Genomic DNA, 144,179 nt, shown 5'->3' on the forward strand with positions numbered 1-144,179 from the left:
GTAGGCCTATACTGATCAGTCAGTAATCAGCATCAGCACTGAGCAGACAAATGTGCACCTTTCCTGACTCCACACCCGTTCACAGTAACACACATTCCTGTTGTTGACTTCCATAAATCTCTGAATTGCTTAGTCAAACTGACAGACCCCTGACTAGTAGCTTACTGTTGTGAAAGTGCCTCTTGACATCTAACTGAATATTGACTGTCTCTCTCTCTCTCTCTCTCTCTCTCTCTCTCTCTCTCTCTCTCTCTCTCTCTCTCTCTCTGCCAACAGCTGATTTCAGTGAGAGTAATGTGAGTTTTGCAGCGTCAAGCGTATTCACGTTCATTTGTGTGTTACACCGTCAGTAAGTTTGTTGTATTAGCACATTTGCACAGCTGCAATGCAGGGACCTGCTGTGTTGACTAGGTGGGACAAAACCTTAATACTAGCTATAAAACAATGGTTTTAAATGACTGAAAAGTGGAAAATTGTAACATTTACCACATTAAAATCAGTGAGATGACTGGGCCTATTTGTCACATGGCCTTGGCTAGTATAGAGTCCAGTTACACAAGTGTGCTTTGGGGCTTTCAACTGTCTAAATAAAATTAAATAAAAGTTTGATATATATATATGAGGAGTTCCCTTTCAGTCGATAACGTCGGACGTAGTCGACGTCGACTGAATTGGGATCTCGCTAGAGAGCCTGTCTTCTTCGAGTACTATTGAACGAGCCAATGTAATTGGCGTGCGTGATTCGCATCACACACTCCGCCCCCACGGCGCGGGTATAAATACGGAAGTGGATGCACGCACTAGTTGCCTTTCGCTTCGGAGCCGATCGTTTGATGTCTCTGAGAGTGCTGTTGTCTACAACGAGCGAGTGTGTCGGTGTTCTTCAGGAAGACTCTCCCAGTGCTGGTGTTCTACAGCGCGAGTGCAGCGGTGATCGCGAGCTTTGAGCTCTCAACTGCTGTTTTAACAGCAACAAATTTCTAAATGTTTGTGTGTGTTGATGGCTGGTTAGAGGGCGGAAAAGTGAGTGCTTCACTGTTTCAGTTCTCTGTTCAGTGTTGCCGCGGTCATTCCCCTGTGTGCTCCAGCACTGGTGACGGTCCTATTTTCTGAAAGAGCAACACGGGTGCGTTTGCGTCTTTTTCAAGATTTCATTCCGCCCGTGCGTTTCTGGGTGCGGTCGTTCCCTGTCTCTCTCTGATGGTCACAACTGTTGTGTCACGTGTTTGGGCTTACAGCACGCTGAGACAGCTTTTGTGGACAGCTCGTGTTTTCACTGTGGGAACATGACTGTCGCAGTGTTGAGGGCGAGACTCGCCTTCGTTCGCGGAGAGCGAGTCCCCATTACCATGCCCCACCCTCGGGTGCTGTGTGGGAAGGGTGACCGGAGGATAGTGTTGGATGTCCCGCCCGGTAACCATTCCCTGTGGGCTCCTCACTCCTCCCTTCCACTGCAACCACTGGAGCCTCCTGTGTTGTCTGCTGGTCCATCTGTAATGGGTGGGCCAGCGGTTTCACTCGGGGCTCCCCTGGAGGACAGGACGCCGATTGCAGCATCGGAGGGTGAGCTGACTTCTAGAGATGATGACTCGGCTGCATTGTCTCCCTCCGGGAGTTCAATGTTGCCCGAGCCGGATCCAGAATTATCAGCTATGCTGAAACGGGCCGCCGAGGCTGGCGGGCTCGAGTGGAACCTCCACCGTGTCCCGTTCAGTCTCGGTTGGAATCTGGAGTTTGGTATCTTGGGGCGGGCCGCGCTGGTTCTCAGCTCGCCGCCCCAGTGCCTTTCTTTCCCGAAATGAATGGAGAGCTTATCAGGTGGTGAACAACATCTTTCTCTGCCAGAAACTGCCTGAATAGCTTTTCCCCCTAATTACCCTTGATGGAGGAACGGTGAAGGGTTGCGAGGTGTCCCTCCATTGGAGCGGTCTGTCGACACAGGTGCACCTGTGTCCGGCGGCCGCTGCCTTTTGGGGGGATCCTCGTCTCCCCCCTAAGGCCTGTGAGGTTTTGTCCGTTCCGACGGGCAGAGCTTACAAAGCCTGTGGGCAAGCCGCTTCCAGTTGCGTGCCATGGCGTTGCTGCAGGCTAGGGCACCCATGGCATGCACGAGGGTAATCCAGACCGTGCGCTCATATGTGAGCACCGCACTGCATCCGACCTCACCCTCCGGGGTACGGGTGTCGTAGCGTGCGTGATCGGTCTGGCGATGTCCACCTTGGTGGTCCAGTAGCGCCTTCGTTGGCTCAGCCTGGTTGGTATGGCGGATGCGGACAAGGTTCGGTTCCTGGTCTCCTCAATTTCCCAGGTTGGGCTGGTCGGCGACGCGGTGGGGAACTGCATCCAACAGTTATCTGCCGCTCAAGCGCAGACGGAGGTCATCCGGCACATCCTGCCCCGGTGGCCAGCTGCTGCCTCCACCCGCCGCCGGTGGCAGCTCCTCCGCCTGCTCGTCGCCGTGGGCGTTCCCCGGCCGCCGCTCCTGCTGGCCCTCCGCAGCAGCCTCCACCCAGGCCTCAGCATGGAGCCGGCCGCAGTAGGGACGCCCAGCCCGCTCCAGGCGCTGCCAAGCCAGGTGGCAAGCGACAGCGAAAGCATTCCGGAGCGGGCCGCCCAGGAATGGATGAGATGCTCTTGGAGTGGCACGATCACTCCCTCCCCCCGGGTGAGGGCCGGGTGGAGCCTTTGTTTGTGTGTGTGTCTGTTCCGCCGCTGGCTCCCTAAAAAAAAAAAAAAAAGAAAAGCGGAGCAAGCGGTACCCACACTTCATAGAGAGAGCAATTTCATCTGTTCCTGGGTCTCAAGAGGGCCAGTCTGGCGGGTGTGACCCTGTATAGCCTTACACCCCTCAGCTCCCCCTTGGTCACCAGCAGGCAGCTTGGTGCGTTCGAGGACCCGGTCATCCGCCTTCTCACGCGCCCCCTGCCGCTTGTGGGGACAGGTAAGAGTTGCACAGCACACTAACACCACTCTCTCTACTTTGCTGCCCCACCTCAGGCTCGGCTACCCCGCTCAAGTCAGTGATAGTCATCACATTAGGTGTTGAGCAGACGTGCTCCTGAAAATTCAGTGATATTCATCACACCGAGCGTTGAGCAGTGCTCCTGACTTGTGCGTGCTTATCTTATCCTGCTGGCGAAGGATTTGATATAGCCGCTCCTCCAGCCGGTACGAAGGCCAGTTGTAAACTCGTTCTTCGTGCTACTAGGTGGTGGGTCGTGACCATCTTGGCCCAGGATTGGTCTGCAGCTCCGACCTGAAAGACATGTGCTTAAAGACAGATCTCTACCTTCCGCACCGCAGGCCATCCTGTGGGTTGCGTGTAAGGGTGGAGTATCAGTACAGTGTCCTTCCCTTCGAGTGCTCCAGAGCCCGTTGGGTCTTCAGGTCAACTGGAAGAGAGTAATCTCGCCCACGGGCTTAGTATCTCTTTTTCAGTTTTGGAGATGGACTCGGTCTAACACGTTTCTCCAATGAGAATGTGTTCAGCTGGTGTTTGAAGTGAGAAAGGGTCCCACTGGAAGAACTTTCAGAGGCTCCTGGGGTATATGGTAGTTGCAGCCATTGGCTTCCTCCATATGTGACAGCTTCAGCACTAGCTTCATGATCGAGTCCCGAGGTGACAGTGGTAGAGCAGCTCACCCTGTGTGACTATAGTTCATCCCGGTCTGCTGCCAAACCCTCTTCAACAGAGGGGCCAGGTACAAAGGGCGTGTTTTAACGGGGGCCTGGGCGACCCCCGACTACACGGGCATTCGTGCCTCGAGTAGTAGACATTGCGACCGTTGCGCAAGCTTCCCCTGCATGTCACAACTCACCCGTCACCTCCTCCTTGGAGTCAGACGCTTCTGAGGGCGCCTTGTTCCACTCCTCCCGCTTACTCAATCGTGCCGCCATCGAGCCTCACGACAGTTATAGCCAGGGCAAGTGGAGACTCCATCCCCTGGGTCCGGCTGGGTCATGACCATTCCAGGGCCGCTTAGTTGCCCCCCCCCCGGTTTCATTTTTCCGCCAGTGTTTGTGTAAACCGAGCGGACTACCCTTGGACAAACACTGGGTCTCAGCTGCCCCAGGGGCCCGCAGAAATGCGTTTAACCCCAGTGAGCCTTCTAAAAGTGACTGCGACTCATGGTCGCCTTGCGCCTGCTCAAGTCAGTGAAATCATCACTCTTCATGTTGAGCAGAATTGCTCCTGAAACTCAGTGAAGTTCATCGCACTCAGGTGTTGAGCAGCAATGCTCCTGTAGCTCAGTGAGTTCATCACATGTAGCTCAGTGAATTCGTCACACGCAGTGCTGAGCAGAAATGCTCCTCGTGCTCTGTGAAGTTCTTCGCACTCAAGTGTTGAGCAGAAATGCTCCTGAAGCTCAGTGAGTTTATCACACTCAGGTGTTGAGCAGGAATGCTCCTGAAGCTCAGTGAACTTGTCACACTCAAGTGCTGAGCAGAAATGCTCCTGTCGCTCAGTGAAGTTCTTCGCACTCAAGTGTTGAGCAGAAATGCTCCTGAAGCTCGGTGAGTTTATCACACTCAGGTGTTGAGCAGGAATGCTCCTGAAGCTCAGTGAACTTGTCACACCCAAGTGCTGAGCAGAAAATGCTCCTGAAGCCCAGTGATCTTCACATGTTGTGTTGAGCAATGCTCCTGTCTTTTGCGCCCGTCGCTTGCACCTATGTGCCAAGTCAGGAGAGGAACAGGTCTTCATAGTTGCCCCTTATTGGCCCAACTAGACCTGGTTCCCATCAACAGCCTTCCTGACTTCCCCTGAAAACTCTTTCGGGGACGGGGCACGATGGCACACGCGTTCTGCCCCCGGAGATTCCGGGCGGTCTTACATCTGAACGCGGAGGTTCAGGTGGCTATCACAAGAACATGTGATAGTTACCATCACTTCTGCGAGCACCCCCTAGAATTGGGTAGCGTGCTTACGCCTTTAGAAGTGGAACCTAGTCGTTGAGTGCGTCTTCTCTCCAGAGGAGATCCTGAAAGCTTTCGATCACATCAGTGCTCTCTTTCCTGCAAAATGGGTTGCAGTAGGCTGTTTTCCTTCACCCTCAAAATGATGTTGCCTCAATGTTTAAACGACGCTCATCGTGTTGCAGAAGTATGCAGAAGCACGTTCTGATCGTCAGGTTCCTGAGGAGCAAGGTCTTGTAAATCCTTGTGTCCCTCTTTATCCTCTTGGGCCTTGTCCCTGGTGCGACTGCACTGCAGAGACCGCCCCTGAGCCACTGCAGGTAGTGAGTTAAAAAATCTGTTATATCAGTTCTCCTGCTCGCGTGGTCTCTACTAGAGGGTAGGGACTTGCTCGCTTTCGGTCAACGTATTGTGCCTGGAGTCTGGGCCGGCTAACTCTCACAACGGATTGTGCCCAAGGTTCCTACCTCTCCCGTAATAGGAGCAGGTGGTGAGCCTGCAAGCGCTGCCCTGGAGGAGGCAGATCCAGCCCTGGCTTCTCTGTCCGTTCGCTTGGACGTGTACAGAATGCAAGTCATAGACCTCAGACCAGCTCTACAAATATCTGTTGGAATTCAGCAGAGAGGGAAGGCTGTTTCCATGCAAAGTTGCACTTAGTGCTTGCCTTCATTTCGGTAAAGATCCGAGATGCAACATGTCCACTTAGGTGTTGAGCTCCTCTATGATGAGTGTAAAGTGCTCCGCCTGGGCGTTGACGATATGCTTTGCTAAAACAGATTCTAGAGTTGGGGGCTGGACGACACCTAGTTGAACCGCTGCTTCCCGTGGGCTCCCTTCTCATGAAGCCAGTTTCACCGTGAGCCCGGTTCAAGTGTCGGCTTGCTGCGCCATTCCCCTCCTATGGACTGGATACGTGCGCCTTTCTACTCCAGTTGAGTTCCCTTAAAATTGAACCCTGTTGAGTTCCTCCACACCCCTCCGACGTCGGACGTGCGGAACGTCTGGTGTTAGGCCTACCACTCGTAAGCAGTGTGGAACCTGTGTTAGGCTGGGTCCATATGTTGCGGTCCCTTCGGCGACCCCATATGTGTATTCTTCCACGATACGGCTCCCTGCGGTGAGCCCGTGTCTTCCCTCGGCAGAGTCTCTCTGCCGTCACTGTCCGGTGTGTCTCCCCCCGTCTTAGGCTGGAGCCACCCCAGTGTCATTCCATATGTTAGACTGCCCGGTTTCCGCCCAGTTCATATGTGTATTTTCCAAGTTACCTCCCTCTGGGTTGGACGTGGCTTCCGCAGCGTCCCTTCCTTCCAATGTACGGGGAACGCTTTCCCAGTGGTCCTGTAGGAACAGCAGTGACTTCCCTGGCCTAAGCCCTGTCCTTCCCCGCCTTAAATTTGCGGGGGCATCAGGAGGCTTTGGTTTAGGCACTGGAAGGTGGCAGCGTTAGTGGCGTGTTCAAAGGGTGATCCCAATTCAGTCGACGTCGACTACGTCCGACGTTATCGACTGAAAGGGAACGTCCTGGTTGCGTATGCAACCCACCGTTCCCTGAAGGAGCCGAGTGTGTGATGCGAATCACGCACGCCAATTACATTGGCTCGTTCAATAGTACTTGAAGAAGACAGGCTCTCTAGCGAGATCCCAATTCAGTCGACGTCGACTACGTCCTCCGTTCCCTCCTTCAGGGAACGGTGGGTTGCATACGCAACCAGGACGTTCAGATGCAAAAACCTCTAAGTGCCATCTAAAAATTTCTTCTAGAATGATAATTTTTATCAAGCTTGTATATTTAAGTTCAGTAATTTCACTTAAATGGCAATGAAAATTACCTATTAATTGTCAGTTAAGTGAAATGACTGAACTTATATATACAAGCTTGATAAAAATTATCATTCTAGAAGAAAATTTCAGATGGCGCTTAGAGGCTTTTGCATCTGAACTCTTCATATATATATATATATAGAAAAAATATATTATATATTATATAAATATATATATATATATATATATATATATATATATACAGGTCCTTCTAAAAAAATTAGCATATTGTGATAAAGTTAATTATTTTCCATAATGTAATGATAAAAATTAAACTTTCATATATTTTAGATTCATTGCACACCAACTAAAATATTTCAGGTCTTTTATTGTTTTAATACTGATGATTTTGGCATACAGCTCATGAAAACCCAAAATTCCTGTCTCAAAAAATTAGCATATCATGAAAAGGGTCTCGAAACAAGCTATTAACCTAATCATCTGAATCAACTAATTAACTCTAAACACCTGCAAAAGATTCCTGAGGCTTTTAAAAACTCCCAGCCTGTTTCATTACTCAAAACCGCAGTCATGGGTAAGACTGGTGACCTGACTGCTGTCCAGAAGGCCATCATTGACACCCTCAAGCAAGAGGGTAAGACACAGAAAGACATTTCTGAACAAATAGGCTGTTCCCAGAGTGCTGTATCAAGGCACCTCAGTGGGAAGTCTGTGGGAAGGAAAAAGTGTGGCAAAAAACGCTGCACAACGAGAAGAGGTGACCGGACCCTGAGTAAGATTGTGGAGAAGGACCGATTCCAGACCTTGGGGGACCTGCGGAAGCAGTGGACTGAGTCTGGAGTAGAAACATCCAGAGCCGACGTGCACAGGCGTGTGCAGGAAATGGGCTACAGGTGCCGCATTCCCCAGGTCAAGCCACTTTTGAACCAGAAACAGCGGCAGAAGCGCCTGACCTGGGCTACAGAGAAGCAGCACTGGACTGTTGCTCAGTTTTGCATGTCATTCGGAAATCAAGGTGCCAGAGTCTGGAGGAAGACTGGGGAGAAGGAAATGCCAAAATGCCTGAAGTCCAGTGTCAAGTACCCACAGTCAGTGATGGTCTGGGGTGCCATGTCAGCCGCTGGTGTTAGTGCACTGTGTTTTAACAAGGGCAGGGTCAATGTAGCTAGCTATCAGGAGATTTTGGAGCACTTCATGCTTCCATCTGCTGAAAAGCTTTATGGAGATGAAGATTTCATTTTTCAGCACGACCTGGCACCTGCTCACAGTGCCAAAACCACTGGTAAATGGTTTACTGACCATGGTATTACTGTGCTCAATTGGCCTGCCAACTCTCCTGACCTGAACCCCATAGAGAATCTGTGGGATATTGTGAAGAGAAAGTTGAGAGACGCAAGACCCAACACTCTGGATGAGCTTAAGGCCGCTATCGAAGCATCCTCCTGGGCCTCCATAACACCTCAGCAGTGCCACAGGCTGATTGCCTCCATGCCACGCCGCATTGAAGCAGTCATTTCTGCAAATGGATTCCCGACCAAGTATTGACTATTGTGTGCATAACGGAACATAATTATTTGAAGGTTGACTTTTTTTTTTTGTATTAAAAACACTTCTTTTATTGGTCGCATGAAATATGCTAATTTTTTGAGACAGGAATTTTGGGTTTTCATGAGCTGTATGCCAAAATCATCAGTATTAAAACAATAAAAGACCTGAAATATTTCAGTTGGTGTGCAATGAATCTAAAATATATGAAAGTTAAATTTTTATCATTACATTATGGAAAATAATGAACTTTATCACAATATGCAAATTTTTTGAGAAGGACCTGTATATATATAAATATTTATATATATAATATATTTTTTCTATATATATATATATATATATAAAGAATCCTGAAAAGAATGTCATGTTTCCACACAAAAATATTAAGCAGCTCTTTTGCAACTGAAAATAATAATAAATAAAATAATAAAAAAATGTTTCTTGATCAGCAAATCATATATTAGAATGATTTCAGAAGACTGGAGTAATGATGCTGACAATTCAGCTTTGTCATCACAGGAATAAATTATGTTTTAAAATATATTAAGATAGAAAATCGTTATTTTTTAATTGTAATAACATTTCACAATATCACTATTTTTACTGTAATTTTGAATAAAGCCTTGGTGAGCAAGAGAGACTTCTTTCAAAACCATTTAAAAAATCTTACCGACCCCAAACTTTTGTACATCATTTTTCAAATTCCTTTTACCTAAGCCATTGCTAATCCTAAAGTGCTAAACAGATGCCCCTCCGCCTCCATAAATACCCAGTCTTCCTCTCACACCAGTTTCCCATGGGACAGATCTGGAGCCACATGTCGCCCCAAAGCGCGTGTGTAAGCCTCAGTGCATACTCCACCCAAACAACCACACCGCCCATCAAACACACCCAAACCCAGACCGACTCATCAAACACGTGCTATGATTCATGTGGGAATATCTGCATTATTAAAGGCTTTTAAAAAATGATCGCAGATAAATGTTGTCATAATCTAGGTGTGGTGAAGCATTTATACTCTTAATTAAGAGATTAGTATGTTTTTTGAAATAATAATGAAAAAGTAGATTTATGGGCAAGATATGAATGCTGTTTTTGATGCTATAGTTGCCAGAGAAATACAAATTAAAATATAAAAAAAAACATTTGATTATTAATTGAAATAAAGCTCAAATACAATAAACAGTGCTGTCAAATCAATTAATTGTGATTAACTGCATCTAACATAAAAGTTTGTGAATATATAATAGGCCTATGTGTGTGTGTGTCTATATATAATATATGTGTGTATACACACACACACACACACACACACGCACACACACATTTTTATGTTAGATGCGATTAGTCGATTTGACAGGACTAATATAAAATATACATTTTAGATTAAAGAAATTCAATTTAAGGAACATTTTTAAATGTCAAGACTGTTTTAAAAGTAAATTTAAAATAAAAAACTGTAAAAATATTTTTTTTAAATGATAAAAATGGCTAAGCACATTGCAAAAATTCAAACAGTTAACACATTAAAATGAAAATATAAAAAATATATTTCAAAATATTGATAAAAAGAACGATATATAAATGACAATGGTTCTGAATGGCGTTAGGGTGTTGCTTTGCTAGTGTATTCTGGTTGGTTTCTTGGCTGTTTCAGGTTAAAGTCACAAGAGCTCGCCAAGTCTCTATATGAAATGATTTTTTTTTGGCAGGGTATTTGGCTTTAGTACTAATTTGGTAATTCCATGGGATAAACCACACAAATAACACTAATAGAAGAGTTATATTTCAAACAGCACAAATTAAATATATTCTGAGGGTATTTTCGAGAATTTAGCTACAAGTGTATCCAGCCGTGTAGCGATTATATGCAAATTTGAATGAGGATCTGAATGTACTGAAGCAGAACTTGTCTATTATTGTACTAAAGTGTTGTATTAAAGTGTCTCTGGATATTATTAATTGCAATAGACTGAAGGAGAGAGTTTGATGTCAGGCCTCTTAAAGTGCCCCTGCAGTCAAAAATGTTATACCTTAAAACATATCTTTGTTTATCACTTTATCTTTGTGAAAATAATTTCTTCATGCCTTAAAATATCTTGAATGCAACTATACACCCTTGCTTCATTTAGTATATGTGGAACCATTAATATGCAAATTAGCCCCGCCTCCACTCACTTACTCACACAAGCTCAGAATACCTGATCCTCTCGATCAACTTTACTGTAGTAAATGCTATGGCAAGTGGAAATATTGGTTTAATTCAGCCATATATGTTTGAACCAGGAACCGAAGAAGAAGAGGAAGAGTGAATTATACAGGCTCGTATACAAGTCGATGTATCAGAATGGTAATGCGTTTTATGTATGGCTCTCTACAGCGTCGGACACATAACACTAAAGCCTTGGCTTGACTACGTTACCAAACAGCTAATAATGTGTTGCTAATGCTACACAAACCATGTTTCCGTTCACTATCTCAGTCTGCCTTCTAAAAATCAGCATCCTTAGATACGCTTTGTACATCATAGAAGAGGGAAAAAGCCACATATACTGTCTTTGGTGCGCTGCAGTTACTCAGCAAAGGTGCTGATATAACCAACAGGGGTTTTTAAGGGGTTTACAGTTAAAAGTCTGGGAAAACAACAGCAGAGTGAAGTGAAAAACTCCTTAACATTGCCTAGCTATTACTCAAATGACATTGCTGTAAAAGTCCTTGTCATACTTCAAGCTTCAACTGAAATAGATGCTGAGGAATGTCAAAATCACCCCTTGCTATTTGACTTGACTTTCGGCCTGAGATAACAGTGCACTGACCTCGTCCTACTCTCCGCACACACACACTTATAGTGATGGGAAGATGTATGCTACTTAGCTGCCCTCCATTGGGAGTTTCCTCCTCTCCAGAGTATCTTTGTTTTATCTAATCAGAGCTATATTTAGCTGGTTAGCTTACACATTGTTCATGTCTTTGTCAAATCATTGGTTTGTCTGAGTTCAAGTGGGAAAATAATGGTTTTGGTCACTTGATAACCACAAAAAGTCACAGCTAGAACATAATCACATGGATTCAAAGATTGTTTAAAACAGTTTCAGGTGCTTGAACATACTTTTGACCATCAAAACAATTTGTTAAAAGTACTTTCAAGCACCTGACAGGAAAATGCAAGCCTCAAATCGGTTGATTACATAAAGAGGGAATTTTTGGAGGATGTTGAGGATGTTTTGGTTTCAGTAGTTGATTTGTGCATGTGTAGTGGATATTGCTTGCCATAGGCAGCTCTTAATTTGTTGTTTGTAATTCACCTGCTTGATTTGTGATTCCTTTGAATTGGTCTAGTCGTTATATCATATACTAGTATATAGTAAGCAGTACATCAGTGTATACTGTGTGGGCATTTTTGAAGTTATTGTTACACCATGTACTGTAGGCTATATATAACTTCCCTTTTGAAATGAAAAGGAACACCCAACAAAACAAAACAAATGAAATGGAAAAAAAATATTTTATTTTATTAAATATTTTATTATAAAAATAAACCAAAATAACAAAAAAATACGATAAATGAAAATAAAATAAAGCATTTTTACCCATGTACACCTTATAAATACAATAAAATAATATAAAATAATAAATGTGCTGACTTGACTTACAAGCCACAAAGATGCATGGCGCAGAAGGATAATAAACTCACATTTAATAATCACAAGGAACCATGCTGAGAAACACAAGTACAAAATGTTAACGAGACAAAGAACAGAAGATGAGGGTATAAATACACAGGATGATGAGGAACAGGTGAGACACTAATCAATTAAACAATGAATAACTATGGCAACCAAGGAAACAGGAACTAAGCACAGTGAACACAGGCAACACAAGACAAAAGAATATCAAAATAAAAAGTTAATTAAAGGGTAACTAAACCCTAAACCAACTTTTTTTAGTTAATGATCTGTAAGAATGGGGCTTTATTAGTAGCCTACTGTTCATTGATTCGAGTAACTTTTTTGACATTTGTGTATAAAGTGTTTTAATTCTACAATACATGGTGTAAAAACGTCTGAGTGCTGCCCTCTTCAGGTTGAACGGTGGCTACTGCAGTTGAATTTTCCTATTGGATGTTTGGATGTTCGTGATGTAAGGGTTTGTTGCTGAGGTAGGCAAGTTGCATACAGACAGATGCGTCTCAGGTGCACGCCCCCCTCCGCTGGGCTCCGCCCACTTTTCCAGCATTTTGCAAATATTGCCAGTGGGAGGAGTCAGGCTCTGACCAGGGGTTTAGTTACCCTTTAACAAAGACGAGGGATGAATCCGAAATCGCCCCCCTAAACCCTCGTCCACTATTCCCTACGCTAGTCCCCTAATACTGTTCACTTGAAGGAGTTAGCGAATTTGGAATTCGCAATGTAAAAATGTGGACATCTAAATGTAATTCTAAATGTAAAAATGTGGACATCTTTAATGGATATCTGTTGCATAACACGCTTGTACCTTTTTACCCTTTTTTCTTATGATGCTTAGTTTAAAGGGTTAAAAATGTCCCAAGTACTTTTTGGACCCAGTGCATTAAATTGCATCTCTATGAAAACGGCATAGGCTTTTTCCACACGCTTTTTTTTTTTCAAAGTGAACCGCCTAAAATGACACAAGCTTGCATGGGAAGCATATTTGTTCTAGCAACAACTAGTTCTGGTTCAGCCCTTTTCCAAGTCAGACTTTGGCTAAAAGCTTCCTGCAAAGATAACTAAGAATAATATTGCTTTTTACAGTTGGCCTACCTTTTCTCTTTTTTTTTCCTCTTATGGGATATGAGATCACTTCCACAATGTTTCAAACTGAACCTGACCAGAGACGTCCTTTGTCAAAACAGCATGTGAACACCCACACAAGAATCCCGGAACTAGATATATTCAAACCAAACTGAGCAATAACAGGTCTATTCCTCAAACACACAGCCGCCAGAGTCACATTAGTCTCCCTGGCACAGGACAAACAGTGTACAGTTTTTGGGTTTGGGTCAAGAAAGTATATACATCACAGTTCACGTCTGTAATTTTGCCTTTGAAGAAACATCTAACTATGGAACTCAAAAATACCCTTGTATTAACAGACAGTAAAGTAAAGGGAAAAAAGGCACTTGTTTTAAAAGTGAACAATTTTACATACAAAACAAGTTCACTCTCTATTGTATAGGCCTAGTAGTTGTTTCATGAATCAAAAATACACACAAAAAAAATGTAATTTTGAAATTAAGTTTAAAATAAGTCACATTATAAAATAAAATTGCAAAATAAAATTGCAAATGTTAAAACTGCAGTCCGTAGTTTTTCCTCTTTGTCGCCACCACTGTTCGAAATCTGCAATTGCAGTTATTATCAACTTTACGTGTGTTGTGGCTCGGCACGGCACAGCGCGGAGAAATCCAATGTTTTGAGGAGAATGTGCGGCTGTCAGTCAACGCGACGGTGTGGATACTGGCATTCACAATCACAGATTATACTTTTTGATTGAAGACTTTTTTTCAATCTTAAGTTTATCAAGCGACGAGAATACTTTTTGTGCGCAAAAACAAACAAAAATAACGACTTTATTTCAACTATTGATTTCCTTCTCTGTGGGCCTCGAGTGAGTTCACTAGTGTAACAGCGCAGCGCTTCTGTGTTGTACCTCACACGCATCACACACATGACCAGCGTCGGCCAATAGTGAGCCTACGTGTGACGTAGCACTACGCTATTACACTACGCTAACTGACTCGAGGCCCACAGAGAAGAAAATGAATAGTTGAAAAAAGTTGTTATTTTTGTTTGTTTTTGCGCACAAAAAGTATTCTCGTCGCTTGATAAACTTAAGATTGAGCCACTGTAGTCACTTGGACTATTTTAACGATGTCTTTAATAACTTTTCGGGGAACTTTTCAATCCCTTAGAAGCCTATGGAGGAGTGATCCAGCTCTCAGATTTAATCAAAAATATCTTAATTTGTGTTCCGAAGATGAACGAAGGTCTTACGGCGTTGAACAACATGAGGGAGAGTAATTACTGACAGAGTTTTCATTTTTGGGTGAACTGTCCCTTTAACAACATCAGCGTTGAGCGTTGCGTGACTACATTTAATGCCCTTCCGATATTATCCTTGTTTTCGCATGGGCCGGTTGCAGTCTCTTTTTTTCTGTAGCCACTACGAAGTCCGAACAAAGACTTTTGCATTTTACATCGGGTGAATCTCCAGTTATCACTGGTGATTGTCGTTTGAACCTTTCTGGATCCGCCATCAAATTGATAAGTTTAATTATATCAAGTCCTGTGAGAAAAGGCTATAAATCTCCAACATCCTCACACTCATAATCTACTATCGGAGACTCTTCTTTATGTGTGCAGATGTGACGTAATGACACAAAGACATGCACGACTTTCCCGTGGAAATCCACCAGTACTACTGGAATTAAAAACATTATTACAAGCTTACCCTTTGTGAATCGAGCTACGGCAAGCAGAGAGTTATGACCACTGGCTGGTAATGTGCTTGCTCAAAAATTTATTTTGGATACATTTTAACCCAAACAAGTTACGGAATGCAGCTTTAAATATAGTCTTATTTAAATTAAATTTATTTATATTACTTTTGTCATGAGCTTCTATCTACACATTGGGATGATTGGGATATATATAAAAAATCTTTTTTTCAAACTGTAAAAACTAAATAAAGCAAGTGATTTTCCCTACAATATAATTTGCGTTCTCAAAATGAAGGTTACGACCTAAATGCTTATAATTTACCTTGGCGTAGAATAAAGGGTTTTGCAGTATTCAAGGGGAAAAATGCAGTTTCAAAAAAGAAACTGATTGATTTAAAGGCTGTGTGAACAAGTAGACTCTCTTTTACATCATTATATAACGAACCGCAACCGCAATGATCTTAAATGACAATTTGTACATGTATATATACGCGCATACATGTGACTTCATGCATGTACCGTATCGTAACGATGTGTAAAACTGTCGAGTCCTGTTAAACTGACAGTCTCCCCTGGGGAAAAGCGTCACTTATAGCCCTTTACTGCCCTACTTTTATCCGGTTATTGCAGTATATCATGCAGAGCAGGGAAATGCACTCACACATTCACATTCACAAAAATACTATCTATTGATTTGCACTTTTTCTTGCAATACATCCGTGCATGTGGAGCCAGTAACCTCTGCGGTCTCTAGGGTCAGCTGCTGCTTTTTTCTCAAGATTTTTGGCATACAGATGACTCGACTGTTCCCTTCCCAACTGTTCGTGGCCTGCTGTAGAACAGATAAGCGCACTAAAACATGGACAGCTGGCCTCCAGGCCTTGCACCCTTGATGCTTGGCGCTCTGTGGTTTTGGTGTAAAGAGGCTGGTGTGATTCTCCAGCAGGGCAGGGCAGATGGAGACAGAGCTCTTCCCAATCCACAGCAGCTGAGAGTTTGAAAATCCTGTTGCTTCTGGCCAAAGCAAGTGCAGTCTGTTATCCCGCCCCACTGCCTCTCATTCACTCAGTGCTGTGTCTTTTTGTGTCTCTGACCCCCTCTAAAGTTCCTCCTTAAGGCCTGTGCCTTTTGTTGGTCTATCTTCACTCTGTGTTGCACTTAAAATCTAAATGAAATGGTATTCGCATCCCGTTTTTCTTCCATGTGACATTATAATGAACGAATGTATGAAAAACGTTGGCCTCAATAGCACATGCATGCCACAAACACACTTATCACATCCACACAGTTTTCTCTTCTAATCTAATACGCTATAACAGAGAACAGGAAGAGGAACACGATAGTTCTGGAAAGAAAAGCTTTGTATCACACAATGCATGAGATGAGGTCAGCGACGGGTTTGCCGTGACAAAATATCTGTCATCAGGCCCAAATCTAATCTCCTGATGTGTTGTGAAAGAGGCGAGATGAGCACATTAATTGTGTGTGAAAGAGTGTCATTTCCTCTGTCAGCAGTGTCAGTGCTGCTGTGTTCTGAGGCCTGGGATTGGACACTTTGTTCTGGAGCCAGCACGTGAGGACAAAGACATGTGATTAAAGATGGTTTACTAGCGCCACCTGCTGATCAGCAGCAGAATGTGGATCTGAATGCAGCTCACTATTCTATTCAAGGCCTATCTAGTTATTTTCAGTATGGGTTTATTGTCTCTAAATGACCTGTAGTCACCAAATATATTTATTCACTGTCTAATAAGAAGTATTTTTTTAATTCATTAAAATATATATTTTTTAAATGCACATATATGTAAATATAATGCCCCTGAAAATCAATTTAAAGGGGGCACATATTGCAAATATTTTTGGCGCTGCCCTCTACAGTTACATAAGCTTTTAATTTATGCACCCTGTTTAATGGACCTATTTTACTATAACATTACTATTACTAAAAGATACAATAGTTATGTAAAATGATTTTATATTGCTCGATAATCATTTGATAAGACACAAATCAGTACAAAATCTTTCAGTGCACGTCATTCAGTTATTGAGATTTAATTAAATAATATTACAAAATAGTAAAAAGTTCGCTACAGTCTAATTATATAATTTGCATTAACAATACTAACATTTATTAAGAACAAAATAAGCGTATTTAATGGTCAGCAACACGCACGCCACAGACTGACTGTAGTGAATGCTGCTTCTGCTTGCAGACAGTAGACAATGATGTGAGTGTCATTTCCCATGTCATTTCCTGTTTTATGTGCTGTGTGATTTTTAAGTTGATCAAATGACTTCTCAGTTGATCTGCATATAAGTGTTTTCTGTTTGGTGTCCATTCTTCAAGCACTTCTGTCTCTAGGTGAATTTTACCGGCATTTCTGATACACTGCACAAATATTTTTGTTGTTTCAACTTGTTTGTGCTGCCTTAAAATTGTACGTTTTGTCATCTTAAAATGTGAAGTTGCACTAAGTGACAACTTGGGTATTTGAGTTGACTCAAAATCTTAAGGCAGCACAAACACTTACTTTTTAAAGTTGAAACAACATTTTTTTAACAGTATGTTTGTTTATGTATGATATATCACATACTGCCGATCGATTAAACAAATTAACTAGATGAATCACCCATTGTTTCTGTGATTAATGGCGATTAAAACAGTTTTTATTATACGTTTTAAATATACATTTTTATAATGTAATCATTTCACAGTTCATCTCTAAATGAATGTAGAAACAACATAAATGCTTAATGGCATCTTTTTATGAATGAAGGCCAGTATCACTGATACTAATACAGCTACTAATGTCTCGATGAAAATTATTTTAAAATTTATTTTAAACATTAATTATAGCCATAGAACATTACAGTCTAACTGAAAGCTATCAGTTAAAAAAAATCAACACCATTTATTAGGCTTCAAAAATATAAAACTTTTAATTTAAGTGAATTTAAAACAATCCTCACATAAACCCAAATGTCATTTACCTGTCTTGTGAAATACACAGAAATTGAATAAAGTTATCAAGCAGTCGGCACTGCATGAATTAAAATACTTAAATACTTCAAAGACTTAAAATAGAGGTCTTTCAAATATATTTTAGTATAATTATTTTTAGGGAAATAATCAGAATTAAACCATTTCAATACCTATTTTTATTTTTTTACAGCTGCGATATTGTTTTAAAGTCAATTCCACTACACCAAAAAGTCATGCTTGAATATGAGATATGACATGACATGACAAAAAAAATCTACAATATATATATATATACTAGTTAATAAATAGTATAGATGTAATTTTGTTTTTATTATGCGTCATTAGCCTACTAATCAAGTTGTAGTTGTAGTAGTCAAGCTGTCAAAAATGTGAAAATATGATTCAATTCCTATCATATGATTCTACACTCAGAAATAAAGGTACAAAAGCTGCCACTGTGGCGGTACCTTTTCAAAAGATACACCTTTGTACCTAAAGAGTGCAAATTAGTCCCTTAAAGGTACATATTGGTACCAAAAGTGTACATATTTAGTACCTAAATGCTACATATTAGAACCCTTTTGAAGGGTACTGTCCCAGTGACAGCTTTTGTACCTTTTTTTCTGAGAGCCACAGTCACATCCATGGAAGGAAACAACGGTTATATTATTTGTGGACCGTGTTTGGCTGTAATTAAGTCCGTAATAAAGAGAACACAAGAAAAGACAGAGCTTGATCAGGCCACACGCCTTAATTGATTTCTTCTGTTTCTCTAGCAGTTTCCTGCTGTGCTAACGCAAGAGCCCTGGGAGAAGGCCAGCTGGGGCTCTGCCGAGAGCGAGGAAGATCGAGAGACACAGTTCATGAATCCCGAGGCCTTCCACTGCATGTTAGAGGTGTTTAGTCCTTGGTATGGACAGATGCAGAAAATTAACAGTACTACAACTTAATAACACATCATTACATCACGATAACCGCTTAATGATCGCTTGGTGTGGTAATTTGATTGCTTCAATTTGAAGTCAGGCCCCAAAAACACACACATCTACTAATAAATACGTAGGCACTCACACAAATCAGCAGCAGGGACTTGCTTTGTTGTGAGTCTCCACAGAGGGTAAGTTGAAACCTGCCATTGGCTGAGGCCGGTCATGTGATTGCAGATTACACCTCGAGGCAGAGCTCAGTTTGTAAGGTTTTCATATGGTGTAAATCAGCTGCTCACCACAGCATTCCTCTCTGCCTTCACTAACAACAACCACCAAACATGAGGTGCCTTACCATTCCCTGCCAAAACCAGCGCTCACGAAATCCCACTCAGCACCCCCTGAATCCTCTCCACCAAAACGACATTATTAACACGTGTCAAGCCTCGTTTAAATCAGTCAGGAGTGTTTATGATCACATATGTTTTGCTAATCAATTTATGATCATCTTCATTTTTATTTGCTTATATTGTGGGGGCACAAAAATAGTGGGCGACGACGGCCCTGTTTACTCACGACCTATTTTTGTATGTTGCATCTGTGCACCAGTGTGAGTTTACATTCTTTGAGCAGAGAATTGAAAGAAGTAATCTGGTTGAATTTTGTTAACGAAATTTATTTAATCTGATTATTTAGATTATTTAATGACCAGTTTATGTGCCACCCACAACGCCTTTCTGAAAAGCAGTGTTCCACTTTCCTTTAGACCAAACTTAGAAGAGGCTAAATCTTTGTAGTTGTGTATGCTTGGAAAGTATAATTATAAACTGGCTTTTGAGACTTTGAGCTTATTCCAAGGCTAGTGAACAAATAAATAAAACAGGACCTCAGTTTATAAAAATCTGGTTAAGTAACTGTCAACCAATGTTTAGACTACTTGCTCAGAACTTAAACAGACATAGAAACTACCACATTTCTTTATTATGTACCAGAAGGTGCTTCAGACAGAAAGACAGCTTTTGGTAGTCCTTCAAAACATCTCCCTTAGCTCCACAAGATGACCATTCGGCTTTGCACACTTGACATATCAACCCAGAGCCATTTTTAAGCCTGGTTTAATGAAATCCTGGTTGTCTTGTTCCATGTGTCACACTGTACATCTTAAAGGGATAGTTCACCCAAAAATGAAAAAGGTATTTTGTAAAATGTTGATAATCAAACAATAGAAAAAAAACGATTGAAGTCAATGGGGTGACCGTGATTTCTTCATACAACATGTTCCTGGATCAACATCTCTGTTGACACCGAAACAACATTTCCAATCAACCAATCAGATTTGAGGGACAAGTTTAGAGTTTATGCCAAGTTTAGGTTTACGACCGGGGTTAAGTGCTTCTACATCAGTGTTATGTACCTATAATTTCCCTCTGATTTTAGGGATAACTAATGGGTAGGGTCAGGTTTAGGGTTAGGACTATATTTTCGGATGAGCATGTTGTTCTAGGATCAACAAAATATGTTGATATTTTACTTGGCAAAGTCACTGGTTACGATGGCTACCATCAACAGTGGTTACCAACATTTTTCTAAATATCTTTTTTTTGTGTTCAACAGAAGAATGAAACTCACACTGGTTTGGAACAACATGTTGGTGAGTAAATAATCACAAAATTGTAATTTTTGGGTGAACTATTCCTTTAAAAGCGGTTAAAAGAAGTTCTAACCCCTACAATTGCAAATGTAAAATGTTATCCAGGGTTAAAAGTGGCTTCAGCCCAGGTTTAATAAAAAATACAGTAACCCACAGTTAAGCTTAATGTGAAAAGTAAAGTTAATTATGTGATTTATTCAGGTTGAATTAGACTTAGACCTGCATGAATTTTCGCGGCATGCTGTTGACCAGCAAAACTTGGATGGTGAAGCTGATTGACTAAGGAAGTCTTGATGAGATTTTTAATGGCCTATGGGGAGACCAGCATCCAAAACACAACATATTTTGGCGACCAAATATCCTGATCTTTTCAGCAGTGAGTATATCCAAATCCATCTCCATTTTACAATCCCCAGCTCCATCCGAAATCACATACTGTCTGAGTAGGTAGCTACATTTGAATAAAAATGATTATATTCTATCTATGTATGAATGAAATCCGGACATTGTATATTCACCATGTCACCACTGTCATGTGACTTACGGCGTAAGTTTTTTTTCACTTCCATTTCCAACCTCTTTCCTGTGGCCTCATGGGATAGTAAAGTGTCCATCAGATGCGCACTTCATGCCAGAACTAGTAGACTTTATGAACATATGAATTCGGACATACACAGAAAATTATATGATCAATAAGTTATGACAACAACATATGTTTTTACATTGCTTTAACTCATCAAAATAAGAACCAATTTTCAACCTTTGTTATGTTATACAAGATTCAGTCAGTTTAATGTAATTTAAGTTGAAATGACATCCAAATTGATTGTACTTAAAAATTTAAGGCAGACATTGTTTTGTTTTTTTACAGAATAGCTACTACTCTTTTCACACTCTATTTTTGACTACTTGTAGGGAACAAGGCATATTCAGACTGTCACTAACTATTGCTTGGCAGGTAAAACTGATTTTCTTTTTCCAGACAAAACCTCTGCATACCGAGGAAAGACAAGACAAACAATGACGAAGACAAGACAAAAAAATTAAATGCAACTGCAAAAAAAGAAAAGAAAAGTAAGAAAAAGTAGAAAAAGAATCATATCAGTCTTTGAATGGTCTCTTTTGACTCAGCCCAACAAACAGCAATTCCGAAACACTGTAGCTACTCACACCCTAGCAACTAGCCACACATAGCAACCATATAAGTGACCCATGACCCAGCCAAATCTCAGCATCAGAATATTATTGAGACACTGGGATGCGATCTTTGGACTCATAGCACCATACAGTGGCAAATCCAACATTTTGAAGGCGCCAGTTACTCAAACATGATCCACAGAGAGGAATTCCTTTCCTTGTTCTATTATAGGCAACTCGTTTAAATCTTCATTTGAAACTTAGTCTGAGAGCAACAGTTGTTTATTTGTTTCATTTCGCCTCTAGCGGGTCCAAAGTAGTACAGCAGCAATGGTTTTGGTCATTTGAAGTAGGCGGGGAAACGCGAGTGATGCTGCCCGACCGTGCAGACCCCTTCCCCTCCCCTCTCGCGCTGCTCTCCAGCCCCGTGGCCCGAGCCTCTGCTCCTGCGTAAGGATCCCGCTTTGTTGAGAAGGTGTTTCTAAACACGCGGGTGATTGTGAACGAGATCCCTCACACCGCCCCGTGGAACGCGGCTTCGTAAAAAATATGTGCACTGTCTCTTTAAGATCCCTTCACTAGTCCGCTTCGTATTGATCAATCCACCATTTTCCAGCGCACAGCACTCAGCGGCGGCGGCGGAGAGAGAAAGCCCTACCTGGAGACGCCAGGCAGGACCGGGGGCAGTCATGGCAGCCAACATGTACCGGGTCGGAGGTAAGAGATCATGCTGGGTAAAAAATGTCGTGCCCTTTTGTGTGTGTCGCTCTCGTTCATGCTTTTTCGTAACAGGGCTTAGCAGTTTTAGGTTTGTCCTTCCTCTTTTATTTTTTAAAGTACTGTAGGACTACAGTGAGAGGATGATGATGGTGATTGCGAGCAGCGAGATGAAGAGGAACACTCTCGTTTCGGGACCCCGAGAATGTTTTTACTACTAACTGGCGCTACATGTATTGCCGTTAGCATGATGTAGCGCGTGCGGGTGTCATTGAGTGTTAGTAACAAGAGGGTAACTCTTAAATGTACACAGAAGAGAAGCGTTTGATTTTTTTTTTAAGTTAAAGTTTGAGCTGCACGCCCCACTTAAGACACTCTGACCGGTCAGAAACACTCCTAATTGTAATGGGAGAGGACGGTACAGTGTCAAATCTTTGCCTTATAATTTACTTTTTATAGATATTGAATGTAATGGAGAAAGTTTTTGCACATACACTTTAAGCCAGTAGATTGAGTCCAGTGACTTAAGTGCTCATGGAGAAGCTGTGTAGATATAAAGTATGGAATGCTATGTGTCAAAGAATTAACTTAATGGAGATGTATATTGGCATACCCAAATTGGTCTGTTTTAATAAAGAAAGATGCCGCCAAAAATGCACTGCTGCCTTTTTAATATATATACATTTAACACATTTAAAAGAGGTTCACAAATATCTCTAATTAACTCAATTATCTATTGTGGCTGAAGCTCAAATATCAATTTAAAGGAACAGTAAATAGTTGAAAACTCTGCCATTTACTGACCCGCCTCATGATGTTTCAAATATATATGACTTTGTTTCTTCCGCAGAACACAAAAGGAGATGTTAGGCAGAATGACAGCCTCAGTCACCATTCACTTTCATTTGTTTTTCCATACACTGAAAGTGAATGGTGACTGAGGCTGTCATTGAGTCATATAGATTTGAAACAACATGAGACGGGAGTAAATGATGCCAAAAGTTACATTTTTGATAATTTATCCCTTCCAGTGATTGCATTTGTATGTACCGGATTCCCTGTTGGTATCAGTTATCCATTAGGATCCTGGCTATGCTGATTTAGGGAGAATGAATGTGTGCTTGTAGCGTCCATAGTGTAATTATGGGTGTAATGAGAGTATTTGGCTTGGGAAGTTTACTCTTAAGGCAGGGGGCTGATCTTTCATCAGGTGCGTTACAAGTGAATTTACACATTCTTGTTAAACTTGCAAACATCCAATCAGGAGTCGTCTTCTTTTCTCTCTAGATGTTTCTAGTGTTTAAACATGTTTCTAATATATGAAGTATACAGAATTCAGATTTTCTGTGTTTATAGAGTACCTGGATTATCTACTATATTTGTGAAAAGGAGCAGTATGCTTGATTTGCTGTGTCTCAAATGAGCTGTAGTAATATCTGTCACAGTTTTTTATCAACTTTTAAAGGGGTAGTTTACCCACAGATGGAAATTCTGTAATTGTTTACTCACCCTAATGGTGTTCCAAACCCATTAGACTTTCATTCATCTGCTGAAGACAAATTAAAATGTATTTAATATTCTCTCATAATTTTGGCTGTTGAAAGTACAACCAAAAGTTTCACACTTCAAAATGTTCATAAAGACATTGTAAAACTAATTCATATGAATCAAGTGGTTTAATCCAAGTCTTCGGAAGAGACACGATCACTTTATAAGATGAACGTATTTAATTTAGGCTTTTATTCATGCATAAATATTGATCAATGCACATGCATAGAGCACATCAAATCTGGTAAACACAAAAGCTCATCTGTACTCGCTTGAAGTGCAAGATCAAAATCGTTTTGAACGACATGAGGGCGAGTAAACAACAATTTTCATTTTTGACTGAACTATTATTTTAAGAAGTTTTTATCTATCTCAAGTTTTAATTTTGACATTTTGTATTCATGTGACAAAGTAAGCCTACCACTTTTTGAAAGGGTTGAATAATGCATACGGTTTTCACATAGTATTTAGACAAAAATAGGCTGTATTGATCTGTAATACTCAGTATACAGTTAGCAGATTCTGAACAGTCGCTGTTCTCACTGGATGTCCTGTACGGAGATAAATCACAGGTTTGTGAATGCGTTCGTTCAGCACTTTAAGATCATTGCAAAAATATCTGTTACACGCTCCTCCCAGTGTTTGCAACATCTTTGGCTGCTGATACTGAAAATGGCCCCAGGCGCTTCATCCAGCAGAAAGTCTCCAAGGGCCTCCATACCGCTGGCTACTGCATCACCTGATACGACTGATCGACGACATCTGCACTCTCTCCATTTCTCGTTTTCTCTCATCGGTCTAGTGGACCAAACAAAGAACATTGGCCAACCTCAGACTGGAGTGAAGCCAGTTTTGCAAAATTTTACACCTCCATGTTCAGACCTCTGCTGTGCACCCTATACGCAGTGCAGCCGTACTTATTGCTGAAATGTGCCATTACTGTCATTTGGATCTCATTAAAGCAACCCCAGATACATTCTTTGTTAATCTCCTGATAGCTCCAATACAATCACCGTTTTCCTTTGAGTGGATTTTGGGGTATTGAATTTGGAAGTGGAGCCATAATGGTTGAAACAATGTCCTGTGAGGGAGAAACAATGCTTCAGCGCTCTCTTCCTCCTTTGTCCTCCCTCACACTTGATGGAGAAGGTAGTCGGCCTGAATTCTCTCTCATTGAGCTAACGGCTTTTCTCTGGCTCTCTTTTCTTCTCCCAGAAGGGAGGCTTCTCCTAGACTCCAGCGTAGAATAAATGTGCCAAGAAAATCAAAGGGAAAAAAATTCAAAACAGACCGCCATGAACAGCCAGAGAAATGATGGAAATTGAATGAATCGCATTGCGATTGGTGGCGTTGAACTTTGCTTTCTTCGGGATGGGTCAGGTTTGAGTTGGGAGCCATGAATTAGAAACGTAAGCCAATGGATGCAGTGAGCAGAGATATATGGTGTTTTGGAAGCGTATCTCTAATATGTGACCCTGGATCACAAAACCAGTCACAAGTAGCACGGGTATATTTGTGGCAATAGCCAACAATACATTGTATGGGTCAAAATTATCGATTTTTCTTTTATGCCAAAAATCATTAGGATATTAAGTAAAGATCATCTTCCATGAAGATATTTTGTAAATTTCTTAACGTAAATATATAAAACATTTATTTTTGTGAGTGAATAGAGCATAATCGCTAACATAAATGGACAACTTTAAAGGCGATTTTCTCAATGTCTCAATGTTTTTATTTTTTCGCAACCTCAGATTCCAGATTTTCAAATAGTTGTATCTCAGTCAAATATTGTCCTATCCTAACAAACCATACATCAATGGAAAGCTTATTTATTAAACTTCCAGGTGATGCATGATCCCAATTTCAAATTAACCCATGTGACTTGTTTTGTGGTCCGTATGGTGCTATGTCTGGTCTGTGCGGGTGTTTGCCCTGCAGTTGGTCTTGAGAGCAATTGATGTATGATGCCACAAAGCAAGCAAATTTCATACTTTTCTGTCTGAGACAACAATAGCCGTAGCCTATTTCGTGGTACATTTTGAAAAGGCATTTTGTTCTACATCCACCTTGGGGAAAATGCAGTTGCTTTAATATTTTGTTTGTGCTGAAGTGAGCCTAGTAGAGTCTGTAAATCACTGGCCAGGAATCTGTGCCTGCAGAACTTTGCATAAGGGTCAATGACGTGACACTCCTTGTGATGGCATTTCTGGTAATTTATAAATAAATATCAGAAAAATGCAATTAATTATTGCATTTACTTGAATACACCGTTTCTATGATGTTCATGTTCAATTTAATATTAATTTTGAGTGTCCCTATTATGCTTTTTTTTTTTTTAAATATTACCTTTCATGCACTGTGTAATATAGCTGCTTGTGAATTTAAAACCTCTGCAAAGTTTTAAAGATCGAAGTGCATGGCAAATAAAGTTATTGTCTCCAATAAGAAAGAATAGATTCTAAACTGCCAAAATGAGTTTTCAGCAATTCCTGTCTCACTCCCTGTTACATACATGCGTAATAATGTAACACATTTGCATAATGCCAGCCTATGGTCTTCATTGGCTGCCCTGAACAACGTCTACTTTGTATACTGTAATCGCAGCTGAGGTCTGGAAGAGTTTGGTTCCTGTTGTTGACATATTGAGAAAATGCTATTTACTGCACTGCAAATTCACTTCGCATGCACTTCAACAGGACTTGCACTGGAATTGATACAGAAAAACAGACGGCATCGTTCATCTCTTCGAAACACTGATCAAACGCTGATGAAACCTCCGGAGCTGAAATTCAGATTTTTTTTTCTTTCTCGGTAGATCAATCACAACTGACTGGGTCGTCTGACCAATCAGAGCAGAGTAGGCTCATGGAAAGGAGGGGTTCAGACTTTGCGAAATTAGGCAAGGCAAGTTATATAGCACATTTCATACACAATGGTAATTCAAAGTGCTTTACATAGAAGAAATTAAAATAATCAAAAGAAATCAGAATAATTAAAACGGTTTAGAATAAAAGATAAAATACAGAAATAATCAAAAGAAATCAGAATAATTAAAACATAAAATAAAATACAGGAAGAACAGTGGCACAGTGCTCATTCAGTAAATGCACAGTTAAACAGATATGTTTTGAGTCTGGATTTGAATGTGACTACTGTAGGAGCACATCTGATCTCTTCTGGAAGCTGGTTCCAGCTGCGGCTGGCATAATAGCTAAAAGCAGACTCGCATGCTTAGAGTGAACCCTTGGTATTTCTAGCCGATGTGATCCTAATGATCTGAGTGATCTGTTGGGTTTATATTCAGTGAGCATATCTGCAATGTATTGAGGTCCTAGGCCATTGAATGATTTATATACCAGTAATAATACTTTAAAATCAATCCTAAATGTAACTGGCAGGCAGTGTAAAGACCTGAGGACTGGTGTGATGTGTTCATATTTTCTGGTTCTGTTTTAGGTGATGTGCTATGTATATTATGAAATTTCTTTTTCCTTTTATTGATGACCTTGGTTGGATGCATGTAAACCTGTTGTAGGAGACTTCTAAAACAAAATTAGGAACCTTTAAAATCGCATAGGTGCACTTTAATATTGCCTGACAAATCAAAGTCATGTGGCCCAACCAACACGCAGAAAAATAAAACAGGAAGTGATATCATAGGCTCTTAAAATATAAGGTAATATACAAAATCAGTCTTATGGGTGTTTGTGGAGTCTGGATTTCCTACAGGTTGTAAAATGTCATATGGTTTTGACTTCCCCAAAAATCTAATGTTTATGAATTATTAATCCATTTATAATTTATTATTATTATGATGTGTAAATGTTTACATTCACTTGTATTCAAGGTGTAAGGAAAGTATGTTATTTTTTACTTGATGGTTACACCACATGACAACATTTTAGAATGATTCTTTAATGATTGATTTAAAAAAGAAAATCTATTAAACCAACATTAATTCAAGGATCACATTTGTAAGAATGTGGCACATTTTAAACTACTTTCCTCTTCTTTATAGTGGGGACTTATCAATGACCCTTAAAGCTCAAAAGATTTCAGTAGAATTAGACATGCTCGTCATCCAAAAGGTTCGACTCATAACTGATGCTAATTGCTAATTTGACTGTATATTGATGATCCATTACCTTAGAATCACAGCAGAAGATAGAGAGAAAAAAGTTCCCATATTCTTCCATTTGGTCATTTGGTATTCTATCTAGAGTATACAAAGCAAGACAACAGGGATTGTAGTTCTGTAATATTTAAATACAGGTAATGATGGCATTACAGAAAGTGCAAATTGTCTTTGCCGAGCAAAGCATCAGCCCAGGCTGTTCTGAGTCCTGAGGCATCTCCACAGGAGCAGTTATCTCTCTAGTACAGTTGTGTGATTGACAGTTAAACAGCTAAATTATAATTTATTCAATAGTTCCTCAGCTGGCAGAGACTCTTTAATGAGATGGGTCGAATGGCGTTGTTTCTGAGAAGATGCTCAGAGGATTAGCTAACTGGTTTCTGCCATTACTTTTGCAGTAGCTTTATTTTATGATAAAGTGTTTAAATCGTATTGATTTGTAAAAATTGATTTGACCCATGATCCATTAGCACTAAAAATGCCTGCAAGCAGATGCTGTATTCTTAGCGAACTTATTCTGGTGTTTTTAATTCATTGCTCATTATGTTTATTTTGCCCTGCCTGTTTGCACCCGTGTCTTACTCCATGACCTTACTAAGCTCAATCCTAATGACTGTGATGACAAACAATACATTTTAGCTCTCTATTTTTGACTCATTGCACTGGTATGTTCAATTAAAAGTGTGATATCTAATTGTTCCAAATCATGCCAGTCAAAATTGGTCCCATTTACTTTCTACTGCATATTCCTAAACGTATTGTGGATGATTCATCAGTGCATGTTATTCCAATAAAATAAAATACTCCTGTGCTTTCCATTTTGGTCATTGTCAGACATTTTTTGGTTTTTGTTTTGTTAACCAATTTCCAAATAGCTATTAGGCTATTATTAGGAAATTAGTTTGTAATTTAAAGGGGTGGTATAATGCCCCTTTTTACAATATGTAAAGTAAGTCTCTGTTGTCCCCAGAGTGTGTATGTGAAGTCTTAGCTCAAAATACCCCACAGTGTTAAAATGAATAATCAGTAAAGGTCAGTAAAAACGCGTTGTTTAGTGTGTGTCCCTTTAAATGCAAATGAGCTGCTGCTCCCGGCACAGAGGGCGGAGCTTCAAGAGCTCGTGTTAGCAGTTCCTATACGCTGATTTCACGCAGCCGCCATTTTGAAATCGAAAGCGAGGCTCCGGTGGGAAGAACCCCGGAAGTACAGATAGACAACAATGCCTTGGACTACCAACCTGAAGCTGCTGCCGCGATTTACACTATTGGATGTTAATATCCAATATAGGATATGTATATAGTTCGTTCCTGCTTCTTTTTTTACGTTCTGAATTGTATATAAAAAAATTAGTTTATTTATAAATGAATTTCACTGTATATAGTCTAAAGTATGAAAGAAATGTATGTACATTTTTAGAATAACTAATTTCTACATTAGACGCAACAATACGCCATCGCATTCGCAACTCTCCTATGATTAAAAGCGGCACTTCCGGTATTCTTCCCCCCGGAGCAATTTCAAAATGGCGGCTGCGTGAAATCAGCGTATTACCTCAGGCAGACACGCACTAAAAATGTCAGAAACTGTTCTGCCTTTTATGTTTAAACTGGAGTCAGACAAAGATGGAGAGACTCAAGAAGAAGTGACAACATGTAGAATGCAACAGAACGTTTCTGAATGGTTAGTGGATGAATTTATGTCGCTGATATGGAGTTAACTATTTTCAATTAGCATATTCTGTCATGATAATCTATAAAATCGTTCATGTGGGAACTGTTGTAAGATGCCTACAGAGTGACATGCTATTGCATTTGTGTTATGTACTGTATTGCATGTGAAAAGACGGATGCGACAGCTTGAGCAGACTCACGAAATGTGCTCTACTACAACAACTCTTACTCTTCTCAACATGGACTGCGTTTTCCCGGGGGCGGGAGTTATGTACATTTTAGGGTTAGTGTCGTGTAGTCCTTAAAAAAAACGATTTCTTTAAAAGCAAATATCTTCCTTTGCTTTGAACTTTGAGCGTTGTAACTTTGCAGATGTTGTTTATGCTCAAACAGCAACATTACACACCAACTAAAGTAAGAAAAGTGAAATCATAATCAACAGACCCTTTAATCCCAGAGTTGCACTTTATTTTAAGGTGACATAGTTATATTGTACTTACTCAAATAAGTACAAAGTAATGTTAATTAACTACATGTACTTACTAGAGTTACGGTTAGGGTTCGGTTTAGTTACTTGTAATTATGCATAATTTACTGTTATTACTATAGTAAGTACATGATGTATAGCGTCTTACAACAGTTAATATAGTAATAAGTACATGCATAATTTACTGTTATTACTATAGTAAGTACATGTAGTAATGTTTAACTATGTCACATTAAAATAAAGTGTTGCCAATCCCAGTAAAAGTAATAAAGGCTATATCAATATTGGCAAATAATGATCAATTTCAGATTCAGTTTCAAATGATTAATAAGCCTTGGATCTCCACATTGAAACATTGGGATACTTGAAATGCTCACAGTTGAACTTGACCTTCCAACTTGATGTTCGAGTCAAAAAGTACTCCTCAAATTGATGCCGTCTGTGTTTCACGTCCATTCATGTCCGGTTTTATTGTGGAGTTGAAGACCCGTTTTTACAATCCAACAAATGACCTATGAATTAAATAAAGTATCAAAATCAAGCATTTTATTTCTCTTTGAATATCCCTATTCAGTGAAAGTGAATGGTAGAGAATGAATGCCATTTGATGTTGTCTAAACATCAAATATTAGATTTTTCTTTGTCACTTCATGCTGCTTTTTTAGTTTTAGTGTGGACAGAAAAATGACGCTACTGAATGCTTGTCACATAGTGGACATTGTGTCAGGATCTTTGTGTAAATGAAGGAGGCACAATTACAGACCCTGCAATTTCACACACAACGCCTCGTTCTCTTTCATTTAGAATAGTCTTGTCTGAAAGACCACAGAGACATAAACCGAAACATCACTACAGAAATCTATAGCTAAAAATTATGTAATTATATAATTTGAGAATAAAATAAAGAGTATGATTACAAAATAGAAAGTGTATAAATAAAGACTATAGTTCAGAAGTGTGGGTCAGTAAAATTCTTTTTGAAAGAAGAAATACCTTTATTCTTCAAGGATGGATTAAATTAGTCAAATGTGAGAGGACATGCATTCATAGTGTTACTAAATATTTGAAATAAATGCTGTTCTTTTAAACTTTCTATTCATCAAAGAATCCTGAAAAAATGTATCACATTTTCCACAAGAAAGCAGCACAACTATTTTTAACATTGATGATAATAAGACATGTATCTTGAGGACCAAATCATCATATTAGAATGATTTCTGAAGGAGCATGTGACACTGAAGACTGGAGTAATGATGTAGAAAATTCAGATTTTGCCATCACTGGAATAAATAACATTTTAAATCAAAAAAGTTATTTAAAATATTAATGTTTCTAATTTTTATGATCAATACATGCAGCCTTGATGAGCATAAGAGACTTCTTTCAAAAACATTAAAAAAACCTCCAAACATCAGCCTTAAAGGGACAATGAAGTTTTTAAAGTATTTTATTATCTAAAATCAATATTTTTATTCATAAATATGTCCTCAATGGTGTACAAATAACTCTGCCAATGATCTGACTTATCCTCATAAACGAAGAATTTATTATCTTTATATACATGTGACGGGTAGGTCCACGGAGGCTTCCGCCATCTTGAAAATCTATAATAGCAGAGAGGGTCAAATAGTACTAGGCCAACGTGTTTCCACAACACGTTTTCGTTCAGAGCCAGCGTCACGTGACTGAAAGCAGCAGAAACGGAGGAGCAGAGCAGCGAGAGGCGCTTCACGGCCCCGGCAAGTTTTTCACAGTTAGTAATTCATACTGTAAAATTCGCTTGTTTATTGTGTCAAGTTGCAGTTTGTTTGAAATAACAAACCTGTTCACCCGAAGAAAAACTTGACGAAGTGCTATTAGAAGACATCCTGTCATAGCTTTTTGGTACATAACAGCTACCGTAGATGCAACACGCATTTGAAAAAGCGAGGCGCTGGAGAGCACAATTCATTTGAATGCAAAATACAATTTCACCGCTATATGGGAGAAATTCCTACACAATGTCCCTTTAACGCGTTAGTTCACCCAAAAAGGAAAATTCTGTCATCATTTACCCGCCTTCATGTCGTTCCAAACCTGTAAGACTTTCATTCATCATCGGAACACAAATTAAAATATTTTTGATGAAATCTTAGAGCTTCTCAGGTTTATAGTTCCTGGTTTGATACAAGCGGGTTTACCTTAAGTGTCTGGTGCGTTCCGGCGCACCGCTGGTTTTTAGGTCGTAAGACACGCACTTGTTTCCGTATTGTTGGAGAAGGTGTTGTATAACTCGAATCCCTAAGCTGGAGGCAGAGAGCAAGAATAACCTAAGATCTGCACTAATGCTCTGAGTATGTGTTTGGCGCATAGCTTGAATTAACTGGCATTGCCATAGTAACGGATGTCTCGTGGGTCGGGGTCTGATTGTCCTAAGTCAGGGGATTAAATGGCCTCTGTGCAGACTGGGGTCTCCTGCAGCGGCTGGGTCACGGAGACCTCTTCTTCTGAGTTGAGCTACACTTCCTGAAGTCCAGCCTGATTGCATGTGAGCGTGTCGATTTGATGAAGTCGAGAAGTTTATATATTTTACAAAATGTGCATGTCCTTTAAACTTTTTTTTTTATCTTTTAAGTATCTCTTTTCTAAACGTTTGCTTGCTCGTTGCGTCTCTCACTCTTTGTCTGTCTCTCTTCACTCAACTTCACTCCCTGCACTTAAGTCTCTCCCTCACTCTCTTTCTGTCTGTCTTTCCTTCACCCTCAGTCTCAGTAAGGCTCGGCAACATGCAATGCATTGGATCACAGGAAATTTGACTGCACTGTGATGTCACAGGCTGTGTCGCTTGCTGATTGGTGGGGGGATGTGGGCACAGCATTCGCTGTGGGCACAGGCAGGCAGAGATGGCAGGAGGGTTGTCAGAAGCTGAGAGAGACAGCAGTGGTGCATCCAGGTCTTCGTTCTCCTCCTGGTTGTGTGTGAGGCTCTGACTCCATGTCGTGTTTTGCTCTGGCCTGGGAGGCCTCTGGTAGAACTTGTACTCATTAAATAAGCAGCAAAGAGGTGCGGCCCTAGGCTTACACATACACACTGATAGATGCAGCCAAACGCACTTGGCTGAATGAGTCTCAGATGGAGTGGAAGATTCATGACTGTGTATGTCAGGGATTCGCAACCTCTTTTGATCCACAATCAATGTTTTTAGGTTCGCCTGTAGTCAATAATTGTATCCCTTAAAACTTAACTTGGATCACCAAAATGGCAAATTTAAACGTTTTTTTTTCCAGCGAAAGAAAATGTATTCATGCCTTAAAATAGCTTAAATGTAACTCTATACCCTTTCTTCATTTATTATATGCGGAACCATGAATATGCAAATGAGCCCCGCCTCCACTCACTCACAGAAGCTCGTCTACAAGTCAATGCATCAGAATGGTAATGCGCTTAATGTATTGCTCTCTACAATGTCGGACTCTAACGGTAATTAATATGATTAGCCTTTGGCTTGTCTATGTTATCAAACCGCTAATAATGTGTTGCTAATGTTACATGAACCGTGTTCCCGTTCACCATCTCAGAGTCAGGCAAATGCCTTTCTAACAATCAGCATCCTTAGAAACGTTTTGAGCAACTTAGATCGTCAGTGGAGAAAGGCATGCAGTTCATCATAACATCCCGCTAATTTGCTAAATGTTTCCGATTCTTAATATCAATAGGAAAATATAGCGAGAGATAACCTGAGACTCCCCTGCTTCACAGTTAATGATATGCTAAAGCTGTTGACGTGATTGGTTACTGGGTAGTTTGGGATGTAAGAAACGATGGCGATTTCAAATCACTTTTTTTTTTTCCACTGCAGTTTTAAGGAGAAAATACTCATCAATGGTGTTGACATGAATTTCCACATGGTTTGTCTTAAAGCATAATAAAAACACCACATATACATATTAACAACATTAAAAACCACAAGGGGTCTTTAAGCTGTACACTTTAGGCAGCAAATGAGATTCGTAAGATTAACAACTCATTTTATTATTCAATCCATTTTATTTATAAATTTCAATTTTTTTTTAAAGATGCAAAAAACAAGCACTCTCAGTTTTGCTGTACTACGCTTAGCTGTTTTGAATGCAAGAATGTGTCCCGTCCCCGTTGTAAGTTGAAAGTGTGTGCAATGCATCTCATCTTCACTGTTGCCAAGGACCCCAAATATGAAGGACCCATTTTTAATAGAGAAGTGCAAAAGCTGCAAATTTAATTTGATTGTGTATATATTTTGTTTCAATATGCTTTAAAAATCCTAAACAGTACATAGAAAATATCACATCTAACTCTCTGGTGTACTGTGTTTGTGTTCGTTTATTTTCAGTTGTAGTAGACCACTGTGTATACTGTAACATCTGTCTGAAAGTCTGAGTAAAGTGCTACTGACCAGCCAGCATACACTTCTTGGTGGAGGAAAAAACAACAAACAGGAGCATACAGGAACCTCCCAGTTTTTCCAAGACAACATATTAGGTCATCAAGAACCAAAGTCACTTCCTGTCTCTTTATAGCCAATGGTGCCATAGACAGTTTTTCTTGAACAGGACATATGAAGAGTGTTCTCTCCAGGACTGACTGTATAAAGTGACCAGTGATAAAAGCTATCTATTACATTTAAATCTAAGCTTCATCCTAATCAGCTGTGACCACTATGAGTGGTTGCTTGGTGTCTTTTTTTTTTTTTTTGGCATTGAGCTGGGCAGTCCACACACCATAAAATGTGATTGGTCTAAAATCCTGCTCGACATAATACAACATTAGAGGTGCAGTAAGCGATTTTCTCTTTTTCATATAGAACATATACAATTTGAAAAAAATAAACCTTAAACTTGAAAGTTGTTTCTACACAGTTTTTTTTTTGTGTGTATTCTTTCAAAATCAAAGATTGTAATTATCAGTATTCCTGAAGTTTAGTTCCACTTGTTTTTTGTCGTTTAAATTCTCCGCAAATTCAACCATTTTGATGTACGAGTAAACCGACTTCTTTATGAAACAGGAAGTGTAGTTGTGTAGTCATGTAGTCAATGTGAAGTGTAGTCACATTGCTGTGTTACCAAACACTGAGTTTGCAAAGGTGTTTTTGCCAGACTTGGTGTTCTGGTCCCCCCACCCCCCGAAACCATGGGATTACTGTTGTTGCGTGTGTGTGTGTGTGTGTATTTATGCCGTCTGCCGTATGCGGGGTGTAATCTGCCAGAGGTCCTGGCACACACAGGGTTAAGACCAGGCACCCCACCAAGCCTGAGGCCTGCGGGGGACGTCCCGCAGAGCCGTAAGCCTCCACAGAGCCCACACGCCCTGGAGCAAGGCCAACAGCACATGCACAGAACACAAACACACACACATACATCAAAAAACAAGGGTTGACACAAGAAAGACTGAGAGAATCAGTAAGAGGGTCAATGACATAAAGGTGAAGCTATGATAAAGGAATTTTTTAGCATGTGCTAAGTTTTTATATTGCATATCATCTAAAAATGCGGTACCATTTTAAGAAAAGTTTTAATTTAATGAATTTAATTTTATTGACTGATGTTATTCGAGTAGAAAGTGTTTAGGCTACCTTATGCCCTGAAAACATGTGAATGTGCAGTTTTACTAAATATTTACAAGTAAAATTATTTTTTAATAAATATTGTTGTTTTACATGACATTATACTACCTGAACTAACCTTGCTTTGTATCAAAAGTTATAAAATGTTTTGTTCTTGACCTTGACCTTGTCATGAGAGTCCATGATATCATTTCCTGTTCTGTTTAGTTTTTATTTTCTGCATGTCAGGTGATTTCCATGATTTTGTTGGTCTTAAAGGGATAGTTCACCCAAAAATGAAAACAATTGTCATTATTTACTCGTCCTCATGTCGTTCCAAACCTGTAAGCTTTTCGTTCATCTTCGAAACACAAATGAAGATCTGTAAATTAAATCTTGAGAGATTTCTCTCCCTCCACTGACAGTTGATGAATGTTTATATGTGAATAAAAGCCTAAATTCAATCTGTTCATCATATAAAGCGATCGTATCTCTTCAGAAAATGTGGACTAAACCGCTCATATGGATTAGATTTACAAACACTTTATGAACTTTTTGAAGAGTCACAATGGTAGTTGACTGGACTCAATGGAGGAACAGAAATCTCTTAGATTTCATTAAAAATATTTTCATTTGTGTTTTGAAAATGAACAAAAGTCTTACGGGTTTGTAACAACGCGACATTAATTATACAAAGATTCATTATAAAATCAGGGCGGTTGTATCCCTGACACTTGTGGTTTGATGAATTTACATTTCAATAATTAATTATGAATAAATCACAAATTAAAAACATGCTGATTATAGAAGGGCTGTGTGTTTGAATTGCATTTTTTAATGTAGGTTCGAATTAATTAATTGATGTAGAGCAACAAAAAAAGCGTCATGTCTTGTTTGTGTTTAATGGCCTGTTTTGCCCGTGACAGTCCTGGTACTGGTATGTCGTTTGGTGCCAGTCAAAAGTGGGCACTGAAGGTTATGTATGAGGTTGAGTTACAAACGCCATAGCTTTTCACCTTGTCAACGCATTTGTTTTCAAGTGCTGTTGTTGGGGAACTCGCCAAACGCAGCAGCGCTCCTGTCATGTAGCCGACGGAGAATGCTGTGTTTAGTCTCTGAAACAGTCCGGTAAGCCTCAGCAGGTGTGTGTGTGTGTGAGCGTGACACGAGATGCTGCCTGGAGGTGTGTGAACACTAACGCTTGTTTCTTTCTCTCCTCACAGATTATGTTTATTTCGAAAACTCCTCCAGTAACCCACTCCTGATCAGGCGAATAGAGGAACTCAACAAGGTGAGTGACAAACGAATGTGTGTGTTGCTAAAAGCCGGTCGAACACCATGAGACCGAAGCTTGTCACCCTTTAAAGTCTGCAACAAAAAGTTGTTGGATTGTTGCCAAGTTGCAGCATTCTTCTAGTGAGTTGAAGTACTAAAATAACTAAAATACAAATAAATAAGCTAAATTGAAATAATGAAAAAAGCACAAGAAAATTGCTCAAATTCAAATTAAAACAGAAAATATACAATAAAAAGCAAATTCAAAATATGAAAAAAATACTATAATAGTAAAATAAGATTGGAAACCATATGATAGATTTATGTGAGAAGCATAACAAAATAATTCGCTTTCGCTGTTAGGTTTGGTGAGCAATTTCTAATTCAGGAAGACATCGTTCTTTTGAGTTGACTCTTTTTAAGCTACCCAGTCCTTTTAAATCTAAATCATAGGCCTAACCCTGAATGATTGATTCACTAATTGAACTAATTCAGTTCGTTAATTTACCGCACTAACTAAATCAGAGTCGGTGTCAAAAATTTTGATCTCACAAACCTATTGTAAGGTCTCGAAAGACCAATTTTATGGTTCTTTTCTGGTGCTTTTTGTCTTTTTTCAAAGCCTTGACAGCCCCAGTACTCATTCACTTTCATTGCATTTGTGTTAAAAAAAGAAGTAAATCATACAGGTTTGTAACAGCATGATGAGTAAATGATGAAAGAATTAAAAATCTTGGATGAACGATCTCTTCAAATATATGACAAGCTTCAGTTTTGCTGTGTGCGCTTGGAAAAAACCACACCTAAATGACTGACAAATCTCAAAGCTACAGTTTTCTGACTTTTGTTGTTGTTGTTGTTCTCACCGTGCTCACACTTTCAAGCCTTCTCCTCTAACATCATCACACTGCTCCCCCCTTCTGCCCTCCTCATCTTCTCTCCATCACGAGACCCTCTCAAATCACCCAGGAAGTGCAGAGGTGTTTAGGTCACGGTTATGATTTAGTCCTCAGTTTGCATATTGAGGCTTCCCAGGCAGCTGATTGGTCTAGAGGCTGTTGCTGTGACAACTCTGTTTCCGTTTGCAGACGGCGAATGGGAACGTTGAGGCCAAAGTGGTGTGTTTTTACCGACGCAGAGACATCTCCACAACGCTCATCACCCTCGCGGATAAGCATGCACGTGAGTAGCTGTGAGAGACTGCTTTACCCACAATGCTTTGAGCTGACCGTTCATAAAAATAGATTTGACTTTGGAAAGCACTTAGTTAGGAGTGACGCATGAACAAGTTTGTTCCTTGAGGTTTTATTGTTATTTGGATAACAATTTCCCCATTGAACGTATTTCTCTAAACGGTAGATGGATGCTTTTGTCTTCTTTCTTATGTTTTAAATTGACAGCAATTAACATTTAACTTTTTAAAAGATTAATTTGCTCAGTTTTGGTTTGTTAGACAGCCACCTTTTAAGGATGCATCCTTACTGAAATGGAACCTTATTACATCAAATGTGATTTTGGCCAAAATTAGGTATATTTTAGCACCTTATTAGGCTAAATAATTCTGCTGCTTACTTTCTCGAGCCTTTGAATTGGGAGTGCACCTAATGCTTCCTCGGCAGCCGTCTTCCAGCTTGTTTGCAGTCCACAATGGCCACCCACAATCAGCTCACCAAACCTGACATTTTTTTCGAAGACATCCGCCTGGTGGCTGTTATCATACAGAGCTAAAATAAAAATGTAAGTTTATCCCACGCGATGGTTTCTAATATTTCAAAAAATTTGCTCTAGAAATGCACCCGTTTTTTAATTTTTTGTTTCAGACATCTCATATTGAACGATACGTTTACTTCTTTAAAACACGATTCGTCATTCACACTCATTTGAATTATGTTTTATTAAAGTAAAAACGATATAAAAATTATATTGGTTAAATTGTGTCTCGTTATGTCAGTTTAAATACGAATCTGAGACGTAAGAACAGAAACTTTGTTAAACCGAGACAATTTTGTCTTTTAACTTGAAGTTTAAAAAAAAAATAATTCAAATATGGTCAAATGTATTAACATAATTTAAATTCTTTGTTAATTAATTGCATATTATTTTCACAATGAGGTCTATTAGATGACAGCACAAGAAAGTTGACAAAGTCTTCATTGGCTAATTACCACACACAGATTGGAAATTCTGTGTGTGTGTGTGTGTGTGTGTGTGTGTGTGTGTGTGTGTGTGTGTGTGTGTGTGTGTGTGTGACATTTTGATAGCAGGCTGATTTTGATCACACAAAGTTTGTTTCTTTACATCTGCCCATTATCAGAACACCACCAAAGTGCTGACTGTGCAGTGTACACTTCTTTTATTCAGTCTAGAGTCTCTATAATCTTAATTAGATTTTTGAACACTTTTGTTGTCATGTCCGCATTCAGATTAATTGTGAAGAACAACTTTAATGCTTTAACTTTTGGATCAGTGTCTTTGGCTTAATTGAATCGTGTGTCAGTGCCTCACCTTCATATTGTTTCAAAATTATTTTCATGATGCATCAACTTTTTTTTCTTTTTTCAAATCAGCTTAGATAATTCATGTGGTTCAGATAACATCATATTTTGAGTTTCTGTTGATTAAACCAATCACCTTCATTGTATTAAAGGGAAAGTTAGCCCAAAATTTAAAATTTTGTCATCACTTATTCACTTATACGTTGTTCTCAATCTGTATGAGTTTCTTTCTTCTGTTGAACACAAAATAAGTTGTTTTAAAGAAGGGAGGCAATTAAACAGTTGACGGTAGCCATTGACTTCCATAGTAAGGTAAACATACCATCAAAAGTTTGGTTATCAACATATCTTCTTTTGTATTAAACAGAAATAAGAAACTCATACAGGTTTGGAGCAACATGAGGATGATTAAATGATGACAATTTTCATTTTTGGGCTAACTATCCCTTTAACTCAATTTTAAGTTCAATAAACAAAATTTTAAGGCAACCAGGTTACTTACTTTTTTAAGTTAAACCAACAATAATTTTTTACCGTGTGCGTTTAACAGTATTTTGCAGAATGTTGTTGCAGCTTCATAGAATAATGGCATATAGTATTCCATAACGCGAATGACCAGTGCTGTCAACTGCAAGTGTGACAAAAGGCAGCATTATTCTTACGTATCGTGATTATCATTAGCATCAGACTTGGTGCAACACTTTTTTTTTTTTTGGAGCTCTACATCCCTGGTTCCCATTCACTTACATTATATGGAAAAGAGCATCCTAGACATTCTTCAAAAGATCTCCTTTTATGTTCAAAGGAAGGAAGTTATGGGTTTGGGGATAGACATGAGGGGTGAGTAAATGATGAGAGAATTTTCATTACCGGAGTAAACTAATCCTTTAAATCTTGTTAGAGGTGCAGGAAAAAAGCTGCAAGATAATTGTCTTGTCCATTATGTAATGTTCAGATGATTGACAGCCCTCAAAACACCTTGAATGAACTGTCTTTTAAAGGGTCTTTTAAAAGATAATCTGTTCCTGCATTCCTCCAAAATGGCTGCTGTAGAGCTTTCTCAGCTGAAGGGTATCTGAGGGGTTTGTAAGTACAGGGTTAGACAATGCTTATGCGTATAAAAGAGATTTCGTCTGATTCTGAGACCATGAAGCCTGTTTGTTCATGTGGACCACACAGATGCAGTGAGGAGGAACTCTCTCTATATATATTTATATGTGTGTGTGTGTGTGTGTGTGTGTGTGTGTTATGGACCTCTCCTCAATGCCAGCAGCCTCTCCGTGGACCTTCAGACATTTGCAATATGTGAAAAATGCATGGCAGGAATGGTCGTTCACCGCATGGGTGTGGGCTACATCCTGTCTCTGCCTTTGGAAAAGGGAAAGGGAGTTAAAGAATGAGTGGAAGAGCGTGAGGAAAAAGAAAAGTCACCAAGTGGAGGGAGAATGAGGGGAAAGCCGCACCAATGAAAAGAGGAGGACACAAGTTGAGTGCTGGCTGGAGGAGGTCTCGTGCGGCTTCATGAACGTTACAGGCAGTGACTGTGCATTATTACAGATGCTTACAAGCAGCACTTTTGTGCTGTGCTTACGGGTCTGTTCAAATACCTAACTGTGCTTTAAATGAGAAGTTCACCCAATCATTATCCTTCCTTCCTTCCTATCCTCCTTTTTTCTTACTATCTTTCTTTCTTACGTCCGCCCTTCCTTCCACCCTCAGATCCTTACTTTTTTACGCCTCTACATCTTTCTTTCTTTCTTTCTTTCTTTCTTTCTTTCTTTCTTTCTTTCTTTCTTCCTTCTTTTTTCTTCCTTCTATCTTTCTTTCTTACGTCCGTCCTTCCTTCCTTTCTTAGGCCTATACATCTTTCTTTCTTTCTTTCTTTCTTCCGTCCGTCCGTCCTTCCTTCCGTCCCCAGATCCATCCTTCCTTACTTTCTTACGCCTCTACATCTTTCTTTCTTTCTTACGTCCGTCCTTCCTTCCGTCCCCGGATCCATCCATCCTTCCTTACTTTCTTACGCCTCTACATCTTTCTTTTTTTCTTACATCCGCCTTCCTTCCATCCCCAGATCCATCCTTCCTTACTTTCTTACGCCTCTACATCTTTCTTTCTTTCTTACGTCCGCCTTCCTTCCATCCCCAGATCCTTCCATTCTTACGCCTCTACATCTTTCTTTCTTTTTCTTTCTTTTTCTTTCTTTTTCTTTCTTTTTCTTTCTTTTTCGTTCTTTCTTTCTTTCTTTCTTACTTCCTTCTTCTTTTTTCTTTCTACTATCTTTCTTACGTCCGTCCTTCTTTCTGTCCCCAGATCCTTCCTTCCTTCCTTTCCTTTCTTACGCCTCTACATTTTTCTTTCTTTCTTTCTTTCTTTCTTTCTTTCTTTCTTTCTTTCTTTCTTTCTTCCTTCTTTTTTCTTCCTTCTATCTTTCTTTCTTACGTCCGTCCTTCCTTCCTTTCTTACGCCTCTACATCTTTCTTTCTTTTTCTTTCTTTCTTCCTTCTTTTTTCTTTCTTCTATCTTTCTTTCTTACGTCCGTCCTTCCTTCCTTTCTTACGCCTATACATCTTTCTTTCTTTCTTTCTTCCGTCCGTCCGTCCGTCCGTCCTTCCTTCCGTCCCCAGATCCATCCTTCCTTACTTTCTTACGCCTCTACATCTTTCTTTCTTTCTTACGTCCGTCCTTCCTTCCGTCCCCGGATCCATCCATCCTTCCTTACTTTCTTACGCCTCTACATCTTTCTTTTTTTCTTACATCCGCCTTCCTTCCATCCCCAGATCCTTCCATTCTTACGCCTCTACATCTTTCTTTCTTTTTCTTTCTTTTTCTTTCTTTTTCGTTCTTTCTTTCTTTCTTTCTTACTTCCTTCTTCTTTTTTCTTTCTACTATCTTTCTTACGTCCGTCCTTCTTTCTGTCCCCAGATCCTTCCTTCATTCCTTCCTTTCCTTTCTTACACCTCTACATTTTTCTTTCTTTCTTTCTTTCTTTCTTTCTTTCTTTCTTTCTTTCTTTCTTTCTTTCTTCCTCCTACTTTTTTCTTTCTTCTATCTTTCTTTCTTACGTCCGTGACGGTCCATCCTTCCGTTCCCAGATCCTTCCTTCCTTCCTTTCGCCTCTACATCTCTTCTTTCTTTCTTTCTTCCTTCCTTCTTTTTTTCTTCTATCCTTCTTTCTTACGTCCGTCCTTCCTTCCGTCCCCAGATCCTTCCTTCCTTCCTTTCTTATGCATCTACATCTTTCCTTCCTTCCTTCCTTCCTTCCTTCCTTCCTTCCTTCCTTCCTTCCTTCCTTCCTTCCTTCCTTCCTTCCTTCCTTCCTTCCTTCCTTCCTTCCTTCCTTCCTTCCTTCCTTCCTTCCTTCCTTCCTTCCTTCCTTCCTTCCTTCCTTCCTTCCAGTTCTGCACAGGCGAGTATAACTCTTTTTTCCTCCAGAGATTGTAGAAATCTTGTAGAAAGTTTCTAGTGCTCTTTGACCCTTGATTTAAATCAACAGAGCTTTATGTGTAAACTTCAGTCCTCCAGCGTCGGAGGAGTCGGCAGCGTGCGTGTGCCGTGACTCACAGATGAAATATTCTGCTCTCTGTGATGCTGGCTCCGCCTCGCTGGGCCCTGAGAGCATGAGGCAGTGAGGCGCCATGTGTGCTGAGAGAGAGAGAGAGAGAGAGAGACCTGACTCTGCTGTGAACTACTCACTGGAATCACCTCACTCGTTGGCCTCAGCCGCTCCACTCGTTTGTGCTTTCTGCTCGACCTCTTGGTACTGAGTGCAACGGCTTTGAGTCACAGCTGTCGGTGTGAGCCGTGTTTGTGTGTTTTACATTTCTTCCTGAACTGGAAGGGCAAAATAAACAAACAGCGGTTGGAAAAAGACACCAGAATACATCTCCGTATCATCTCATGTCTTTGTCAACAGAAAGGTTGCTATAATGCATGTAAACACTGCTATAATGTTACCGGAGCTACCAAGAATATAACTGTTGTTTTTGCCTTAATGACATCTAAAAAAGAGACCTTGCAGAAAGGTTTTTATTTTTTTGAGCAAAAAATCGAAATATTCAGTCTCTTCCACTGACCAGTTTGTAAGACATGAGACGTAAGTAATCATATGAATGTTTTATGACGTAAAACGTATGTAAACATATGCATCATGGCACTGCGCAAGTTTTTTTTTAATCCAATTGAGAAAATAGTCGGATTCAAGCATTTACATCATTTTTTTTTACTATTGATCAAATTATTAACTGTCTACACCACCCCTTTAAATCCAATCAAATTTTAATTCGGATCAAGCTCAATCGTATTGATTAAGGTGTTTTCATGAAGTCTTTTCAGTCTGTGTTAGTCTGATTACTAACAGATTATTTGTCACATTGAGTTGAATTTATTATTAAAGGATAGCCTCTTGAGATGGAGTTTCAAGCATCTCATTTTCAAGAGTTTCCTGTTATGATCCTTCAGAAATCAAATTTGTTAATTTGCTGCTCAAGAAAGGTTTCTTAACATTGTCAGTCAAAAACGGTTATGCTGCTTAATATTTTTGTGGAAACCGCGATGCAATATTTTTTTCAGGATTCCCTTCAGACTGCAAATTCACACCTCTTGTGAACGGTTAACTTTGTTTTTGCTGTGGTGGTAGATTCAAGTTCTGCAGTGCCACCACTGTATAGTGTTGCAGGAAACACTGTCAGAGTGTTTTAGTACAGAGTTGTGTCTTCATTAGTGCAAGGATCCAGACATTGAAGAACCATTAACAGAACCCAATGTGCTAAATTCAGTATTATTTTAAAATGAAGCCGCCCTGAACAAGAACAATTTCTTGGTGGTTCCCAACATCACCTCTTTTACCCTTTGATTAGAACACAACAAAGCTTATCGCATGTAAACACAAATAAATCACATGAAATGCTTCCGCACCAACAGATGAATGCAGACTTTCAACATCCGCTAAACCAAATGCCTTAAATCATTCGAAAATGAAGCCCTTTTGGTTTTGATTCTCAACCCGATCCTTCATTCCTCTCTTCTTCTTCTCCTCCTCCTCCTCCCCCACCTCGTAAGGAGATTCATTCATCAATAATTGATAATTGGTGAAGACAGGTGAAATGGAGAGGTAATTTGTTGAGTATAGGCAGGGTGGAGGGCCAGATGATTGGGTTGTTTCTCACTTTTTTCTTTCTTTCTCAGAACTATGGAGTTTACTGAGTTCAGCTCCTCTTCTCGCCGGCTCTCAAGGACGCAGCAGGCTGGTCTTAGCCAGAGGGCTGTTCCTCTCTCTCTCTCTCTTTTTTGCTCGCTCTTTTTCTCTTCATCTTTTCCCATTCACTCTCTTTGTTTCAGGCTCCATCTCGATCCCTTGCTCCGCGTGTACCCCAGCAGGGGTTGTCGATACTCCACGCGCAGCTGTAATAGAATGGTTACTGATGTGCAGCGCTGTAAAGTGACCGCTCGCTCGTGTTCGACGTAGTTTCAGATTTCTTAATGGCAAAATAAAACCGGATAGCATGTGACGGGTAGAGAGCAGTGGCATACGTGTGCTGAAGAGGAGGGAATACTTATTGATTTTAGAAAAACATCTTTTTTTTTTTGGTAAATCCCCTGATTCTTTTTGTTCTTCAGCCTTTCCCTCCATCTCCATGTTTCTCCATCTGTCTCTCTCTCTTTCGCTAATGAAACTCCAAATGAATTGGAGCACGCTCACTGGTTTCTCTCCCTCCCATCCGACTCTCTCCCACTTATCATTCTCCGCCGCACTCTGCCTCCATACAGCACATATATGTGTGGTTTGTCAAGAGAGATTGTCTCCTTTTTCTGTACCTACCTAGTAATCTTTTTAAGAGAAGGGTGATGATGTGTTTGCATAAACTGAATTAAGAAAAGGCGTCTGCTTCGTCTCGCTCTCTTTTGCTCATTCCCAGTCATTTTCACATTTACGGACATTGCGTTTGATCAGTCTGTGTTTAAAAGATGTAGTTTTAGGTTGGATGAATGGCCGTCACAAACTCATCCGCACTTCAATTTCAACTTTTTAGTCGAATTATGAAGACGGACTGATTCCCTGATTAGGGTCTTTGTAGGTGTTGTAGGTTTAACCCTGCAATGCCTGGGATATGAAATAATAGTCAGAAAATATATATTAATATTTTTTTCAAAGTGGAGCAGTTTATTGTGATTTTAGACAAAATACATGAAAAATGGAGTTTAATAAGATGTGTTTTAAGTGTCATATTTAAAACATCAGTCTTTTGTGGCTCATATAATATGATGTAGTGAGAATATGGAGCTTATATTCAATGAGAAAAACACCCTCAATTTTATTAAGAGGCCGAAACTGAGCAAATATATGCAATTTGGTGCAGTTGCTGATTTTTATATGGCCAAAAAGTAAGATGAAATTCTGATGGCTTGTAATGTAAATCAGTGATATTTATTACAGTATAGCTGACTATTTGCATAAAATGCATATACATATCAGTTGTCATTGTTTTAATCGTGGGGGGCAAAACATAATAACATATAAACGTCCTCAAAAGGCTGATGTATCATATTTAATATGTTTTAACATGGTTTTTCAAAAATAATAATTTTTGCATAAAGAAAGAATTTGTCCAGTAAGTGTTCATTTTAAAATATTACTATCAATATAAAAGTTATTCTTAAGTTTACTATAAAAATCAGTAAAGATTTCACCACAAAAAAAACATAGAATGATTGGTGGACACTTTTTTCAATTGCTCGTATTTGGAAAGCAGGATTATATATATATATATATATATATATAACATTACATCATAACATGTATCATACCAAATTATACAAAACTGCTTAAATTGGATGAAGAGGAAATGATTTGGTCACACTTTACATTAGGCGTCTTTAACTACCATGTACTGATGAAAACAATATATTAATAATGTACAATGTACTTTGTTCATGTATTGCAAAAGACTTTCGAGGTGGGATACGGCTCGGGTAAGGGACAGGTGTAGTGGTGTGGTCAGGTTTAAGGATGGGTTAAGGTGTAATAGAAGGGTCAATAGTGTAATTATACAATTCATTACAGAAATACATGTATAAACACAAAAATGTACGCAATAAGTGCATTGTATTAAAACGATTAATTTAAATGTAAGTACATAGTGGTTAAAGACAATATAAAGTGGGATCATTGGTTTTGAGTAAATATTGTATAAGTTCATTCAAGAATATCTGAAAATCAATAATGTTCCAGTAGGTGGAACTGACACAAGGGAGAAGGAAGAACTGTTGCTTCAAAGCCATTTATTGTTTTCATGTTATGGCTAATATTAAAATCACATGCTGCTTTTATACTGAAAACTCTTATGGTGCATATATATTATGTCGAAATCTGTCGATTAGGTGATGACCTAAAAACCTGCATGATTTGGCACCTCAATACTTGATCGAGCTTTTAACTCCATATACTCTAAAACGTGATCTTCGTTGTTCGGATACCAGTCTTTTAACTGTTCCCTCAACCCGTTTGAGATTAATGGGAGATAGGGCTTTTTCTTCATTAGCTCCTAAACTTTGGAACTCTCTACCGATTGAGATCAGGCAAGCCAAATCATTTGGAAACGTTAAATCTCAGCTTAAAACTCATTTTTTTTAGGTTAGCTTTTAATAGATTTTTTGTCGTTTATTTTTATTTTACTGTGTATTATGTTTCTTTGTGTGGTGAATCTTTGCAATTTTAATTGTTTTTTTTACATCGCTTTGAGATGTACATTTAAAGGCGCTATAGAAATTAAAGGTTATTATTATTATTATTATTATTATGACTAGGTTATCTTTTCTGGTACCACTTTATATTAAGTGGCTTTAAGTATTATGTACTTACATTGAAAAATATGTTCATGTTGTATTGTAAAACACTTGTGCTGCTATTGAGGTGTGATACGGGTAAGGTTAGGGTCAGGTGTGTGTGATACGGGTAAGGTTAGGGTCAGGTGTGTGTGATACGGGTAAGGTTTGGGTCAGGTGTGTGTGATACGGGTAAGGTTAGGGTCAGGTGTGTGTGATACGGGTAAGGTTTGGGTCAGGTGTGTGTGATACGGGTAAGGTTAGGGTCAGGTGTGTGTGATACTGGTAAGGTTAGGGTCAGGTGTGTGTGATACGGGTAAGGTTAGGGTAAGGTGTGTGTGATACGGGTAAGGTTAGGGTCAGGTGTGTGTGATACGGGTAAGGTTTGGGTCAGGTGTGTGTGATACGGGTAAGGTTAGGGTCAGGTGTGTGTGATACTGGTAAGGTTAGGGTCAGGTGTGTGTGATACGGGTAAGGTTTGGGTCAGGTGTGTGTGATACTGGTAAGGTTAGGGTCAAGTGTGTGTGATACGGGTAAGGTTAGGGTCAGGTGTGTGTGATACGGGTAAGGTTAGGGTCAGGTGTGTGTGATACGGGTAAGGTTTGGGTCAGGTGTGTGTGATACGGGTAAGGTTTGGGTCAGGTGTGTGTGATACGGGTAAGGTTTGGGTCAGGTGTGTGTGATACGGGTAAGGTTAGGGTCAGGTGTGTGTGATACTGGTAAGGTTAGGGTCAGGTGTGTGTGATACGGGTAAGGTTTGGGTCAGGTGTGTGTGATACGGGTAGGGTTTGGGTCAGGTGTGTGTGATACGGGTAAGGTTTGGGCCAGGTGTGTGTGATACGGGTAAGGTTAGGGTCAGGTGTGTGTGATACTGGTAAGGTTAGGGTCAGGTGTGTGTGATACGGGTAAGGTTAGGGTCAGGTGTGTGTACGGGTAAGGTTAGGGTCAGGTGTGTGTGTACGGGTAAGGTTAGGGTCAGGTGTGTGTGATACGGGTAAGGTTAGGGTCAGGTGTGTGTGATACTGGTAAGGTTAGGGTCAGGTGTGTGTGATACGGGTAAGGTTTGGGTCAGGTGTGTGTGATACGGGTAAGGTTAGGGTCAGGTGTGTGTGATACTGGTAAGGTTAGGGTCAGGTGTGTGTGATACGGGTAAGGTTAGGGTCAGGTGTGTGTGATACGGGTAAGGTTAGGGTCAGGTGTGTGTGATACGGGTAAGGTTTGGGTCAGGTGTGTGTGATACGGGTAAGGTTTGGGTCAGGTGTGTGTGATACGGGTAAGGTTTGGGTCAGGTGTGTGTGATACGGGTAAGGTTAGGGTCAGGTGTGTGTGATACTGGTAAGGTTAGGGTCAGGTGTGTGTGATACGGGTATTGTTAGGGTCAGGTGTGTGTACGGGTAAGGTTAGGGTCAGGTGTGTGTGTACGGGTAAGGTTAGGGTCAGGTGTGTGTGATACGGGTAAGGTTAGGGTCAGGTGTGTGTGATACGGGTAAGGTTAGGGTCAGGTGTGTGTGATACTGGTAAGGTTAGGGTCAGGTCTGTTTGATACTGGTAAGGTTAGGGTCAGGTGTGTGTGATACGGGTAAGGTTTGGGTCAGGTGTGTGTGATACGGGTAAGGTTAGGGTCAGGTGTGTGTGATACGGGTAAGGTTAGGGTCAGGTGTGTGTGATACGGGTAAGGTTTGGGTCAGGCGTGTGTGATACGGGTAAGGTTAGGGTCAGGTGTTTGTGATACGGGTAAGGTTAGGGTCAGGTGTGTGTGATACAGGTAGGGTTAGGGTCAGGTGTGTGTGATACGGGTAACGTTTGGGTCAGGTGTGTGTGTGTTACGGGTAAGGTTAGGGTCAGGTGTGTGTGATACGGATAAGGTTAGGGTCAGGTGTGTGTGATACGGGTAAGGTTAGGGTCAGGTGTGTGTGATACGGTGCTATGGGTCGGTTTAAGGGTGGGTTAAGGTGTAAGGGAAGGGTCAACAGTGTAATTAGAAATGTAATTACATACAATAATTACAGCTGTAATTACACACAGGTATTTTCAAAATGTAAAAACATGTATGTACACAAGTCCATTGTATCAAATTATTAGTTGGAATGTAAGTACACAGTACTTAAAGCCACTTAATATAAAGTGGGACCTCTTTTCTTTTCACTTATAGGAGAATTGGAGGAGGAGATGGAGAACCCTGAAATGGTGGATCTCCCAGAGATACAGAAGCATCAGCTGAGACACAGAGAGCTCTTCCTCTCCAGACAGCTGGAGTCTCTGCCTGCGACACACATCAGGTAACCTACAAAAAGCTTTGTCGATATACGTGTTCTCGCTTGTAGCGGACCAGACTCGCTCTCATTAGCGTCTGCGATCCTCAGTCTTTTTCATGTTCTGGCCTGATGGCATCCCCACTACAGAACAGTGTTAGCCTCTCGTTCATTCACACTGCTCTTTCTTTGGTACGAATCCAGCAGAGAGCAGGAGAAGATTGAGTCAGTTTCGTTTTTGCTCAAGGGCTTATATATTTCATAGTCATCTATACATGTGAATAGAACCATTTCATGAGAACAGTGTAGGGTAAGTTACTCAAAAAACGTAATCCACTACAAATGACTAATTACTACTTTAAAATTGTAATTTGATTACATTACTGATTACTGCATGTAAAAAGTAATCAGATTAGTTTACTTTCAAGTTACTTTGAAAACCTATTAAAACTACAATTATACACTACAAAGTGAAACTCAGTTCTTTCCGTAATTTAATATTGCAGACATCCCAAGTCTCCGGGAAGTTCTGGGAGTCTCCCGTATATTGATAGCGGCTCCCTGATGCGCAAATTAGTTAAAATCTCCCGAAATTTAGAGCGAGCGAGCGAGACAGAAGAGACTGTGATCCAAACCGTGTAGCGCGCAAGGCAGAGAGGGAGAGAGCGAGAGACCTTTTGTGTGTGTGTGTGTGTGTGTGTGTGTGTGCCTCATGAAGCGCGTTCTCCGGTGATTCAGCGCATTAGAAATGCATTTTACTAAATATTTTTTTCTTAACAATGCATTTGTAACGCAAGTAACTTGATTTTATTGACATCAGTAACTGTAATCAAATTACATTAATTTTAAATGTAATGAGTTACATTACTGCGTTATCATGAAAAGTAATTAGAATACTTTGTAACGCGTTATACCCAACTCCACATGAGATTCATGCCCACTTTTGTTTGGGACTGGGAAGTTGCTGGGTAATCAATGTTCTCAGGAAAGCATCCAGTCAGCAGAAGGCTGCGCTTTCAAGCGTCATACCACACTGGCCAGGTCACGTCAGTCTCAGATCCACTTGGATCTCACAAACATGTAAATCTTCTTTCGAGTTTGTGGAGAAAGTCTGACTCAAGGGTGGAGCGAGCTTGACCTTAATCCTTTCAGGATGAACAGGTTCTTCACTGTTGTTTGGGGATGGGAGGTGGATGGCCAGCATCAAGCCTCTCAGGGGTTGGAACGATTAATCAAGTGACTCAATTTTCAAATTTTGTTGATTAGCATTTTCCTTCTCTTTTACTGTACCGTTTGCAGTGACCCAAAAATCATGGACAAGGATACTGGCAGTGAATACCAAAAGAGGATTATGCTTGGAAACCTTTTAATTTAAAAATAGAGATAATTAACTTTAAAAGTTATTAAAATGTGACTGGCGTTAACCACAACAATAGCTAATGAATGTTGAGTGCAGGATTTACTCAGATCTCATGTGAGGGCTTTGGCTACACTGCCAAAAAACCTTTCTTATTCAGTATTTTTGTCTTGTTTTCCAGGACAATAAACATCTAAGTATTCGTGAAACAAGATTGAGAAAAATTACAGATGAAATAGTCTTCATAGGGGAAATATGTTTATAAAAATAAACCTTTTATACGTTTTCTCCGATTTCTCTGAAGACTTAACAACTGTCATTTTACTGATGAAGTCTTTGATATTGTTTTATGGATATTTAGATATTTTTACTGGAAAATGAGAAAAATTTGAATTAGAAAAAGATTTTTTTGCAGTGTGGCATTTAATTAAATTTTTTTTATTTATGGCCTTTTTCCTATATTATTGATGCAATACTGAAAAGAGGCCAGGATGTGCGATTTTAGTTTTAACTTTTGCATTTAACTTTGATGTTTTCTAGGTCTGTTGGGTTCCGTCTGGAGCTCTAATTCATGCAAACTTAATCAAAAAATGTACAAATACATTTTTAAATGATTGACTTAAGCATCTTTTCTTATATCTTAATATCTTGGGGACCAGTTTTGTTTTTTTATTTATAAGTTTTCAAACTTTATACATATTAAAACGTCTCAAAAGTATACTTCTACAGAAAGAAAATAACATTGGTTGATATGTACCTTTTTTTTTTTTTTTTACTTCCTCACTCATACTTGAAAAATCCTCAATTTTATTTTTAACCTCAAGCTCAGTCGAGGAGATTTAGATAATCTATTGTGAATGAATACACCTGTCTATCTACAGCCAGGTAACAGTCTGAGACACTGTGTGATTGATAATAATAATTCATTACATGTATATATCGCTTTACATTAAGTGGGGGATCTCCTCAACCACCACCAATGTGCAGCATCACCTGGATGATGCGACGGCAGCCATACTGCGCCAGAACGCCCACCACACACAGTGATGAAGTCAGTCAGTATATATTGGGGTTTGTTTTGGAGGTCATGATGGACAGAGGCCACTGGACAGATTTGGCCAGGATGCCGGGGTTACACCCCTACTCTTTCGAAGGACACCATGGGATTTTTGGGTCAGGACCTCGGTTTAACGTCTCATCTGAAGGAAAGTGCTCTTTTACAGTATAGTGTCCCTGTCGCTATACAGTGTCCCCGTCACTATACTGGGCTGTTAGGACCCACACAGACCACAGGGTGAGCGCCCCCTGCTGCCCTCACTAACACCTCTTCCAGCAGAAACCTAGTTTTCCCAGGAGTCTCCCATCCAGGTGTAAACTCGCGCTCGATCGGCCCAAAGTCTGGCATCCAACCAGCACGGAAGGTCTTTACGTGTTACTGTCTTTCTTCGCGGCAAATTATTTTTGGTTAAATTCAATAAATGTTCTCATATGTATTAACACGCTATTTCATCTGACTCCATAAATGAATTTTTTTTTAATGATATCAGTGTATCCTTAAATGTGAGCGAATGTTTGGCTATTCCTTTTAAATCTAATTAAAATAATGTCCAGGTCAGTTAGCATAATCAAATGTAACCATTTATTATGCCAGGTAAATGTATCATTACAATGTCATAATCAGTTAAAAGATAATCAATACAAAATGCTCTGGAATAAAGAGGAGATGTTAACCCGACATTAGGAAATGCATGAATGCTGAGAGTCTCGGCCGCTCTCAGCCTCACGGGCTGATCTGAGGTACAGAAAGGCCCTGAGCTCTGCTTGCGTTTCATTATATAGACAGACCTCATTTCATATGTAAATATGAGTTCACAGTGGAAATTCACCTTAATCGCAGTCCCAGACTTACTGGGGGCGACCATTTGCTAACGGTGGAAATTTGCATTGAGTGAACACCTTCTGACCATTTCTCTGTAAGACACACCCTTCTGTGTGCAAGATATTTCTAAACTCTTAAGAACTTTATTACCTTTTGGTTTACTTCTTTGGGAATGAGACTTTTGTACCATTCACACTGAGACATTTAAAATGATACCAAACATGTGTAAAACTGTATGATAATTGTTCACATTAAAACCATATAGATTCTTGTGTGAGTTTGGGTGATCTCTCCACGAGTCGGAGGGAGTAAAGGGATGAGGGAAAGAGATGTAGATTATAATGATTCTGGGGTGAGACTTGCGTCTCGAATGATCACCCGTCCCGCTTTGTGTTATACCGCACAGCATTTTCACCCCTTGTCCCGCACGTCGCATATTGAGAAAATGTCCGGCATTTTCATTACTCTGTTGGTTTTTAATCATCATATTAAGAAAACGTGCATGTGTTCTTTTGCCTCTTTAAGAAAGCATTTTATTTATTCTTTTTGCGGCGTAGTTTTTCTCCTATATTTAACAGCGCTTCGTCAGAAGTACAAATACAACAGCCGTTTTTAAAATCCTGTCCAATGGTTGAAAGGAGTAAACACGGTCACTAGTGGGTTGTGACGCTGTCAATCAAAATGTGGAGCGGTGATTCCCTGTCAGAAAACAAATGGAGAATTCGGTAAATTAAATTGAACAGAATTTATCAACTTGTTTCCTGCTGTGGTTGTTTTAATTCGCATCCTTTCTAAAAATATGAAAGTTTTTGGTTTATTATATTCTTTTTATATAAGACTGTCAATTATCTAAAATCATGTTGGTTTATATTTTATTTGTTCATTATTTATTTTGTTGGATTTTAGTTGGACTTATGTAAATAGTGATCTGCATGATGCCTGCTGCCTTTGGCCTCAGTGATGTTGAATTTAAATGTCATGTAATATAAAGACATGTTATGTCACATTGTGATGTAATGCTGTTTTCTAGAACAAAGAATTTTCAGCTGAAAGGCAGAATACAAATGTTTTTATTAAGTTAGATAAACATTAGTTTCAGGTTATGTTTTAGTGTTGGTGTTGGTTTAGTGTCCCACATTGTCCCACACAAACTTATAATCGTCCCACGTTTGGTTTGTTTGGTGCTGGTCACCCTAGTCTCGGATGGTGCACGTGAGTGAGTTCGAATGGTATTTTCCTTTGTTTTCTCAGAGAGTAGCCCTCTCTTACAGTTTTTCCAGTCTACTAACTAGGCTCAACCCTGCTTAGCTTTAGTGGGCAACCAGTCTTTGGCTACAGGGTGATACAGCTGCAACGATTGTAACGTTGACTGTAACGATTGTTACGATTACTGTTACAACAATATCACTATAGTACGAATCTCTGTCCAGCAGCACTGTGAATGAACTGCGCAAAGTTATTGAGATCAGTTCAACGATATATGGGACTGTGAGACTCAGTCCAGCCGGCGTTAAAACTGTATTATGTGTTGCGTTTTCAGGGGGAAATGCTGTGTTACACTTCTGAATGAGACGGAAGCCCTCAAGTCCTATATAGACAGAGAGGTGAGTGTCACAGCCCTATACCAAGGTGTTTGTATGCATGAGCAACATCTTTAGTTTGCAGATTTGCTTTTTACTCTTAGTATCTCCATTCTCAGTATGTCTTCAAGAGGGAAATGTTTATCTGACGTGTGTGTGTGTGTGTGCGCGCGCGTGCTAGTTTTGAGTCCCGATCCAAATGAATAATTCAGTGTGTTGACCCAGTATGTTCCTCCTCATATTTAGTAATGAGGAGACTGGAGACTCTACAGAGTAAAGCCAGTCCTCTAATATGTCAAACACTGCCCTTCCCTGGTTCATTTGTCTGTTTTTGTTTATATTAAAAGAGAGAAACATGCTTTAAACGAGTACGCATGCACATAAGCTTCATCAGCGCATTAAAATTGTGCTGCACTTAATTCCCTTTTCAAAAGAAGTTTGAAATACCGTATACTTCTGTAAGCAGTGTTTAAATGAATGTGGTTACACTTTATTTTAAGATGTGATTATCACAGCTATACAGCCAAGTACTGAGTTATATTAAGTAACAACAACATTTACTTACTAAAGGGTTAGGATTAGATTTTTTGGTTACACTTAATTTAAGGTGTCTGTGTTACAGGGTAAATATACATTTAAGTACGGAGTAATATTAATTAACTACATATTCATACTATTGGATTAGGGTTTTGTTAAGGTTAGTTGCATGCAATTATGCACAATTTATAGTAATTACTATAGTAATCACATGTAACGTGTAACAATAAGTACATGTGACACTTGTAACAAGGACACTGTAAAATAAAGTGTTACAGAATATGTAAATATGTGCTGCGCGCTTTCCTTTCAATAACTACACAATAAAACTGATAGCGGTGAGAAAACGGCTGTTAAGAAAGCTTCTGATCATAGCGATGTGGATGTTTGCACACGTTAAAATAGTCCAAGTGACTACAGTGGCAAACAGTGGCGTTATCAAACGACGAGAATACTTTTTGTGCGCAAAAACAAACAAAAATAACGACTTTATTTCAATTATTCATTTCCTTCTCTGTGGGCCTCGAGTGAGTTCACTAGTGTAACAGCGCAGCGCTTCTGTGTCGTACGTCACACGCATCACACACATGACCAGCGTCGGCCAATAGTGAGCCTACGTGTGACGTAGCTCTACGCTATCATACTACGCTAACTGACTCGAGGCCCACAGAGAAGGAAATCAATAGTTGAAATAAAGTCGTTATTTATGTTTGTTTTTGCGCACAAAAAGTATTCTCGTCGCTTGATAAACTTAAGATTGAACCACTGAAGTCACTTGGACTATTTTAACGATGTCTTTAATAACTTTTCGGGGAACAAGTGTCAATCCCTTAGAAGCCTATGGAGGAGTGATCCAGCTATCAGATTTAATCAAAAATATCTTAATTCGTGTTGCGAAGACGAACGAAGGTCTTAAGGGGTTGAACAACATGAGGGAGAGTAATTACTGACAGAATTTTAATTTTTGGATGAACTATCCCTTTAAGTCCACAAGTCCGTAGTGTGTTCCATTTGTCCTTTTAGGTTTTAGAAGGGTGCTCGCAAGTGGCCGATTTAAGCACCCTCTTAAATCTTCGACCCGACAGTTAAAGTGGCACTACAACTACGTCACGAAACTGTGAACTCGGAAGAAGACCGCGAGGGTTTAGGGTTACATGTGGGACACAGTGAAGCACAAATCCAAGCTTCACGTTTGTGTACTTTAGTGCGAAAGGTTTTGAGCCTAGACTTTATCAGTGTGTCTCTTGGTTTTGCAGGATGCCTTTTTCTACTCGCTGGTGTACGATCCTCAGCAGAAGACGCTGCTGGCTGATAAGGGAGAGATCAGAGTGGGCAATAAGTACCAGGCGGACATCACTGACCTCCTCAAAGAGGGTAAGAGGTCTCTTCACCATATTGAGTTCGACAGCCAAAGCTCTGAGCTCTTCAGATCAGACCACTAACATATTCAACACTATCTCAGCTTGTGTTTATCTCTCTTCATATTAATATTCCACACAAATATGAAGCAGCTCAACTGTATTCAACTTTGTTAATTATAAGAAATTTGAGCAGCAAATCGAAATATTGGAATGATTTCTAAAGGTTCATGTGACACTGAATTCACAAAATTCAGCTGTCATCACAGGCAAGGCAAGTTATATAGCACATTTCATACACAATGGTAATTCAAAGTGCTTTACATAGAAGAAATTAAAATAATCTAAAGAAAACAGAATAATTAAAACCGTTTATAATAAAAGATAAAATACAGAAATAATCAAAAGAAATCAGAATAATTAAAACATAAAATAAAATACAGTACAAACAGTCGGACGAACAGTGGCACAGTGCTCATTCAGTAAATGCACAGCTAAACAGGAATAAATTACATTTAAATGTTATTTTAAATAGTTATAATATTTCACAATAATACTGTTTTTATAAAATATATGCAGCATGTAAAGCATAAGAAACAACAACAACAAAAAAACTACATTTATTCCAAACTTTTGACCGGTAGTGTATATTTTATTTTAAAAAAATATATATTTTTCGGATGCAGAATAGTGTAGTGGTCTTTAGTATGTTGGTTTGATAGATAAAATGCTTTGTTTTATGGAGTTCACATTAGATAAATGTTGGCTTCCAGGAAGATGATGAAGCAAAACTCTCATTTCAAAGCAGTGTGTGTTCTGTAGTGAATGTGATCTGTGGCTGTTGGTTTTCCAGGAGAGAATGATGATCGAGAGCTTGAGAAACTGGAGGAGAAGGTGTGGGATCCCAGCAGCCCCCTCATCGAGAAACAGATCGACCAGTTCCTCGTCGTGGCTCGGTAGGTTTCTGTGTGCCAATCTGTTGTGAACAAAACACTGAGTTTAACAGACAATAAACAACAAAACCTCAACTATGAAACTCTGAAGATGCCTCGAAAATAATGTTTAATTTTGTCATTTCAAACTGCATATTTGGCTCAGTTCACTCCCTCATTCTCTTTCCCATTTTTTCCCTCTTTTTCTCAAACCCGCAGGTCTGTGGGTACGTTTGCGCGGGCTCTAGACTGCAGTAGTTCAGTTCGACAGCCCAGTCTGCACATGAGCGCTGCGGCAGCCTCCAGAGACATCACACTGGTACGGCACATCTCATGTTCTCACTCTCACACACTCCACACACTGCTGGAACACTTCACACTTTAGTTAAGCTCAGCAGGTTCATCATAATTAATGGCAGACATTTACAAAAAAAAAAAAAAAACCTTTTTGAATCACTCGTCCAATTTTGAAACTGGTTGTAAATGCTAATGGGATATTTTATTTCTTCTATTTAAAGTCAATTAATCATCTTATAGTGTATTATGGCCAGATAATAGTAGTTATAATATTATTTCTACTGTTATTGTTATCAAAATGACTATATGAATCCTGTCATGGTAGAGTAGAGGAATAAATATCAAATACAGCAATGCATAATCCTGATTTTTCATCATATTATTTTTATCTTTTTTTTTTAGTATGCTCCTCTTTCCAAATCTCATTTAGTTATCTTTGTCGTCGGATGTTATTTAGCTTTGTCTGGTAAGCTGTAGGGGATACACTACGATTTCAGCCACAAAAAATGCCATAAAATATCATGTTTGTTTTTATTCTGAAAGAGAAAATAGCCTGCAAATTTGAACTGAAACCGTTAACATCTGATTACAGAACAAATGATGTGAAGCACAATGAAAAGATCCAGGTTTAGTTAGATTTAATGTGACTGCTAAAGGATGATATATTGATGGAAAAGAGATTACGTTTACAGGATATATTGTTTTTTGAGACACACAGACCTCTCTGTATATGCTGTGAGAGTTTAATGAATAAATCCAGTAAGATATGCGCAACTGCTCAACAATCTCAGTCTATGGAAGCAAACTGCAGTCAAAATTCAAATGCAATTCACAGTTCAGTTTGTATTCACTTTTGATTTTATTTGCACATTAATGCTTTTCTCATGCTTGCATAGCTAGCCTTACTTGTTTGCCCATGCACTAGAGAGTGAAAGGCCATTCAAACCAGCATCTTGTGTAATGCATAAAAACATAGAAATGGAAAAACAGCCTTTTATCCCCTTTCATAAGAAAGGAACATAAGAGCCGGTTCCTCTTTTAAGGACAGTTGTTTATATCAGCCAAAAGTAAATTTAAGCTTGAGATTATTGTTCGTATTCTGTTCTACACATCATAATGGAAAAGGCATCATCTCAGTTTGTAGTAGTTTGTGTATAGTCAAAATTGCATTAAACAACACAGACTGAATAATTACATGAATAACTAAATAAATAATTGTACTCTTTAGGTTTATTCAATATTTTTCAAAGTTGTTTGCATTGGCATTTTATTCCATTGACACCAATTCATATATTATATTGTATTATATTATATTATATTATGTATACTTATTCAAAACAAATGTTACTTTAAAATGACCATTTTTGGTTTCAGCTTCTGTCTCAGTGTCCATCATTTTCAGTTTCAATTTTGCTTAAATGTGAAGTGTGTCGAAGTGCGCCGAACAGAATTGAAAAAATAAGGACTAATACAAACTGGTTTGGCGAACACTTTGCCATTGGTCAGTCACACAAATAGCCCTACTCCAAACTCACTCAGACTCTGTCAGGATGCTCAAACAAACTCCATAATTTGGGTTGATTAGAATTTAAAGTGCATAGTGATAATCAGGATTAGATCAAATAATCTCCATCAGGCGATTATGTAATAATTGCGACAGGTCTGTTGCCAGCTCTTGTTCAGTCTCTGCCTACAGGCAGCAGAACTGGGTGTTCATTCTCCTGCCACCCGACTCTGCCCGTTGTGTACAAAACATGAAGGAAAGGCGCCAGAGGGCAACATCCCCATGCATAAACACACTCTCGTGCTGCCCACACAATTCCTCTTCGTCTAGTGTCAGTGTTGTGTTGTTCTCAGGGTTGTACAATTCAGATTTTAGAGTTGCTTGACAACACACTGCTAAAACAATGGAGTGTTTGGTGACGTATATTGGATTTGAGCCAACAATTATTGTGTTTATCGCTTTATCTTCAGTTTCACGCCATGGACACGTTGCATAAGAATGGGTACGACATGACACGGGCCATCGCGGCGCTGGTACCCCAGGGTGGGCCGGTGCTCTGCAGGGATGAAATGGAGGAATGGAGCCCATCTGAAGCCAACTTGTTCGAGGAAGCGCTCGAGAAATACGGCAAAGATTTCACTGACATCCAGCAAGACTTTGTAAGTTCCTCCCAAGCAGTATTTACACAAGCAGAAGAGTGATCAAATTGAATTCCTATATTTTGTGCTACAGAATAGTGTGGATTTAGATAGATCTGAGCAGCATATGCTAAGATAATTGTGGCAGTAATGACTGATAAACTGCCTTTGTTCAGGGGACAGTGAGTATGCCAAGTGCATGTTTAACTCTGCCACCTGGTGGTTGATGGATGTATGTGCAGTACTGAACGTTTTAGCTCTGGGCTTCCATCAGAAATGTCTACTTAGAGAAACAGGGAGGAGCCTGTCATGGAAAATGGGCACACCCTAAAGAAGTGAACCAGCTTATTCAGGGACACAAAGGATGGGAAATGGAGCTGGATTTCTGTTTGCCATCATGACCAGATTTGCTCTAATAAGAGCAAGAAAGATTCCTTAAAGGGATACTTACCTTAAATGAAAACTCGGTCATCATTTACTCACCTGTTTGGTGTTTTTTTTTGTTGTTGTTGGTTTTTTATTATTATTCTTTTTATAACTCAATGACTTTCTTCTGTGGGAAAAACGATTGATATTTTTTATTAATTTCCTGCAACCACAGTTTTCAAAGTGGCAAAAACACCCCAACAAGTTCATATGACTCATTTTCAAATCTTCTCAAGCCATTAGAAAACTTTGTATATGAAACATATCATAATCTAAACCTGCATTGAGCTGCACCTCAAGAGGATCAGTCAGTAATTTGGACTAATCCCATTAGTGAAACTGATTCAGTGATCTAGTCATGGTGGTTTCCAATCGTTCGTTCATACTCTTTTCCCTAAAAAACCACACATACTCCTAAATTGAAACGTTTAGAAGCATTTTTGGGGTGCAGTGTAAATTTATCAAAATGTATCTGTCCAAACAAACGTAACAGTTAACGTTGAATTCAAAGGCAGATACAGTTCATCATGTAACCAAAAAATACCAATAATAACAGGCAAAAAAATTATTTAATTATAAACAAGGCTGAAATACACTGGGACTCTTATTTTGAAATTCTTATGCGTTACTGTTTCCGCCGGCTGCTCTTTTAGAAAGATAAGGGAAAGAGAGATAAAATGTGCACTCTTACAACCATCTCCAACATATTACAATATAAACACCATAAAGTCAACATGGCCATAATTCCTCAACAGTAGATCATAATCAGTCTATTGGCAATGTAAACAGCTCTAAAACCTGTTGAATGCACAACAGGGCCTCGTTTTTTCTTTGAAACCTGCAGCTCTCATACTTATTTAATTAAATCATAGCCTTTTGAATTTTCTTGGTTTTCCATCCCTAAATTGAAGACCTCTTTAAATGATAATTAATACGTTTGTTATATCATTTAAAATATTTAAGACATTTTATTCGCACTCGTGCTCCTAAATACATTTTACAGTTCACACGCATCTATTTTTAATAGCAAATGCGAATTAAACACTTGCACTGTCGATCATTGTATGATGTTTATATGTGAATAAAAGGCTAAATTAAATTTGTTCATTATATAAATTGATTTAAATCTCTTCAGAAAACTTTTGATTAAATCATTCGATTCATATGGATAACTTTTACAATGTCTTTATGAGCATTTTGAAGCGTCAAAGTTTAGGTTTGCATGGAGGGACAGAAATCTCTCAATTTCATTAAAAATATATTTTTTTGTTTCGAAGATGAACAAATGTCTTAGGAGTTTGGAAAGACGTGAGGGTAAATAATGACAACTTTATTTTTGATTGAACAAATATGGGGTTAAATGTAATAAACAGCCATTTTGTTTATGATATTAGTGAATTATTCGTTCTAAATTACCTTTTTTTTTTATTACAGCTTCCTTGGAAGTCTCTAACCAGCATCATAGAGTATTACTACATGTGGAAGACCACAGACAGATACGTCCAGCAGGTAATACAACCCGGCTGTCTCAAGTCTCTGTGTGCAGGTAGAGAACCTAGATAGTTTTCACACTGAGACTAACTGGTTCTTGTTTCATACAGAAACGATTAAAAGCAGCTGAAGCTGAGAGCAAGTTAAAGCAGGTTTACATCCCAAACTAGTGAGTACTTCGACGAGTCAAAGTTCATTTTACCGTAAGCTTCGAGTGCTTGCACTTTGACCAGATGAAATCCAGTAACCCTTGTTTGCTTTTTTCCTACAGTAACAAGCCCAACCCTAACCAATTAAGCATGAACAGTGTGAAACCAGGGCTGTTGAATGGAGCCGGGGCTCTTCCAGGAGCACCAGGCCAGCCCGTCGGATTGGGTCGTGCATGCGAGAGCTGTTACAGTGAGTGTTTCACATGCTGTAAAGTACTTAAAATGTTAAAGGGCCCCTATTATGGCATTTGAAATGTTCCTATTTTTGTTTTGGGAGTCCCCAAAAACAGTTTTACATGCATGCAAGGACAAAAAACACTTTCATTGTCTTATAATATGCATTTATTTTTACCTGATTTGCTTAATGATTCGTTCAACGATTCATTTTCCCAAACCCCTCCTTTGCGTGACGCTAATCTGCGGTGATTGGTCAGATGACCCAGTCAGTTGTGATTGGTAATAATACTTACAGGTTGTGATTCGGAGGAGGAAGTAGCTGATCCATATAAACTGGGTACTGACCCCTCCTTCAGTAACAACCGGCTTGCGAATCCACAGTTGAAAGCATTTATGTTGGTGAAGCAGTCGTAAGTAAAACGATGGGAACACAGCACAAGGTTCGGGCTATACTGCTGTGGTATCGTTGTAAATATGAACTATAACCACTGATTCTTCACATGCTCGTCCCTGGGCAGTGAAAACAAACTGGCTGTAGCTTTGCATTGTAGAACACAGCGTCTTCTCGACATGATGCTATTCAGTATTTGAATGTGTTCAAGTTTTCACTTGTGTCTTCCCATAGTCTAATGTTTCGTCTTGACGTCACTACGAAATGGCTAATGACTCATTTGAAAAACAATTCATTTCATTAACTTAGAGTCGACTCTCCCTTTTGAGAGACAATAACTTTATATACGGTGCACTTTCAGGTTTAAAACTTTGCAGGATGTTTTCATTCACTTGTGTTACACACTACATGAAAGGTTATTTTCAAAAATCCATAATAGGGGCCCTTTAAAGGTGACATTAAACTGGAATATGAAAATGTATTTGTACGTCCAAAAAAAGGCGCACTTCCCCTTTGAAAAGCACATTCTACAGTTTTGCAACGTCCCGATTCCGGTAATGCTAGTAAAAGGGATAGATCAACCAAAAATGAAAATTCAAACCTGTAAGACTTTCGTTCATCTTCGGAACCCAAAAACACGCAATCTTTTAGATGAAATCTGAGAGCTTTCTGTCCCTCCATTGACAACTACGCAATTTCTTTATTAAATGAGCAGTTTAGTCTAAATTTTCTGAAGAGACTTTTTGAAGCGTCAAAGTGGTAGTTGCGTAGCTGTCAGTGGAGGGACAAAAAGATCTTCATTTGTGTTCTGAAGAAGAACGGAAGTCTTACAGGTTTGGAAATTTGTTAATTTATGGGTGATCTATCCCTTTATAAAAGATATAATCAATATCAATATTGGGAGAGCATGAATGTGTTCATGCATCATGACCAAACTTTAAGCCAATTTAAGTATTTAAGCACAAGAACACACTTTACTCGCTCTGTATGGGAAGCTTTCTGTGCACAAACATCCCAAGCGAGCACCCAGAAATCGGCATCTCAGACAGCACGAATACTAAATTGAGCTCTCTTTCACTTCTTGCACTTGAACAGGCATTTTCGAGCAAAATTATTTCAAAATGCCCATATTGGCCAATATTTAAGTTGTGGAAACACTGGTACTTTTGTATTTTTGTAATGTATTGATGAGTATATAATATATATGTGTGTGTTTTTTGTTTTGTTTTTTGTTTGTTGGTTATGCATTTTAAAAACTGGACCCTTAGTCTGTAATAAAGGTTTGATTGATTGATTATCCTCATAAACATAGTCAAGTATGTCTTAAGTGAATGTAAACAGTTGAGAGAGTATATTGTGCATAAGCTCTTAAAAGTGACAACTGTGTAATATTCCTGCTGCTGTCTGTGCTTTAAATGTTAATCAAACAACAAAAGACAAAGAAAAATCACTCACTGCTCTAGACTGTATAACTTTTGTAACTTTAATAACGATTAATCTGTGTTTTATGTGCCCTTGCCATAATCACAAGCTCACACAGTACGTGACAGAAAAAAGTCAAACCAAAGGTAATACTACCCACCGGATGAAGAAGAGTTTGCTCTCCACAGAACATAAAATATTCATTTTACTTAATTTTTCGTGTTTTCGTATTTATGAGGATGTGTTATGGATGTGCTCTGAAATGGCACTAAAAGACTGCTTTAAAACTTTCACAGAGACCTCAAACAGAAAGCACAAAGCCTTTCTTTAAAGTGAATTTCGTTTTGTATTAATTGTATCTTAATTTTAATCAATGTTTCATCAACCAGTTGCCTGGATTTAATAAATAAGAAGTAAATATAGCAGACAATAGATAATCACGACACGGAGGCGCCAGCGCATTAACTGGAGCGCGTCTCATAAATCAACTGAAACTCATGTAAGCATTTAAGGTAGCCTACTTGCCTCACAGACCTGAAAAATATATCTATATTAAATATATAATGTCTACTTTTAAACAGAACAATTCAAAACGAAAAAAAAAACAGACTGCTCTCTGCTTATGCAATCCGTATGAAATGTGCATTTCTCTCTGGCGCGATCACTACTGCGAAGATAGCGAGTTAGCATCGTCAACTTCATCTGTGCAGCCGACACTGACAGAAAACACTTGTTTATTAAAGGGGAACTTGGCAACTATTTCAACTTAGAAATCATTTGGATGGTTTAATAACCTGTTCTGGTGAGAATGGTGACTTTCCCCGCTCCCCCCAACGTTCCCAGGCGGAAAACCAAACTTGCAACATTAGGACTAACGTAACGTAAGTTGGAAATAGGAAGTCTCGTGAGAAGCGAGAACGAGCGATAAACACAAACTGCTTTACGGCAATTTGACATTAACACACACGCCATATGATACTTTGTGTGATGTATTACACACCTCGGTAGACATACTCCACATGATAAAGTTGTCCGGCTCCGATAATAACAAATGCACATGAGCAGCGGTAGAAAGGGGGAGGAGGGACCGCAAGTGAGTTTTTTTACGACAGTGTTGTGAAATATACGCCTCAAGGCTGTAGGAGGAGCTCTCTGAGAAAACATGCGACAACAAAAGGGAAAATCAGCGAAGAAATAGCTAGAGTTGCAAAGTTCCCCTTTAATAAACAATTAAAATGTCTCCTTGTTATATTTGACGTATTCATAATCATTACTTTTGCCAGTTCTTTGTGACAGCTTTCAGGTGCTTTATTGCCATGTTACATGAACGCGTCACCACCGCATCACTGCACCCCGCATTTTTTTAAACATTCATTTATCGGCCATTATAAATGCCGATACCGATAGTTTGGAAAATGCCTAATGTCGGCCCGGCGATATATCGGTCGGGCTCTAGTTCAGATCAAAAGTTAAACTACAGTGAGTAGAGCAGTTGTGTTGGATGGAGCTTTAATGCGTTTTGTTTCTGTGTGCAGCCACTAGCTCGTATCAGTGGTACTCATGGGGGCCGCCCAACATGCAGTGCCGACTGTGTGCCTCCTGCTGGACTTACTGGAAAAAATACGGAGGTCTGAAGATGCCAACCAGACTGGATGGAGAGCGGCCCGGACCCAACCGCAACAACATGGTGGGTGTGAAGTGGATTCTCTCCAAACATGCTCCACGGGGCTCAAAGTCAATTCTTCACATGAAGTTCTCTTTCTCTCCCCACAAGTCGGTTTTATTTAGTCTTTTTCTTCTTTTACTGTGCAATTCTGTTTTCTCTTTGTTACTGGCAAATGAATGGCCTCCCTGAATGAGTGAATAAGCGAAACTTTGTCTTTTGTGAATGTTTAAAAGTGGAATTTGTTCACTTCAACAGATTTAAAATGCAATATTTAGATTTAACTGTCACCCAGGACTTGACTTTCATCTGGCTGTCTGTGTTCAGAGTCCTCACGGTGTGCCTGTGAGACACAGCGGAAGCCCAAAGTTTGCCGTTAAGACCAGACAGGCTTTCTTCCTGCACACGTCTCAGGTGACGAAAGCGGCTCGACGCGTCTGCCAGGACCTGTTGAGATCCAGATACGTGGCTAGACACCCGTACATACCTGTCAACACTGCCGCTATCAAAGCCGAGTGTGAGTATTTGCTGTCAGACATGATCGTGCTACTTCAAGTTTCAATTGCTCTGATATTTATTATTATGGAATTTATCTATGAATTTTGTGGTGATTTAATGTGTTTTTTTATATAATAAATTGTGGGTTAATGACAAATAAGATTGTCCAAGATTAAGAATGGAAAATAAGGAAAAATCTTTATGTACATTTTTTTTTAAAATCTAGCTTAAGACACAAGTGCCAAGTTCTTAGAGAAATGTACTTTTTGTTTCTTTTTATTTTCAAGAAAAGTTTACATTTAATGGCCATCAAGTAAAAAGTAATAGCTTTAAAATAAGGATAACACTTTACAATAAGGTTTCATTAGTCAACATTACTTAACTACTTTAGTTAACATGAACTAAGAATCAACAATACTTCTACAGCATTTATTAATCTCAAAGTTAATTTTAATATTTACAAATACATTATTAAAATCAACAATTGTTGTATTAATAATACATTTGAACAACGTTTAACAAAGAAATGATTATAAAATGTATATGTGAATAAAATAATAAAAAAGAAGCTAAGCTACTTCTACTAAATTCTTTTAAAGAGGCTTTTATTTTTTTCTTTATTAAGTTGTACTATTCTGATATTGTTTTGCCTTTATACCCTCAAAACATCAAAAGATGATGAAAAGCATGTTTGTTGTTAGAGGTGTTTTCAAGTCTTGCTGAATAAACAAAAATGAGTTTTGCATCATTGACACTGGCCTGTACTGTTTTACCATGTAAGTTTTAACCTAATTAAAACATCTCATTTTAATGCGGTTTCTTCATATGTAAAATACATATTTGTATACATATTTCAGGTGCTGTGCGGTTGCCAGATTTGTCCCAAAAGCCTGCACCTCTAAAGCAAACAGTACGGAAGCCTTTGGAGTCAGTGGTTCGATATCTGGGTGAGTGAAGCTGTCTTGTCTTCAAAAACCTTAACATTTTGTTTTTATAAAGCAAACTCATTTTAATCATGTTTTCTCCAAACATGTTCCAGAGGCCCACCCTTGCCCACCCAAACCAGATCCTCCACGAGGACCCACTATTTCCATGGGCAGCCTGACGCCCATCAAATCCACACCCATCCTCAACAACGGCTCCCCAACCATCCTGGGCAAGCGCTCCTACGAGCAGCACAACGGCTTGGACGGTAAGCGCTTGGGTTGTGTGTGCAAGACGCTCTTTCTGTGCCGCCCACGCAACACACTCTCCTCCTCCTCTTCTTGCCATGCCTCATTCACTCGTCTTAAACTCTCCCACTCTTTTCTCCACCAACCCCCATACAGGAAAATACACACACACACGTGTGCGCACGCGTGCGCTACTTTAATCTCTGAATGGCTTTCAGGGTTGTCATGGTAACGGATCAGCAGTGACTCACATGGATCATTAGTCCTGCGGGAGATCAGACCCCTAAAACACGGAGTAAAGGCTCTGTAAATGTCGATTCAAAAGGGGGGCTTCCCGAACACGTGGCACGGATGTTAGGAACACTTATGCATGCTCCCCTGTCACATTGTGCTTCATTACCCTCTTGTCTCTATGAAGGGTTTGGAGAGAAACCAATGTTCAGCGGTTATATAAATTGGCACCATTCTGTCCGAAGCAGCGAATCCTTTTTCTTCACCCCATACTGATTTTTCAGATTGCTTTTACATTTGGGGTCTTTATGCACTTATTGTTACAGTTGCTGTTATGTGATTTGTGATAAATGGCTCGTTTCCATGTTGCCGTCCTCAAACCTGGTCCTTTGTCATGTGAGCCGCATGTATTATGTAAAGGATTGGGTTAGCAGAAGAGTGCTTGTAGTACCTCTCAGAACCAATAGGGTGACATGACCCTTCAAGCAACTAGGATGTAGCAGTCACTGGAGTCTCAAAGACCGTAGCTTTTTCTTTCCTTTTTCTGTTTTTCCCCCCAAAACGTAGTAAGCTGCCTTGATACTCTTCAAAAATAACTTCCTAACTAAAATTGAATCTCATAAGTGACTGATTTGGAGTGCTGATCATAAGCAAATGCTTTCTTTATGTGAAGCACACTCAACTTTAATTATTTACTCAACTCTAACATTCATTTTGAAATTAGCTGCAAATACTTTTTACCAACATGTATAGAGGGTTTTTTTAGCGCCTCTTATGACAATTAATATTTACAAATGCATTCAATATGTAATATATAATACAAATAGATGTACATAGATTATATTTTTGTGTAAATAAACATTTTTATTTATGTAAAAAAATATTTTGACAGTTATTTGCAGATACTTTTTACCAACATGTATAGAGGGATTTATGACCTCTCTTATCACAATTAATATTTACAAATGCACACTATTTATTATTCAGAACACAATACAAACATTTACAGTATATATTTAATTTCTGTGCAAATATATGTTATATTTATGTGTTTATTTTTGACAAATATTTGCAGATACTATTTACTCATACTATTTAAGATGTATAGAGGGATTTATCACCTCATATTATATTATATTATATTATATTATATTATATTATATTATATTATATTGTATTATATTATATTAGCTGCAAATACTTTTTACCAATATGTATAGAGGGATTTATTGTTTCTCTTATCACAGTTAATATTTACAAATGTACACAATAATTAATATACAGTGCACAATACAAATATATGTACACATATACAGTATGTGTGTGTGTATATATATATATATATATATATATATATATATATACACATTTTAATTTTTATACTCTTTTTATACATTATTTATTTATTATTTATTTTATGTATACATTTATTTATTTTGACATTTAGCTGCAAATACTTCTTTACCAACATGTATAGTTGGATTGATCTCCTCACTTTCTCTCTTTATGTGTGTCAGGGCCCAAACCCAAAGTTCTGGCTCCACAATGGGAAATAATGGCCAAGAGAGTGTCTGAACAAAGCCGTACTCCCTCTGGCCTGCAGGATGAGGTTCACGAACTGGACTGACCTCTACTTGACGACTGTCTGCTATTGCTGACCAGATAAGCAGGTACGGGTCTCCTGACTAGGACTGTAACTTTCTATTATTTTGGTAATTGGTCGATTATTTAAACGATTAATCTAGTAATCGGATACATTTTTTGTGGTAATAAAAATAGACCTAAGCGAACCTTTAGTGAACCTAGCCTTTAAATTTTAAACTAGTGTTTAAACTTTTTATTTTTAAAAACTGTATTTAGAAAATGATGTATTCTCCTGTGATGGCATAGTGACTTACAAATCAGGTAAAATGGGTCACGTTGCGTTCCCAGATGAACATTATTATCAACCCAAACTCACAGCATATGCAGAGATGGAGTTTGTTAATTGAGCTGCTGAGATGCGCTCCATGCTTGTAAATGATAACAGTGCTACACTTTGCTGTGAATCAAAAAGCAGGTCAGACTTTATACGTATTATTGGAAACCCAAACTCACAGCATATGCAGAGACTGAGTTCATCTGGAACAGCATTACTGTGAACGGAGCTGCTTTGAGAAACACAACCTGCACGCATTTAAATAAAGCGTCACAATTCACTCTGAAACCTGCAGCGCATATACATATTTAATTGAATCGCTGACTTTTTGATTTCACAGTAACAATATGCTATATTATGATTTTGAAGTGGTTGAAATATATTGTGCAGCCTTATAAAACGGTCTAATTCTCGTACTTGAAATTTCGTTAAACACAGTTAATCGAATTTATATGCATATTTTTTTTCCACAGGTAAATTTCTAGGTCATTGCAATATTTAAAATAAGCCCCTATCGCATTTACAAATATAAAATATGGTTACACACTACCTTTCAAAAGTTTGATGTCAGTATGATTTAAAAAAAAGAAATGAATACTTTTATTCTGCAAGGAAGCATTAAATTGATTAAAAGTGAGAGTAAAAACATTTATAATGCTACAAAAGATTTGTATTTCAAATAAATGCTGTCCTTCTGAACTCTCTATTCATCAAAGAATCCTGAAAAAAAAATGTATCATGGTTTTCACAAACATAATAAAACTCACAACTGTTTTCAACACTTCAGCAGCAAATAAGATAATCAGAATAATTTCTGAAGGATCATGTGACACTGAAGACTGGAGTAATGATGCTGAACAGTCAGCTTTGCCATCACGGGAATAAATTACATTTTAAAAAATGTTAAAATCGAAAAGTTAATAATATTTTGCAGTATTGCTGTTTTTCTGCATATTTTATTGAATAAGTGCAGCCTTGGTGAGCATGAGACATTCAAAAACATGCAAAAATCTTACCAAATTCAAATTTCTGAATGGTAGTGTTTATATTTTTTGTATTTTAAAATCCTCAAGAATATGAATCTTCCGGGCCCATACTTTTTTTATCATGTATCCCTTTCAACGAGGGCTATTTAGTGTGTAATTTTAGTGTGCAATTTTATTTATTTATTTAAGACACTGAATATTGAATACTGCAAATGTTTTTGTTTTTTTTATTCTCAATAGGTGTCTTGCATTGTACTCCAGACTCTAGATGACAGCATCTCTATAACACTCGATTTCCAGGTGACTCAAGAGATTTTTTTTCGTCTCTCAGTGACGGGCAGACCTAAGAAAGGATCTGCGGTCAGAATGTCCTGTCCAAACGACCCATTTTTACAGCTGAAGCCATTGAAAAGACTGCTAGACTCCATGGATCCTCTATCAGCCTGTGGCCAATCGCAGGACTGACCTGATTGTACAGGACTGATTATTATTATTATTTACCATCAGCTGTTACTTCTGTCATTGTAATTATTATTATAATTATTACAATTATTATTACTGTTCTTTTTTATGAAGTATAACCATTTTCTTTTTAATGATTTGAGAAAATGTAAGAATCTTGAACGTTTCTTGCAACGGCTTGCTCTCAATCCATAATGTAAAGGTGGGACGAACTGTCATTTTTGTCTCTTGCGTTGTTTTGTAACATGTCAGCTCCGCGTTGACGTGAAGGACTATATGACTTCTGTTTCTCTTCGTTTGGATGCTTGTATTCTCTGGTTCTGTTAGCCCGTCCTGCCACAGCAGTTTAAATTATTCAGAAAGACAACGAAACGTTCTTTTTCTACCTTTTTCACGAGTATTGCAACTGCTTCTATATGTAATTTCTCTTTTGTGAATATGTAAATGAAAACAGGAGGAAGGCATTATTGTACAGTGGTGCATTTTGGGCCTTTGACGGTTATCAAAGCTTGTTGTAATGGATTTGCCATGCACAGCGTATTCTCTGAATTGTCATTTTGTAAGGAAACCTTCCTAGGTCTCTCCTGCATATACGGAGAGGTGATGGGAAATCTGAAAAGGTACTTCCCCATTAATACAATCATGCACCTTCTTAAGAATGAGCCTGAATGAGAGTGTGGTGTTCAAGTTTTTCCCTCACATTTGCACGCAGCATTCAAAAACTAGACCAGGGATATGTGATACAACCCAGTTTACTTTGCAGTTGGCTTATCAAATATTGATATCTTTAGGCCAACGCAGAGCATCTCAAACTCAACACACATTTTTCTTTTTTAAAGAATGTTAAAATGACAAGGCTTTATACACATACAACCGACTGAACTTGGAAACACTGTCAACTTGGAAAATCTGAAAAAATGATGTATAACTGCGACCAAAGACAGTGAGTTAACTGGTATCAAAAGGTGATTGATAGGATGTAATTGGGGAGTCATATGTTTTTATGATCTACCATCATATCTAAAGCAGAATAGGTTGTAGAATATAATTGAATTCCTTCCAAAACGGATGTTAAATGAGTCACATGGGATGAAAAAAGAGACACTAGTTGTTATACAACAGATATGAGGCGAACAATATTTTTATTTAGCTATTTAAAGGGATATTTGACCCCAAAATAAAAATGCTGTCATTTGGGGTGTGATGGGTGAACCTCACAGGAGATCACAGCAATCGCAGGAACGCTCCAAACAATCCGTGATGGACAAAATCAAGCCCAGTCCTACTTTTCGTTCTCTCTCTTGTTTTAGAAGCCATTCACTTGGATATATGTCCCAATAAGGAGGAAAAGACTTTTAAAGTGAAGTAATTTTTTGCTATAAAGGTTAGAAAACAGGGTTTTATGTTTATAGCAGTAAAATCCAACTAAATCCAGGATTTGAATATTGGACACCTTGTAATTAATGTTTTAATTAAACCAAATTGTGATATTGCCGTGCATTTTTAATTTGAAGTGATTTGTGTTTTATTATATTACTGGCACATACTCAAGCACTGCCTAAATGTTTTACATTTGCAGTACCCTGTGTACGGTTGTTGGACTCCTCAGTTTGAAGTCCCCGGGCACTGGCCCTATTGGCTATAATCTATTCTTATACTCCCGGGTCCAGTTGCATTAACATAACTGCTAAGTTATGACTGTGGCTGCATCCGAAAACTTAAAATATTGCCTTCGGAGGACGCATTCCAAGGTAGGAAGCCATCAAGGCACGTACGTATATAATCACTTCCTGTCTCCTCAGATACCTTCACCTGATCGATTTTTGAAGGCAGCATAGATGTATACTTTGATATCCCACAATCCTATGCGTTCCATTTCGTGACAGTTGAGCTAAAAAAAGACAGATGGTGTCTGAAAATTGCAGTTGGTGGTCAGATTGTGTGTAAATATTCATTTCTGACCAATTTGTCCACTTCTGATGTCATTTCTAGTGAGAAATTACTATTATAGTAATTAAATATGTTTAGTTCTCACCAAAGCTTTCTCTTTAAAAAAATAAGTACTTCTTTTGAGTAAGTAATTACTTCACGACTGCTACAAAGTATGTTCTATATAGTATGTGTGTGTAGTAAGAATGTAATCGATACTACCAGAGGCGGAGTGGGACCAAAAAATCTACCGGGAAATTTCGTAGACCACCGGCCTAGGGTGGTATTTTGTGGTAAAAAACAAGCAAAATTATTTTAAATAGATTAAGAAAGCCACCATTACTGGTCACATCTATGGTTAGATTGATTTGTTTAGATCCAGTGAAGTCGTGTCCCACCACATTTTCTCAGTATCGACCCACCACTCTTTGAAAAATTGAGGCACGGATGTAGGCTACTAATACAAATAAATAAAACATCTCCAATTAACTAGCAGAGCATTCATTTAGTTCGCTATTAAATAAGAGATCTAGCACTAAAATGTGTTTGTTTGTTTGTTTTTTTAAATCAAGTTGAGCGCTCGTTGCGCGGCGATCGGTTGTCATGGATACAGTGTTCTCTTGTGGCTTGCGGTGCGCAGTCTTCACTCGGACGCGCGTTTCAATCTTTCGCTGTTGCGAAGACACTCTATTCATTTCGTTGAAATCACAAAATAAAATGCAGTTAATGCACAAAAACGTGTACCTGTTTGATATACTGTAACCACTGATGAACATATTCAGTTTTGATGAGAGAAAAAAAAAAGTATACGGGTTTGGCCTAGAACCCGTAACCTCTGACACACTTGGCAAGTGATCTACGGCTAGACCATTTAAAGGGATAGTTCACCCAAAAATGAATAATTACTCTCCCTCATGTTGTTCAACCCCGTTAGACCTTCGTTCGCAACACGAATTAAGATATTTTTGATGAAATCTGAGAGCTGGATCACTCCTCCATAGGCTTCTTGAGGGAATGAACTTGCAGGCCTCGAAAAGTTATTAAAGACATCGTTAAAATAGTATAAGGTGTAATGAGTACAGCTATACAGCCAAGTAATGAGTTATGTAGGCTACTTACTAAAGGGTTAGGATTAGATTTTTTGGTTACACTTTATTTTAAGGTGTCTGTGTTACAGGGTAAATATACATTTAAGTACTGAATAATATTAAATTACTACATATTCATACTATTGGATTAGGGTTTTGTTAAGGTTAGTTGCATGTAATATGTACAATTTATAGTAATTACTATAGTAATCACATGTAACGTGTAACAATAAGTACATGTGACATTTGTAACAAGGACACTGTAAAATAAAGTGTTACAGAATATGTAAATATGTGCTGCGCGCTTTCCTTTCAATAACTACACAATAAAACTGACAGCGGTAAGAAAACAGCAGTTAAGAGTAGTCCAAGTGACTACAGTGGCTCAATCTTAAGTTTATCAAACGACGAGAATACTTTTTGTGCGCAAAAAAACTAAAATAACGACTTTATTTCAACTATTCATTTCCTTCTCGGTGGGCCTCTAGTCAGTTCACTAGTCTAACAGCGTAGAGCTTATGTTGTTGTACATCACACGCATCACACACATGACCAGCATCGGCCAATAGTGAGCCTACGTGTGACGTAGCTCTACGCTATTACACTACGCTAACTGACCAGAGGCCCACAGAGAAGGAAATGAATAGTTGAAATAAAGTCGTTACTTTTGTTTGTTTTTGCGCACAAAAAGTATTCTCGTCGCTTGATAAACTTAAGATGGAGCCACTGTAGTCACTTGGACTATTTTAACGATGTCTTTAATAACTTTTCAAGGTCGGCAAGTTTCAATCCTTTAGAAGCCTATGGAGGAGTGATCCAGCTCTCAGATCTAATCAAAAATATCTTAATTGCGAAGATGAACGAAGGTCTTACGGGGTTGAACAACATGAGGGTGAGTAAATACTGACAGAATTTTCATTTTTGGGTGAACTATCCCTTTAAGTACTTAAACTGAATTTGCGGATCGATGCATTTATTTACGGGTTGAGCAGAGAGGCTGTACAGTTTGACCAGCGGGCAGCGCCGCACACCAGGCCCGCCGGATGGTGTTGCTAAGAACTTGCAATGTATGACTATTATCAGACCGGCCCTCGCGGCCTCGAAACACTACCGGCCCCCCGGGAAAAATCCCGACTCTCCCGATTGCCACTCCGCCCCTGGACACTAACATTGCCTTGTTGTCATTATCATGTGACTTACCACTGTCAGTTGTGTCGCTTCACTACCATTCATAAATCCTGGCCCGTGGCCTCATGGGATAGTAAAAAGCAGTATGTGTATGTGTCGCAGTATGTGACAAAAGTATGTCCGAATTCACTGATGGATACCATCGTTTGTACACTTAAGAATCTCGCCGAAAGAAGTTTTGCTAGAGAAGTAGGAATATGTGATTTCGTATGACCAACTAGCAATTAGATGGGGCTAATCAGTGTTATAAGTGATTTGGGATTTAAATTAGACCAATCTATATAAATTTGGGCTATCTTTAAAAAAAAAAAAAGAAAAGAAAAAAGACTAACTTAAAGACTAGTCTAAGCAGTTTATGCAACCGGCCACAGTAGCCTTTTAATTATGTCTTTAGGTCATTTTACCATATAAACATACAGTATAAATGCATCATCAAAATGACATGGGGCTGAAATTTGTTACAAAACAAGAATGATGCTGTTAAAAACAGCAGTGAATAAGTTAATAGTGCCTATAGTCGACACTTGACGTGAGTCCGTGTCTCAAAATCTAGCCGCCTGCATGCTTAGACAGCAGTTTTGAGTGTGAGCTCAGTTTTTTTTTAAACAAACTGGTTGGTAAAATCATACTAGCATACTACTATAAAGATATGGCAGAAATAGTACGTGTAAACAGGTGTTGTGCCTATTTTCGACTACCTGTCAAATTATTACCCCCTTGTAGTAGCCGCTACCTGATTGGCTAATCCTAACACCAGCACCTAATCGTAAATCTAGGATTAAAGGGGTGAAATAATCTGGCATGGGTCAGAATTCAGCACAACACCTGCTGTAGGGATAGAACGTTTGTGTTTCCATATCTCCTGTGAATTCTTTTTCCTGTGAACTCAGTTCAGTTCATTATTCAATTTATAACAATATTGACATGCTAAATACAATTTACATTTTTACAATGAAAATTATGTTTCTACATATGCTACAATTTACAACTAGGCAATACAAAAATGTATTTAAATAACTTGCTGACGGTTTTGCGCGTTTTAAATGCTATTAAAACCATGTCAGTTTCATACAGTATCTCTTCTGCTAAAATTGCTAAAAGTCTGTCCGCTATTGGCAATTTATCAGTCAAATCCTCGGTTCCTAGCTGTTCTCGGCTCATTACGAATCAGAGATGCTCGATGGTTCTTGACTCAATTGAATCAATGAGTGAGAGCCGATTAAATCCCTTTCTTGAAGGAAGCTCAGTAGCCTATTGTGAACCGATTCAACTAATTCATCACAAAGATCCGACTCAAAAGAACGATTCAATCCGTCTCTACTAGGTAGGCACTAGGCAGCTCACAGTGTTTTGAAACACAGCCGGTGTCTGAGCATGTGCTGTTACTGCTGCAGTGGAGTAAAATGTGTCAGTTATCACCGGACAGGAGTGAGAGGAGAGAGAGAGACTGGTACAAATGCACTCTGAGAGGCAACCGGTGCAACGGTTTTCTGTACAATTCTATAGTTTTACACCAAAATGAGGCCCGGCTCCTCTAGTTCTACAGCGGCGGAAGAATAATACGGTAAGTCTCGCCGGCTTTTTGGTGTTTTATTAAACCCGTTTGGGTTTCCTGGATGGGTTATCCCACAATGTACGCGAGTCAAAGTTAACCCGGGTTACCATTCAGTGCACCTTTCTGAATGTTTTCTCTGGCATCAGCCCGGTGTTTATACGGACTTTTACGATCGGTCGAACGAGGAAGTACGTTACGCTGTTATCTCCATCGCTCACTCCATCCTAAACGCACTCATTTGCGCTCAAATCTTTAATTACGAATGAACTTGCTAAAGTTTGACCATTTGCGATGCTGATTCTACCCATATCGTTTCTTAGTGGTCAGATACGGTAACGATTGGGAACTTTATTTATGCAATGTCCCAGATTCATACTGTTATAAATGCATAGTTGTTTGCATAGTGCATAGTTTCATACAGTGTGTACAGTTGTGTCTGCGCAGCGCTGCAGTGCTCGGTTGTCATGGAGGCCTGCGCTGCGCATCCGAACGGCGCAGCTGTCACGACTGCGGTATATTCCGTCTCATAAGATAAACCCTCAAATGCACACATGCCAAACAATTCTTATTATCATATCAGATGCTAAATAAAGCTGCCTCATTCGCATCATATTTGATGACACTTCAGAAAATAGACAGTATTTGTGACTAAACACTCCAAAGAGTTCAAGTTCTTCACACATATTGGGACACTGTCTATAAACAGACCTTTGACACTGGCACCCCACTTCTCCCCTCCTAGTCAACTACTATACAGAAGGGTAAAGCTTATATAAATATGATACTTGCCCTTTAAGAGGTCGTTCCGGGATAGTTTGGATGGGTCAATATTTACTACGCTGACTCTATCCTCATATTTCATAGCAGCGCTAAGCTGAAGCCCCACTTACATCAGCAGCGCGGGATCAAACACATTCAAAGCTGACTTGATTAAAACTGGGGATTTAGTGTTTAGTGTGGCAGATCAGTTCCACTGCACTACATGCAGTCCACATCTCAATCTTTCTTCTCAAAATAGCGTGATGTGTAATTACGGTTGTCATTATTTTATTCTTCGTGGTGGAATCAAAGTTTTGCCATGCCAGTCTGTTTTAACATCACTGTGGCTTGGTGCAGTCATGTGACCAACCCTCTCTATTAAGGCTGAGAAGTTGTTAATCTCTTGGCTCTGGGACATACTTGTGGTCCTTCGGGGTAAGAATTTTGAGCTCTTGGGCAGCTTCATAATCACTTGAAGTGAAAAAGTATATAAGGCTAACAGGCCCGTCTACAGAGCAGGACTGGGTGGTCCTGATCCAACATGACCTTGGCCCACCCAGTTTTAGTTTGCAATAACAACGCTATAGTGGCTCCATCCCTGTCAAATCAACCAAATTTCAGAAACTACTGGCTCAAATTTTGGATTTTGTCAATATTTTTTTATGAAGAAAGACAAACATAAATAACGTTGAAAGCCAAAATATTAAATGGCACGGTCATGGATGTATACTTACTGAATAATCCACTATTTTGTGGATGGTGGTCAAAATGACAATTTTTTCACCTGAGATTTTGGAGGCATATTACAGGTGGGTAAAAATGACTTCCATTAGTAGGTCAATTTAGGTCCACTAGTAAAATCTGTTGACTTTAGCAATCTTTGCTGCATTATGCCAAAGGTGACCGTTCAAAAATGGGAAAAAGCATTTCTTGTGTTTTTTGCCCAAAGCTTTCATGCCTGTAACTCAAGAAGTATTAAAGATCACTTATTATCCTTTTAGATTCTGGTTCTTAACAAACTTTTCTTTTGTTATCCATATGTTTAAGGCCTAATATGGTTAAATTCCAAAGATATTGGAATCTCAATGTGGCTCTAAGAGTAAATTGTACACATTTTCAGTGCTTAAAAACCAAACGTGGGTCACTTTTTTTACAGCTGATACTTTTTTTTTCTTTCAAAGAGGAACAGCTGAAGAACAGATCATGTTGAAACTACAAATTGTATCTTGTTTATTTCTGTCAAACAAAATTCCTGGGTGCCACTGCCATAATATTGTTTTTCTGACATTTGTATACCTGTAAAATTAAAAATATTAAAGATATCTCAATATGATTTTTGATTCTGGATATTAACAAACTTGTCTTTTGAAATCTTGATTTTCAAGGCCCTATGTGGTTCAGTCCCATAGATATGGCAATCTTAATGTGGTTTCATTTTCAATTAGTTGAATTTTTACCCATTTTCAATGGTCGAAAACCAAATGTTGATATTTATTGTATTTAAAGGGAAATGTCTGAAGAATAAATAATGTTGAAACTAGAATTGGATCTGGTTTCCCTCTATTAACTTGCTCTCAAAAGTGTTTATAATAATCCATATTTAAATTTTTTTAAGAAGGGATTTTTTTCTTCTTCATTTTAACAGATTTTGAAGCTTCCAATAGTTTAAATATGCAGTATTGTAACTACATGTTAACTCGTATAGGTCCTTGAAAATAAAGGTAGATTCTAAAAGAAAAGTTTAATTGGAACAAGAATCTAAAATAATATTATAAGATATTAATACTTCATGAGTTACAGACATGCAAACTTCAGAAAAATACCTTTTTGGCACTCAGAGAGGTATGATAGAGGGAAATTATACATTTTTTAGTTTCAATATTATTTATTCTTCAGACATTCTTCTTTAAACACAATAAGAATCAGCTATTTGAAAAGTTACCCACATTTGGTTTTTGACCATTGAAAATGGGTAAAATTCAACAATTTGGACATGGAGTTGCCGGGGATCCCCAAATCTATGACCCACACTTACAAAATAAAAGTTAATTAAGAATGAGAATCTAGAAGGATATTGATATTAATACATTTTGAGTTACAGGTGCGCAAACTCTGAAACCCCCCCCCCCCCCAATATGTATGGCACTCATACAAGAATGTTCTATGCAATTGTGTTGATTGAAAAAAAAAACAAGATACATTTCTAGTTTCAACATTATTTGTTCTTTAGCCTATATATTCCTCTTTAAAAGAAAAAAGTATTTGGTTTTCGATCACTGAAAATTTGTACAATTTACTCATGGAGCCACATTGAAATCCCCATATCTCTGGAAATGAACCATATTGGGCCTTAAAAATTAGATACCAAAAAGAAAAAAAAATGGTTAAAAACCACAATTTAAAAAAGGATATTAAGAGATCTTTAATACTTCTTGAGTTACAGGCATGGGCTTTTCTCCCTATTTTTTAAACTGTCACCATTAGCACAATGCAGCAAAGATTGTTTTAGTCTCAATATTTTACTAATAGACCTACCAATCACTGTAAAAAATAAAATAATGATGCTGCCATCTTTTTAAAGTAATTTTTATCCACTTGTAATCTGGCTCTAAATCTCAGGTGAAAATGATCATTTTCTCAAAAATGATAAAAATCTAAATGTTTAGCCGGGACCTCTGGTTGAGTCGACACGGAAAGACCTACATGACTACTGTATATTGGAATCTGAAAATCATAATTATTTAACCAGTCTACTAACAGCTTTCAGCTACTATTGTTATCCATCATGTTTCGTTTGTGCCTGATTAGGCGCATTAAACACGCTAATGAGTGAAACACAGGTTAAATTGTCCACCTCATGCTGAAGAATTTAATGAAACTGGTTCTGCCTCCCTCTGAAACATGATCATCACTTAACAGATCTTAGGAGGCTTATCAGCAGCACTGCTCATTTCTGATGAGAAGAATGAAGGCTGTGTGCGGCCTGGAGCCAAGGTGCTATCTAGAGTAACTGAGCTGTGTGTGCTATTGATCCATTGCCATTTATATTTTTGCAGAGTGTAGTGAACTCGTGGCAGGAGACCAGAGCTCTCATCAGTCACCTCGAGAAATTGCGGCAGTAAGAATGCACCAGAGCCGGTCATTCCAGTGCGGCAAAGGAGAAATTATAGTATATTGTCCCTATCATTGATGCACCATTGTTCTCTTGGGAGGTGTGTGGCTGAAATTAACAAAGGAAGGACAGAGTAAAAACAAACTGGGATAGTGTAGCCTTTATTATGTCTGAAATACTCATAGTACTCAAATAGGCACTTAAAGGGACAGTTCACCAAAAAAAAAGGAAACGCTTCATTTTACAGTACGTTAACTTACGTGTACTTACTGTGTACTTATCTAAGAAAGTACTGGGTAATAACGCTTAATTTTACAGTGCGTTATCTTACAGTGTACTTACCTAAGAAAGTACTGGGTAATATAAGGTAAGCACATGGGTTAAGCTTAGGTTTAGGGGTAGGTTCAGGGTTAGTACCTAGTTATTACCCAGTTATTGTAATTACTATATATAATAAGTACATAGTATGTACATGGGGAACAGGACTGTAAAATGAAGCGTTACCAAAAAAAGATATTTAGTAAAATGTTCAAGCTGCTCAGCTATGTGGTGGAAGCAACAAACAGGGGCTGTCACCATAAAAGTAGTCCATATGTCCATCCGTGTGGGCTGTAAGTCTTATTAAATGAATACGTTATTTTAGTATTATTTATACACTATTATAATATTTATTCATATTTTGAATTAGCTTTTATTTTTGTATTTTCATTTTAGGTTGTTTCAGTCATTTTTGTGTTTTTAGTTGTTTATTTTTATTTTTATTTTAACTTAAACTTATTTTAAATCAGTTAGTTGCCTAGGCAACACTTCTAAGTACACAGCCGTCCACGTGATGTAAAATAAAACGGGAGTCTTCGGACCAGGCGACCTTCTTTCGCTGCTCCAAAGTCCACTTCCGATGCACGCGTGCCCATAGGGGCGTTCGACCGGTGGACAGGGGTCATCATAGGCACTCTGCGGCCTGTGTGTTGTGACACATTCCTCCCATAATCATCATTAAAATTTTGTATGACTTGTGCCACAGTAGATCGACCTTCTGTTGGCTCAGACCGGACGGGATAGCCTTCATTGCTCTTGTGCATCGATGAGCCTTGGGCACGATGAACATCGATGAACACCCTGTCGCCGGTTTGTGGTTTGTCCCTGCTGACCGGGCGCAACCCACAAGCCTTGCCGTTTCAGAGGTACTTTGACCCAGTCGCCTTGCCATAACAATTTGGCGCTTGTCAAAGTCCCTGACTTTAGATCTTTATTCCTGTCCATTTCTCCTTCATCCAACATGTTGATTTCGAGACCCGATTGTTTGCTTACCATCTAATCCACCTAGGCTTTAAAGGGATAGTTCACCCAAAAATGAAAATTCTGTCAGTATTTACGGGAGTCTTGTTGTTCAACCCCGTAAGACCTTCGTTCATCTTCGGAACACGAATTAAGATATTTTTGATTAAATCTGAGAGCTGGATCACTCAAAAACAAACAAAAATAACGACTTTATTTCAACTATTCATTTCCTTCTCTGTGGGCCTCGAGTGAGTTCACTAGTGTAACAGCGCAGCGCTTCTGTGTCGTACGTCACACGCATCACACACATGACCAGCGTCGGCCGATAGTGAGCCTACGTGTGACGTAGCTCTACGCTATCACACTACGCTAACTGATTAGAGGCCCACAGAGAAGGAAATGAATAGTTGAAATAAAGTCGTTATTTTTGTTTGTTTTTGCGCACAAAAAGTATTCTTGTCGCTTGATAAACTTAAGATTGAGCCACTGTAGTCACTTGGACTATTTTAACGATGTCTTTAATAACTTTTCGGGGAACAAGTTTCAATCCCTTAGAAGCCTATGGAGGAGTGATCCAGCTCTCAGATTTAATCAAAAATAACTTAATTCGTGTTCCGAAGATGAACGAAGGTCTTACGGGGTTGAACAACATGAGGGAGAGTAAATACTGACTGAATTTTCATTTTTGGGTGAACTATCCCTTTAATATGTGGCCTTGTTAGGAGATGATCAATGATATTCCTTTCACCTGTGACTGGTCATATTGTTTTGGCTCATCAGTGTATATTTTATTTTATTTCAGCTTTATTTAAAATATTGAAAATGGTAATGACTGTTTTGGGTTCAGAACAAGTTATGCTTAATCAGCAGCACTTGATAATGTTGATTACCACAAAAAGTAATTTCCACTTCTTTTTCTTAAAATAAAAGGCACTTACAATGGAAGTGAATGGGGTCAATCTGTGAACTTTGCACGAGTTCACACTTAGGCTACATATAATTAAATAGACTAAAGAGTATGCATAGTATTGTAAGGGTGGATTTCCTGCAGGGGTTCAGTCTGCAAGACTGCCGATTGGCTAAAGAAACGTTGTCAGCAAGATGGTAGAAAACCACATGTCTTGTCTATTCCACCCACTGCTACTTATACCAACAACAGAAATAAGCACAGTTACAATAGCTTAATATGTGGGACAGCGTTGCTATATAGAGTGACAATATTATATTGCAATAGGTAGCACTTCAAAGTCAATACCAAATCAAAACTAGTTAGCACATTATTTATAATTGAAAAGGTTTAATGACAAAATATGGTTATGGTTACACTTAAAATAGTTACAAAATAGTTGTATGAGATGATAATAACTTATATCATTAATTGTACCCAGCATATACAGGTGAAACTCGAAAAATGTGAATATCGTGCAAAAGTTATAATTTTGATGATTATGGCTTACAGCTTATGAAAAACCCAAATTCAAAATCTCAGAAAATTAGAATATTACAGGAAATCAATAAAAAAAAGGATTTTAAAAACAGAAATGTCGGCTCTCTGAGAAGTATGATCATGCACATGTATATAGTTATATACTAAATGTATTAGTTTCACCTTTTAATTTGAATCACTGAAATACATGAACTTGTGCACGATATTCTTATTTTTCGAGTTTCACCTGTATGTAAAATGTTACCTGAGAGTTACCCCAAGAAAGGGACCCAGAGAATAAGAAGAGAGCCAGAGCGTAAAAGAGACAGAGCAACAGTTACAATCTTCTTTTACCCTTTACCTGACCATGTGACTAAAACCAAAATGTGAGACATTCAAACTGACCAATCAAATACAACTTCCCCCACGGTACTAAAAGTGTGACAATGCATAGACCCCCGGAGTAGGGGAGAGCCGGGACAGTTGAAACACTTTTCAGATAAACGTCGTTTTCTAAGATAAGGTTACAGATAGATTTTTTTTCTTTTTGTGATCAACAACTCACATATGTGTTCTCTTAGTATCATGTGTTATTCGGTACAAATATAGAATGATTTAAGTAAAAATTTGAACGGTAGCTGTGCTTTGTTTCAATCGTCCCGCATGAGCGGGGTGATTGAAACACACGGGTGGGACGGATGAAACATAACCGTTTAAACGGCAACTATTCATCTAATGCTTGTTTTTATGAACAATACCTGACAAGTAACTTATGTAGACATTATTACAAACAAATTTTGTAATTTATTTAAATTTAAAGGTTCATATTAACCATTTTTGTTCTGTCGCCCAATAGACAAGAGTAGGCGATAATAAGCCTATGCGCATTTTGCATAATCTAAGGCTATTTTGACGAAGACAGACAAATCAGTTTACAAGTCATTTTCTTACATTTCTTCCTTATGTTCATAATAACAGGCTATTCAACTAGCAAACACTCAATATGACTCAACAAAATGATGAACACTTGTTTTAACCGTCCCGACAGCGCCTCCTGCCAGTTAAACCTGTTTTGAACTTGAACTAAAAAACTCTGATAATGCAAACTTAAGGGTGTGTTGCAGCAGTACTAATACACCTGCCATATTATCATTACAGTGGTACATGCAACAATAAATACAACGAAATAATTCACTTACCGCACTCAAAAACAGCTTTCCGGCTCTAACTTTAAAACGGCATGAAGAAAAGAAGAAATGTTTTTGCGGGTCTGGTCGGCATTGCGTGCTCTATGTGCTGACGAAATTTGACGTTCATGACGTGAGCGCTTTTCAAGGAAATCTAAATGTTTCATCCATCCCGTGTTTCAATCGTCCCGGCTCTCCCCTTGGCGTACAGGCCTTGATCACTATCAGCCCCTCAACTCCAAATGGACATTGGGGAAAGAGGGGGTGGAAAACAGTAAAGCAAATGTCTTTGTTCATTTCATTTCAAATTTCTTGGATTATTTTCAATCCAACAATATGCATGCGTACTGTCCGGGGAAGGGCTCTGAGCTCGGATTGTGTCCCGAACCCAGAGTACTTCCCCATGTACCCCATCCATGACTGGGAGAGGAACGGTTGAGAGTGAGGAGTTTGAGTGTAGGAGGGATGCTGGGTCGTGGGACTGAGGTGAGTTGGCTATCTATAAATGGGCCTCCTCGCTTTGATTGGGTAGAGTATCTGAACGTTCTCCTCTCGTACTTTGTTAATAAAACATTATTAACATACTCACAATTTCAATTGTTTTTCAAGATGTGAACAATATGAGTGTAAAGATGATTTTAGTGAAAAAAATCTTTGTAGTCATGTTCAATTTTCAAACTAAACTTTCAAACCTCACAACCCGCCAAAAACTGTAAAAAATGATTTAATCCGCTTTGCAGCTCAAACAATTAACAGAAAAATCAGTATATAAGTGATTTTAAGGAAAAGTGAAAGGGACATGACGTGAAGGGCCAAGTATGGTAATTGGTAACCCATACTCAGAATTTGTCCTCTGCATTTAACCCATTCAAGTTAGTGCACACACATTACGAGCAGTGTGTAGTGAACACACACACAAACACACACACTGCGAACCGTGGACACACACACCCAGAGCAGTGAGCAGCCATTTTTGCTGCAGCGCCCGAGGAGCGATTGGGTGTTAAGAGCTTTGCTCAAGGCAAGGCAAGGCAAGGCAAGGCAAGGCAAGTTTATTTATATAGCACATTTCATACACAATGGTAATTCAAAGTGCTTTACATAGAAGAAATTAAAATAATCAAAAGAAATCAGAATAATTAAAACAGTTTAGAATAAAAGATAAAATACAGAAATCAGAATAATTAAAACATAAAATAAAATACAGTGCAAACAGTCGGACGAACAGTGGCACAGTGCTCATTCAGTAAATGCACAGTTAAATTTACTCAAGGGCACTTCAGTCTTTTTCTGCCGGTATTGAGAATCGAACCTTTTACAAAATAAACGTGACATTTCTGCTTTGAAGTCCTACTAATATCTTGCCCATTCATTTCCATTGTAAGTGCCTTCTTTCAGCATTTTTATTAAAGAAAATAAGGGATAAATAATTGTTTGTGGTAATCAACCTAATGCCATGAAGGCTGTCGATTGAGCATTATTTGCTGAAACTCTTGTCTATTTACTCAAATTTGGTGCACTTTCTTAATGCACATTACATGAACTTCAATTTAATGTATTTTGCCCTCACTAAAAGACAATTTCTTCAACCAGTTCCTCTTTTTATTGGTTGCACATTACACAATCATTCCCTGTCGGCAAGACAGAACCAATTCTCATCATCCAGCATCACATAAACCAGCACTTTCAGAAGTGGTACTGCTTTGATGCTGATCTGTGCAGATGAGCTTGCGTGTCTGTTTCGTATAGTGAAGGCCATGCTGACATCGCTGACTGGTCTGTTCAGGTTGCCGAGAAGGTCAATAAAGGTTTGACAGGAGACGATCAATAGCAATGCTGACTGCAAGGCCCAGTAAACGAGGGGGATGGGATACAAACACAACATGTAAACACCATAGCATGCACTGGGCTCTGTGTATCAGACACTTTTTAATGCCTTTAGGTTGTCCGGATGACTGAGCACTTCTATTGTGGCACAAGAGCTGCGTCTTATCGCTATGCATAGATTAATATTTAATAATGGATTTTCCATTAGAGTGTATCACCCTTTTAGCAGTGTGCACTGCACTCTCATGGAGTTAGGCTGATAAAAACCTTTGGAATTTTCAAGTATGAAATGCAGTTTTTATCGAGTGTTATTTATAACACCTACAATCTCTCACTTTCTTTTTTGGTTTTTAAAAGAACACTGGACAAAACAATGGCTATCAAAACAGTATTGTTTAAATGACGCAAACAAAAATAGTACAAAAATGACTTGACAAAACAATAATGTAATCATAAAAAAATTATATATATATATATATATATATATATATATATATATATATATATATATATATATCCTGGAAAAAATAATCACACTTTCTGCATTTTTATATACGTATAATATTAAATGTTATAACATATAATATTAAATTATATAACATTATATGTTTTCAACATTGATATTAATAAGAAATGTTTCTTGGGTAAAAAAATAATGATTTCTGAGGGATCATGTGACAGTGAAGACTGGAGTAATGATGCAGAAATTTCAGCGTTGCCATCACAGGAATAAATTACATTTTGAAATGTATTTAAATAAATTAAAAAAATATTTTTTTTTAAACTGTAATAATATTTCACAATGTTATTGTTTTTATCGTATTTATGATTAAAGAAAGAGCGTAAGACTCTTATTTAAGAAAACATTAAAAGATCTTACCAACCCTAATTTTTTGAACGGTACTGTATGTATAATTATTGTAATGTATAATAATTAATTATATAAATATACTTAGACTACAATCAGATTCCCTCAAGAATCTCACAAAGGTGATTTTTTTTAAATAAAGTTTTATCTCAACAACATGTATTTTCCCTCAACAACGTATATGAGCTTTCATAGCCAATTAATAAGACACCTACTGTACCCATTATTTAATCCTATAGGGCTGTATATTTATCAGTTGTATAAATAAGAGGAACTAAGAGCTTTGCTTATAGTAAACTGAAGATTATCTGTCTGGAACAGTACCACTAAACGGATCATTTAGACGACTTTACAGCTCAAATAAAACATTTGTATGAAAGAATATACAGCCCGTCACAGAAGCTTAACTTGACTTGTTTTGCACCTGTAACATTCCTTTAAAACAAAGGTAGTACTTCACCCAATTAAACAGGATGTTAATGTTAATGACTTGTTTTTGTTGTGTTTTAATCTCAGTTCATGAGGAGCTCGTCGGCATCGGCATCATCGGACTCTGACAGACGGTGTTGAGTGTGGACTTTGAGACTGCCAGACAGCAGGTTGGGTAAAATCTGCAAAAATTACTTTTTTTCCCCTCTCTTGTTTCCCTACATAACCTCTCCATCAAATAAATCCTCAGTCTAGTTTAGTCACAGTTCAGCTTATATTAGTTTTTGTTCTTCAAATTGGCTTAGCAGATATATTTTTAGATGTGATGATGCTACACTTGTGGTAAAAGTTTGTGTTCGTCCCTGGAGGTCTTAAAACTTAAAGACTTTAAGAGTCACTTGAGTTCCCATGATGCCCTTGGAGCAAGACACTTAAACTTCACATGCTCCCAGGCCTACTGTTAAGCAGCTTTGGCTGAGAAAAAACATCTGCTAAATGGCAAGTAGCTAAAGTGTAATTGATAGCTCATAATGAGATCACACTCACCTCTAATTCAGTTTTACACACATCTGCAGCAACAGCTGAATATCAGAAGAGTCGGAATCGCCTTAGAATTGACCAGTCATCTCATCTCTACAGTTTCACTCTGATATTATTTGTACACAGATGAGCTGTTTTAAGGACTTTATGTTCTCCGTAGGCCCACTGACACATGATACTGTATTTTAAGCTGTGTATAGTGTGTGTGCTTAGCGTGCATGGATTTGCATACTAAGATCAGTTCTTTTTTTATATTATCTCCTCAAGTGACCCATGTTCATGTAACTTGCATGCGTAAGTTTATATATTATCATCATTAGTAAATTCTACTACCGTGTTGTCATGCAACATTTATATTTCGTTGGCTATGTTCGGAATTGCATACTAGCATTGCACACTACTCTTATGATTTCTGCAGTATACACTACCGTTCAAAGGTTTGGGGTTAGGAAGATGTTTTTGAAAGTTGTCTTTAATCACCAAGGCTGCATTTATTTGATCAAAATACAGTAATGTTGGTAAGAAATATTATTACAATTTAAAGTAAGAGTTTTTTTTATTTTAAAATGTAATTTATTCCTATAAGGGCAACATTGAATTTTTAGCAGTCATTACTCCAGTCTTAAGTGCCACATGATCCCTTAGAAATCATTCTAATAGGCTGATTTTGTGATCAAAAATGTTGATTTATAATTGTTTAGTGATCAATGTCGAAAACAGTTGCTTAATATTTTTGCGGAAACCGTGATACTTTATTGAGGAATCTTTGATAAATAGAAAGTTCAAAAAAGCATTTATTTGTAACACAAACCTTTTGTAACATTATAAATGTCTCTACAGTATCTTCTGAACAGTTTAATGCTTTCTTGCAGAATAGAAATCGTACCTACCCCAATCTTTTGAACAGTAGTGTAAACTGGCCTCCACATGCAGATATTATTTCAGAGAATACCCTACTATTCGGTCCAGATTTGCCAACAAAGCTCTAAGAGTGAAATACTGTATCCTACTATGTAATGCACCCAGATTGAACTTTCAATTCCATGTTAAAATAAACTGGAAGTAATTTCAGTAAGAATCTTGAAAAAAATAAAAAATAAATCCCGATATGATATCTGAATATCACTCAAGTTTGGCTGGTTAGCATGACCCAACTTTCAGCAGCCAAAAGTTGTCTTTCTCTATTGATGGCCATTCAAAACTAGCCATGTGTTTAAACAAAATAAAATGTTTTGCTAGCAATATATAAATTGGCAGTTTTGTTTTGTTATACCAGATATTTTATCAGTGGCCATTTTCGGACGGTCCTTTAAAACCTTTTAATATTTGTTTTAAATAATTTAATTTTGCATTATAATGGTGTAACCAGCCAGTCGGCATTTTGTTTAAAAATATAAATTCAACATATATATAATAATAATAAATCCAAAATGCAGTATACTTTCGAATATAGCCTGTGTTGCAGTGAATGCAGTTTTAACACACTCTTTTTTAACTTCCTGAACACTAATAACTCCACACATCAAAATAAAAGGAAGATGGCAACCACAGCGACCCCTGAGCCCCTTACTGCCCTCTCTCGGTGGTACCTGTATGCCATCCACGGTTACTTCTGTGAAGTCATGTTCACGGCTGCCTGGGAGTTTGTGGTGAACTGCAACTGGAAGTTTCCCGGCGTGACGAGTGTGTGGGCGCTCTTCATCTACGGAACCTGCATCCTGATCGTAGAGCGCATGTATCTTTGTCTGCGGGACCGCTGCAATGTGCTTCTCCGCTGCATCATTTATACACTGTGGACATATCTGTGGGAGTTTGGCACGGGTTTGCTGCTTCGGCAGTTTAACGCTTGTCCGTGGGACTACTCTGAGTTTAAGTATAACTTCATGGGCCTGATCACGGCAGAGTACGCCGTGCCTTGGTTCTGCGCCTCCTTTATCGTTGAGCGGCTGGTGATACGCAACACGCTCCGTTTGTGCTTCGACGAGGCTGTCGTGCCTGGCCCGGGTGAAGAACTGTCGGACAGAGGCGGTGAAGGAAGAGCAGGCAGCGGGAGAAGAGGAAGAGGGGCGAGAGCTGGGGCAACCAGCGCAAACGGCTACGTGAAGGGGGATTGAGGAACACTTTTTCCACCCATCTCAAATCTCCCGTCACCCATGACTCTATCCGCACATATCTCAGTCTCTCTCCCAACTGCTTCCAGGGAAAGAGTCACTCGGACACAGTTGGTGCAGCTCCAACTGAGACACTTGCACAACTGTGAGGAACTTTCTGATTTAATAGAGATCGTCCAGCTGGCGTTCTTCGTTCACGTGGAAGGATGTTCATTTGCCACCTTAGTGCTCAACATTTACTGTCCTCACTTCCAAGTAGCTATTAAAGGACAACTCCGGCGCAAAATGAACCTTTGGTCTAATTACACATTGGTACATAGTCAACCGTTCTCTGAGATTTGTTTTCATGATTATCGAATGTAAAGTTTTGTCACGGCCCATATTTGTCACGGCCGGCTCTGAGCCGCGACAAATGAGGGAGGCAACGAGAACAAAAGCCAATCAAAGAGTCTTTATTAACAATAAAGAATAAGCTACGTAATTTATGCAAACACACAAAACATGCTCCAAAAACACAGGCCTGCAAACATAACTAAACTAAACTAATACATTAAGCAAACAAATAACAAATAAAACAGCAACCCAAAATAACAGAAAACCAGAGTGTAGCCGAAGCACCTAAAGTCACACTTGAGAGAGAAACAGGAGAGAGAAACAGAAAACAACATTGTGGCAACACATCATACTCGTGATAGAGCATCCGCAATCACGTTTTCTGTACCCTTAATGGCCGTTATATCCAGATAATACCCTTGTAGAAAGATACACCATCTCATGAGTCTCTGGTTTGGGTTCTGCAAAGAATGAAGGAACGTTAGAGGATTGTGATCTGTAAAAACCACGAAGGGTCCTCCACCTGAACCCACATAAACCACAAAATGGATAAGTGACCAAATTAGAGCTAATGCTTCTCTCTCAATAACTGAATAGTTAAGTTGATAAGCATTAAACTTTTTAGAGAAGTACCCCACCACACAGTCTACACCATCTTCTGAGGTCTGCAGTAAAACAGCTCCAGCTCCCACATTACTAGCGTCAACTTGCAATTTAAAAGGTTTATCCAGTCTAGGTGCAACCAACATTGGAGACAAAGTGAGAAGAGACTTAACATCCTCAAATGCTCTCTGACACACAGAGGTCCACTCAAATTTTATTTTATCTCGAAGCAGGTTGGTAAGAGGAGCTGCCACAGTAGAAAAATTCTGACAGAATCCCCTATAAAAACCAACCATCCCAAGAAACCTCATTAACTCCTTTTTAGTTGTAGGGGTAGGAAAGTGATCAATTGCTGCCACTTTAGCTCGAACAGGACATAAAAGTCCCTGACCTACAACTTTTCCAAGATAGATTACAGTGGCTTTAGCAAATTCACATTTGCTCAAATTAACAGTGAGATTAGCTGCAACCAGACGATCCAACAAAGCTCTAATCCGACTTAGATGTTCTGACCAAGTGTCACTATAGACGACTACATCGTCTAAGTAAACTGCACAATAGAGATGCGCGTATGGGCTATTATTTCATCCGCAACGGCATCACAAAACTCATCATCCGTCCGCCATCCATCCGCACCAACGTTTTTGACCAATTTTCCCACCCGCCATCCGCTGATACAAGGCGCTGCTGATGACAGCCGCGAGACTAGAAACCGCCCACCACCCCCCCGAATTTAATTAAAATATTTTTTTTCGTCACGTCATCCGCCCGATCCGCGGTTTATCCGCGGAGTCCGCGGCTATAACCGCCAACCGCGCATCTCTACTGCACAACCTTCCAAGCCAGAGATAACTCGATTCATTAATCGTTGAAACGAATCGTAGCGTTGAAAGTTTTATCTCTAAAAACTGTTTAGCTTATAACGCTAGTATATAGAGCATAGAGTAATGAAAATAAAAATCGCTTGTTAATCCCACTAAGAAGGCTCAAAATAGCCCCACACTAACACGCTTGCATAATGAGGGTCTCTACCTGCAAACTGAAGCATTGAGAACTTTGTAAGTGTACAGACAGTTTAATAAGAACATACTTTATGAAGACAGTTCACTTCGCATATACAGGCAGGAGCCATCATTGGAAAACAGTCTCGACCAGTCGAATCATGAACGCCGTGCTACTTGCACCGGTGAGATGTGAACAAGCCAGAAGTTGTGATAAGGTGAGCGAACAGTAGGCTACGTGTACATATTGACGAGAAGAAAATGGTTCGTGTTTGTGCTTTTCCCGGAAACAACGGACCATTTGAGATTCCAAGACAGTTCAGTATCTTCTTATTAAACTGTCTGTACACTTACAAAGTTCTCAAAGCTTCAGTTTGCATGTAGAGACCCTCATTATGCTACCGTGTTAGTGTGGGGCTATTTTGAGCCTTGTTAGTGGTATTAACTAGCGATTTTTATTTTCATTACTCTATGCTCTATATACTAGCGTTATAAGCTAAACAGTTTTTAGAGATATAACTCTTTACATTCGATAATCATGAAAACAAATCTCAGAGAACGGTTGACTATGTACCAATGTGTAATTAAACCAAAGGTTCATTTTACGCCGGAGTTGTCCTTTAAATTCAAGGTTTGTCAGTTGGAGTGGTGCCACCGCTACAACTCCCAAACCAGTCCATCCACTCCAGAACAAACTGAATTGCGTCCAAAAAACTAAACGCAGACACATCAGTTGAAGAATTGAAAAGAGATATATCAATGCTTTTAACAAAGCGAGTCCTTTTAGATTATAAACACTGTCCATGATGTATATGTAGTTGCAAATGCAAATAACTGTTAGGATCAAAGTTACCTTTTTAATGTTAGTTTGTGCTATTTATTAATATCTAAAATGTAGTTAAGAAATGATAATATATTAAAAATGTATTGTGTATATATATACTGGATAACCTAAAGCAATGCCTTGTACTTGAATTTGGTGTTTTTTTAATATTCATCAAAATATTCAGTGCTTGAACGTGCATGAAAGTTGTCTTCCAGGAGATTCGTTTCATTCTGAGACTGATCTTCGATGTTGTGTACAATTTATTTCCTCCATTTTTTTTAATTATTATTTTCTCATGGAAATGAACACACAAAGGAGTACTGTATTGTTACATATATAGAGTCCGGGTGCTCAGCACTGAAACCATAAAAACATCAGTATCCTGTTTTTTCACTGGAGAGAATGTTATTGCGTGTTTATGAACTGGTGCTAGATCCTCATTGAGTCGTTTTGAGGGATCTGACAATGGTCACAATAAAGGCATTAATATGTAGGTTCACTGACCTCAGGTATGTCATAGTTTCACCTCCATCTCTCATATGCCATTGAATAATGGATGAAAATCAAGAAAAATATTGTGGCAATTATTTTTTTAAATGCCAACATCACCTTGGTATTACCCGCATGGTTACAGTTACAGGTTGTGGATTTGCCAGAAAGTTTTGCTTAACTGTATTGGTTATGTTGTTATTGACCAAACTAAAAATGTATTAAAACCACCTATTTCTGAATGCAAGTCCTGTCAGATTTCCCTTCAATATTACTGGTTATAAAACAAGTGAAAAAGTCTTATTTTAACCTATAAATGTGCAATGTAAATATTACATGTTCTTTATTTTCATAGCTTTAGTTGTGCATCTATTGTTTTGAAGTTTACTGGAATGTCACTTTACATGTCTGTATATACAATTATACAAATGATTATCAAGTACTGACGAATAGCGCTATTCTGCCCCCTTGACATTTCACATTCCTATTTGTAAGCGGTGTGCAGCTTTTGTGTTCCTGCTTTGTTATCACACTCTATAATGTCATAATACAGATCAGTTCCTCATACAAGGACCATTTCAACAGAGCCACAGCAGAAATGGAGACGTTCCTCAATGCCATGTCTGTGTCTGATCACCTCGGTTATGCATTCAGGCAATGACAATTTGATGTTCGGAAGCGATGCAATAAGTGCTATTATTTGAATTTCAATTGAATGTTCGATTTTAAGCAAATAAGAACCTGCAACTCAGACTTTCATACATTTGACAGTTGTTGTTTTTTCAGTTAATTAAAACAGTGATGGTTTTACATATAAATTCTCGATGTTGAAAGGCTGTGCTGTGATCCTTCTCATGTAAGTAGAAACACAACAACTAAAGAGACTGAAAGAAGAAAGATGGCCTGGAAGATGACCAGTGTGTGGCAGTGTTCTTCCCTTCTTGGTGTCCCGAAAAGTCATCTAGTATTAGTTTGTTGGATAGGTGAATAGTACTACATTTATGTCAGACCTGACACTAAAGCCAATAAGCATTCAATCTTTTCGATTCCACAGACCATCATCATCATGTGAGGGACCCCCATCCTAAGATAAAAAAAGGCACTTATATATTTTCAAGTATAAAGAATGCACCAAGTGTATTTTAGGCCAAGCAACAAAATGTAGGGTGCTTCTCAATCGAAAGGCTGTGTCCTAGTAAGGCTGCATATTCGGCTGCTATATCATCAAGCTCCATCAAAGGACTTCTGTTTTGCAAAGGAGCCTGTTTTGAAGGATGCATCAAGTCTATCCTTTGAGTCCTCCAATCACCCACAATCCTTTGCACACATTCCAATTTACAAAAAAAGAATTTGCAAAAAATGTATCGCATTGAGCTTTTCCACAAAAAAACCAGTAGATTTTTGTTGTAATCACATAATGTAACTATGCGTAATGTAAAGATTGTTGTAATTTCGTGTACTGCATTAATAGTATGGCAGTTATCATGTACGTTTTTAATACAAAGTATTTTTCAGATTACAATTCTACTAGTATTTTGGCGTTGTGACCATGGGGGCTCTTACTAAACATTAAGCCTCCATATGACTGGATGAACACACCCTCACTAGATTGACCTGACCTTCCTTTTTGAGACGCACCAAAAACACTCAATCACAGACATAATAAAGTATTATGTCTATGCACTCTACATCCATGCTCTGTGAGCGTCTCACCAGAAGATGGCGTCCGAGTTCACACACTCGTTTTCATTCCCTCATTCAGTGGATGTATGGAATAGTGAATGTGTATAGGGGGAAATTTTGGGTACTAACCAGAGAAGTACTATCTCTGACTGCATTTTGCTATTGTGAATCATTCAACGTAGTCGTTTACGATCGAAACAAGTTAGTACAGATACAGTCGGTTGGTCTGGGAACGCCCCCGGGAACCCCCCGTCACGTGATGTGAATTTAGCCCGTGGGCAAAACATTGCCTTGGCGCTCATTGAAATACACGCGACAATCATGCCGAAGAGATGCTGTGTCGTTTTCTGCACCGCCAATAAACAAACAAATTATGAATTGAAGTTCTACATCCTTCCTAATAAACACACAGAACCGGAAAGGAGGACAAATGGCTACAAGCAATAAATAGTAGTGTAATATTTCTGTGATGTTCTGCTAAACCTCTATAGTACTTTTATAGTATGTCCCAAAATACTATAGTGTTCCTATAGCAGGATTACTATAATATTTTGTCCTAAAATACTACAAGATTCCAATAGTTGTTTTTCATAAGGGATGTCTCATTCACATTAGTGTTATCAGCTGAAGGCTCGCTTAAATGGGCCAATCGTTACGGTCTACACTCAATACAGACTGCAGTATAACTGTCAGCACAGTCCCTCTGCAACCTCGTACTACTGATCACCGTTTTACAAAAGGATTAATAGTTTGGAGTGAAGCATATGCACAATTGGTAAGTGAAAAGGTTTTATGGAGTTATAGTATGCACTATGCAACATATGATTGAGTTAAGGCTAGCGTACAGCTACGGCGATGTCTCTTACCTGGAGGTTCAACCAGATAACAAAATATGTCTGGAAACGACACCTCCGGCCATTTGGTCGGGTCATTGACCCAGATTTTAATTAAATATGGGCAATCGTACCCTATTGCAGTTAATTTAGCAATATATCGTTGCCGGTCGGCAGGCGTCAATGCTTCGCGACTAGAGATGCCTTCAGTGTCGCATGAGTCAGAATGACTCCAAAAATCTTTTTTTATTTTTTTATTAAACAATAGACGTAACATACAACAATAACATGACATCCAAATTAACAATAAAGGAGTAAAAACAAATAATAAGACAGAATTGAGAGAAAAATAAAATAAACGGGGACTATCTATTATGCATAATAAAATTATTTAAGAGAAAGTTAGAAACCATTAAAATGGTACTACTTAAAGAAGAAAACAACAAAGTATCCCCATGTTATCTATACATTTGAGAGACTCAATATACAACTGAAAATCACCCAAAAAACCTTCAAACAAGGATTAGAATTATTCATTTCACTCTTATGATTATGAAATTTACCTATTATAATCAAAATATTCATCATAAAATTTACAGAAGCAGTTTTCGAAACAAAGTAGGCCTATATGTTTAATTAATTCACAGTTATAACCAAATTCCTGTTGAAAATGTTTAGGTAGATCTTCCCAATTTTTTTTACAATGATAGAAAACCGACTCGTTCAGTGAATGGTGCGTATCGTAATAAACATATTCAACCTATGAAATGCTCCCTCAGCCCCTTATGCTTTATAAATGAAATTGGCTAGTGCTCGTCTTCTGAGGGCAGGTAATCAAACGCCTCAGATGGAGGCCAATTCGGACCCCTAATGTGGAAAAAACGTCTGTGTTATTCACCGAATCAAATTTTTTGTCTAACTAAGTGATACTTGAAAGATGTTTACCTGAAAATTTCCCATATTCGTAGTAGGCCTACCATAAAATCCGGCAAATACTATTGTAACGAGGTCTCAGATTGTAGCTTTTGTTGGGCTGCACTGAGATGTTAAGTGAACATGCTGACGCTTCTCGAATCTGTTAAAACTCCAGCGACGAAGCACTTTATTATTCTTTTTTATCAGCGGTTATCTAATCTGTGTTAGTCTATAAATGTGATGCTGTCACTCGATCGCTAGATGGCATCGCACCATCACAAGAACCTGGATTTGGAGCCTTTACCAACAAGTTGAAGGTAATTATTGCTTCTGCTAACCTACAGTTTCTACAGCGGTTGTTACAAGTATAAAAAATTAATACCTGTTTGTCCTTTTCATGTATGATACCAAGTTATTATTGTTATATAGAGCCACCATAAATAGTATAGGCATCCATAATATTCGTAGCCTACACTTTTGCAGTTTCATTGAGGATTTTTTTTAGGGTATGTGGTATGTTTTTTTGTTTTTTTTTTACCTTTCAGAGAATATGATATCTTTTGGCTGTGTGAGCTGTGTGTGTATTTCTGTGTCAGACTTGTCCACACCTCATATCCACGTCAGCTTGTTTAACCTACAATGGTTTAAATCTGCAGTTTATTATATGAACATTATATCTTAGTCCATTTCTTCGGTTTTGCTTTCTATCATACTAGAGACTTTAGGCCAGATTATACCATTTATGATCTTTTTTTTTCTTCTTTCAATATTCATTTCAGAACTTCGGAAAATTTACCAGCTCATTTAGCTTCAGACATTTACATTTGATTGCATGCTGTCACTTAATCCTCACAATTCATTTAAATCTAAGTATCACCATATATCATTGAAAGGCTTTTCAAACTATGCGCTCTCTTTCTTTTCTCCAGTTTCCTGCCCTTTATGTAGACTCTGTCAAAAATCCCTTGCGGCTATCTAAGGCGATTGTGTGTCACCACAAATCCTTCATTTACGATTTGGCAACTCTTCTCTCATCTCCTTTGATTGCAGTGACAGCTCGCCTATGAGCTCACCTGACTGTGGTGGGTGTGGTCTGCTTTAAAAAAACACACAGGCTCCGCCTCCATCAGCGACGCAGCCAATCATATGTCAACACTCCAAATATGGACAGGTCCTAACCCTTTAAGGTGCAGGTGAAACATAAATAGCCTTTATTTCCTCCAAACGTGTGTGTAGAGTCTCTCTGTCTGATTTCTGTGCTCTTTTTTTTTTAATCCATTCCAGCTTAATGAAGCAGCAAAGCGGCTCACAATCGGAGACTCCAGCTCAAACAGCTCCAGGAGGTTGGGTTGGGGGGATGTTAAATGAAGTGTGTTGCATGGGAACCGAGTATGTGTGGGGGTATCACTACAGTATTCTTTAAACATGTCAGTCATCAAAGCTGTCGGAGAGCGGTGGAGCAGACGATGGCTTCATGCTGCATTTGAGGGGTGTGTGTCTAGAGCAGCTCATGTTGAATAGATCTGAGTGTCAAGGCTCAGATCCATTAATAAAGCAGGTTTAAAATGGAGAAAGACATTATAAAACATACAATGGGAGGAAACCTGCTTTACAACTGGGCTCATGTTATGTGAGTTATTATAGATGCAAAGTGGTAGTGACCGTAAAAAAACTGGCTTGGTTTGAGACACTTCTTGCCTGTTTTTAAGTCATTTTAAAGGTATAGTTCACCCAAAAAGAAAATTCTGCAACACAATCTCATGAAAGTGCGTATCTATACCACGAATGTTATTTCTCGTGATAATTATACGCCAAAAATGATTTTAGCGTGCATATGCTATTATGCTATACGAAAACTGTGTATCATATGCACGCACAAACTATTTTTGGCGTATAAATGGCACGACAAATAACATTTGTTGTATAGATATGCACTTTCATGAGATCGGGCTCAATTCTGTCATTAGCTCATCCTCAAGTTGTTCCAAACCTCTATGAATTTCTTTCTCTGCAGAACACAAAAGAAGATATTTTGAAGAATGTCTGCAATTAAACAGTTGATGGGCCATTTCATTGACTTCCATAGTATTTTTTTAGTAAGTCAATGGCTACCATCAACTGTTTGACTTCTGACGTTCTTCTGTGTTCTGCAGAAGAAGAGATTCATACAGGTTTGGAAAAACTTGAGATCTTAAAATTTTTGGTGAACTATCCCTTTAACAAAAGACTAGTAGAGCTAATACAAGTAGGCATACTTATTTTCGCCTTACAGAATGGGACTACTTTGTAAACCAGATTTTTTTTTTTACCCTGACATGAGCTACACAGTTATGGAAATGACAGTTTATAAACTGGCCAATCCGATTATTATACACTTAGAGATAGAAAAGTTATTTAGAATAGTACAACACATCATGAATCATGTTAATTTGTCATCGCTTTAAACATTTGGTAGTTAAAATGATAGTTTACCCCAAAAATAACCACCATGATGTCATTCAAACCTGTAACTCTTCTCTGAAACACAACAGAAGATATTTTGTTATATGTTTGTTTGACTTTTAAAAAATATATCAGAATTGTATTTTTGTGTATGTATCCTCTCTACACGACAGTGAAGTGATATTATTGGATGTACATAGGATTTTCATTGTTAAAAACTGTTCGTGCCAACTAAATTTCATGAAAAAATGTTTTTATGAAAACCAAATTCGTGACAAATTCATATCAATTGATATGATTTGATCCATACAAAAGCGTATGATTTTTTTAGAAAAAAGTAAGCATTAAGGTCCACCAATAAAACTAACCAGTGTTGCGCAAGCAGAATGTACGAGAACGTATAAATTAGATTAATAAAAAAGATGAACGTGTAACCAGACACCAAATGTAAAATTACAAATTGCCATGAGATTGTGTTTGTTCATACTGGGTTAATTCACATTGTAAAATAGAGTTCTCTGGAGCCAGGCTTCATAACCCATGCTTAAATGCTGCTTAACCCAGACTGTAAATGTGGCCTTAACATGCGGTTTAAAAAGATTGTATCAAAGGGTTGAGTGTATTGTGAGCTATATGTGGGTGATTATTTTAATATTTGACTGCAGACCTCCATTTTTTATTTTCCTCCTTGGCTCCCTCAGTTTTTTTCTCCGCATGAAGCCCAAATCGTTCGCCAATAATGTCATTTTCAAAAAGCCAAAACAACCATCCACCTGTAGGAGTGCTTATGACAGTTTTTTAAACGGTGGACAGCTGTACCTCTCACTTTGTCGCTGTTATGTAAACGGCCATCACTTATCTCCCACTCAGCTTTGCATAACGTTACACAGAGGTTTCCCACACTGCTTTGCATTTTTACCAGGGTATTTGAGCAGCAGTTTTCTTTCTCTTTTTTGAGATAAGAGCAATAACTTTCCCCTCATGTTTCTTTCTGATTTATGTGTCTTCTGTTAAATTTAGTGCTTTGCTGCTTGAGGTTAAGGCTTCTGTGTAAACAGTTAAGCAGATGCCAAGTGGTTGTCAACCGCTGTCACATCTCAGAATGACTGTTATAGGTTCCATGGCTCCAGTGCAATGTGTGTGACAGTAGATGAGGACGGGGAAGAGGAATATGCACATGCATGGATGGAAACCTTGTTTTATCTCTGCGCGGTGTGATTTAAAGGAGGCGGTCTCTCCATTCACTATCTCGCAGATATCGTCAAAGCTACCGCCTTGTGAAAACAATCCTCAGTGTTGATGGCAAATTTAAACAAATGGTTCCTAAGAATGAAAATCCATTTTCATGGGATTTTAAACTTATACTTTCATCCGTGGAACACAGAAAGAGAAATTTTGAATGTGCTGGTCACTCTTTTCCATGCAATTACAATAAACGGAGATCTTACAAAAGGGTTACACAAATAATATATATCAGGGGAGTCCAATCCTGCCTCTGGAGGGCCACTGTCCTGCAAAGTTTAGCTCCAATCCTAATTAAACACATCTGAACCAGCTAATCAAGGCCTTTCTAGGCATACTACAAACTTCCAGGCGTGCGTGTTGAGGCAAGCTGGAGCTAAACTCTACAGGACAGTGGCCCTCCAAGAGTTTGGACACCCCTGGTCTATATGATTCATGCAGAAGTCATACCACAGATTTGTACGGAGCCCCGCACATGACATTCGGGAAAATACACATTCTAGTCAAAATTTAGTAATGGTTCAACTAAATTAAAACTAGGGAACAAATTAGTACAACATAGCCTCAAATTAACTAAAAGTAGGGGATGTATTAATAAAACAAGGCCACAAATTAATAAATCATGAAATTATTTCTTAATTCGTGGCTACAATATATATTTTTTTCTTTTGCATGTAATGTGTGGGTGTGAGGGACAGGCATGAGGAAAATAAGTTTTAAAAAGTTTTCATTTACAAAAAACAACAACAACAACAACAACAACAACAACAACAAAAAAAAAAACTAATTTACTGAAAACTGAAAGTTCTGGGCCCATAAAAGCAGAGGTGTCAAGTCCAGGTTCAGAAAGTAATATTCCTCCTCAGTATTTTGTTCCAATCACCTGGATTTGCTAATAAGCACAATTTTTCAGCCAGGAGATATAACTACTTAACTAGAATTAATGAGTGGAATAAACATATGGCAGGACTTTTAACTTTTCTGACCCCTGGAATTGACACCTCTTCATAAAAGAGGTCAATTTAAACAGAACTTAACATAGGCTGAACAAACCAAACCTACTAGACTAAAACATGGGGTAAACTTATATAGTGGCTGATCAGGCCATTCTGACTTATAACACATATTAAACCAATACTACCTAATATGAGCTAACAACAAAGTATAACTAGCAAAGAAAAGAACACAACTCAAAAATGAAATACTCTGCCACCCCCATGATTTGGGAAAACATGGCGCAGTCCAATTATCCATTCCCCTACAGCTTTGAGTCAGCAGCCAGAGCCCAGCAGCAACTCTCCAGGAACTGGTAACTCAAAAAGAAAGGTATTAATTTCACAGAACGTAACTTAAACAAAGATAATGAACCTGAAATTAGCTAAATTGACAAAGTTAACTAAATGTGTGCACCCAAATAAGTCTAAACTAAGTCAAATAACTAATAAAACCGATTTTAAAACTAAAGTGTGTGTCCAGTTATTTATTTTGCATAATATGTAATGTGCTCAAAACAAATGAAAGAGTTACCAATTGTTGTTTCCATGTGTGGCTGCTAGTGCGGCCCTCACACTGGGGAACGGTTCAACAATTAAGTCAATATTCACTGAATACTCTTGAACTCATTGAGCTGTTAACTATTGCAGCCACTTCAAGTCAATGAGTTGAACTTGAAACTGAACCGGACTGATTTGCGGGAAAATCCAGTTTTGTCAGAAATCAAAGTCAAAATGATTTATTTACAACTTTGACAGCTCTAATCATGAACTCGCTTGAGCGTGCCAATTAGATCTAGGAGAAATTTCAAGATGTTCAGGAAATAATGATTTAATTTTTGGCCCAAAGCTTTTATATAGATTTAGAAGACTTGAAATAAGCACAAGAGTTGTGTGTTTACTACAATGAAAGTATCACGTCCTTTTTTGCAGCTTGAAAGTGCATGTTCATTGTAATTGATTGGAAGAGCATCAGGTTCACTTTTTCTAAATCCATCTTTTGCGTTCCAAGAAAGAAGGAAAATCATACGGATTTGGAACGACCTTCGAGTTTTAATTTTTGGGTGAACTAAAACCTGACTCTTTTTGTTGTATGTCTGCGCTAAACATCTGTAGCACTGTTAGTTCGTTTCTCTCTGCCTTGCTCCGTTTCAGAATTCAAAGACTTTTCCAGACTTTTTTAAATCCAAAACTTGTAAACCACACTAAAGCTCTCCAGGTACTGTGCAGAAAGTGTGAATTATGGTAATGGTTCCTGGCAGGGGAGAAAATAAGTGCAGTTATTAAAATGAATAGCTGCCGCTCATCCTGCGGTCCAGACCCCAGGCAGGGGTGTAGAGCCAGGCCTCTCAACTTTCTTCCGTCTCGTACCTACACCTCCATCAATGTTGTATGTGTCTTCCCATTACATGTCAAAGCCCCGTCTCTCCGTACTTTTCCGTAGTTGGTTTGGCTCGGCATAATGGCATGGTTAGGCCATTTGCCAGGTACTTGACGGTCCTTGGCACCATTCTGCCTAACGTCCTTAACAAGCTTCATAAGACTGCCGACGGACCCAGTTTGTTCCTGAAGAACAAATCCACCCCCATCTTTGGCCTTTGAAGTGGGAATACCAGTATTTGGTACAACCTGACGTCATAAAACCCATCAGTCAATCTTGGCTCAATAGGCTTAATCTTTGTATTTTTGTCTCTATTTTCCGAAACATTTCTCCAAGTCTCTCAAAGTTCCCGTCACACACCACTTTTTTTTTGTTTGTTCTAATGACAGATTCAAGCCGTAAGACATTAATCCCAACCCTTTAAGTTGAGCAACCGTGCATGTGAGAGCAGGTAACAGATTTGCTTGTTCCGCTCTAGGCTATCCAAACGGTTGGTACCAAACAGCTGTACCGGTATGTTTTCTTTGATAGTCAAAAGGTCATGTAGAAAAGATCAGTTTACTTACTAACTTTTCCCATATCCACAGATCATTTATCGAATGAACTGCAGGAAGTCGTTTGTTTTCGTTCGGTCAGTGGAACTAGATTAGTCTAAATATATTATTACTATAATAAAGATAAAGGTATCGCTTATATTTTTAATGAACTACGGATGGGCGTCTCCTTCAAAGCAGCTGCTAGCTGTACAAACTTTATGATTAGCATCCAAGTTTTAAGTGTCATGGGTGTGTGTGGTTTTATTAAGGTATTAAGGCGAACAGCTGGCGGTTGTGAGATCTATGCATTTGTTTCCACAAAGAGCATCCAAACCAGCCCTTGACGGGAAGTGAATTTCAAGGACTTAAGAGCATTAACTGCAGCATTAGATGTATTGACTATTTACTGAAATGTGTGACTGTATCAACCATCGCTCTTACTTTATTGTATTATTTCAGTGTGGTCTGATCCTGATTTAATCCAGATTTTAGCTGCGTACAGGGATGCAGCGTGCGGTGCGAGCCACGATGAGGCCCGAGGACAGAGTTACGGTATAGCAGTCTTGGTTGGGGTGTTTGGTGTAAGAGCACACCGCTGGGGTGTACGATACAGTGTGAACCGTGTTATTGCAGGTGTGTGCGCATATTACATCTGATTATGAAATATGTGAGACGTTTCACTACCTCTGTTTTTTCAACTGCTCGGTTGGTGTTAAAGTGGCCATTTGAGGCTTTAAAAAAAGCAGTGAAATTTCCGCTCCTCGCATGAGAGCCGCAGAGAGAGAGAGAAAATGTGTGTGAGCATGTCTAGCTGAGTAAAAGATGAGGTTTATTTTAAGAAATGTTTTCTGTATGACGACTGACTGACTGAGAGGTGCATTATGGACTGTAAAGGTGGGGTCACCTATGATCTAATCTCCAAGTCATGTGTGTTTGTGTATAAACACTGTCTTTGTCCTTAATGGGTGTTAATAAAAGTTTTTATCCCATTTGAACCAAACAGACACAATATAGGCTACTAGGGATGGGTCAACAGTGGTTGACTAATTGTGACTAGTTGTAGACTCTTTTCTTTTCATTTTTTTTTTTAGCAATACTTAAGAGCCTCTTTTAATGATGGATGTCTTTATGATTCTCATTATTTTTCGAGAGTTTTGTCCCACGTGCTTATGGTGTGTTCATGTTATGTCTGCATTACTGCAATTGGGATTTCTTGAAGATGATTGTTCTTTGACAACGCTTAAAGCAAAAATTAATGTTTGAGGTTGTGTTGTCCACTACAGCACAGTAACTTTAATTCACATTTGCATGCCGTTACAAAATATTGAAGGACACCGAAAGCACAGCAGATATACATTTTACTGCGCAAAGTTCTGCCATATTGGTTGTTTAAACACAACATCACAGCGGTCAGGTGCGAGAAGTCAGAGCTCTTTGAAAATTCAATTTCCAACCTATAATTATGAGGTTGACGCAGGCACAAATGGATTCAGAAGTTTTAATTACAGTAATTCCGACATGATGCGAATGCATCATTACTACTGATTACTCAACTAGTCATTCAGGCAACCCACCAACTAGTTGATTAAAAAAAAAATCTGTAGTTTTGTGCGTCCCTACAATATAACATAACATGACGCTATTATTTACAAATCCTCTGCACTCATAGAGACGGGTTGGTCTTCATACACTGCTGAACAACTCGCCGAATGTCTTGCGGTCTAGGTGGTTTTCCTCTCTGAACATAGTAGTCCCAATGCACTCATTGACTCTCCGTGGACCTGTAAAACGCACTAGAGCCACAGGAGCTCAAGCGAGAGGCTCATTTGGGTTTCTATAAAAAGTTTCAGATTGTAAAAAGTGTGATTTAGTTTGGTTTAAAAAAGACCATGCTTACATTTGGAATGTTGTTCTTGGATCAGAAGCAAGTTTGAGTTTGGTTCAGTGTTGGCTCTTTTCCCTCAGGACAGGGTTTTGCTGTCACTGTTCCGCTGAGCAACTTGTTGGGCATCATCGCTCACCTTTGTTACATTTTAATTACCGACTACAGTTTTTCCACAAGCTTTTTAGGTGTGTTCGACTTGAAGCGGATCCAAGTTTTAGGTCAGGTCAAAGTCATAGATAGGCCTTTTTTTTGTGGCATGCGACTGATGAGGTTGAGTGATTTCTTACATGTGAAAAAATCACAGCTGTCAATAGGAACAGTTTTATTACAATTTTACTAACCCAAGTACCATCACCTCATCTGTTTATTGTTAAAAATTGATTGATGTTGCAGTTATATGCATGAGCCAACTGATCTACTTATCGCAGATCATTATATGACTATAACAGAAATCATGTTTTGTTTCTGTAGCTAGGGCTGTGGAACAGGCCTCGACATTTGACTGCCAATAGTTGTGAGGCTTACCAGTCAATGAGGTGCTGGATTTGATTGGCTGATAGCTCGTCAACAGATAGAGGGAGCAAAGCCCAAATATATTATGATGTAACAGTGGGAAAACTCTTTTAAGATGGCTCTGTGTTTTGGGGCTTTTATTTTGTCACTAATAAATTGACTTGAGACACACACACACACACACACACACACACACACACACACACACACACACACACACACACACACACACACACACACACACACACACACACACACACACACACACACACACACTGACATTTAGCCTATCTAATTATTAAGCTTGCTACACCTCCTCATTCATGTTTGTGCCTGCTTTTCTAAGATGTCAATCATCTTTTTCACCTCGATGACATGGGTTGAGTTAACAGGCAGAGCAAAAAGCTGTACACATTTTTTTGATCATGTCAGAAAATCATATCAGTTAATAACACTATCAGTTAATTTTATTTCCTCATCATTATTTTCTTGTTTTTAGCATGAATCTAAGTTTGTTCAAAACAAAAAATATATATTGGTGTATAATTTATCAAATAATTTAATATTTATTCATTAAAATGTTTCCAGAAATATTTACCGCTGGTTTCACCGACAAGGCTTAAGCCAAATTAAAATGCATGTTTTAACTGAAAGCAACTTGCACTGATACAGTATATCTTCAAATATGTCCGTACCATTGTTTTGTGTCGAGATGCAGACGAGTGATGTTTTTTTTTCTACTGAATGTTTTTGAAAAAGCTACTTAAATGTCCTAATTGAACTAAGGCCTTAATAATCTAAGCCCTGTCCAGGCCATTATCTTACACATTAAATAAATCTTGATTTAACCCTTAGATATTTTACTCAAAACAAGACAAAAATACTGATAACAGAACAATATTTTTACTGGTCCTAATCCTGCCTGACCTTGTTCTTGGGGTTATCATTGAAGATGGGGAAAAGAGTACATCTGAAAAGAGTTAGATGTCGGGGGGGGGGGGGGGGGGGGCTATCCCTGAGCCATAGTCAAAACAAAACAATGGGCACTTAACTAAAAACAGTTGTATGACAGGAGTATGTAAAGAAAAACATGTCCTGGGCAAAAGTAGCTTCATGCTAAAGCAGCTAGCTCCAGAAATTAGGCCTGACTTTATGCGGGTATGCGAACGGGAACGCTTAGAGCTGCTTAAGTTCAATTTCACATGTAGTTGTCTCACAAAATGTGTCAGAAAACATGCTGTGGTCTCCATGTAAACACAAGGGGCGCTATAGTTTACATTAGCATATATTGTCTTATTCTATTGTCAATTTTCTTTTTTAATACCAACCGTCATGGTAGAGCAACATTTAAAAGAGTTATTTATTGTATAGATACCAACCCAATGGCACAAATGTATTAGTATTTTTTTTTTTTGGAAATCTTTTCAGAACTCTTATGAGATCAATGAACTGTATAATGTGGGTCATAATAGGGCCAGAAATCGGGGGTCATATGTTTGTACTTAAAGGGATAGTTCACCCAAAAATGTAAATTCTGTCAGTAATTACTCTCCCTCATGTTGTTCAACCCCGTAAGACCTTCGTTCATCTTTGGAACACGAATTAAGATATTTTTGATTAAATCTGAGAGCTGGATCACTCCTCCATAGGCTTCTAAGGGATTGAAACTTGTTCCCCAAAAAGTTATTAAAGACATCGTTAAAATAGTCCAAGTGACTACAGTGGCTCAATCTTAAGTTTATCAAGCGACGAGAATACTTTTTGTGCGCAAAAACAAACAAAAATAACAACTTTATTTCAACTATACATTTCCTTCTCTGTGGGCCTCGAGTCAGTTAGCGTAGTGTGATAGCGTAGAGCTACGTCACACGTAGGCTCACTATTGGCCGACGCTGGTCATGTGTGTGACGTACAACACAGACGCACTATGCTAAATAAAGTCGTTATTTTTGTTTGTTTTTGCGCACAAAAAGTATTCTCGTCGTTTGATAAACTTAAGATTGAGCCACTGTAGTCACTTGGACTATTTTAACGATGTCTTTAATAACTTTTCGGGGAACAAGTTTCAATCCCTTAGAAGCCTATGGAGGAGTGATCCAGCTCTCAGATTTAATCAAAAATATCTTAATTTGTGTTCCGAAGATGAACAAAGGTCTTACGGGGTTGAACAACATGAGGGAGAGTAATTACTGACAGAATTTTCATTTTTGGGTGAACTATCCCTTTAAGGCTCAGAGATGCTCTTGACAGTGGCACTGTGGGTGGGTGGCTCTTTCTTCCCGTGGGACCCTGTAACAGATCTGAGAATGGCTGCTGTGATCCAACGAACAGCAGCTTGAGCAGCGTGCGACCGACATATTCTCGCTGATAAACAGACGCACACACGCTGTATCGGGTCACCTCTACATTCGCCCGCCTGGTCGTCACGTTTGATGTGGGCTCCTCAGCTTTCCTGAGCGTCTGCTCTTCCTGCGATCCTCACATTCCTCAGCCACATAACAGACCTCCGGGGTTTTAGATCGTCCAGGTTTACGTATCTCTACCGTGACTTTCCCTCGACCCCTCGCCCCCAACCCTCGGGCCCATCTGGATCCATCTTAACCTGCCCGCTCACACAAGCCTGCGCCGTGTTCAAAGCATACGTGACCGGTCTAACACTAGACATTGAATCTGTCCTATCTAGTATCTCCAGTCTGGACAACGAGGGTCTGTCGCCTCCATTAAAAGGGATCAAGACCTTTTCAGTCCTGTTTGGAGTTTTTAAGGTCGGATTTGAGCTGTTTGTGTCTGCGGTCAGTGTAGCAAAAGTTGCTGCGATGATGAGTCATGATTTCTTGATACCGCTGGAAGGAGTGTTACTGGAAAACATCGATTCCTGACACGCAAATCCAAACATGTCTCGAGTCAAAACTTTGCGATAACATCTCGCTAACAGCATATCCGCAGTTATGGTACTTGAGATGTTTTCGTAGACTCACTTAAGCTAGAGTTTATTTCCTCATATTATGGGCAGTTCTCTGTTTACATCCAGATGTAACATCTAGTACACTCTCAAAAAGTTACACATACAGACACTGTGACTTCTAAACACTCCTTTGTTTTGTATTTAGGTCAATAGTGTTTTGTTTTCTTGTGTAATAGCCTGTGTTTTGTTACTTAGTGTTTATAAGGGTGCTGTTTCCTTTTGCATGAAGCTGAATAGCTGAGCTGTATATGGGAGAATTTATGGATGTCTGAAGCAGGTGTGAGATCAGAGGAGATGTAATGAGGGTGGTATAACCATTCCCGTGTTTGGTCAGATAAGACTCTGGCCATTATCTCATAGGAGCGCCCTTTCAACATGACCGACGTGTCTCCCGCTTGTGCGTAGGTCTTGTCATTACATAGTATAGTGAAATGTGATGTTAGATCTACTTTAGTGGTTAAGCAGGATTTGTGGTTAGTGACTCGAAAGTTTCAGACCGTACGTCAGCCCAGTGCATACGATGGATCATTTGTTTGAAGATGCACGGTGTTTGTCCCTGTCGCTTTCTTTCGCCTGGCCTGTGTGTTTTGTTGTGGCTGTTTGCCTGAGACAAACTTTGTCTCAGTTCTGAGCACTTGATGAGTCACCGTACCTGAATGGGACGCACTCTGAGCATGCTGGGAAAAACAAATCACAGCAGTGCCTCTCACTTCCTTATCAGGTAGTGTTGTCTTCTACCTATTGTTCTCTTGGAAATCAGGCCATCAAACCAGTAAGCACAAGCCTTCTTAAAACCACTGGGGAATCTCCAGTCAATTCATTACGGCTCATCCATTATTTCGTCTGAACAACTCGCTGATTGACAAGTGAACAAGTCTGAATGTTTGCTTGTAACAAAGGCTTGTAATACTCTTTTTCCATCACACTTGCCAGTGATAATGTTTCTTTATAAAAGCAAGAAAAATATTTGGAAAAGACTGAACAACTCAATATGTTCCAAATTCTTAACTCAACAGTTTCATGCTGAAGTTGATGTAAAACTTGGTGTGAGATCTGCATTTAACTAGATGTAATTTGGGACTTTAAAATATTTTACAATAAGATTAACTTTAGCGGCTGCACAGAACTGGCTGTAGAGCTCACAGTGAGATTTACGAGCTGATATGAGAGCCAGGGCCTGGATTCAATCCATACTGCATACAATTCTTAAAAAACGCATTCGATACTGAACACAGTATGCAAGAACAAAACATTTTTGTTCTAAGAGAGAGAAAGGAAATTGCTGGACACAAACAAAATGATTTTCAACAAGTTTATTAAAATTGGAATGCACTGGAAATCTGCTTTCACAGCGATTACCATCTCATGACAATACAGTGCTGGGGAATCCCCGCCATCAGGCAACTCGTGAAGTCAATGAAATAAGTGCTGAAACGTAAAGTCCACATGCTCTTGACAAACTAATTGACAATATATTCCTGTACGCCTTCTGTTTTTAAAACGCTGGAGCAGAAGTTTAGAGATGCATTGCCAAGAATTCTGCTCTTCACAAATATTTTTTTTGTCGTCTTTTCCAGTTAAAATATCAAAAAATCCCTGAAAATCCTCCTAATTTGAGAAGCAGCATTGCGTAAGGTATTAAGTTATTTTTCGAGAATGCATCTTTAATGCATAAAAGATTGTTGTATGAATAAACATTAACAGTGTATAACATGGACAAAATATAGATATAGCTTATAAATGTGGCCACATCTATTGTTTTATGTGCATATAGAAATTCACATGGCCATACTCAGACCATGCATATTTAATTTTAGTCAAAAATAGTATGTTATTTGGAGCACAGCCAAGGAGAAGCATTTTACACTCCCCAAATTAAGAGTTTCTCAGTTTTGAGTGTTACTGTGAATTAAATATAGTTGTTGTTTTTCATGTTTGAAGCTTTCCAGCTTGGGGGGGAATTCCAAGTTTTGCAGTGATATCGAGGCAAAATACAGCAGTCAATTACCCTTGCCTATATATCTTTACAATGATTCTGATATAGCTGAGATTAGTGCACCTTTTATGCTATGGAAAACTAAATGAGGATGTGTGGAGTAAAATAGGGTGTGGTGGATGTTTGTGGTGTCAGATTCCCCCATTCACCTTCAGGGAAAAATAGAGATGGCTAGATACAGAGAAAAGCAATGCAAATGACAAAACCATGCTCCAAACACTTGATGTGTTCTCTACCTGTCTCATTGAGATATCTCATGGCCTGTGTGAAGAGCTGTAAAATGTGGAAAAAGTCATACATCATATTTTTTTGAGTGCTTTGTTTCAAAACCGACAAATTATTGTCGAGGGCTGTATTCAAGATTGAGGCCGTTTAAAGGTTTGAATCATGTGATGGGACTCTCTGCGGGACAAAGGTTGTGAGCTTAGCCAGTATGAGAGATATAAAAGAGTGTTTTTAATTATATCTGAGAGGCTAACACAGTTTACCTGTAGAAAAGACAGCTTGAAGACAGAGCTAATAGCAGTTGATCCAGCAGGGGGCGATGTAACAGTTCCCAGATGATATTAAAGGGGGATTTCTCTCTTTGTAGACCGTCTTGTGAAGTAAAGGCTTTAACATAAAAAAGACTGAAAATTCATGTTCATGATCTTGAGGTTTCATAGATTTTATGTCTTAAATGGCAAACTGACTTTTCACATGCACACAAATATACTAAATGTAGCTAAATTTCACTCTTAATAGTGATTGCTTTGTTCAACCTCTTTTTCTCTGTATACATAAATCACAGTTTTCAATCTCAGACGAGACCGATATTAGAGAAAAGAAAAATAATGGTGCTTTTTTTTGTATTTAGTTTTCAAGTTTTTGAAGTCATCCCCTATGACCAGACCATTGAGTCATTTAGTGATCAGGATCAGTATAATTCTTGAAAAAATCAATCAGACTGGTTTTGTGAACTAGATCAGCAATCTAGATCATTGAAAAGATATGACTCCAAAAAAACAAGTTCTTGAGTTCTCATGTTCACTTTTCTCATGAAATCTCATGAATGTGAAGGCTTCATGAAAGTGAGTATTGCGAATCGTATTGGAACTATTCCTTTAAATTGTTCTTGGACCTTTATACTTTGTGTTGCAAAGTGTTTTTGTTAGCTAAATTGACACTGATTCCTTGAAATGTTAGAACACCAGAATTTGCAGAAGTGAAACACGAACTCCAAAAAACTGTCATTTTCTTCATGTGAATCATATGTTTGTGAGCACACGTTAAATCTGCTGAGGTTGTCCAGTATCAGAGGGAGAGAGAGTGTGTGTGTGTGTGTGTGTGTGTGTGTGTGTGTTTGTGTGTGTGTGTGTGTGTGTGTGTGTGTGTGTGTGTGTGTGTGTGTGTGTGTGTGTGTGTGTGTGTGTGTGTGTGTGTGTGTGTGTGTGTGTGTGTGTGTGTGCGTGTGGCTTGGTTGTCTGGCTGAACATGGAAGTTGATCGCTCTGGTGGGGACCTCCAATCATTCCCCTGATATGGTGAAAAGTGCAGTGCTGCAAAAATGCATTCCAGCACAGAGAGAGCAGCGCGGGTTCCACGACTATCAGATTCTCCTGCACGCCTGTGGCTTTGGCCCAGTGCAGCCGCAGTGGTGGAGGAGCTGTAAAGAGTACATCAGTCGTTCTGAAGTGGCCAGACCAGACACAAATGTGGGCTCGCGTTGAAAATGAACCGTTCTGCCAACGCCAAGATGAAAGCGGGTGATGAGCGAGAAGTCCAGTTCTAGCACTTTACTATATTCAGTATGCTGGCGGGCTGTGTGTGTGTGTGTGTGTGTGTCATGTGGCGTGGGTGATTTGGGCCCTGTCTGCATGTCCGTTCTCTTGATGCAGTCCAAACAGATGGATCAGCTTAAGTTAACCTCTGCTCAATCAGTTTTATATGTTTGTAAGAGAAAGAAAATAAGTTTTGCAAAACCTAAAATGTCAGGAGAAATGTTGAATAATCTATTTTATTTATTAATGAAAAGTATAGATAAAAATAGTTCTAATGCAATTATTCTCATTTAACATTTATTTTCAACTTTATTTTTTAGTAGTCTATTTTTATTAACAGTAAGTGCACGTCTGTTCACTGTCAGTGATGTTTTTTTTTTTGCTAGTGAGAATAGTTCAACATTCAATTTGTTTATGAAGCAGTTTTTGTTTACATCTCCTGTAAAGTAGCGTGAAAGCAAGACCATTTACTTTTTCACTTATTGACCATTGTGGGATGTATGAATAATGAATGAATAGCTATTCATATGGGACAAATAGCATGCCAGTCCTTCTGAAAGAAGCATATTATAAATTGCCCAAGGCTTGAGTATTAACTTACAGTAATTGCTATTGATTTCTTATTGTATAAAAGTCTGCCCAATGTTTGTAAGATAAAGTTCAACAAAAATGATTGACAATTGTCCTATCACACATATTTGGATTAGAATACATTACATTCAGACGAATATGGTTTAGTCTCGCAAGATGAAATATATAAACGCAAACAGTTAAATATCGATAATAAAAAGTTCAAATAACTTTTGGTCAGAAATCCCCGTAGCCCCCGTATAACTGTTAGAAATTAATGGCTTTTTGTTTGTTGCAAGTACTGAAAGTATTGTGTTTGTTAGCTTAGCAACATGCTAACATCAAATCAGTTGTAAATCAGGTCACTTCCCGTAAAGTGCTAATTTGTGTGTTGCGTACATTTGCCGCGAATGGAGAATGTTCCAAATCAGTCACTTAATGGTCCGTTTCATTTGGTTTGCTGTCTTAGAAGGCATTGGCAAACAGCAAGGCAAAGGTTTTGGAACAGAGCTAAAGAGAGTGTGTATGTGGAATAACAAAGCAGTGAAGGAGTTCGAAAGCATCTTTGGACTACTAATAAGGGCACCCACATGGTAAAAAGGCCCCTTGTAGCATTGCAGCTATGCTAAATAAAATTAGCCCATTTCTAAAAGAAGCCACCTTGCTAACTCAAACTAATGTTTTGAGTTTTTTGCTACAAATACTATGTCTGGGTATTTTCTACAACAGATCCCAGCCACAGTACAGGTTAAATCTGTCAAGCTCGTGTTTCCATGGGCAACTGTCTATCAAACTGGGAGGTGGAGCTTTAGCTGTTTTTTTTACCTTTGGCTGAACGCTGGAATTCTTTGTGCAGGACTTTGTGTTGCCAAGAGAAAAGGAGGTTAAGCAAAGCAGGGGAGATGTATGTGGGTTTAAAGCAGTCAGAAGGGGGCTTTCTCTCCCTCGCTTCCTTTCTTGACGTGGGCCCTCGTCACTTTTTGCCTTCTCCCTTCCAAATGAAAAGATAACATTGATTTTTGTCACTCCCCTTTGTTATTCTCAGTGAGACTTGCTCCATCCATGCCAAATCAGATATGGAGCATTGCCTGTTTACTTATTAACTTGGCTTTCTAAGCGTCTGCATGTCCGTGAATGCCTTTGTTGGTGTTTGTATTTTTTGGCCGTTTGTGACCCGTAGATAAACAGAGCGGCTCGCCGAGAGACGGGCCACAGGAGGAGCAGATGTTGCACTGAAACACTCTCACTTCCTTTTATCAAGTGCACTGTCCTCTGGCCACTTCTTCTTTCCCTTCTTCTTTTTACACTCTTCCATAATGATGAATATGTGTTTTGAATGCTGCGAGAGTGATTTTTTAATACTGGTTATAGGTTTACTTCAGCTTATTAGTCATATCGTGGTTAAAAGAGTTGCTATATGCTACTGCTACATGTCCAAACCAATAGTTTCGACTTCTTTAAAACTTTTTCAGATGAGACACTGTAAACACACCTACATGCACACTATACAAATAATTATAAAAACTCACTTCTGATTTGGTTTCGTACGTGACCGTAAGGGGATTTTGATATGAGTTCTATATTAAGTAATGTAACGTCCTACGCACTGACAGTGGCCTGGCTCTGTTTTGATATGTGCGGGTGTTGCAGAGGAGGAAGTGATTATTTTTGTCTGAATACAGATATGAGTAGTTTCACGTGCGGACAAGCGTGAATTTAACTTTTTGAGCTGAGCTGAAAAGTGCTTTATTTCATTCTAATTGCCAAAAAATGTTGCATGCTTGAAAATACATGCTCGTATGATGAAAATATCTGCCAGAATGTCAAGCATGTTGAATGTTCGCACATGTCTGTGTGTGCATATGCACGCAGCGTATAATTGAATCTCTCCACAATTTGATCTAACACACCTGTTGGTGTGTGTGTTCTTTGAAATCCAAGACTTTGGATCTGTCACGTAAAAACAGTGTTTTTCTCTTTTCCCATCTGGCCTCGCATATTGGGAAAGAGACTTGGGGAGTGCTGTCCTGATGTCCTGTATCCGATCTAGTACTCCCATTTTACTGTAATTAGATGATTTGATAATATACACTTTATTAGAATGGAATCTGCAAAGAAAGAACCCAAGAACTCCAAACAAAGCAACTTTTGATTTTAATAATGTATTAGTAAATGTTGAAATTAACATGAACTAAGATTAATACATGCTTTAGAAGTGTTTTGTTTACTAATTTTAACAAATGAGACCTTATTGCAAAGTGTTACCGTAATCTTTCAAAATGAATATCCAGTTTTCATACTTACATTATAATGTTGTAATGCCTACATTTAATTTTAGCATTTAAAATGACTAATTTTAGTTTCTAGGGATTTATTTTTTTAAATTGTAATATTTTTCTTATATTTGATTATGCTAAGTTTAAATTTATTCCACAGAATTTTTTATTAATTTTTTAAGAAAGTTTTATTCCATAAGTTGGTTGTTCCGTCTCTGTCTTCCGTTTTTTTTTTTGTACACGCACTCTAATGTACGATTAAAAAGCAAAGTGTACTTTGGGTTTATGAGTATCTTCTGTAGAAGAGACCTTTTGTAAAATGTAACACTTTAGGCATTGTACGAACTATGAATAACTTTGCAACTACAGGTCACCTACCAGTCATTAGAGTATTAGTAGACTGTGTGCTTTATTTTGACACCTTTTTTTATTTTGAGCACTTTATTTTGATGGTCCCCAACACACATTCTACTGACTACTGTACAAGTAACTTTGCAAGTCTATGTCAACTTATTCTCCTAACCTTAACCTAACAGTCTACTAATACTCTAATGAGAGTTAGCCGACATGTAGTTGCAAATTAATGAGTTGTTGGAGTTGCATTTACTGATATAATGACAGAACTCTAATTTTTACGAGTTCACACTTGCATATAATCAGATATAGTACAGAATATGCGTATTTGGTGTGCTGTCCGAGGAGAGGCCTCCGAGTTCGCAATTTGGCCCGAACCCAGAGTAGGCGGGTAAGTCGACTATATATGCTTTTTTCACAGAATCGTTGTTCCACATCGGGTTGTTAAGATATCGTCCATCTACACCGTTCCATGTGGTATCTGAGATGGCACAAGGGAATTGTGGGATATTGGAGGATGACCACATGTGTGATGGACAGGAATAAGATGGAGGGACTGAATGATCCTAAAAGTTCCATGACCCAAATGATTTGTTAAACCTATGGGGTGCAAGATCAAACACATGGAAAATGAAGTGTCTGTTAAGTCCAGAAGTGGAAAGACACATGTGCTAAGATGAATTAGGATGAAAATTATTTCACAGAACCATAGCACCATTCGGCTATTTTTTATTTTAATTTTTCTGAACATGTGCGAGACACATGCGTCAGCTGCAGCTGAATCTTTCTGCAGACTGAGATTTTTACGTTCTCAACAGGTTCGACCTTTCCATGTCCAGACTGACCAAAACCAGTGCATGATGAGCCCCTCATGTAGTTGAGCTTTAACATTTTAAATTGTACTTTGTAGAGTAAATCTATCGTAGGTACAATAAAGCTGCCAAACACAGCTTGTTCTCTTAGCAAACCACAACATATGGCTAGGAAACGTGTTTCCTACTCTCTTGCTGTCATTTCAAAGGTGTCTCAGAAAACAAGACCGTTATCAGTATATTGCATAACTTCCTGTCCCTATGTGTCCTCCCATACTGCTGGATAGGAAGTTGCTGGTATTTTCTTTTTTATCTTCATTCATCTCCTCATTTATTTTCTTTCCCTCATGCTCCACAGCTCTGACAGGAGCTTTGCAGTGACCTACTTTCATGAAAACTCAATAGCAGGGCCCGTGCCAAGCGCTTTCGTGTGCCAGCGGTTTCGCCTAGAAAGACAGGTCGGAGGTCTAGCCGTGCCAAGGTGCATGAGAATGGGGGAGATCTCTCGTAAACCCCTGCACTAGGGAACATGTCGCAGTCTGCCTGCCGTCACCGAAGCCGAAGCCCCTTGTAGAGGTAGCCATGTCGGTGCTGAGCCTTGTGGTCGTTAAACAGATTTATGGCGCCCGGTGAAGTTAATATGTATGAACGAGTGGGAAAATCAGTCGTGTAAATTACAGGATGTCTTATATTGGGCTCTTAACTCAATTTTTTTATGTGCTCAATTCCCCAACACCCCCTGCACCCCCTCCCCCAAAACCACCCCACCACTCCCTTCTCTCCGTTTATCATTTTCTCTCCAGTCTGGTCCACCCGCTTCTAACACCTCTGCGCACAGACCTGCATAATGGAAAACCTACATCATTACGCCACTCGCTTCCCGTCTAGAGCGCTTTACTGTTACCCAAGATCCACATGCTCAAACACCGTCGTCTGCATATTCCATGGGACCCGTACAGTTCCCAACTCTTGCAGCTGTGCTTCCTGTAGCCGTGACGTTGGCGTGTTTGGTTGGCTTGTGGGGACATGGAAGAGTTTGGACAGGTTGCAGTGTTTTTTGGTGGGTCACCCTAATGAGCAGCTCTTCCACTGAACCAGGTTTATGGGGCGGCTGCCAGCGTCATTAAGAGTGCCTCATAATTGCCCTTTCCAGCCAAAACCCAAAGCTGAAACATCTGTTGGCCCCCATCCTCCTCCTGATTTCCTCTTCTCTTCTCCAGTTCATGCCCTGCACCATATACAATTAGTACCCATGCCAGCCTGTCCTCCCATTACAGGACAGTTACGTTCTCACACTCACTAAGAGAACGTTTTCTATGCAGAATGAAGGACATTTTTTAGATACTAAGTGCAATTTGTTTAATAATAGTATTTTCTATTAGTTTACCCTATTGAGACAGCCCACACCAGATAAACTGGTGACTAGCTTAGTTCACCCAAATGGAAAGGGATATTCATGCAAAAGTGAAAATTCTGTCGTCGTTCCAAACCCGTGTAGCCCAAATTACTTAGTTTACAGTTACAGTTACAATTACAGTTTAACACGTATAGCTTGCATGAACAGTATCCAGTGTATATGCTATTTATCGCCAAAACTTATGATAGATAAAATGTCTCTGTACTCATTCAAACTAGAGTTGTGTGTACTGTATCTCTTGACCACCTCACACAGGTGTCTATTTTTGCTGCAAACTTCAGTAAGTTGGTTGTTCCATTTCCTGTATTTCTTTTTTTGTACGCGCACCCTAATGTACAATTAAAAAGCAAAGTGTACTTTGGGTTTATGAGTATCTTCTGAAGAAGAGATCTTTTAAAAATGTAACACTTTAGACATTTTACTTACTATGAGTAACTTTGCAACTACAGGTCACCTACCAGTCATTAGAGTATTAGTAGACTGTGTGCTTTATTTTGACACCTTTTTTTATTTTGAGCACTTTATTTTGATTGTCCCAAACACACATTCTGCTGACTACTGTACAAGTAACTTTGCAAGTCCATGTCAACTTATTATCCTAACCTTAACCTAACAGTCTACTAATACTCTAATGAGAGTTAGGCGACATGTAGTTGCAAATTAATGAGAGTTAGTGGAGTTGCAATTACTGATATAATGACAGAACTTTAATTTTCACGAGTTCACACTTGCATATAATCAGATATAGTACAGAATATGCGTATTTGGTGTGCTGTCCGAGGAGAGGCCTCCGAGTTCGCAATTTGGCCCGAACCCAGAGTAGCCGGGTAAGTCGACTACATATGCCTCCTCTCATGCTGATTGGGTAGATTATCTGAACATGCTCCTCACAAACTTTAACAAAACATAATTTTTGAATAACCTAAAAATCTAATTATCAGATAAGATTTCTCTGCCTCTGACCGTTCCTGCTCTTTTGACTTTTCTGGCTTCCAATGGAGACGTGAAAGATTATGAACTTAAAGAGAACAATCCCTCATTGTCCCACCCGAGGTAATTCACAATGTGTGACAGAGGGAAGGGCACTGTTGCCGTCCAGTCATCTGCCAGATAATGCAGCTACTGTCTGTCTCACGCTGCCTCGAGTGTTTGTGAGGAAAAAAGCGAGTACTAAAGATGCAGAGCAAGAGAAAGACAAAGAAAGGGTTCCTGTACACACTCTTTCATGTAATATCCTGCTATTCAATCCTGTGCAATGCCAAAAGAATAGTAAGAGACAGTGTGAAAGGAACACCATAATTAGATGAACATTAATAGTTAAGATTGATATCAGTTGTATGGCAACCATATTGAAACAGTTGTCTCATATAGCACGCCACAGGACATATACGCAGCACTGCACAAGAGAGGAAACGGATGCTGAAGCACAGATGTGCATACAAAACTTGTCATGACAGCTCAGCAGATGATGAATAGTCACAAGTGTTTGGCTAAATTTTTCTACTTTCTTTCTTAAGCTATTTCCACACTCGGCTTAATTTCTTGGTACGTAGCGGAGTTCAAAGGCATTTTTTGTTAAGAAATGCATTATGCTACAATATATACAAATTAGATGTCATCTATTATGGTTCACTTCTGTAATTTAGGTTATGAACTGAACCCTAGACCACCTTTTCAAGTAGGCTGTTCAGAGTTTCACCACAAGCTTTTAGAAAGCACACACTGTGATTGCACACACTGAGGTTAGGGATTCTAACACTATACTATTGCTAATCCGATTTGTTGTTTTATATTTTTGTAACCAATCGGATTTATGGTTTTCAAGTAGCAAATTATCAAATAAACCCCAAATCCCGTATTCTTCCAATAAACGTGTCTGAAATCCAGTTTAAGTTACAGCCACCAAACCTGCAGCCTGTCTGTCTGTCTTCTATCTATCTATTGTTCTGTCAGTCTGTCAGTCAGTCCCTGAGTTTATTTTGTCTCCCTTCCTCTAGCCCTGAGTGTGTGCAATTTACTGGGATCAGTGTTGTCATGCTGAGCTGTGTCGTCCCATATAGCCCTTGCCATCTGAACTGGCGTGTTCTGGTTGTGTAATAACACCAGCATGACTGGTGACTTCAGACGTGACTCAGTCCAAACAAGCAAAGAAACTCTGACTCAAATTCTTTACAAATCTTGTGCAACTGACAAATCTGCAGACAGGTTTAACTCGATCTCTGTCCTTTGTTTTTTTTGTGTTTTTTTTTTTTTGTGCCTTGGTGCCACCATGGATAACATGTCGCAGGTCAGTGTCAACTTGTTCCACAGTTGTAAGCTCTTAAGTCTTGAGCAAAGGATTAACCAGCTTTCTATGAGACGTGAAAGGCTAGTGATCTTGGCCAAAAGTCATTCATAATTGTTTCACTTTAATTATCTGTATTTGGTAGGGGTGTAACGATACACAAAACTGACGGTTCGGTTCTTCCCGCGGTTTTGACATCTCGGTTCGGTGGACTTAGCCTAGACTTTTAGCCTAAATTTAGATGCTATTTATTTTTTAGATATAATAATCAAGACCCAACACATTGTATGAAAACATGTAAACTGAACAAGGCAGTTTTTGCATTAACTTGTGTTTTTACTCTAATTCATTATTGAAATATAATAATTTACACAGTTGCTGTCATTTTCATGAAAGATATTTTAAACATAGGCCTACATTAAATAACCAATATATAATTAACAGGTTAAGTAAAATATCGCCTAATATAAGCTAATATAGTGCATTTATTTAGTGCAAGAGTTCATTTGGATGACTTAACCCTGCTGAGGTAAATATAATGCTATGTGAAAAACTAAGCTGTTTTATTGACGTATTTCCGCTGCTGAAACATTGATTGAGCGAGTACACGAGTTATGATGCCTTTCAGTAAGTATACTGTATCTTTCAACGTACCTTCAGGTGTCCATTCATGTTTATTCTGTAACTGAGGAAGAGATGATCGCGTTTACTCGCGCTGAGGCTTGAAATGAGAAGCTAGTACAGTGATCTGACTAGCAAAGAGCGCCAAAACGGCATTTATTGTTTTAATTTTGTGATCAAATAGACAGAATTTGAAAGATTACACATTGATTATTATCGAAAGTAACAAAACACGGAGCTTGCTATTATATGGTGTTAATGGTGTTCCGCTGGGCCGGGGTAGCAGGGGGCGGGGCGTGTGTTCGGTACGCCATGAGAGAATTGTTATTCGTATCGTGGGTTCTGTATCGCGTTTTTTCGGTTCGGTTTGAATATCGTTACACCCCTAGTGTTTGGTAATAAGTGCTATAGACATTACTTTTTTTTTATTGTTGGACCATAAAATTGACAGAAGAATCTTTTAGACTTAAGGTCCTTGCACACTGAGTCTGAAATTCTCATCCGAAAACCTCACGTTGTGTCAATCATGTTTACACACAACCTCCGAAACTGTCATCTGTCATAAAAAAAATTCTGATCGGATCGGGTTCAATTTTCTGGATTTTTCGCAAACATAGCAAGCATCTTGAGAGGTGTTTTAAGAATTCAGAGCCACCGTACAAGCGAACGCCAAAATCCAGAACTGTTCAGGTCAGGATCAATTGGTTCACAGAAATTGGTGGTCTCCAGTATTGCTAGCAAAGCATCAAACTGACCCACTGACATCCTGAAGTAAACTTTGAACCGCTCGTGGATAATCCCGCAGCTCCTTGATAAAGAGTTGGAACCCTCCTTCCTCTTTATGCAATCTCAGGATTGGATGGACCCAATATGTCCTCTTTCTTTTTCTCTTTTTAAGAAGAGAGAGGACAACAAAATCATCCTCACTGCTTGAAGACTCCATTTTGTAATGGATTAATTAATACGCATCGGACTCAGTGTGCAAGATATCTGTGCGTGACGCATTTTCAACCCGATCTCACGGCAATTCGCACAAATTTTACTAGGTGCCTAATTCGTACCAATTCACATGACCTCACTCGTACGAATTCATACGATTTCTGCTAAATCGTACATATCTTATTCCTACGAATGACCTTCCCCTGACCCGCCCCTAAACCTACCCATCACGTGGGTTTAGACAAATCGTTTGAAATTCGTACGAGTAAGGTCATACGAATTCGTATGAATTAGCCACCTTTTAAACACTCGTACGAATTTGTACGAATTGGTCGTGAGATAGCGTTTTGATGAGGAATACGAAAAAACGCAAGGACCTTTACTTTGAAGGGGGTCAGTATGTTCCAGAATATCCTAGATACTTGGGTTGGGTTGTTTTGAGTAGGCAATTTAATTGTTCGATTCATAATTGAAGAATTGGCTCCCTTTTAAATCATAAGTCGGAATTTGAATGAAAATTGACCAAAACTCATTGGAAGTTCAATTGGAATTTGAATGTGAATTACATGAAGAGAAATTTACTGAAAAATTAAAAAGATAATGCATTTTAGGAAATGACATATTCTTCTGGTCCATAATTTATTTGCATTTTATTAAGTATATATAGATCTTTTAAATGCTTTATAAAATGTTTCAAACATGGCTTTGTCAAGCCAACATTGAAACTTTGTTAAAAATGACAAATCATTTATTTGATTTGGCGGCAGTGGTTCATGTAGGTTGTCTACTACCAAAAGGTTGGTGGTTCTATCCCCGGTTCCACCTGACCAAGTGTCGAGGTGTCCATGAGCAAGACACCTAACCCCGCTGCTCCCGACGAGCTGGATGACGCCTTGCATGGCTGACACCGCCGTCGGTGTATAAATGACTGAGTGAATGGGTGAATGTGAGCCAAATATGTAAAGCGCTTTGGTGGCCATTGGGTCTGTGAAAGCGCTGTATAAATGCAGTCCATTTACCATTTACCATTTAATTTTTTCTTCCTCACATTCAAATTCACAATTTATTGCAATTCTGAAACCCGTTTGCTACCTCAAATCAAATTCACGAAATGACTTGAAATTTAAATGTAATTTTAAATTCAATTATGAATGACTTGTTAGCAACCACCCATAGCATGAATAAGATTAAAAAGTCAGTCATGACTGACTAATAGAATCAAACAGCTGTTTTGCATGATGACAGATTTGTTTAGCTGCAGTAGCATGTCTCAACTAGGCTTTTATTAAGAGTTTAGGGAAACAGAGTTCTGGGCAACAGCTCAACACTCAGGACCATGTTTTGTTTGGGTCTGTTCTTCCAATCGATCACCTGCTTCTTTGGGACAGAGGGGATGAATGGAATAAGAGAGGGGAGGGAACCGTGTGTGGCGGTAGGCTCTGTGGGACGGCAGCCTGCGGACAGCTGGACCATCGGTTCGAGTTTCCCCGCTTAGCGAGGCTGAAATTTCAACCCGTTGCAAATCGAGGGCAATAAATGACTTGGCTCTCAAAACAACTGTGATGTGTGGGTTTCCCGCCTTTTTCTTACTCTGTCTCTGTTCTCCTTTTTTTTTTTTTTTTGTCAATCCATTACGCAAGAAAAACAACAAAGCTGCCTTAATGCAACACGGAATGAATTTCTAAAAATATTCAGCTTAAAACAGCATAGCATTTTAGACGGGCTGGTTTATGACCCTGACTGGTCTTACCACCAGTGGCGTCATGCCCATTCAAAGTGAGGGGGCACGTACCCCTTTATTCCTATTATGCTCCATAATTACCACAGCCTATAACGACTCAAATTTATTCTTCTGGATGTGTAATAAATCGGTCAGCATCAGCCCGTCCCTTTTTCCTAATATGGTGTCTGTGTATATCAAATCTAGAGCGCTATGCGCGTGTCGCTCTAGAATCTTTGCTGTGTATGTTCAAGCAACTCACTCGTCTCGCACGTTGAGCTGGCAATGTTTTACGGATGGTCTTGAAGTGGTAAGTGGGAAAAGCAACAAATCGGCATTGAATTAGTTATCGGATGATATTAAAAGGTAGTGGGATTATTTGTGATTGACCTGGTAATTTTAACTTGATCAAAAAGTTATGGATTTGATATTAGCTGCGAATTCAGAGCATTAACTTAAGTTGTGTCAGTGTAACGTTATCGATAGCTAGCCTAGTCTAACCGTAAACTAGTTGGCTAACGTTACTGCCTGCCATACAAAGCCAATAAGCCATAGTAGGTTAAAAGGTGGGGTATGTGATTCTCTTTTTTGTCCATTTTTTCAAAATAACTTGAAATCCTATTCCTAACCCACTTACAGCCACTGAGTTAGAAGCAATGAAATGAAAATTAAGCAATTTAATCATCTGTGGAACAGGCAGGGCTCGAAAAACTCCAGCCAATCATTTCCAAGACCACCTAGAATCATTGGACACTAAGTTCGTCAATCAAACGGCCGTACCACACCCCCCTCCCCCCAGCGCGCGTGACCCCCTTCGCGCGCATACTCAAAGCTCGTGACGCATGCGCATCTCGTCAGTAAAGCCGGTTCCATGATTAGTAGTAAATCGTCATTACAATCTCTTGCGCATCTGAGTTTTCACTCGTCCATGATTGCGCGTCCATGTTCTTCGAATGGGTGGAGTCAGGGCCAGCGTTGGAGGAAAGAAGGTAGGACCATTTGAATTGTGTATTTTCATAATCTGCCGCTCGTTTTCCAAATCACATACCCCACCTTTAAATGTACAAGTTACTTGCTTTTCTGTTAGCTCATAAATTACTCTTCACAAGTTCCTTATTTAAAATATAATAATGAGCAGTGTATACAGTATTTCAATGATTTTACTAAAGTAATGTTACATATTACATTTGATTTGATTACTTTTTTACATTTCTGTCAAATATAAACCATTTTCAAAAAAACGGGGTAGTGTTAACCTTATTCCACACTGAAATCTGTCAAACGTCAAAAAGTCCTTCATCACATATTAATATTAAAATAACTTAATTTCAGAGCACCACAAAGTCAGACCTCACCACCTTCACGTTCTTAGGTCACATACCAATTTAAAATCATAACATAAAAACTGCAATGGTACTGTTTTTAAAATCATGTGTAGTAGGCCCAATTGTACAGTAAGTGTGTGTGTAAACATGCCTAATGAAGTAGACTTCAAAAGCTTTTGAATTTGAGCTTACAGTTATTTCATCAACCTGTCTTTTACTTAAACTTACAAAATAGATACTTTATCTTAGTCCTCAGTTAGAGGAGGGTTGCTGCTAGCTCCGATAAGGTATTTCTGTCCCTCCCAAACTGCATTGAAATGGTATGTTTAGCAGCCAGAATTTAAAAAAAATCCTGACCCCTCCTAACATGATCCATATCACCCGTCAGAAAACAATTGCAAGGTCTCAGATTGTAACCCTCCAAAATTTTGGCTTGCATGACGCCCGTTTACCACCATATTCCACTCATGTGGATTGGAATATCATCAGACTTCAGGTGTTTTTACCTGACCTAGGGTGTTTTGGGGAAGTATGGGCTGCTGACATGACATTTAAGTAAGGCCACACTCGCTTTAGGAAGGAACACAACAGGATGGAATAGAGGCTGTGTGCTGGCCTTGGTAATGACTGGGGAAATGTTCAGCACATTGGGAAGCACATATAAATGCCAACACTAACTGGACACACTGACTCATTCTCTTCTGCGCTCTATGGAACTAGATTGCCTATTTAGCACTTACGAAAACATATGTATCTGTCAGCACGACCAGAAATAGTGTGCAAAACTCAAATTCATCAGTCAAACAGAGAGCCTTTTCTTAAGACTGGCTTTCACTGTATCAGGCAATTGATCAAAGTTAATAAGTGCATGCACTGGATGACAAAGATGTACTGTTTTTTTTTTTTTGCTCTGGTCTTGATGTCCAACTGTAAATGGACGTGTGCAAAAGAGACACACAATTAATAAGCATGATAGAATGCTGAAAAAAAGGAGGCAAAAAGACAAAAATCTAGGCGTGCCGAAAATCGCATGGCCTGCAGGGTTGCTTAAAAAATAAAATAAAAATAAAAAGAGTTTAATGATCTTGCATTGCCACCTTATGAAGAATAATCAGGTTAATGATCTTGCGTTATCAGCTTTTGAAGAAATCTTATATTTATGAAGTATTTTATTTTATGGTGACAAATGTGGAATATTCCTGGCATTAAAACGCCCCCAACCAAAAAAAAAATTGTTGTTTTTTTGCGAAAGAGAGCGCGGTTTGGCACAAAGATGCAAGTAAAAATGGCGTAATAATCACATTGTCATGGAGTAAAACTTTTTCTTGGCCTGTAAATATATTTTCCATTTATATTACTAATATTTACTCGCCATTGGCAGGTATGTCAAAAAGTAATTTTGAACCCTGAGTGTTTGCTTGTGTTTGAATTTACCAGCAATATAACATGTATAAACCATTATTCCATGTTTTTTAAACCATGTTTTTAACTACAAAAAGGGGCTGCTGAAACATAATGGACACATTAATTCAGTTTTCATTGCATTTAAATTCATGCTGTACTGCAAACAAATTAGAGGAACTGGCTTATTCTTATTGTGTGGAAGCCAGCACTAAAATGTTAAAAGTTCCTTGGGGTTAAAGTATGAATTATGAATTTGCAGTTCTCACCGCAATATATCCAACACGTGCCAGAATCTGCTCCATAGGGGCTGGCTTATGTTTCTCAAAAGCATTTTTTTTTTCTCTCAGATCATAGGCAAGTAGCTTTTCTCGGTCTGTGATTAAAAGAAAGCATCATCATCCTCGCCATCTTATCTTTGGGCTCCACTGCACTCATCCTTCTTCTTCATCTTCCTCTCTCCCTCCACCATCTCCGCTTTCATTTGATGAGTTGGGGTTGTGAATTCTCTCCGGCCTCCCAGGGTTTCTGCGGCCGGTCTGAAACAGCTGAACAAACAGAGGCTGTTCTGGAGCACTGCTCAACCATAGCAGCACATAACTAATGGGCTCAGTGCGCGCATGAGGAGTGGGGGTTTGTGTCCAAGGAACTGTTTACAGATAAGATAAAACTTCAAATTAATTTCCTTTACTCCACTTTTACTGTCGTTTTTCCGACGAGATAAAACAATTAGCCACTTGCTTATTTTTGTTAGTCGCAGATTTATCATTCTCATGCTAAACTCCACTTTTGAAAACATGACTTGCCTCAGTGCATTCAATCACTGTGATGTTTTTGGCATTAGCCGACACTGCCAGATTGAGTGAATGAATCTCGGCTATTCGTTTTTAACGTGGCCATTGTAGCAAATAACTCATGGTTGTGCTGCATCTTTATCATCGTTGTGGTGGTGACATTCAGCTAAACGTTATAAAACAGAGCGCTGGAGGCTCGACAGCCCGGTAACCATCTGCAGACGGTGAGTCGACTATTCTTAACCCCCTCCCCCGTCCACGGATCCAGCCAGAACATTCCTCACACATCTGGCCCTCCAACGCTCTCGCCTGTGCCATAATTACCCACAAGCCCATGGTGTTCTCCTTTTCTCTTTTCTTTTTATTAGCTGCAGAAACCCTTCCCTCATCAAAGCGTGCAACTCTCAAAGCCCAGAGATGGGAGGGATCCTTAGAGGAAGACTCTGTAGAACAATAGCACACTTATGGATGACTTAGTCTTGGTGGAACTTTCTTATTGTTTTGATGGCTTACCCTGAACTCAGGATATTGCACACCGCCATTGTAAACTACTAGATAAAAATAAATGCGCTTGCTTTGCATCTGTTTTCGAATAGTAAGATGATTGATTCACGTTGGTTATGCTGGCTTAGGGAACTTTATCAGGATGCATAGTATCCTGGATCCATGAAATAACTGGCCTTTAAAAATAAAAATCTGCTGTCTCTATGGGAATTTAACATAGGGGTGTCCTGACTTATGCACCCTGTATTTTAAGGAAGAACATTTATTTATTTACGATACATTATTCATTCACAAAGAAAATTGGTGTCCTTAAAGGTTGGATTTTCCCTCATTTTTTTTTAATTAAGGCATTAAGATCAATTTCCAAAAGATGATTTTTTATTCCTCTTTTTAGGCAACTTTAGCATGGGTGTTTTCACTGTATGTCAGTGCGAAAAAAATTCTCGATACAATCACAATCTAATTTAGACTGCTGCAAGTTGCACTGATATATACTGTAAAAATGTTTAATAATTTTAACAGAAAAAGAAGATTAGATATTGTTGTAACTGTTATTGCTATTGTGATTATTACTACTGTATTTTAGATAACATTTTTGTGGGATAATTTGTATTTTTTGTATTTAGTCATTTGAATCTACACGTGATTAAACTTGAATCGTTATAATTGAATTTCTTATAAGTAAAATTAGCTGAAGTATTTAAGGGTACGTTTATACGATATTGATGGACTAAAAACTGAAAATGCTTCCTTTGCATTTTTTTTTTTGCGTAAAGATGACAACATTTTCAAAACAATCCTCTTTCACACGGATGTGCGAAAGTGACTAAAAACGCTGTATTATGCTGCCAGGCAAGTAGTTGGCGATGTCTGCCTATAGACTGAACGCGTAATGTGCATTTGTTTCGTAGTTTACACAGAGAAGATAATGGTACCGTTTCCAAAAACTTGAAACCCCATTTTCACAAGTTTGCGTTTTCAGGCCCACAAAACGCTGTTTTTGTGTAAATGGACAGCCAAAACGCATACGGTTTCTGTTTTTATTTGATAATGGTGTGGTGTAAATGGGCTATAAATGTAAAACATCCACCTGCAGGCTGGAAAAAGCTTTTTTTGTTGTTCCTTTTGGAATTAAACTCATTACTCACTGCTTCAATATTGTATATAGGAGGGATATATGAACATTCTTCTAAAATGTATCTTATGTTCCTTGGAAAAAAGAAAGTTAAATGGGTCTGAAATGATGACAGAATCAGATTTTTGGGTGAACTATTCCGTTACTGTTATTAGCATTTATTATTATTTTGAATTTTTTTTTTTTTTTTCAGTTTTCTAATATTCCAATTATTTTTAATAGCCTATTTCTAATTATTTTGTCAAAGTATCTTTATTTGTCTCCCCAAGGAGAAATTAGTTTGGGATATAAAGAGATTGCTACAAGAAGATCACAACAGAGACAAAACACAGGTATAGGGTTAAAACAGTTAAAAGACAAAAAATACATAGAACATAAAGGCTACTCAGATAGCTGTGCAAAATAGCAAATCACCAATTTCTAAAATCTGCTTGTGCTAAAGTAATATCATATCATGTCCATACATAACATTCAATCACAGATATAAAGTATACTATGGGAGCTTGTTACCGCTACTAAATAAATAAATAATAATAATAATTGCGATTTTTTATCTCGCAATTCTGACTTTATTTCTAAAAATTGCGAGATATAAAGTCAGAATTGCGTAAAATAAAGTCGCAATTGCGTGCGTTAAAGTCAGAATTGCGAGATATAAAGTCAGAATTGCGTGATATAAAGTCGCAATTGCGTGTTATAAAAACCGAATTGCGAGATATAAAGTCGCAATTGCGTGTTATAAAGTCAGAATTGCCTGATATAAAGTCGCAATTGCGTGATATAAAGTCAGAATTGCCTGATATAAAGTCGCAATTGCGTGATATAAAGTCACAATTGCGTGTTATAAAGTCAGAATTGCCTGATATAAAGTCGCAATTGCGTGTTATAAAGTCAGAATTGCGAGATATAAAGTCAGAATTGCGTGATATAAAGTCGCAATTGCGTGTTATAAAGTCAGAATTGCGTGATATAAAGTCACAATTGCGTGTTATAAAGTCAGAATTGCCTGATATAAAGTCGCAATTGCGTGATATAAAGTCGCAATTGCTTGTTATAAAGTCAGAATTGCGAGATATAAAGTCAGAATTGCGTGATATAAAGTCACAATTGCGTGTTATAAAGTCAGAATTGCGAGATATAAAGTCGCAATTGCGTGTTATAAAATCAGAATTGCGAGATATAAAGTCGCAATTGCGCATTATAAAGTCAGAATTGCGAGATATAAAGTCAGAATTGCGTAAAATAAAGTCGCAATTGCGCATTATAAAGTCAGAATTGCGAGATATAAAGTCAGAATTGCGTGATATAAAGTCGCAATTGCGTGTTATAAAGTCAGAATTGCGTGATATAAAGTCACAATTGCGTGTAAAATAAAGTCGCAATTGCGCATTATAAAGTCAGAATTGCGAGATATAAAGTCAGAATTGCATGATATAAAGTCGCAATTGCGTGTTATAAAGTCCGAATTGCGAGATATAAAGTCGCAATTGCGTGTTATAAAGTCAGAATTGCGAGATATAAAGTCGCAATTGCGTGTTATAAAGTCAGAATTGCGTGATATAAAGTCGCAATTGCGTGTTATAAAGTCCGAATTGCGAGATATAAAGTCAGAATTGCGTGATATAAAGTCACAATTGCGTGTTATAAAGTCAGAATTGCGAGATATAAAGTCTTAATTGCGTGTTATAAAGTCAGAATTGCGAGATATAAAGTCGCAATTGCGCATTATAAAGTCAGAATTGCGAGATATAAAGTCGCAATTGCGTGTTATAAAGACCACTTCTATGGTGGGAAAAAAGACAGAGTTTTTTCCTCTCAGAATAGTTTATATCTCACAATTCTGACTTTATAACACGCAATTGAGACTTTATATCACGCAATTCTGACTTTATATCTCGCAATTCTGAGAAATAAAGTCAGAATTGTGAGATAAAAGTGCAATTACCTTTTTTATTTTTCATTCTGCGGCGGAAACAAGCTTCCATAGTATACAGCTATACAGGGTTAAAAAAAAAGTTAAAAGACAAAAACGTACGTAGAACATTAATGCTACCCGAAGAGCTGTGCAAATTGCAAAGCACAAGTTAGCTAGGTCAAATTGTTTCAGTTAGCTTTGTAATTTTCATTATAAGTCTTTCATTTAATATTTATATTTTTATATTTTCAGCTTCATTTAAGTGACAGAAAGCAATTTTTAATAGTTGTGGTTAACAAAAACAACACTAGCATAGACTAGTGCATATTTGTAAGTGTCGTGAGGAGGTGGGAGTCGGCGAGTGCGTCAAGCACATGTCTGAGCGCCGGCTCTGCTCTGAAACAGGAAGTGAGGGCGCATGCAAGGGGCATGCAGAAAGGAAATGGCTTTGTTTCTGTTCTTTGGCGGGAAGTGACATTGTTGAAAGTGCTCTGTTGTTTTCTTCCTTAAGTAGTCGTATTCCAGTTTGTGTAGTCATGCTGTGTTGGCAGCTTTCCAGCTTTTTGTCTTTAAGGTTCTGCAGATACGGTCCATATCTCACATGACAAGAACAGTCAGATGCTTTAGTAATGTCTCACGGTCTTGCACATCACCAAAAGACAGACATGAGTCTGCTTTAAGGACAGTACTCACTGAGACACGTTCTGCACATGTCCTACAAAATACCCAGTGACTCAGTCTGTTTACGCATGTGCTTCCTGTGGCCCACGGTTCTGTTTATTGCTGGTGATAAATCTTGTGATGTCACTATAACAAGTGACAACAGATCGAAAAAGTGTTTTTTTTGTCTCTAGGCATGATGGTCCAGGAAATTGGGGGTGGAATATAATAAAGGTCTCTTTTTTTTAATTTCTGATAGGCGTTACGGTTAACATTATAGTCATCTGCTACATGCTATTGCTAGTAATAGGTAATATTAGTATTAGGGACATTCTCATAGAGAGTATTTGATTGGAAACACAGTTGTACACTCCCCTGAGTGCAGGATGAGTCATTCATATTGACATTTTCTTGGAAGAGACAAAGTGTAAGTATTAAACACGTAAAGGCTGTGACACCAATGTCAGGCCGTCATCGAGTGTCTGTCTAGTTTTTGCTGTGTGTTCCAGCACCAGTCAGACCAGCAACTGAGCAATGTTGAATTCTGACTAGCTTAGCGAACCAGTGCATGAAAAGAAAAAACGAGTCAAGTGGGCAGACACACAGAAGGCTCTGATATCAGAGTATCAAGTGTCATGGTGGTATCAAGGCCGCAGAATCGGTTACCACAGTTAACTTTAGAACAACTCATTATGTCGGTGTGAAATAAATAGTTAAAGAAAGGTGGAAATTAAAGTTAAAGCTCCAGTCTCCTCCCGAAAATCCAGAAAAAAGTCAGTGACTACTTCGCTCAAATAAGCTGTCAGACACAGCTGTCAATCCCATTTTGGAAAATTATTTGAAGTGTAATTTGTAGTGTGTTTTTTATCTCACGTCCCATTAGATTGCATGGAGAGGGCGGGTTTTATGACCTATACTGGGACCGGGTGATCGAGACTTTTTGGCTTCACTTTTCAGCACACTTGATTACAATATGCAAGTATTTTCATGACAACATGGCCGTCTGGAATAAAGAAAGTGAGACCAACGGAGCAACATGATTCATATTTAAAATGGTAAGCAAGCTCTGCTTTGTGTACAGTTTGTATATCCACAGTCTGGTTTCCCTATTTGAAAGATGAATACAGATTACTGCCACCTGCTGGTATGGAGAGTTATTTCTTCTCAAGTAGTCTTTGCGGTGTGTTCAAGGCAGACCAAATTTTTGGCCCAACACAGGCGTAGTTCTTCGTAGTTCTTTAATGTAGGCTTGGTGTGTCACAACTAGAAATCTGCAAAAAGTTTTGTCAGCTTGCTAGACTAACTTAGAAGCCTATATATGGGTTTAAAGCTAACAGATGACTAAAATCAGGGCTGGACTGGCCATCGGGGATACCGGGCACTTTCCCGGTCGGCCGACGTGCTTTTTGGGCCGATACAGATCATTCTTTAAAAAACATAAAATAATGTTTTTGTCTGAATGGCCCATAATACTCGTACATCGGCGGCCCATTCGTTTAGTTTTGCTTAATTGGCGGCGCTGGGATCTTTGTGTCGGTGTAATGCATTGGACAAATAAAGTCAGCGTAGGTTTTTTTTTTTTTCCCCACAGATCGGCCTATGAAACGCGTAGATCAGCGGCCCATTGGTTCTTTTCTTGATTGACACTGGGCTGGTCCAATCACATCTTTAAACTCCTCCCCCTTTGGGCTCTGAGCGAGCATGCAGAGAAATAGCGTGAAAAAAGAAACGGGCCCTTCAAGTGTGTCTGATGAGGATATTGAGGAGGATCAGGAGAGAATGAGTGAGTGTAGAGAACTGTGGTAAGCAGAACTAGGCTACTATCAGAACACGATTACGCATTTTACTAGAATTGTAATGAGACGAGTTTGTAAACCATGTTTTCCGCCAAAATAAAAGATCATGTGTTTATCTCCTTCAAGCATAGAAATTAGTAGAAAAATAAATTATGAAAGTTGATTTTATTTTTCTGTGCACTTATTTTACAATATATGGCTATTACTGTCATTGGATTAATATTATAAGTATTATTATGTAGTAGTGTAATGCAGACAGACACTATATCACAGATAAAAGAGTTTAGAGTTTTTCTTTGTTCAATTTGCACACTGATTATGGGTTGGAGCTCTTAATTTTTAACTCTCAAAGTGCACCAGATTGATGAATTTAACTTTAAAAAGCACAAATGTTTCTTACGGGAGGGCTCCACCGAACCCCCCTAAAGGGACTGAGGTCCACCCACCACAGATTTACCAAAAATCCTGTGTCAAACACTGGTATTGCTATGCCAATGCAGCTTATAGCTTGTTTTAGGATTCATCATTGTGAAGTAGATCGATTGTATTTTACAATTAGTAGTTATTTCATCTATTATCTCTTACTCATTCCTACTCACTCATTACATGGCATTAGTGGTTTTGATAGGAGTTAGTATACATATTCAGGGGCGTGAAAAGATCGGTTGTGTTTATGACTATGTGTAGTGGGCCAGTCTGGGCCAAAATGCCAGGCCCGATTTTTAGTCACAGTCCAGCCCTGACTAAAATTAAGCCATAAAAGATCCATTTTGATGTGGGGTCTATGAGAATCACCTCAGTGAGTGATCAGAGTCATCCTTCTCCCCTCCCACTGTTGTGCCAGGATGTTTTGTAAAGCAGGATATTGTTTCTAATGAATTTCAAACACAACAAAAGTTTATTAGGAAACAAAGCATCGTAAAGATAGAGGGGGGTATGTGTGTGTGTGTGTGTGTGTGTGTGTGTGTGTGTGTGTGTGTGTGTGTGTGTGTGTGTGTGTGTGTGTGTGTGTGTGTGTGTGTGTGTGTGTGTGTGTGTGTGTGTGTGTGTGTGTGTGTGTGAGACTGTGGGCACAGGAAGCTTAGGTTGTGGAGATGCTGTCATAGAAGTATATAACTCCTAGGCCTTTAGATTAATGACTATTTATTAGAATTAAGTAATTTAGAATTAATGAATTTATTGTTAAATGAAGTGCTCACATGGCCCAAACCATATACTGCTTTTCACATTATTGCCACTGTCCTGCAACAAAAAAACCAACAACAACCATGCAGCAGCTTTCAAATACATTGTGGCGACTGACCTAAATAATGGTATATAATAAGAATGAAGAGAAAATTAGACCAGAGGAATGTTCCTTCATAAAGAGGTTGCTGCTGCCGTCTTTGTGCCTTTTTGCTTTATTTCCATAAAGATATGTGTAAATCATCTTAATCACATTTGGAAATAAAGAGCGCAGTTCTTCTGTAATGTACTGTAATTATGATGAACGACACCCTCAGAGACCATGTATTTCCCCCTCCTCTGCTGTTAATCTTGAGCTTGTCACGGTGGTCTTATATGGTCTTATATAGTTCTTTGCATGGTCAGAGAGAGAGGAGATATTCGAGTGACAAAAGCGATAGCATTGAGGAGGGGAAAGGCCATTGAGGATGTGTGTGTGACCCTCCTTCTCTGCGTCAGTGGACCTATTTGCTGATTCTCTGCACAAAGCCCCTCTTTGATGTGCTGATGCTTCCTGTCTCCCAACAGGGTCGCTGTATTGAATCGAGTTTGCCCCTCGTTTAATGAATTAAGCTTCAATAGTGTTATTGATCAGGCAAGTGCAATCCTTTACAGTCTCCCAGGCAGTAGATATAAAAATGAATAAATAAAATATTTAATTTTGAGACTGGCTTAAATGCTGCTTAAAAAAAATATCATATGAGACAAGAAAAAATTACAAAATCTTACAGGTCTTAAAATCACACATGTATTAAATGCCAATATGTTATATATTACATATTGGCAATATATATATATATATAAGACTTGTCTGTCGGCGTATGACTCTTGATGAATGTGTGCTTTAGCTTGACCATATGAAAAGGCTTGTTGATGTGTCACTATATTCTGTCACACTTTGTTTCCTACACTGTAGAATGCAAATAGACTGAAACAACATTCTCAGCATCTCTAATGAGTTTGTGTATTTTTTTTTCATCATTTCTTGATGAAATAATTCTTGAAGAATAATCACTGTTCAGCAGTCGTTAATATATGTAGCATTCTTAGTAGTAAGATTAAATTAATCTACTCTTTCCCAATATTTGGGACTAAATATATTGGATTTGTGTCGGTTTGTATGCATGTCTATACAGGCTTTGTAAACGGGCAGAGAAAAGACAGTAATGAGAGTCAGAGGCTTTGAAACCACACTGCAACTCAGCAGGAGGGTTGACGTTAGAAAATAAGAAATTTTCTGTTCTTCAATACCACGTTAGCCGTTAAATCGCCTGTTTTGTGCTGGTGACCCGTGAGTGATGTGTAGCAGGACGCTTCCTGGAAGGACACACTGACTCCTCTCTGCTGTAAATCCCTCTATTAAACTCAGTCTCTTACTCGTTAGTTATAAAAAACAGTTTCAATTTCAAATTACTGCAATTTAAAGTGAGACTTTAAAAAACTAAATGTATAATGTATGTGCTCATGCCCACATTCAGCAGAGAAAGCACATACATATTGAGAAATTTAAAAGCTAGTAATGTTATTAGAGGTTTATATTGCCAAAATGTTTTGGTAAGATTGGTAAGGCGTTTTGCTATTAGATGGTTACTATATGTTTGGTTACTGGCTCAGTAAAACTTACCCCAAGTTATGATATTTTGGTTTCTAGATAGGTCCCTTCTTCAATCTTAGAGTGACCAAACCAAACTTCAAGCAAAAAGATTCCAGTGACAAGCAAGTTTTCTGTCCACATCAGATGCGACAAGACTAGAAGACACGAATCACACCAATTCACATGAGTAGAGCGTGTCACAAAAAATGGATAAAGCGCACCATCGATTTCATAAAATATTAAACTACTTTAACCTTATTCAAAATATACAATAAGAATTAGAAGAATAACCAATCTTTGTCATGGAATCCACTTGTCTGTTCACATGGAGTTCACAGTTTGTACGTTCTTGATTACTATAATTTATTTTCAAGATCTCAAATTATTCTCAAAACTCAAATCAAACAATTTTAACAATTAAATGTTATACAAAACATAATTTCCTGAGATAATAAATGAGCTTTAACGTTGAGGAAATACAAACTATTTCAAAAATAGATAATTGAAAAATCACGATTGACAAAAACTTTAACATGGAAGAAATATTATTTATCATGCGTCACAGCATAACGTCTAGGATTTCTTGACAATAACGTATTTTATTGTTCATACAGAGAAAATGTAAGTCTTGGAAATGTAAAACTGTGTCGCTTGTGTAGTCTGAAATATTTACGGATAAAAATTATCATAGAGACTTGTGCTCTTTTGACTTGGACTAGTAAGTAACCACCCAGAGCATCCTAACAAATAGCAACGTGCTAACAGGCAACAAAATACTTAAAACATTAGTAAGAACATTAGCATTAGCCTTAAACTGTGAGGTAGCTATTTGAACATGCAAGCAAAATGAGAAACAACAGACAGGCCTGTTGGAGGCCTGTAAACTCTTTGCTGAAAGTGTCCCAATGTTATTGTTATAAGTTTTTAAAATTACCTTAGCAAGTGCCACTAATGAAACCAATTAATTCAAGCATTGTTCACTCATTGAGAGCGACACCAGGTACTTATACCAGGCTAAGAGGAAGACATTTAAAATCTCCAGGATCTATGAGATTTCCTCTTTCTCCTGTTACTCTCTATGGACGTATTCAAAGTCACCAGTATTCGAGTCCTCCACCTCACAATGCCACAGGAGAATGTTTATTTATCCGACATCCTGCCTCAGATCCGGACATGTTATACACCCTGACACATGAATTATACATTGGAATTAATCTGCATTGTTGGTTGATTATTCCTGCATACCTTGTCTTGCAAAAAAAAAAAAAAAAATTACCAAGTGCCACTTTTTCTCATTTTAAATGTGATTATGTTCTGTTGTTTGAAAAACAGCAACTGTTAGAACCTCATCCAAAGGAAGCTTAGCAAACATGAAGCTATCGAGCAGATCAGAGGACTTCAGATGACTCTAGCTAGTGTGCTATCTTGTATTTACAGTCTTTGGTTTACTGTCTCCTTGTTGCTGACTCGTAAATTAGAGGTAAACTAACACCCCCTGTTCATTCAGCAAAGTTACTCTTGGTAATCAGAATGTGTTCGCTGTATCTCATACCCAAGTGATACTGAGGGACATTAGTCTAGTTCTCACAGTCTCACACTTGCTACATTGACCTCTTCTGAGGCATGCTTTGCATAACGTCCCATAAGAAAAACTGGAAGATTACCTCACAAGTCAGTGAGGTAGTTGATCTGCTGAGAACGATTGACATGGTAACTGTCAGAAAAAGACACTGATTGATGATTCGTACCTATGGAATAACCAGACCAATCTCATTCCACAAGCTCTCGTACGATGACGACCGGCAGGTCACATCCAATGAAAGTGTTTATTTGACAAATTCTTTGAAACAAGTCCAACTTGTGACAGGAAGAATAGACATTCTCATAAGAATTATTTACAAAAGGAAATCTCATCTAAAACTGTTCTCAGAAAACTAACATTGCATTATGATATATGTGAACACTATCGTGGTGAAATGAATCACATTACTGAAATAATAAAAATAATAAAATAAACTGAGATTTTGGAGAACTGTACAATCTGGTGGGGATTCTAGTGGTCAATGCATATAATGAAAACTTTTTCAAGGGAGTACACTACATTTAAAAAGAATTGGTTTACTGCTGGATCAAACAAAAACTGCATTATACATAGATGCATTATACATTAAACAAACCAATATTGGTTCCAGAATGCTGTTCTGCTGTTCGGCCTAATTTAACCCCTGGCAAATTACAAATTACAGACCGCTGACACTGCCAAATTATCTGCAAGGTTAAGATTGTTTAAATAGAGCACTGATTTCAAACAAGGTCACTTTAAGGAAGGAGGGGAGAGTTCATGGAGGAAAACAATGTAAGATTCATATCCATTTGTTGTCATTTTTTCTGTGTTCCAGATAGTGTGCACACTGATAGCATTCTGAAAAATGTGAAAGGAAATAGATTGGATGAAGTTCTAAGAATGCACATATCAATGTGATTCTAAGAACTGCTAATAGCATGCTAGCATAGGGTGCTAAGGAATTTAAGATCATGTGATACAATCACCGAAACAAAAGCAAAGAAAGGAATTGGTAAAAAAAAAAATATGCAAGAAAGATTAAGAAAGAAAGCGAGTCAGTCTTATCACACATGATGAGAGGACGTGCTGATTGAGAGCAGTGAAAACTATGGGGTCAGAAAAGCAAAGCTCTCTTTGAGTAAGGGAGCGTAACATCCAGACTAGTGCACGCTGATCCCCAAAATCCCCCTATTGTCACAATAAACAGAAAAGCAGAGGAAATGTGTGTATGAGTGTGAGCACCCCAGTGTGTATGGAAGCACAACCCTAAGCCCGACTTAAAAGGGATTGTATTCAATTTTGGGGGCTTTTGTTCGGAAGCCGTTTGAACTTGTTAGGTTCAATATTTTGAGGACAAAAGATCTTTGTTCTGCATTAAACCAAATTATTATTAACTTTATGATTTGAAGTAATGGGGATTGTCTTGTTTTTATTCTCTTTTGCACTTTATTTTCTTGTTTAGATTGCATGGTACAACAGGCCTCTGTCATTACTTGAGCCTACAGGGCCCTAGATTCATTAACTTTCCTGAGCAACTAGGCAACATGGTGTACAGCCTTAAAATGTCATTTAGGAATCCATGGTATTCTGCTCTTTTGGTTTGACATTTAAAACACTCTGTTGACTCTGTCCTTGACTAAACCTGTAGACTTTCAGAGGCAAATTGAGTGAGTTACAGGAAGAGACGAAGAAAAGAAGACACATCGATTATATTCAATAATTTTACTTCAACATACAGTATGTACAAGCAAGAGTAGAACACAAAAAAAGCTATTTCGAAAAAATGTCTCAGGGAACATTTTTTTTGGTAAAAATCTGTGGAGTCCAATCTGGTTCAACAGTCTTCAGAATATCTAATTTTGTGTTCCACTGAAGAAATAAAGTTATGCAAGTTAGGAAGGATGAGCTGAACTATCCCTTTAAGATGCTGCATAGATCCTTTATCAGTAGATTATTTGAAAGTGAATCAGTGTCTCAAAATAGTCTAACATAAACTACTTAAAATATTCCAGATCTTTTTCTCTGTCACTCTCAGTTTCATCTCTCTTCCCTTTCTTTGTTTCGGTTAAGGCAGTCAGATTGTTTTGTACACCATCCATCACCTGACCTTTCTTCTCCATGCACGTCTCCATGCAAGTCCCACACTCTTATATCTGTCTTCTTCAAGATTACCACAAACCTCTAACTCTCGTCAAGACCTGTCTCACACCCCACATGAGAGTCTGTCCCTCCCTGCACAATGACACACACAATCACTCTTTCATTTTGATCCGCTCAGCATGTAACGGTCTTTTCCTAAAGCAAGCCCCTGTCCCCTGTCCTCTCATGGGGGCAGGGAGGATGTCTGCTGGCCTGGACGTGGAGTTCAGCGAGGTGGGGGACGTCTGAATGGTCACCCGCTGGGCAGAGGGAGGGAGTGCGCAGGGACAATGGTGGTCCTGTTCTAAGAGAGCGTGGTCAGGGGGAGCCGGGAGATGGGATGGGGGTGTTTGTAGGGGCAGGAAACAGGGGGAGCCTATGGGAATGCAGATTGGCTCTCTGAATTGAGCTGGCAGGCTGGGCTTTGATGTGAGCAGAGGGGGATTTTTATAGGGCCAAACTTTATCAATGTTTAAAACCACTCCCCTACCAAACTTCGTCTTCTATCTCTCTCTCTCTCTCTCTCTCTCTCTCTCTCTCTCTCTCTCTCTCTCTCTCTGTCAATCCATCCTGCATTGTTTGTCTGCCTTTAAATTGACATAAACTTGGGCACCATTTAGTTTGAAAATTAAATTTCCTCTGCTGAAAACCTGAAGCATGAAAAAGTAGTTGTGTTTTTATCTGCAATTTGTAACTTAATATCTCTCACTTTTGACTTTGTTTCTTTTCATTGGGATGCTATATCTCACAATGCAACTTTATATCTCACAATGCCACTTTATATAATGCAATTGCAACTTTATTGTGACTTCATATCTCACAATTGAAACTGTTTCTCATAATTGCAACTTTATGTCTCACAATTGCAATTTTTGTATCTCATTATGTGACTTTATTATCTAACAATGCAACTTTATCAGTGCAACAATGTATTGCAATTGCAACTTTATATCTTCTTTTAAACTTTAACTTCATACTCTAAGGCAGAAGCAGGCTTCCATTGGTCACCATTATTTGTTGTTTTGGAGGCTGGTGTGTCAGTGTCCTTCTGTTTTCCTGAACTACCCGAACCAGCAAGACTTCAACCAGTTTCACCAGAAATACCATGTTAGTGGTATTATGATTTTTATGATGATCCTGCTAGAATAGCATCAAACTAGCACTGAAATTTAACCTGCCCGAAATTCATGGAGAATATGTAGAAAGTCATGATTGTCTCAGCCAGTCTTTTTAGCCGGGATTGCCAAGATTTTTCAAACACCATACTCAATTACCAATCAAATGGTAATTTGTGGTAAGACACTACCATGATGGTGCATCATAGTAACACTACTATTACATGTTCTCTGTTTGGTTATCTTATGTTTCTGTTATTTGAACTTGTAGGTTGTATTCTGCCCAGTTATTTTCCTGTTTGCAACGCCATTTTCTTGTCAATTTGTAGTTTTGATTAGTTTTCTGATTGTTTCCAGGTGTGTCTTGTTTGCCAATTACCCCTTATTTCTATTAACACCAGCGTTTCTTGTGTTCTTTGTCGGGTCCTGTGCTTCCTAGTTTCTGCTCTTTGTGCTTGGATTGTTTGTCTAAATAAATGTGGATCCTTCTCCCTCATCTCTGAGTTTTCACCAGCGTTACAACTATAGTACCTTTAGTAAAGCTTGGATAAAAAGCATCTGCTAATTGACAAATAACTTGTCAACATAGGTATTATTAGATTGACCAGCAGAGGTACAGAACTACAAAACTTCAAATTTTTTATAATATCTTGATTTAAGCACCCCTGCACCACTGCCATTAATTAGACTCTGAGAATGTTTGTCTCTGTGTGCGTTAGAGAAAAGCCGTGATTACGGCCAAATCCGACCGCCTCGCCTCTCATAGAAATGCAAAACCCCCGAAAGAGACACTGCTTTAAATTCACAATGTACACACACAGTTCACACTCGATCTCTGCCAGTGTCGTCCAAGAGGAGAGTTTTAAAGAGAAGTAGGGTTGTAAGGAGGAACAAAAAGGTTTAGAAATTGCTGAGTAGAGGAATTAAAAAGAGATGAAAAGAAAGAAGTGAGAGTGTAAATTGTGTGTACGTGTGTGTGTGGGGGGTGGGGGTGGGGAGGGGGACTAATTACTTTTCTTCCTCTCTTGAAGGAAATGCCTCTTCTTTGTCCAACAGGGAGACGGGGAGGGGTGGTTGATAGGGGGTCTAGTCCCGCCACTTCAGTCTCAGCATCTCAGCACTTTTATTTTCTTTGTGTCTTTCATTCACTTCTCTTTTCCTATCTGCTTTTTTACACACAATTATTATGTATTCCTCCTTTATTCCGCACTCTCCTGAGGACCTCAAAAGAAGCCGATGGGGAGGGGGGCTCGGCTCAGTCTGTGAGGCTGATTACCGGCTCAGTTCTGAATTTAAAAGTTGGCTTTGGAGAGGGTGTGCAGGAATGGTTTCACTTCAGAAATCAGTTGAATAATAGCTAGAGAAATGTGAGGTCTTGTAACAGCATTGGTAATATGACATAAAAAGCATGATTAGACCACATTTCATGGATCACTACAGGCACTGGAAAAACTGAGGGTAAATGCACAAGCCAGTACGACTCTTATGTAAGTCTGTTGTGCCGCTCTGGGATCAGACTAGGGAGAATGGAAGAAGTGGGCAGCATCCGTTTAAGATGATGCCAGATCAGATGTTTCCTTTGGATTTGACGAAACACTTTGACCATGACTTCCAGGCACTAGTGTACAACAAGTCATTAGCGTACTCATGTACATTCAGGATACTTGTATTTGTGTGCTCTCCATTATCTGCGTCTCTCTTTGTCTTTCCAAGAAAACCAGGCCAAGTCAGGTGGCTCACAGTCCAAACTTTATTTGCCAAATTAGATAGTGAATGCAGTCGCTTATATTTTGAAGCACTCTGCTTGTGGAACAATGCGGCTGTGTATGAGTTTTGGAGGGAGGAGAGCTAGCCGAGCAATGAGAAAGACAGAGCCACTATTACGGGATATTTAGTCTTGGCTTTAATAATAGTGGACAAAATGACGTGCACACAAAAAGCTTCCTGTGACATTATTGAGCATATTACTCCCGCTGAAGTGACCTGCTTATACTAGCTTTAGATTTCCATATTGGTCCACATTTTGGGCTGGTCTAGCTGGTTAAGCTTGTTAAAGGATAATTATACCCCAAAATAAAAATGTTGTCATCATTTACTCACCCTCATGTTGTTCCAAACCCAAATGACTTTCTTCCTTGGAACTCTAGGGAGCATTCAAGTTTCAAAAGCCAAAGCACTATAAAAGTATCACAAAGGTATAGTCTTCATGAATTGTGTGCTATATTCCAAGTTAGTGATTAAATAGCTTTGTGTGAAGAACAGACTGGAATTTAGGCTGTTACTTATTGATAATCTTCTGCTGTGTCAGTTGTTGCAAGTTAGTTAAACTGGAGGATCATAGAATCCAATTCTTGAACAAATTATTGAAACTGGTTCAATGATGAATTGAAAAGATCTGTCTCAAAAGAATGATTTATTCGAATGATTCATTGAAAAAACTGAACTGATAAAACAATTAATTCAAATCATTTATTGAGAAGATCTTGATGAAAAGAATGATTTATTCCAATAAATAAAGTAAAATCGTTTCTACGGAGCCCTGCACATGTGAAATAGTAAAAATAGAAATTTTGTTCAAAAATAAAGAATTCATTCCAGTTACTTATTCATTTTTGGCCTCAATTTAACTAAAATGATTGAACAAATTAGTACAACATGGACACAATTTACCTTTAAATTAATAAGTAAGTTGTAGGGACTAATTCTTAATTTGTGGGCATTTCCCCTGGGTGACGTGTGGGGCTTTATACTTTTCAATGCATTACATATAATGTAACATCAAATGCAGTGCATAAACCACTAAGACTAATTTGTTCGATTCAATCAGGCTAATGTGATTTTTCCAGTTTTTACTGATGTTTTTTTTTTCTTCACTGATGTCCGGATATTGCTGTGTGTCTCATGAGCCCTCAAGGAAAGCTAGAGTGGAAGTATTTTGGTTAACAGCATCTTAAATTTCTCAAAGAAAGCAGTTATGGATAGTAGGGATAACAACATGCCAGCATCCCATGCTGGAGACCGGCATCCAAGTCACAACATGATGGTGGTGTTTTCATCAGGGGGTTTCAATACTTTATATGAGCCTCTTTAAAGAATAACGGCTACAAATTTACCTCATTAGAAAAGTTCAGGTTTAAGGCCATTGCACGGAGTCCAAAATTCGCATCCGAAATTTTCGCACGTAAAAAAAAAAAAATTCGACCTCACGTTATGTCAAACATGCTTGCACACTGTCTACGAAACTTTTGTCCGTCAAAAAAAAAAAATCGGATCGGGTTAGATTTTCTGCGTTTTTCCAACACAGTCTCATGAAAGTGCGTATCTATACCACAAATGTTATTTCTCGTGCCAATTATACGCCAAAAATGGTTTTAGCGTGCATATGCTACGCACTGAAAACCCCTTGGGTAGGATTAGGGTGGGGAGTGCGTGCGCATTACACGCCATAAAGTGTGTATCATATGCACGCGAAAACTGCGTAGCATATGCACGCTAAAACTAATTTTGCCGTATAAATGGCACGAGAAATAACGTTCGTTGTATAGATACGCACTTTCATGAGATTGGGTTTGTTTTTTGGCATCCGTAGCCAGCAGTTTGAATGGAGTTTCAACGGTGTTCTGACAATTCAGAGCCACAGAAACACGAATACGAAAAAAACGCATACGAAAATTTCGGACTCAGTGTGCAATGGCCTTTACACTTTATTTCGATAGTCCACTTTAGACATGCTACTAACTACAAGTAACTTTTAAACTACATGTCAAATAACTCTCATTAGAGTATTAGTATACTATAGTAGACTGTCAGTAGACTGTTAGGTTAGGGTTAGGT

The 144,179-nt window shown here is 38.7% G+C and overlaps 2 protein-coding genes across 4 annotated transcripts; both read left to right on the forward strand.

Moving 5' to 3' along the window:
* Nucleotides 1-21,725: 21,725 nt before the first annotated feature.
* Nucleotides 21,726-71,161, forward strand: mta1 (metastasis associated 1). The gene is made up of 18 exons (XM_077240105.1): nt 21,726-22,121; nt 36,745-36,812; nt 37,885-37,978; nt 49,265-49,391; nt 54,141-54,204; nt 55,974-56,091; nt 56,929-57,031; nt 57,227-57,326; nt 59,279-59,467; nt 61,307-61,381; nt 61,474-61,532; nt 61,635-61,762; nt 65,098-65,249; nt 65,553-65,742; nt 66,581-66,670; nt 66,763-66,915; nt 68,644-68,796; nt 70,271-71,161. The coding sequence occupies exons 1-17, from the start codon at nt 22,094-22,096 to the stop codon at nt 68,751-68,753; spliced, it is 1,848 nt and encodes a 615-aa protein (XP_077096220.1). The 5' UTR covers nt 21,726-22,093; the 3' UTR covers nt 68,754-68,796; nt 70,271-71,161.
* A 4,852-nt stretch (nt 71,162-76,013) lies between these two features.
* Nucleotides 76,014-93,288, forward strand: tmem229b (transmembrane protein 229B). 3 transcript variants are annotated; one of them, XM_077240089.1, is made up of 3 exons: nt 76,014-76,261; nt 87,229-87,311; nt 89,216-93,288. In XM_077240089.1, the coding sequence occupies exon 3, from the start codon at nt 89,220-89,222 to the stop codon at nt 89,793-89,795; it is 576 nt and encodes a 191-aa protein (XP_077096204.1). In that variant the 5' UTR covers nt 76,014-76,261; nt 87,229-87,311; nt 89,216-89,219; the 3' UTR covers nt 89,796-93,288. The 3 variants fall into 3 exon arrangements, 2 of the variants coding, with proteins under 2 accessions (XP_077096204.1, XP_077096205.1); XR_013206714.1 differs by lacking the exons at nt 87,229-87,311; nt 89,216-93,288 and adding an exon at nt 81,148-81,301; XM_077240090.1 differs by lacking the exon at nt 76,014-76,261 and having other exon boundaries at nt 87,261-87,316.
* Nucleotides 93,289-144,179: the final 50,891 nt, after the last annotated feature.

This window comes from Siphateles boraxobius, unplaced genomic scaffold (assembly GCF_051911475.1).
Source record: "Siphateles boraxobius isolate OS27281-9 unplaced genomic scaffold, OSU_SipBor_1 22, whole genome shotgun sequence".
Taxonomy (NCBI): domain Eukaryota; kingdom Metazoa; phylum Chordata; class Actinopteri; order Cypriniformes; family Leuciscidae; genus Siphateles; species Siphateles boraxobius.

What these genes read in the sequence shown, in the direction of transcription:
- tmem229b (XM_077240089.1), top strand. Translation starts at nt 89,220, where the DNA reads ATGGCAACCACAGCGACCCCTGAGCCCCTTACTGCCCTCTCTCGGTGG.
- mta1 (XM_077240105.1), top strand. Translation starts at nt 22,094, where the DNA reads ATGGCAGCCAACATGTACCGGGTCGGAG. An exon ending in CTGCCTGCGACACACATCAG is followed by an intron (nt 49,392 to 54,140) that starts GTAACCTACAAA and finishes TTGCGTTTTCAG; the next exon opens with GGGGAAATGCTGTGTTACAC. An exon ending in AGTCCTATATAGACAGAGAG is followed by an intron (nt 54,205 to 55,973) that starts GTGAGTGTCACA and finishes TTGGTTTTGCAG; the next exon opens with GATGCCTTTTTCTACTCGCT.